At 49.7% G+C, this 143,085-nt stretch overlaps 1 protein-coding gene across 1 annotated transcript; it reads left to right on the forward strand.

Moving 5' to 3' along the window:
• The first annotated feature begins 30,463 nt into the window (after positions 1-30,463).
• TGFA (transforming growth factor alpha) lies at positions 30,464-84,809 on the forward strand. Its single transcript, XM_075910695.1, has 6 exons — positions 30,464-31,877; positions 46,162-46,215; positions 71,785-71,902; positions 72,914-73,063; positions 76,380-76,489; positions 79,651-84,809. Exons 1-6 carry the CDS (start codon positions 31,838-31,840, stop codon positions 79,656-79,658), a joined length of 480 nt encoding a protein of 159 aa, XP_075766810.1. The 5' UTR covers positions 30,464-31,837; the 3' UTR covers positions 79,659-84,809.
• Positions 84,810-143,085: the final 58,276 nt, after the last annotated feature.

Below are 143,085 nucleotides of genomic sequence, written 5' to 3' on the forward strand. Positions count from 1 at the left end.
AGAGCTAACGTGGTACAAATCAGATGCTGCACGTCTGCAGTCAAGAGCTCATTAAGAAGAGCTGTCACTTATGGAAGTGTCATCAGAGTGATGCATTGCCCAGGTCCCCATCTGCACCTCACAGGCCTGTTCAGAAAGTCAGTTGCCTATGTACTTGCAGGCTGTGTCTACACTGGCATGATTTTGCGAAAATACTTTTAACGCAAGAGTTTTTGCATTAAAGTATTTGCGCAAGAGAGCGTCTACACTGGCATGTGCTTTTGCGCAAGAGATGTGCTTTTGCGCAAGAGCATCCATGCCAGTGTAGACGCTTTCTTTCGCAAGAAAGCTCCAATGGCCATTTTAGCCATCGGTCTTTCTTGCGCAAGAAATTAACGTTGCCTGTCTACACCGGCCTCTTGCACAAGAACAGTTGCACAAGAGGGCTTATCCTTGAGCAGGAGCATCAGAGTATTTGCGCAAGAAGCACTGATTTCCTACATTAGAACATCAGTGTTCTTGCGCAAGTACTTGCGGCCAGTGTAGACAGGCGGCAAGATTTTGCACAAAAGCAGCCACTTTTGTGCAAAATCTTGCCAATGTAGACACAGTGTTGCCAAGCCCTGCCACTGGCATATCACAAGGGGGACGCCCACAATCGTGAGACTGGCTTAAGCATGAGCTTAATTTTTCTTAGCAATCGCATCTCTTACAATTAATTCAGGAAAGTTGGTGTGTCTGTACTTGAGTTTTTGAAGTCTAGAGCCCAGGGGTAACTGGCCTGAGGATCTATCCCTGAGTTTTTACTGGGAAGTGACTTGCCTGTAGTGGCAGGATCTATCCCTGAGTTTTAGTTGTATTGCAGTGGCCCCATTGTGCTAGGTGCTGTACAAACATAGTAACAGACTGTCCCCATCCCAGGAGACCTACAGTCTCCATAGACACAGCATGACAAGGCAAACAGAGATGGGAAGTGACTTGCCTGTAGTGGCAGCCCAGGTTACTGGTTTGATCCTAGAGTTCCAGTCTAGGGCTGGCTCCATTGGACAATATTACCTCCCATTCACACCCTCCCAAGAATTGTCATGAATTCCCTGAACTCAGTGGCAACCCCAGGCAGCTTTGAAAAGCAGGCGGCTTCCTTCACTCTAGATGCTGAACTGCAACTTTACGAGCTGAATTTTAGGCACCCGGGTTGGACGCGGTTGGGTATTACTGACAGGACAAGGCAGCACCATGGAATGAGTTTCAACATCCTAGGTGTGCAGTGTGCCTGCTCGCAGCCTTCCTTCAGCCGTCCTCTGCTGCACTCTAGGGGCTGGATTGTCACATAAGGCCCTGTAGCCATTTCTGGCACTGTGAAAGGACTTTACATTAGGGCTGTGTCTAGACTGGCAAGTTTTTCCGCAAAATCATTTGATTTTGCGGAAAAACTTGCCAGCTGTCTACACTGGCCGCTTGAATTTCCGGAAAAGCTCTGATGATCTCATGTAAGATTGTCAGTGCTTTTCCGGAAATACTGTGCTGCTCCCATTTGGGCAAAAGTCTTTTTCCAAAAGACTTTTGTGCAAAAGGGCCAGTGTAAACAGCACAGTAGCATTTTCTGCAAAAAAGCCCCGATTGAGAAAATGGCGATCGGGGCTTTTTTGCGGAAAAGCGCGTCTAGATTGGCCACGGACGCTTTTCTGCAAAAAGTGCTTTTGCAGAAAAGCGTCCTGCCAATCTAGACGTGCTTTTCTGAAAATGCTTTTAATGGATAACTTTTCCGTTAAAAGCATTTTCGGAAAATCATGCTGCTGTAGATGTAGCCTAGGTGTGAATCAAGCTGGTGATCTGCATGGAAGATCCGTGATGGATATTCTGCATGGAAGGGACACGTCACACGGGGAAAAGGAAGATGGCTAAAATACATGAACACAGCCGTCTTTCACTGACAATAGAAACCCTGCCAGAAGATTCCTGTGACAGGGTGTGTGTACCCTGCACTGAGGCAGGAGGTGTCAACACCCTGTGGGCAGAGGAAGTCCTGCCCTTTAACCCAGACTGGGCATGCGTCAAGCGCTGGAGCAGCATAAAAGGGAATAGCCCAGCCAGAGATCAGGAACCACAGACTTAGGAGACAGCCTAGAGCTGCCAGCACTGGAGGAGGCCCAGGGAGAGGCTGATGTGGTGGAACTGGAGGACCCCAAGGCCATGTAAAGCACCACCATGCTGACTCTGGTATCTCCCACTTGAGTGAGATCCATGTGTTGTGGTGGATTCCCTGCTGAGCAAGTGGTGGAGCACTCTGCCTCTCACAGGGCCCTGGGTCGGGGCATGGTGGAGTAAGGTGGGCCCAGGTCCCCCTCCAGCGCTGTTGTCCCAACTACTGACTCTAGCCATTAGGCTGTGCTGCCCTGAACTGAGGGCTAACCGTACTGACTCTAGCCATTAGGCTGTGCTGCCCTGAACTGAGGGTTACCTGTACCGACTCTAGCCATTAGGCTGTGCTGCCCTGAACTGAGGGCTAACCACACTGACTCCAGCCATTAGGCTGTGCTGCCCTGAACTGAGGGCTAACCGCACTGACTCTAGCCATTAGGATGTGCTGCCCTGAACCGAGGGCTAACCGCACTGACTCTAGCCATTAGGCTGTGCTGCTCTGAACTGAGGGCTGTTATTACAGACTGACAGAGGTTGCTGTGGACCTGGCAGCTGACTAGGTGGTGTCCACACCCCTGGGTGCTCTCATTTCAAGGAGCAGGGTGTGCATACACCACAATTCCCATGAACTAATCCAAGTGATTTTTAAGGGCTACAGAGCATCTGGTGTAGGTCAAGGCAGGCAATTTAGACTGTCTTGGAATCCAGCGCTAAATACTTGTGGGGCTGCAATTAACTAGAGCTAGAAAGTTTTGTATCAGCACCACCACGGATAAAGCGCTAACCTGGGTTCTATTCCCTATTCTACCCTGGCCTGCTGGGTGACCATGAGCAAGTCACTTCTCCTCTTGGTGCCTCAGTTTCCCATCAGTAGAATGCATGGAATGATACTGACTCCCTTTGTAAGGAGCTTTGAGGCCTGGGGCTGGATTTTGTATAGCTATTGTGGTTAGGGCTGTGGTTATTTACTGAATGGAATTGACCAGTACAATCACCAGCATCCCCCTGGTTAGACCTGTAGAAATGGACTTTGCACTGATATATTTTATTCCCTGTCTCAGATGTGGGGGGAAAAACAATTTGGATCAAACTGAATGTTTCATTGAGACCAATTTGAAACACTCTATACAAAGGTTTTTGATGATTTTTTAAAAATAAAATAAAAGGGAAACTTGAAATGAAAAGTCCTTTTGAACTGAAAACATGGAAATGCTGAAACAAAACATTTCCATTTTTTTAAATTTTTGTTTAGAGAGTTTTTAACCTACAGTTTGGAGAAACTGACACAAATCTTCAGTGTAGCTGAATCTGATTTTTTTCCCCCACAAAAACTTCTGGCTGAAAATAGTTTTTGCAGCTTTGGCTTGGCTTACTGGTTTGTGTTATAAAGGTGTTACAAGGAGGAGGGAGAAAAATAGTTCTCCTTGGCCTCTGAGAATAGGACAAGAAGCAATGGGCTTAAATTGCTGCAAGGGAAGTTTAGCTTGGACATTAGAACATAATAATGGCCATACTGGGTCAGACCAACTGTCCATCTAGCCCAGTATCCTGTCTTCCGACAGTGGCCAGTGCCAGATGCCCCAGTGGGAAAAAATTAGGAAAAACTTCCTAACTGTCAGGGTGGTTAAACACTGGAATAAATTGCTCAGGGGGGTTATGGAATCTCCATCACTGGAGATATTTAAGAGCAGGTTGGACAGACGCCTGTCAGAGATGATCTAGACAGTGTTTGGTCCTGCCGTGAGGGCAGGGGACTGGACTCGAAGACCTCTCAAGGTCCCTTCCAGTTCTCTGTTTCTATAACTTGGGGTTAAGGCCTTAAGTAACTTGAATTTATGAACATTATGAAAGACTAGGGGAGAAGTGTTGTCTGACTAAGATGTGTCATTCCTCTTAACTAATAGGATTGTGTAAGTAATTAATCATATAATTATAGGCACATGTCTATGTGGTGAAATTCACTGAGTCTTTTATATTGCACAGAGGTGAATAAAATGTTAAATCAACGCAGCTGTGTTGTTCAGGAGTGAAAAATCAACCCCCCTGTGCAGCAGAGTTAAGTTAACGTAACAGCCGGCTGTAGACAGCACTACATTGATACTGAATTCTTCTGGCTCCCTGGCTACTGCCTTTCAGGGAAGTGGATTAACTAAAGTTGCAATTGTGTATGCGGAAAACAAATTCTGGCCGAACTTTCCATTCCATTAGAAATAAAATAACATTTCTGAAAAAAATCAAACCCTTAAACAAGTGATCCTGTAGCACCTGAGGCCATGTCTACACTAGGAAATTATTTCCAGAAAACTAAATTCGAAATGACAAAATTGAACTAGCGTGTCCCCACTACAGGGGAGCCTCAAAATTAGTCCGAGGCAGGCTCTGTTAGTGTGGATACACTGCCTCAACTTAGAGCCCCAGGAAGTGCACTAAGTAATTAGTTTGAATGACTCTGGGGGGGTCATTATTTCAAAATAGCAGCAGTGGAGGGTCCATGCTAGTGCTATCTTGAAATAACTATTTCAAACTAAGCGTTATTCCCTGAGGAAAGCAGGAATTATTATTTCAAAATAACCAGCCCGTTATTTCGAAAAACTGGGTTGGTAGTGTGGATGTTTATTATTTTGCAATAAGGGGGGTTATTTGGAAATAACTCCTTAGTGTAGACCAGGGCTCAGAGGCTAACAAAAAATTGTATATAGTATTATCTATCAGCTTTTGTGGGCACCATCCACTTCTTCAGTTGAGTGGAGCAAGAGATACAGAGTTTATTTTACCTTTTTATATTTTAAAGTGAAGTTGAATTCAAATTCAGAAAGCAGTCCTGTCTAACTGAAAAATCGGTAAAGAGGGCCAAATGAAACTTTCCTGGTTCTTTCCGAATGTCCCCCTCCCCCGACTGACTCAATTTCACAAATGTAACACTAGTTTACCGAATGTTTCGGTCAACCCAAATATGGGTGCTGAAAAACGTTGGCCCACTGTAATGCGGATAATACAGCAGCTAAGGATTGGGCCCCATTCCCCTACAGTGGGGCTAGAATAAATGTGGGTGCAGGGTGAACCTCTGTGGCCTATGCAAGAGGCTGGAATAGATGGTCCTAAAATCTGATTTTGGTCTTAAAATCTAAGTGGCAGAGCCGGCCTTCGCTCCCCAGCAGATGGCGTCCTCCCTACATCTGTGCAGTTCAGATCCAGTGGCAGGATCCCAACAGTGCCAACTGTGAGCAACGGTGGCCCGTGGTTCTCGTGTTCCCTCGCAGGCAACTGTTAGCTGGAGACAGACAGGCATTAACACAATTCTTTGCTGCCTGGCTTCAGCTCCCAGAGAAGACTTGGTTCATTATCGCCTCGTACCGCTGAACGTGCTCACATTTCCAGCGCTGGGGAGCTGCCAGCCACCCAGGGCAAGTCAGCCCCATGGAATTCAGCAGCCCTACGTTACACGTGGTCACAAGCTCACTCTCATAGCTCCCCACGGCCAGCGTACATGGGCGGGGCACGTCCTCACCCACTGGCCCCAATTAGCTGCCAGCGTGGGGTATTGCAGGACAGCCGCCACACAACAGTAATGCCCCATGGCAGCAACGCAGTGTCTGCACCGACATCAGGCCTGCAGACGGAGATGGAGGGCAAAGGGCCAGTTTCCCTGGGGCCTGGAGCTGCAAAGGGGCCCGGGGCTCCTGGTTGCCACCACGCCCCAGGCCCTTTAAATTGCCAGAGGAGCACCACACCACATGCTCTGTGTGCATCTGAGGGCAGGGGGAGCACACCAGGCTCTGGGCAGTGCTGAGGGCTGGCTTCCCCGGCCCTGCCCTTTCTATCCAAGGCCCCGCTCCTTCCGGGAGCACAGAGCCAGACCCCTCAGCGCGCCCAAAGTCTTGCGAAGGCTGTTGGCCCCCCGGTGGGTGCAGTGGCAGCTGTGTTTCAGTGTAGGCAATTACAGCCTTAGATCCAAATAAGCTGCCTTACCTCGACCTAGGTCTGTAGTTGACCCAGCCTATATCAGTGGAAACTAATGAACCCACCTCTTGCACTTCTCTGGTTCTAGCATGTCAAGCCTGACTCCGTCCATGCAATGGGAGTGTGTACAGGCAATGGGAGACGCCTGCTGTAGGGTCAGGTGGTTCCATGTGAGGGCATTACCCATTACCATGCCAGGGAGTGGATTTGGAAGGGGGAGGGGTCACTCTAGATTTATAGGGAGGGTGTGAGGATTTGGAGAGGCCTGCAAGCCATGCAGGGAGGTCTAGGGGTGGTTGATCATTGGCTGCACTGAACTGCCACATGGAGAGGCTCAGCTCCTCAAAGGTATTTGGGTGCCTAACTCCTGCTCGAAGATCTGGGCCAGGCCTAGTGAGGTCAGATTCTTCACTCCCTCTCCTGCCTCTGAGCGCCCGTGAACTTGCCCAGCACTCAGTCCCGTTGCTCAGGGTGGGGCAGGGACGGGTTTTGTGTCTCCAGAGCGGGCCTGTTACATTACTGTTTGGAAGCCACCCAACGGGGAAGCACAATGGAGCCAAGTTCAGAATCGGAACTTGCAGAACAAGTGGGGGGAAGATGGGAGGGGAAGCTGCAGCGCCCACTCCTCTGCCCTGTCCCTTCTCCCCCTGGGCTCACCCATTCCACCTCCAGGGATGGGGAGGGCCATAGCCCCGGTCCAGGGAAGCAGTTAAGCACGTGCACACCGTCCAGCTGGTTGGTTTCAATGCAGACTTGTGGCCTGGGCTTAGGTGCTTAGCTGGATCAGTGCTTTGGCGCCATTGCTGGAGGGCTGGGAGGGAAGAGCTATTTCTTCTTTCAACATTGGGTGCTTCATGGAGCAGGTCAGCCAAGCCCCTCTTGCTCAAACCCAAGGGAATGTAGCCTCTTGCCCACCTATCAACTGGAAGGAAGCACTTCTTCTCCGGCTACCTCCAGGTGCTTTACATACCTGATGGAATCCCTGCTTTACCGCTGGGGAAACTGAGGTACAAAGGACTGCATTGCCTTGCCCAACAACATCTGTGGCAAGGATGAAAACAAACTAGGAGTTACTTCCTCTAACCATTAGACCCAAGGTGGGCAACCTGCGGCCCGAGAACCACATGCAGCCAATCAGGATTCTACGGGCAAGGCCTTTTGCTTGCTGTTGCCCGGGTGCAGGGTTACCAGATTCCGCTGGTTTTCATCCACGTAGGTTTCTTCCTACCTTTGTTCCTAAACTGACATGCACCTAAAGCAAGGGCCCGTGAAGTGAGGTGCGTGCTGATTGCATTGTGAGAGCCAGGCGCTCCCTCCGCTGCCAGTCACAGCACTGCTACGGCTCTGTTGGCTCACCCCCCGCAAATTCCAGGCAGGCAAGCACAGTGAGAAAAAAACCTCTTCTATCGTGGGAGACCGTCTTGATTGTGGCAATCTTGCGGCTCACTGAGCTGAAGAAGGGCCACTCACTCGCCCATCGCTGCATTAGATTCTGCCGCATGGCTCCAGTACGTTAGTGAATCCAGTGTTGTACAATGCTTGCAACTATAATGGCTCCATCTGGGGGCTCTTTTGAGGTGTGTGTTTCACTGGCTCTAACACCTCCCCTTGCTACGGGTGGTAGCTGTCACTGTGGAATAAGCACTGAAAGCCCCTTTGCCATTGGCCATGCTCTGAGACGCCTCTTGTCCCATTCTGCGTATCAATCCCTCCTACTCCTTTGTGACTGTCTGGCCTGAATCTTATCAGGTCTCTCATTGTGGTTGCTAATTGGTGGATTAATGAAGCAATGTGGCCCAGGAAATCCATCTGTTATCTGCAGGGAACATCAGGCTGAGGAACAGCAGCGGTGATTAATGCCATAATGGACGGTCTGCTGAGATACCATGGCACAGCAGCCAGGCAAATGCGAGGCAATCCAGACGTGTTTGAGGAAGGCTGAGAGACACTGTTCTCTCCTGGGAACATCTGCAATAGCTAATGAAAGAAATCACATTCAAGAAATAACAAACAAGAGAACCTCCGTAGCCTCTAGGCACTTCTCCAGCTGCTCCCCACCCCCACCCCGAATGTTAACTGCAGCATATCTAGACTCTGTAAAGGAAAAACACACGAGATGATTAGCTCCTCCTGTTCAAGATGCCTGTGGTTGAAAGTTCAAAGCCATCTAGGGGATTTAATGGGCATTAGGCATCCAAAGCCCCTAGACACGTTTGAGAATAATACAAGGAGCGGATAGATCTCTCAGCCAGTGCAGCAACGAGCTCTGGTAGAATCCCTTTAGCATGTTCAATGTTTCAAGCAAAGGGGAATCCATCACTTTCCAGGGAGCCTTGTCAACACTCTGCACTGCAGATCCTCTGAGCCCCGAAGCCTTTGGTCCATGCCCTCTGAAAATCCGCCCCCTTCTGTTCTGTGCGGGAGCTGGACTCATGCTTCCGTTCGCCCTGTTTTCTCAAGCTCGTTCAACCTCTACCAACCTGTTCCCGATGACTGGCAAGCAGAAGCCCAGCCAAACTCTAATGATCCTTGCTGTCAACTATGACATTGAGAGTGGGATTTTTCAAAGGAGCCTATGGGAGTTAGACACCTCGCTCCCGTCAAAGAGATTTGGACCCTCCCTCCAATTGCCCTATGCATCCTGTGAATAGCCCAGCTGTTAGTAATTAGCCACTGATGTTCTGCAAGGGAGCTACAAACCATTGGCTTTTGCCAGCTGCACGAATCAATGATTGCCCAGGCCACAGAAAGCCAGTTAGCTGCCCCCTGCTTTCTTAGTCACTCCGCACCCCCCTGCGGAGGAGGAAGGACCGAGGAAGCTAAACTAGCCTAGCGGGGCTGGACGGAACACGAGTCAGTGGGCGGTGGATGTGAGAACCATATAGGAATGCCTGACAGCTGCGATCCCCAAGTTCCAGTAGCCTGCCCCAAGGGGAGAAGCAGAAACTAGATTGGCCAATGCCCTATTTTAGGGAGGCAGCAGGCTCTGTACTAGGGCAGTGCGTGGGGAATCCAGGGGCCCCTGCTGTATATACCAGACTAACACAGGGAGAGCTTTGTGCCTCTACTAGCGACCCTGAGCATCCAACTACCCCATTAGCCAACTGGCCTTTTTCTTTAGCTCAAGCAGCGGCGATGAGTCTTGCTTCTGGCTCTGTAGGTTTTGGCTTAGTCAAGTGCCCTCACTGGCTTTCCCACCTACCACACAGGAACCATGAAGCTTTGTGAAACCATGATGGAAGAGCTGTGGATTTCTGTCCTCCTCTGAGCCATCCTGGCAGGCGTTTCCCTTCGCAATTGGTCTCTGAGCCTATGGCAACTGAAATGAAAAGAAGTTACTTTGGGGGCAGGAGAGGGAGGTCATTGTAAATTTGGGGCTGTGGAGAAAGCTGCCCCCTCTTCAGTTCTGCACCGGCATCTGGGAGTCCCAGCAGGCCCCGATTCAGCAAGGGACTGAAGCACGTGCCTTCAAAGGTTTGAGCAGTTCGGTGTGATGGGTGGATCATTACTCCTTCCATCTGGCTGGTTGCCTAGATACTGACATGGCCCCCATCACTGCTAGATCTGCATATGGTCTCCCTGAATAATTATGCTCTATGGCCCCCAGTCAGCAAAGTATTTATGCTTAAATTCCCAGGATCTGAGAAGTCCCATTGACTTTACTGGGTCTCATGCTTAAATGCTTTGAAGATTTGGTGGCTCAGGGCCTATAGATGTGCTGTACAACCTCTCTCTCTTACACACAAACCCACACGTATTACTCAGAATGAATTATCTTTTGGCACAGACGCTTATTTATCATATGTGCCTTGGAGCCTCAGTCATGCACCAGGCCCCTGTTGTGCTAGGTAGTATACAAAGCACACAACAGAAAAGCCAGTCTCTGACCCACAGAGCTTGCAATCCTGCTGTGATCGTCTACTGTGTTCTTTGTAGCGCGCAAACCACACTCTGCCCTTGTGCACTCAGGATGCCGAGCGTGGCCCTGATTCAGGGAAGCCCTTAGACACATGCACATGCTTCAGTCTCATGTGCTTTCCTTGATGGCAGCCACAACCTTTTCCCAGAGCGAGTATCGTGCTGCTGTGAGTACCTGTGAGCTGCATGTGAAACTAGCAAAGAATATTTTAAACTCCCTAAAAGTGGGGAGGGAGGGCACTGCATCAATCTGTCTAGCACCCAAACTGTCCCTTCTTTGGGTTAAGGAAGGCAGCCTCAGGCAGCATCCCAGGAGGTAGCCTCTTGACTTCCCCAACAGCTTTAGGATGTGCTTTGAGCTTTGCAATTGAGGCTGCAGATAGATTTTTCCGCAAGGCTTCGGCAGCTCCAGTGGTGCTGGCAGCCTGCTGACTCGTTTTGCATAGCCATTCAAAGGCTTTTCTTGTTCTGGGCTCTGGCTCCTGGAAACCCATGAAGAAGGGCTCCTTTCAGAACCACACATTTCCTAGACAGAAATCGTCGCTTTTCAAACACAGCCTGCCTTCTCCTGGCCCGGAGCCTTTCACCTCCCCATGGCTTGACATCACCAAGCTGCTTTTGTGATGCTCTGCAGAGTTTCGCGCGCTGGTTTCTTTTCAGGGTTTGAAACGACAGCCTCTGCTGCAGCCAGACAGCGATTTCGGGGCCCCCAACCATGGCACGTTCAAAATTGGCACCTTCATCCCAACCGAGCTGTTGGATGGAGAAAATAATCCCTTTTGTCCACGGGTGCACATGATTGATGACAGGGACTCTTGTTATTTGATGGAGTACATGGATGTGACCAAGCGTACTCACCCTGCCCAATGGGGGATGGATTGTCAGAGCTGTGCACGCGTGGGTCCTAGCCCCAGTACTGCTATCATTAAGGAAAATTCTCCTTTAACAGTGATAGTGGTCTTTTTCTTTCAGATGACAAAGAGAAGCATCTGAATGCCATCTCATGAAGCAGGATTGCCCACTCTGACTTGATCTATTCTGGGAGGATTCCACCCTCCCGCCCCCAGCATAACATAATATCATTTGCTTAAAATATCCTATTAAAATCTCCAGGGTGGCTTTCAATAGTCACTAGGAGATTGATGCTGCTTCCAGGAGACTCTAGGCCAATCCTGGAGGTTGATAACCCTACCATACCATCTTGGGTAACCACAGTGCGCTGAATGGGAAGACCTGATTGGATGGGTTCCCCTAGATGATGTAATAAGTAACACCTGTGGAACTGTCTTTTTGGTTACATCTGATGCTAATTCTGATGGGCTGCCCTGAGCTGCATCCTGAACCTGGGGCACAGCGGAACCCTCTCTCTTACCAGTCTGGGCTCCCTGACACGCTGTGACTTGGTGACAAACTGCAAAGCCCTCCATGCTGGTGCTCACACTAACATTCACAGGCAGGGACTGCACCCAGCAACAGTGGAGAGGAAAATGAACAAAGCTTTGTTAACCATGCTGAGATTTCCCCCAAACATGCCACTCAAACCACACTGTTTTAAATTTAAAAAAATAACAGATTTATGCGGCATGACAGATGTGAAGGGATAGCCAACAGACTGAAGAGGGTAGCCCAAGCAGCATCTCGCCCTGTTAGATAATATAGACAGTCCACCAGGTTTCCATACACAGGCTAGCAATCCCTTTAACCTGCAACCAGCACTTCCTCCAGTTCAGTGTTTGCTTCTCAGGTGTTTCCAGGTGTTCTCTTGTGTGCAGAGTGAGGCCTTTGCGTGATGTCACTTCCCCCTTCTATAGTTTCTTCCATAGGGCGGGAACCGCTTTGTTCCAAGCCATGTTCTCAGCCCAGATTGTGGAAAAAATACAGACACCAAAATGGAGTTCGGTCTCCTGGGGTCTAGTCACACGCCCTTCCAGGCATGATGGGTCATGGCAGACATCCTCCATGAATGAGCTGTCTGAAGTGCTCCCCGGTGGAGATGCGTTTCCGGGGCCATTGTTTTTGCTGATGGGTCATTAGTACAATCTAATTTCCTCAATGTCGTACCTGAAAGGCTAGTTGTGGAGCAAGCACATCTGCAATACAGACACACAGTCAATATCCATAACTCCAGATACATATATGATACAATCAAACAAATAGGATAATCATATTCAGCAAATCATAACTTTTCCATTGACTCCTTACATGACACGTTGGGCAAGATGCATCATAATTATGTCATAATCATACCATAATTCGCTATGGTGACTAGGGAGTGCAGAATTTCACAATACACTTAAATCTCCACATACTGGATGTCCCTAGGCCGGGAACGTCCATGGAATAGCTCTGCACACTGCTGTTCCCCCTCCCTCCCAGCTGGGGGACAGCGGTACACAGAGCCACTGCGTATTTTCCAATTGTACATTCCAGCTCAGAACGACCGTTTCAGGGGTGACTGCAATATGATGCATGTCTATAGACATGTCTGTCTGTCTTGCCCAGGGGTGGGCAAAAGAGCCTCTGCAGGCTGGATCTGATCTGCTAAGTGAGTTGACCCAGCCTGTGGAGGCCCTGCCGCTCCCCCTGCCCCCAGGCCAATCAAGGCTTGGGGACGGGGGGAAGCACACAAAATCTCCTCCCACCCTGCCCCCGCCCTGTAAGAAGCGCCACATGCTCCTGGCAGGATGGGAGGAGACTTCATGCGCTTCCCCTGCCCCCGAGCCCTGATTGGCCTGGGCGGGGGGTTGGGGGGGAGCGTGAAAAGTCTCCTCCCACCCTGTGATGGGTGTGGCACTTGTAAGCATCGCACGCTCCTTGCAGGGCAGGGGTAGGGTGGGAGGAGACTCCACACATGCTCCCCTACCCCTGGCCAATCAAGGCTTGGTGGCAGGGGGAGTTTGTGACATCTCCTCCCACCCTACAAGGGGCTCGGCACTTAAAATCAACCACCAGCTGCTGCTCAGAGCGAGAGACTTCACTTCTGCCCCCCCCCCCCCCAGGTCCTGATTGACCTCTGGGTAGCAGGGGGGAGCACGCGAAGTCTCCTCCCACCACCAGGGGTACAGGTACCTAGAGAGAACCACCAGCTGTTCAGAACAGCTGGGTTGCATCTAGGCTGGCATGATTTTGCGGAAATACTTTTAACGGAAAAGTTTTTCCGTTAAAAGTATTTGCGCAAGAGAGCGTCTATATTGGCAAGTGCCTTTGCGCAAAAGATTTGCTTCTGTGCAAAAGCAACCGTGCCAATCTAGACGCGCTTTTGCACAAGAAAGCTCAGATGGCCATTTTAGCCATCGGGCTTTCTTGCGCAAAAAATTAAGGTGCCTGTCTACACTGGCCCTCTTGCGCAAGTATTCTTGCGCAAGAGAGCTTGTCCCTGAGCGGGAGCGTCAAAGTATTTGCGCAAGAAGCACTGAATTCTTACATTAGAACGTCAGTGCTCTTGTGCAAATTCAAGTGGCCAGTGTAAACAGCTCGCAAGTGTAGACAGCTGGCACTCCAGGGGTGCGTCTAGACAGGCAAGTTTTTGTGCAAAAGAACTCACTTTTGTGCAAAAACTTGCCAGCTATCTACACTGGCCACTTGAATTTGCGAAAGAACACTAGCGTTCTAATGTAAGAATTCAGTGCTTCTTGCACAAATACTTTGACACTCCTGCTCAGGGATAAGCCCTCTTGTGCAAGAATACTTGTGCAAGAGGGCCAGTGTAGACAGGCACCTTAATTTTTTGCGCAAGAAAGCCCGATGGCTAAAATGGCCACAGGAGCTTTCTTGCGCAAAAGCGTGTCTAGATTGGCACGGATGCTTTTGCGCAAAAGCATCCGTGCCAATCTAGATGCTCTTTTGCGGAAATACTTTTAACGGAAATTTTTTTTCGCAAAATCATGCCAGTCTAGACGCAGCCCTGGAGTTTCTCTCTGGGGGGGCAAAGACTTTGCATGGTCTCCCACCTCCAGGCCAATCAGGGGTGGGGAAGCACAGAAGTGTCCTGGCTCTGCCCCTTCCGCCTGAGGCCCCGCCCCTTCTGGGGCAGCCTGGGTCACTTCAAAAATTATTGCCCACGCTGGTCTATCCTCATAAGCACCTACCTATTGAAAATGCAGCATAATGACCTGCACGGAGCTGACATGTCCGTTCTTGCGTGCACCACTAGCAGTTGCTCCTAACCTTGTCAACCTAATTCCTTCCAGACTGAAATTTTCCATGCTTGGTCCCAACCCAAGAGTGAATTTTGTTTTGAAACTTTGAGCAAAATCAATGCAGTGTTTTTGAAACAAACAAAATACAGCCATCCCCGCCAGCTCCAACTGAAATATTTGCCTTCGCATGTTCTTCCCCACTCCCCTCGCTGTTGTTCCACTTCTAAACACACAGGCCCGTGACACAGAGGGTCAGACCGTGATGTGCGTCTGCAAAACACCCCGTGCTATGAAAGTGCATTCACAGTCGCCTTGGTACATACCAGTAGGTTGGCTCCGGCTTTGAATAAGCTCTTCATTGATCTCACGGAGACATGCTCCATTCCACTGCAAACAAAACCGCTGCCGATCCCTTATGCTTTACAGCACTAATAAAGAACTCTGTATCTGCTTCTGAAACCAAAGCATGCAGGGCCCGATTCGCCCCACGTCACTCCAGTCATACCATTGGCATCGATATGCTGACCGCAGCTGAAACCAGAGCATCCCAGTGGCGAATCAGACCCTTTTTTTCTAGATACCAGTGACAGTTCAGCGTCTAGATTTCCACGCAAGGTCCTGGGTCTTCTCCCAGCTTTTACTGGGTGATGCTTTTTACTCATATTGAGGCCTCCAGTGGTACACGGGCCTGTATGGGCTCCCTGCACCGCACTGCCTTTCACCCTTTAAAACTGTGGCTGAGAGGTCTTCAAAGGCACTCGGAGTGCAAGGCAGCTAAGCAGCAGCAGTCTTAGTGGGGGTGGTCTAGGTTGGATATTAGGGAAAACTCTTTCCCTAGGCGGGTGGGGAAACACCGGGATGGGTTCCCTAGGGAAGGGTGGAATCTCCATCCCTAGACAAAGCCCTGGCTAGGAGGATTGAGTTGGGGTTGGTCCTGCTTTGGGCAGGGGACTGGATGTGGTGATTCCTGAGGTCTCTGCCAGCCCTGGGATTCTATGACACGTGTCTCCCGCCTAGCAGCTCCCCATCACCTTTTGGACTTTGCAAACAGACGCTGCAAGATCACGCAACAGGCCAGTCAGACATTTGTCCCACCTACCTGCCCCTGGCGGTTTGTTATTCTTCCGGCTCACGTAAAAGGCAGTCACGCCGCTGGCCATGCACCTGCTCGGGGAATCTTCAGAGCAGAGAGAAATGCACCAGAGAGAAATGCATAAGGTACGTACGGTGACGTAGCTCTGGGTCTGCTCTGGAGAAGGGCTCAACACCCTCCAGTCCCAAGCGGAGTCAGCGGATGCTCAGCCCTGTCCAGGATCAGGCCTAAGCAATTCACTGACAGAGGAGGGAAGAGAAAGTGACCAATCAGAGCCAGCGGAAGGAAGGCTAAAGCGATTCTAAAGGAGGCTATGGTGCTAGATTGGCTTCTGGCCCCGACAGCGTGTGAATTACACCAGTTTAACCTGCGAAGGCTTGGCTACACTGCAGAGGAAAAACCGCGTGGTGCTGACTCCGAAACCTGAGGTCACCTGTCTTGCTCTTGCGCTACAGGGCTGAAATTAGCATTTCTGTTTGGACTGGAGCCTGGGCTCTGAGCTCCAGCCTCCTCACCGGGGTTCAGAACTTCGATTCCAGCCCGAGTGAAAACATCTACATTGCTGAGTTTAGCTCTGGAGCACAGAATCCTAGAACACTAGAACAGGAAGGGACCTCGAGAGTCATCAAGTCCAGTCCCCTGCCCTCACGGCAGGACCCAGCCCCATCTAGATCGTCCCTGAGTCCTGTGCGCCCGGCGTCAGTTAATCGGGCTCTCAGACTAGCTGCAGCAGGCGGGGTTTTTGGAGTGCAGACTCTTTCAGACTGTCAAGCAGAAGGTGCCTATGAGTCCGAGGCTGGCTAAAGTTTGTCTGTACTCAGGGTGCTTTTGTGGCCCCCGTCTCGTAGGTTCACGAGGCCAGTGAGCAATGAGACCTTTCAAGGGACTGCTGCAAAAAAATCCCCAGTGACTCGTTACTCTTTGAAAAAGCAAACGCCGTACCCCAGAGGCTCCCGGAGGTGGACTGAAAGGCCCAGGCTTCCCAGATCTCTAGGATTTCCCTCCTCCTCACCCCAAAGCCTGATGACTAAGTTCTCAGGGTACAAGCAGACGTGTTGCATGCGCCGAGGCTCCCTGCCCCAAGCCCAGCTGAGCTCCAGGGTCTGAGCTGCACTGGAGAGCCGCTTCCCGGTACCTCCCTCCTCTGCTCCGGAGGTGGCTCGCGTGCCTCATTCCTCCCAGAGCCAGGCCAGAAGGCACACTGATGAGTTTAACCATTAGTTAGCACTGCCCTGAGAGGAGGCGTATTTCTTTCCCACATTTCTCAGCTCTGGGCAGTCCCATCCCTTCCCTTCCATCAGCAAAATGTGGCCTCGGCCTTGGGCGGTGCAGCTCTGAGGGTGATGGATGCTTGAATCCACTATAATGTTGAGACACAGAAATCCAGGGGCCCAATCCTGCAAGGGGCCAAACCCGCCCAGCTCCTGCCGACACAAGTGGGAACTGAAAATACTTAGCAGCATAGAGGACCGGGCTGTTGTTAACTACACAGGAGTTCGCAGCATGGCAAGCAAGCCCTCAGCCCTCTTAGGTGAGTTGGCTTTCTAAGCAGTGTTAGCCAGGCACAGGCCCAGTGCGAGTGGCAAATGCACAAGCAGGACAAGAGCTTGCACCCAGCAGTGTGACTCGCGGCGGTTGGTTCCTTTCCCAGACCTGAAGACTGAAGCCACAGGCCAGATGCACAGAGCCCCCTTTGCACCACGTGGGGCCCTTCAAGGGAATGCCAGAGCAGCATAAAGGGGCCTTGGTGAAAAGGCTCTGGAGTGTGTGCCCCATGAACCTGCGTTCCTCGGGAGCAGGACTCCAGCCACATCATCGCACCACCCTGCCAATGGGGCACTCCTGGCCCATTCAGCCCCTGATCCCACCGCTGAGTCTGCCACGTCATCCCCACTGAAGTGGTTTCTGTGAGGAGGTGACAAAACCAACAGTCTCCTAGTGGCTTCCCAGGTGCTCGCCAGGGCCTCTCGGAACATTGTGGCAATAAAATATCTAGCCAGGGCTGGCCAATAAATACCCTGTGGGGTGGATGTGGCTCACTAGGGTTAGCCCTGGTGGGCCACTGGATGCGTTATTTACCTGGGTGTCCATAAGAATGGCTACTCACAGCTCCCATTGGCCGCGGTTTCGCTGTTCTTGGCCAATAGGAGCTGCAGGAAGTGGTATCCCAGGTGAATTGTGTCTGGCCCGCAGGCTGCTTTTTGCCCACCCCTGACCTAGGACTTGCATCCTCTTGCTTTGAAAGCTGAGTCCCTACCCCTGGATCAGACAGAGAAGAGCATATCGGTGCTATGAATCACAGCCGGGCAGTTCTAATTCCACCCAGCAGAGGGTAGGATGTACATAAACACTAATCTGTTCCTCTTCCCAGGAACATTCATTCATTAGATACTGGACTGCAACCAATCCATTTAACATGAGCTGGTAAAAGGCTTTACAGTGGCAATGGGCTACTTTTGGTTAATACTGATACTGGGCCAGATTGAAATTGGGGCATCTACAGCTGAAAGGCTCTTTGGCCAGATCCTCCGTGGGCGTTAGTGTGGCAAAATATCTTGGAGACTTTAGCTAGGCTACGTCTACAAAGCTCCTTGTTGCGCAAAAAACCCTCTTGCGCAAGAGCCGTTCTTCCTGAAAATAATGCGAACGGTTCTTGCGCAAGAGGGGGTTTTTGCACAAAAAAGAGCTGTGTAGATGGCTCCTTTTTACACAGAAGCCTCTTGCGCAAAAAGCGGATGCTCATTAATTATGCAAATGAGGCGCAGCAATATGCCACGCTTCACCTCATTTGCATATTTCTTGCGCAAAACAGCGCAGTGTAGATGTAGCCTAGGTGTTTGTTTATAGGGCCTGCATGCTAGCTTTCCTCACTGGTATGCATTATGCTCAGAGAGAACAGCTTCCAATGTGGTTACCTCTGGTTCTGAGATGGCCCTGGTGATTTTATCTCTATCTGTGACACTGGAATATTGCATCCAGGTGTGGTGTCCATGTTTTTCAAAAAGGTGCCATCAAACTGGAGAGGGTGCAGAGAAAAGCCATAAAAATGATCAGTGGGCAGGAAAAATGCTGTATAGTGAGCTGGTTAAAGAGCTTAATCTGTTGAGTTTGTCAAACAGGAGATTGAGAGGTGACTCGATTACAAGTCTGAGTATCTTCAAGGGAAGAGAATACTGGCTACTAAAGAGGCTCCTTAGACCAGTGTAGAAGCTAAACACATTCAAACAAGGAGCAAGGCACAAATTTCTGATCTTGAGGGTGATTAAGCACTGGAACAAACTACAGTACCAGGAAGGGACAGAACAAAAGACAGGACTATGCAGCACTTTAAAGACTAACAAGATGGTTTATTAGGTGATAATAAAGGGAGGGATGGAGTCTCTGTCTTTTGACATCTTCTGCTCAAGACAAATTTGACAAGCAAATTTGACAGCAAGCAGAGGTATCGAGAGGATACTCAACAGCAGTGCTGAGCAACCTCAGAGTCTTGGGCTGTAAGGGTCTGTCTACACTACAAAGTTAATTCGAACTAACAGCCGTTAGTTGGAACTAACTTTGCTAGGTGCTACACATGCAAACCGCTAGTTCGAACTTAATTCGAACTAGCGGAGCGCTTAATTCGAACTAGGTAAACCTCATTGTACGAGGACTAACGCCTAGTTCGAATTAAGTAGTTCGAATTAAGGGCTGTGTAGCCACTTAATTCGAACTAGTGGGAGGCTAGCCCTCCCCAGCTTGCCCTGGTGGCCACTCTGGGCACAACCAGGGAAACTCTTCTGCCCCCCTCCCGGCCCCAGAGCCCTTAAAGGGGCACGGTCTGGCTACGGTGCCCATGCCAGGTGCAAGCCTGCCAGCACCCAGCCAGCAGACCCTGCACCTGGCACGGCTCGAGCCAGCCAGCCGCTGCCACCCAGCCCTCCCCCTCTTCCCGGGACCAGGCTGGCGGCTCCCGGGAACCTACCCAGGTCCACAAGAGGCGGGCACCCACCTGGTCTAGTGCGGAGATCGTGGACCTCATCCACAACCTCCGCACTAGTCACAGGAAAGTGGCCGGCTAGGGCAGGGTAGCTGCCAGCCTGGCCACCCAGGAGCAGGTCTGCATGAAAATCAGGGTGGTCCACTGAGACCCCCGACCCTGAGCCCTGAGCTTAGAATGGCCGTCCTGGGTCAGACCAAAGGTCCATCTAGCCCAGTAGGCTGTCTGCCGACAGCGGCCAACCCTAGGGACCCTGGAGGGGATGGACCGAAGACAATGACTAAGCCATTTGTCTCGTGCCATCCATCTCTAGCCTTCCACAAACAGAGGCCAGGGACACCATTCCTATCCCCTGGCTAATACCACTCCATGGACCCAACCTCCATGACTTGATCTCACTTCTCTTTAAACTCTGTTCTAGTTCTAGCCTTCACAGCCTCCTGCAGCAAGGAGTTCCACAGGTTGACTATTTGCTTTGTGAAGAAGAACTTTCTGTTGTTAGTTTGAAGCCTGCTACCTATTCATTTCATTTGGTGTCCTCTAGTCCTTCTATTATGGGAACTAATGAAGAACTTTTCTTTATGCACCCTCTCCATACCACTCATGCTTTTATAGACCTCTATCATATCTCCCCTCAGTCTCCTCTTTTCTATGCTGAAAAGTCCCAGTCTCTTTAGCCTCTCTTCATATGGGACCTGTTCCAAACCCCTGATCATTTTAGTTGCCCTCCCCTCTCCCACCCTCTCTCTTCCCCTCTCCCACCTTCTTTTCCCAGTTTCCCTGAGTTTTGTTCAATAAAGAGAGTTTCTATTTTTGAACACACGTGTCCTTTATTTTGTACATCAGGAAGGGGGGCTAGGGAGGGGTAAGTGGAAGGAGGTGAGGGAGGAATGGGGTACGAGCCCCCCGATGGGGAGGACTGGAGTGGCTCTGTGGGCTCCTCGGGGTGGAAACTCTCCTGAAGCCCCTTGATTGACCCCCCCCCCCCCCCCGGATGGCAGCCTGCGGCAAGTGCAGCTGGGCTGATGGCCGAGTGCTGTGATGCCCTGCTGGCACTGCTTCCGGCCATCCTTAACCTCAGTTCAGGGTCTACTCTGTGTGGACATGCTAGTTGGAATTAGCAAACGCTAATTCGAACTAGTTTTTAAGTCTAGATGTGCTCATTCGAATTAGCTTAGTTCGAATTAACTAATTCGAACTAAGTTAGTTCGAATTAGTGCTGTAGTGTAGACAGACCCTATGAGGCCAGTCGCAGTTCTATCGGCAGCCCACACGACATTTTGTTTCCTGTTGCCCACATGCAGGGCTGCCAGATTTCGCTGGTTTCTAAAGTGACATGCACAAAAAGCAAAGGCATACGGAGTGAGGCGCATGCTGATTGCACACAATGACTGTGAGAGCCATGTGTTCCCTCTGCAGCCAATCACAGCGCTGCTACAGTTCACTTGGCCGCAGCCCGCAAATTCTAGGTAAACAAGTGCACTTAGCAAAACTGTCCTTTCCCAGGAAACCATCTTGGTTCGGAAAATCTTGCAGCCCATTCACCAGCCTAGATTATCCATTGCTGATCTATAGCCTGTTATACAGGAGATTAGACTAGGTGATGTAATGGTCTCTTCTGCCCTTAATAGCTATGAATGATCTAAAGCACTTTGAGATCCAGCAGGCAGGAGAGTCAATGTAACAGACAATCCATTCAAAGGTAACCTGAAAGTGTTACACTCCATGAATCTGGTTCAAAGACTAGTCTAGACAGTACATTTTCAAGGCATTGCTCAGTGCGCTAGCTTCATGACTGTCACTGGTTTTGGAGAGATTAACACCACTGATGTATTTATCTTAGAAGGAAAAAGGCCACTCTACTGATAGTCCTAAGGCATCGAAATATGTACCTTACATACACAGTGCCGCAACACAGCCAGTACCTTCACCTTTGGCATAATATTTAGCTTAACCTAAAATCATATATTAAACAAATGAACAGGAGAACCTATTAGGATTCTATTGATTGCCTTAGACTGATTGATTTTTTTTGTTCAAGGTACAAGCCAAAAAAAATCTAGCTGGGTTCTATTTGTTGTTGCAAGAAATTCATTGGGGGGGATTAAATGAAAAAACGCAGTGTTTTTGCTTCTCATTTTCACATTTATATTCCAAAATAAACACACGGCTGGAGTCTTTTATGTAGGGCAAACGCACACAGACCCCGTGTTAAGCGCTGCTTTGCTGCAGGGTGTGGATGGGATTTTTCTTTTACTGCCATGTCAGAATATTTGAAACAGAAGTTTGTACTTTGGGGAGTATTGGTCCATCAATGGCTATTAGCTAAGAGGGTCCGGAATGAATCCCCGATGCTGTGGATGTCCGATGCTCAAATCTTTGACTTCCAGACGCTGGGACAGGACAACAGGGGATTTCTGCACTGATCTGGTCATTTTCTTTGAAACACCGAGCACTGGCCGCTGTTGAAAGACAGGATGCTGGCAGGGGCGGCAGATTTGCGAATTTTGCTCATTCCCCAGAATGCAGACAGCCTGCCCTGCTCCCCCACCCAAACTCCCTTCCCCCACACACCTGCCCAAGGCTCTGGGAGGGAGTTTGGCGGGGGGAGGGGTGCGGGCTCTAGGAGGGAGTTTGGCTGTTGGGTGCAGGCTCTGGACTGGGGCAGGAGATTGGGGTGCAGGCTCTGAGAGGGAGCTTGAGGGCAGGAGGGGCCAGGGGAAGGGAGTAGGAATGCGGGAGGGAGTTGGGGGCAGGAGGGGATGCGAGTGTAGGAAAGGATGCAGATGGAGGGGGTGGGGGTTGCGGTGCTTACCTGAGACACCCCCCTCTGGCACTGGTTTCCAGGGCAGGGAGCAGGAAACCAGTCTGCACACTGCTTCCCTCAGGCACCCCCCTCCCCCAGCTCCCATTGGTGGCAGGAGCACTCAGGCGGGGGCTGCAGGCAGAAACACCCCTCCCCTAAGGGCAACAGGACTGTGCTGGCAGCCTGTGGAGGAAGGACAGGCTGGAGGCAGCTCTAGGACTGCTGGGGGGCTCTGTGCCATTTAAAATGACCTGGGGGCAGCAGGTGGACAGGGGCAGAGCCCTGGCCCTGAACTTTGGTGGAGTGGGGCTGGAATATTCCCAGCGCCCAGGCACCACGGGCCCATACAACTCGCCACCCATGGATACTGGGCTAGCCAGTTCACTGGGCTGCCCTAGTACGGCCATGCACGCCATGAAAACTGAGCAGCAGGTGTCTTTGAGGGCTGATTTGGAGTAAGGGTGACATTCACCCGGGTGCTGAGAGCCAGCCCACATGGCCGCAAGTGGAACTTAATGTTGCACAGAGGGGAATTTCACCCCCAGCCAACAGCCAGAACAGATAATGTATCCTTAGCTCACAGCCGCAACTCCCTCCCGCCCTGATGCTAATCTGATTGCTCCTCCCATGTGCAAAGCAGCGGAATAACGTCACGCCTCCCTCCACCCTGATAGATCCCATCTGCTGAGGGTTCAGTCTCATGCATGGTCTCTGCATGGAGGGATGCAGTGGGACTGTAATTAGCATCCGACTGCAATGAGCCCCCTTACTTTGGACACAGAGTAAGTGTCACCCCATAGCGCCCTAGGGAGAAATAGCCCTGGGTGACTGTCTCCGTAAAACTCTCCAGAGCAACGGAGCCATCCCCGGTTGTGTCTACACTGGGCCACTTATTCCGGAAAATCAGCCACTTTTCCGGAATAAGCTGCGAGCTGTCTACACTGGCCCTTGAATTTCCGGAAAAGCAACGATGCTCTACTGTACAAAATCAGCTGCTATTCCGGAAAAGCTACACTGCTCCCGCTCGGGCATAAGTCCTTATTCCGGAACACTGTTCTGGAAAAGGGCCAGTGTAGACAGCCCAGTAGTCTTTTCCGGAAAAAAAGCCCCGATCGCGAAAATGACGATCGGGGCTCTTTTCCAGAAAAGCGCATCTACATTGGCCACAGATGCTTTTCCGGAAAAAGGGCTTTTCCAGAAAAGCAGCCTGCCAATGTAGACGCTCCTTTTCCGGAAAAACTGAAAACGGAATAGTATTCCGTTTTAAGCAGTTCCGGAAATTCATGCCAGTGTAGACACAGCCCCCACGTATTTCAGTACCCACTTCCCCGTCTTTTCCCTCCGCCATTGGGCTACAAAGATCGTGTGCATTGCTAAGCAAGGAATTCCTCTTGCTAGGGGATATGTGCCGTGTCTAGCAAACAGCTGCCACCAGGGGGAGGTCAAAGGGAGCAGCTGCTCCAGGCTCCGGTGATTTAAAGGGGCCTTCTGCGACCATAGCAACAGCAGCCACCTGAGGTCTAGGCAACACTGAATTGCTGGCTGGTGGAGGCTAGCCCCAGCCCTGCCCTTTCTGCCTGAGGTACTGCACTTTCTGGGGGCACAGCGCCACCCCCCTTGCCCAGGGGCCTAGAAAATCACTCTGCAGCCCTGACCTGACACAACGGGAACCCAGACTCAGTGGAGGCCGCTAGCTGCTTCTGTGATCATAGAATCATAGAATACTAGGACTGGAAGGGACCTCGAGAGACATCAAGTCCAGTCCCCTGCCCTCATGGCAGGACCAAATACTGTCTAGACCATCCCTGATAGACATTTATCTAACCGACTCTTAAATATCTCCAGAGATGGGGATTCCACAACCTCCCTGGGCAATTTATTCCAGTGTTTGACCACCCTGACAGTTAGGAACTCTAGGAGATTTGATACAAATAACAAATCTCCCCATGCTCAAGTTGCTCTCCTTGGTTTTTGAAACTCTCTGTAGAGAGCCCTGGAGTCACTGTCCATCAGAAAGGCCCCGTTTCCAGTTTCTCAGCTCTGAAATGGACCAACCCTTTGAGCCAAGCCAACTTGGCCCTTAGATTTTCTTGTACCTGTTGAAAAGTAGCTGCCCTGACCAAGCAACACGGAACAACCCATGGACAAAGGCAGACCTATTCGGGGAGATAGTTGAGCGTGCTTCTAGGCTTTCAGCGAAGACTTGCCCAAACCTGGGGGAAACAAGTAAATAATTGTCCATGGTTTCCTACTAATAGCAAATCCAAAATAACTGTGGCACAGGTAGCAGGCGATACTCTTGCTCTCTGGTTCAAAGGCAGCCCTGGCTTGCACTCAGCCAAACTCAGGCAGCAGAGAGCTCTGCAGAGTTCGACGTGTAATAAGTCAGGTTTCAGTTCTGTCCCAAGCAGGAAAGTGTTACGGTCAGCAACACCCTCGCCTATATTGGCAGGACCAGCAGAGAGATCGCAAATTTGAGTGTGTGCCATGGAGTGTGAATTCCCCTGCGGCACTCCTCAGCCTCGCGTGTTAGGGACGTGTGCCTTGCCGCTTTCTAGTCTTGTCAGTACTCAGAGGATGTTAGTCTTCAGGGTGGTTAACTCTTTTGTATTTTTCCCCAGCCCCAAATGCATTTGGGGGGGGGGGGAGTTAACGTGGGCCACTTGTCTGGGAGTCAGGAAACCTGGGCTCTGTCACCCATTCTGCCATTGGCCTGCTGGATAACCCATAGGCAAGAGCTTCCCTTGCCCCCGTGCCTCATTTTCCCCTTCTGTAAAATGGGGGCAACTTTGTAAAGCACTTTGAGATCTGTGGATGCAAAGTGCTGGGTGAGAAATAAGTATGATTTACACACACAAGACTGCAACTAGCTTTACAAACCTGTCTGATCAAAGTCCCGTTCAACGTATTTCCATGCTGTGTGTGGGGGGGAGGAGGAGGGAGAGACAGTTTTTCTCATCATTGCTGATTATCAAGATATCTCCCCCGACTCACCACTCCCAACAGCATTGCTAATCTGCCCTGATTCACTCCGTATTGCTCAGTGATTCTGTGGCTGCGGCCAGCAGTTCCAGGGATGAATCAGTCCAAGAGAAGGAGGCTGATTGCAAGGGAGGAAGCTTCTATTTACAAATAAATGTGTGGCAAGAGGCGTGTTTGCGGGGTCAGAGCTAGAAAGGAAATCCAGGGGGAAGTAACAGAACGGTGCTTGCATGAGTTCCAAAGGCGGCTACCAGGGTGATTCCAGTGGCTAGATAGTTGTGCAACCCACCGCAGAGTCACGGCACTCCAGGGAGTTCTCTCAGTGGTGTAACAGCCACGTTATCATCAGCCCGGTCACACAGACCATGACACAGTGGAGGCTTTCTGTGCATCAGTGGCCCTCTACAATCACCCCCAGCAGTCACATGTTTCCTGATGACTTGTTGGGTTTCACCAAAGGAAGAAATGAAGCATGGCAAAGTGCTTCTAATAATAAATAAAAAGGGGGACGTAGGGAGTCCCCCAAAATCTTGACTTGGGGGAGGAAGGATTATTTGCCTTCTAGTTTCTGGGACTTTAGGGTTCACACTTCCTGGCATTTCTGTGTAGCCACAAGACCTATGAACTCTCTTTATTCTTTGTTTACATGAAAGCTGAGATTCTCCTGTGACTGCAGGCCTGTCTGGGCTGAGGCACGAAGGAAAAGAGCCAGTACTGCAAGACCAGTAAGAAAACTGTCAGCCAGCAATCTCAGCAAGGGAGGTTTCTCAGAGCCCCTGCTGAAGAGTTGGATTCAAGCTAGATGAGTCAGGCCAGCATGGCCCCCACTGAAGAATCCCCCACGGAGGTGGGGAGGAAGATGGAAAGCAGCAATACCAAAGCGCACTTAGAGCAGTGAGGTGCTGGAGTTGAGGGGAAAGGCCGGTTTACCCACTTCTCATTGTGGGAGGTCAGGTTATTTTACCCCCTTTTTTTACCATGCTCTCACTGGGGTAGCGCTAAGCTACATCCTGGACCAGCAGTGGGCAACCTAAGCTAGTGCGAGGGCTGCATGAGTGGCCTCCTCCAGCTCCGTGGGTCGTGAGATTGTTGTACCCAAGACAGGCTCCAGGAGCAGTTAGTTTTGGTAACTGCACTTGTGTTCCTAGAATTTGCGGGCGGTGCTGACTGAACCGGAGCCGCTGGGACGGGCTGCAGAGGGAGCCCCCAGCTCTCACAGTCAGTGCTGTGTGCAGTCTGCCCGCCCCTCACTCCACTGGCCCTTGCTTTACACACGTAATACCGATAGGATGTGGATGGAAACCAGCGGAATCTTGCACGTGGCCAACACTAAACAGAATGTCTCACAGGCCACAAAGAACCCCAGGGGCCACACGTGGCCCTCGGGCTGCACGTTGCTCACCACTGTCTTAGACTGTCACTGGAATGGTTATCTGTGGCCAACGGGAGCTGCAGTCGCCCGTACCTGCAGATGCACAGGTAAATATAGTGGTGGCGGCTCGCCAGGGGCTCACCTGGTTTATATGGGTGTGTCTAGACTACACAACCTGCGTCTACACTACCGCCGAGTTCTGTCGGCATAACATCGACAGTTTTGTCGACAGTGGTAAACCTCATTCTACGAGGAATAACGCCTTTTGTCGACAGAGTTCTGTTGATAGAAGGCGTTATTGCATCTACACTGTCCTTTGCGTCTACACTCCCATGTCGACAGAGCAGCTTGCTTTGTCGACAGAACTGGATGCAGTCTAGACCAGGGTTCCCAAACTTTTTGACACAGGGACCAGTAAATCCATTCACAAACTTTTGGAGGACCGGTAATGTTCATTTGCATATTTGCATATTCATTTATCAAATGATGAATATTCAAATAAGTGGTTTCTGGTCCTCCCAAAACCCCCAGTGCCAGCTTTAGCAAAGCTTTTGATATGGTCACCCACAATATTGTTGCCAGCAAGTTAAGGAATATGGATTGGATAAATGGGCTGTAAGACAGACAGAAAGCTGGTTAGACCAGGGTTTCCCAAACTTTTTACTTTAGTTGGAACCTTTTTTTTTCCAATACTGCTTTTTGCAGCCCAAAAATATAAACACATAAAAAAGAAACTGAGAAAATACCAGACATAGAACATGTCTGATATTTTCTCATTAAGTAAGTTGTATTATTACTAGATGTATCAGTTTGTAGTTTCGAACTGCCTGGCTGGTAAATGTGCTCAGGCTGCATGAGTGTGTCTAGCAGCCAGACAGTTCACAAATACTCGAGGGGTGTGTGTGTGTGTGTGCGGGGGGGGGGGGGGGGGGGGACAATAGAATCCCCGGGCCGGACTAACTCACCCTTTGTGCTTTGTGGAGGGGAGGGGGAACGAGGGCAGCGCCCCAAGATCTACATATGGCCGGGTCAGTCCCACTCCCCGCAGGCTGATTCATTCCTCCACCCTGCTCCCCCTGCTGTGCCTCTGGCCAGCCCCACTTCCCCCAACCCCCTCCCAGGCAACCAGTTCTCCCCCGCTTCTCCTCCCAATCTCCCTTGGCCAGCCCTCCTTCCGGCTGCCGCTCTCTCCCCCCCCCCCCCCATCTTCCCCAGCCTGCTCCCTGCCCCCAACCTCACACCCCCTGGCAGCCCTGCTTCCACCAGCCTCCCAGTCTCCCCAGCCTGCCCCGATTCCCCCGTCCAGTGCTGCTTCCAGTGGCCAACTCTCCCCTCCTCCTCACCCCAGAATCCCCTGGCACCTGCACCTTCCCTTAGCCCTGCACCCTCCTGGTGCCTGCCCCTTCCCTTACTGCCCCTGCCCTCTTTCCCTCTTTTTCCCTAATACCCACCCCCTCACCACTCTCTGCCCCATTCCCCTCCTGCCCCCCCTGTGCCCTCACACATGATTTGCTCCATCCTGGCCTTCCTCATGCCCACCCCTTCTTTCAAACCTTCTCCCAGCACCTCCCCCTCCAGCCCCCAATGCCCTTCCCCCCTCCTCTCCTCTCCCAGCATCACCCCTCCCCCCTCCCACTGACACCTCCCCTCCTGCCCTTTCCCTCATTGTCTGCACTTAGCTCCCTGGCATTTGTCTCTCTCTCCTGCACCCTGCCCCTTGGTGCCTTCCCCTCCACTGCCACTGCCACCTCCTCGCCTCCACCCAAGCCCACTGCCGCTGCCTCGCCACCCAAGCCCATTCCCTGCCTTTTGCCTTCCACATTGCGGGGCTGCAGGCCGTGCTCAGGCCCCGGAGGCCGAACCAGGAGTCAGCGTGGCCCAGCCACGTGCCTCCGAAGAGTTTTAAAATCCCGGGCCATGACATTTTCATCACGCCCGGGCATCCTCCCCGCCCATGTGCAACGCCGCACATGGGCAGCAGCAGGTGGTGAGGAGGAGCCGCGCACGGCGGGGACGCTCTGGGGGCGGGGTGGGAGGATACGCGTGGCCAACAACAAAAGCTTTGCGCAAAAGGGACTTTTGCCCGACCGGGAGCAGCATAGCATTTCCGCAAGAACACTGACAATCTTACATGAGATCGTCAGTGTTCTTGTGGAAATTCAAGCGGCCAGTGTAGACAGCTGGCAAGTTTTTCCACAAAAGCAACTGCTTTTGTGGAAAAACTTGCCAGTCTAGACGCAACCTAGACATACCCATATGGCGGGGAGGCAAATTTTCAAGTTGAGTTGGGTCTGCGCCATTCAGAGCTTTGTACATCGGGAATTCGTTCGAGCAGCCAATTGTCAGCCAGTAAAAAAAAAAAGTGAAGGATGTATTGATGATAGGTGGCTCATCGACCTTGCACACAACAGTGTACAGGATCCAGGGGCTGGCATCTGAAGCTGGACAAGCTTAAACAAATATTTAACAGCGCAGGTCATTAACCATTGAAATAATGTATCAAGGGCTGGTGCCTTCTCTCTCACCAGCAATTTTTAAAATCAAGATTGGCTGTTTTTCAAAAGGCGATGCTCTAATTCAAACAGGAATTTATACAGGGAAGTCCTAGGGACAGGAGGAGGCCAGGCCAGCTGGGGTGTGTCTACATTCACACACTGCATTGGGGTAGCTGCAGCAGTGCAGCACTTTAATAAGGATACTCTAAGACTTTGTTTACACTACAGACCTTACACCCGCACAGTTGTCCTATTGCAACACCACCACTGTAAAATCTTCTGTGTGGCGACCCTGTGTAGTACTGGAAGGAAAAAAACTACGTGGATGGAAGGCAGCAGGTTCTTGCGCGTGGCCAACAGTAAACAAAATGTCTCGAGGGTCACATATACACAAACACACACTAACATAGATCTCTCTCTCTCACACACACACACACACACACACACACACACACACACACACACACACACTCACTCTCATACCGACATAGGTCTGTAGTGTAGACCAGAGTAACAGCAGTCCTAGATCTACAAGGTAAGAGCTGGCTCTGAGAGATCTGAGAGGAAGGGGCGTAGTTGCTCCGCCAGCCCTGAATGAAAGAATGTTCTTGTGGTTTGTGCAATCTGGGAGTCTTGGATCTGTGATTACATACACAAAGGGCAGGGCTGCTCCTTAGTTTCCTCCTGCTCCACGCCTCCTACAAACTAAGCACAGCGGGCTGAGGGCACAGCCCATTCCTACATAGTCTTTTTCTAAAGCGATTTGATATGAAAGAGGCCCTAGCGATGCTGAGTGATAGCCTCCCGGTAAGAACACAGGCTTTCCTGAGCCAGGCTCTCGTGGCATTTCCCATTTTTACTCCACGGCTTCTGTATATAAAAAGCTGCCATTTGCATGTGGAGCCAGGGCACTTCCTGCTCTCGGGAGCACCCTGCTCACTTTGACTTTAAGACACCTGAGATCAGGGGTGGGCAATAAGCAGCCTGCAGGCCGGACACAGTGCACCAGGATTAGCTGCTGTCCGGCTGCCAGACACTTTATTTACCTGAGCATCTGCAGGTTCGGCCACTCGCAGCTCTCCTCCCTGGCCAATGGGAGCTGTGGGAAGCTGTGTGGGCTGCCACAGGCTAATCCTGGTGAACCACATCTGGCTCACAGGCTGCGTATTACCTGCCCCTGCCTTGGATGTATTAGCTTCCATCTCAGCATCATTAGTATTCATGATAGTGCCTGGAAGATAGATCAGGGTCCCCTCTTGCAAGGGGCTGCACATAGGGGTAGTAAGAGACAGCCCCTGTTCCAAAGACCTTACAATGGAAACCGACCAAAGAAATGACTCCTGTTTTACAGGTGGGGCATTGAGGGCCAGTGACATTACATGGCTTGCTCAAGAAAACTGTAGCAGAGCCAGAAAGCTGAACCCAGATATTCTGCGCAGCAGGGCAGTGCCCCAACCCCAAAACCTATTTCCTCTCATTTGGTGAGCTCAGCCTTCATCCCTTGCACTTTTGGGCTGTCAGCTGCCTTCCCCTCTGCCCCAGGTGGCCTTCCAAGTTTTCAGAGCATGTTCCATAAGAGAGATTGGGGAGAGAGGGGGTTGTCTGTAGGCAAAATCGCTCCCTCCACCCCCCCGTGCACGGTGTCATTGCATGTCTGTGTACTGCTGTGCAGCACTGCCGGGCCCGGCCTTTCAGAGCTGCGCTGAGATACTTGCCGCTTCGTTCCCAGTCCGCTTTGGAACAGTCATTCCGCAAAGAGCACCGGGCACAGCGAGTTGCCGGATAGTCACTGCTGTGCCGAGGCACTAACAGGCAGCACCTTGACGGGCTGTTCTTCGGAGGATAGTTCGGGGAGGACGGATCGGCCCTCGGGCACTTGGTGTAGGTCTCTGTTGATAGGCTAACGCCTGGCAGCTCCTGTTTGCTGTGCGCACCTGAGCAGAGACCGGCCTCGTTGCAAATGGCTTCGGACCCGCAATCCAGCTCCCGGCTCCGCTTTCCAACGCTCAAACCTGAGCGTGCAGCCGCCCCTGCTTGGCTGCGGGTGTGAAACCCTCCCCCCTCTTCCAGAGGCAAGGGGCTGACCCACGTGCTGGGTGGCGAGTCAGTCCAGGCACTTCCACGCCGAAGCTCTCCCGCCGAGCGGCAGCAAATCCAGGTGTCGCTCCACGCCAGGCCCTGGGCCAGCCAGCTGGAAACGTGCCCGCGCGGTTCCAGTTGGTCCGGCCCGGCCGCCAGGGGCGAGATCTCGGGAGGAGCCGCGGAAAGGAGGCAGCACATTTCTGACCCTCGCCTGCCGCCTAGAGTTCGCGGCGGGCTCCCGAGCGCTCCGGCTGATCCAGCAGGCGCGGCCCCTCCTCTCCAATCGGCCGTGGGAGGGCAGCCCCAGCGGGTCCCGTCTATGCTGTAATGGCCGGAGGGGTCGTGGGTGGGCAGACGGGGAAACCCCACACGGCTGCCCAATAAAAATCTCTCCGCCGGAGGAAGAGGCTCCTGTGCTGCGCCCGACCGGCTGCAGGGGCTGCTGAAGTTCAGGGCTCGCTCCCAGCCCGGGGGACTCGGTGTGCGCCCTAGCGCGCTGCGCTCCGGGGCTCTCCAAGGCGGAGGCGCACGGAATCTACTCTGCGCGCTGCTCTCTCCCTTCGGGATGCGGGGCCGACCTCCCTGCACTATCTAGGGGCAGCTCCCTGCTGCGCCCCCCGTCTAGGCGCTAATCTCTGCCCGCCCCACTTGTGCTCTTCCCCCAGCGCCTGCCCCCTTCCGAAGGAGGCCCCCTCGCAGCCCCCCAGCAGCCGCGGGTCCCGCGCCCCTCTCGGAGAGGTCGATGGTGACTCTGCCCAGGCCAAGTGGTTAAAAGGTGAATCCGCCTCCATTTCCGCCTGCGACGGAGCCCTGCCCACCTCCAGCCCGCAGGGAGCAGAGGGAACCGGCGTGCAACCACTTCGGGCGCAGCAGGGCTGGGAGACGCCTGCAAAATGGTCAGCTCCGCCGGGGAGGTCGCAGTGGTCGCTCTGGGTAGGTCGAAGCCTTTTGTGCTCGTGCGCCTCTTGCTTTGGGTCTCTTCTCCCCCTTTCCTCACTTTAGCACCTTTCCGCCCTTTTGTGCCGCCTTCCCTCCCCCGCCACTTTATCTCCCGCTTCTCCCTCCTTCGGTCTCCGCTTCCCTCGGCTGCTCCCCCGCCCCCCATTTGCTTGCTTTCCAACCCCCTTTCTCAGGAGGCAAGCTCCGGACCAAGGTGCGGCCTCGGCTCCTGCCTGGAGCCACAAGCACCCATGCTTGATTTCTCCCTCTGGTTCCCATGGGAAGATCGCTCTGACCCCAGCCGGTTCCATCTGCTGCTCCTTTAAGAAGTGGGGGTGGAATGGCAGGATTAACTGAATCAAGGCGACTTGGGGGTTAATTATATAAGCAGGAGGGCAACATAAAACCTTGTAGTGTGTGAGAGTGGGGGGGTGCAACCTTTTTGGGGTGTTGTGATTTGTGATTCTTCCCCCTTCCCCCTAGATGCTGAGAGAAGGAATAGGGTGTTTGCTAGTCACCCATCTATAAGATGTCTCAGCCAGTTACATTTTCACTGCCCCTTCCTTGTGCCCTTCAGAGCCCCAACCACTTATGTCCAGTTTGAACTGTGTGTCTTGGGTGGCTTTTAAGTGAGTCTTCTCCCAGTCCTTTTATGATGAGGATTGCTCTGAACCAGGAGGCTGAAATGTAACTCTGTGTGAACCCTTGTGAATTGTCTTCCTCTAGAGCAGTGGTCCCCAACCTTTTGGCTTGCCTGGTTTGCGTGCCTGGGGTGAGGGCTGCACGTGCGCTGTGCACCCGAGGCCTGGGGCGCAAGAATGGGTTGGGCTGGCCCAGGTCACTCGGCAGGCTCACATAAATGCCCCGGCGTCTGCAGGCACCGTGTTGTGGACCACTGCTCTAGAGCCTGTGCCTGTCAACAAGCAGTTGGCTGAGAATTTCAAAAGCAACAGAGGTTGAACCCCTCTAGTCTGGCACACTCGGGACTTGACTGGTTCCGAACGAGAGAATTTTCTGGAGGTCAATGTTGTCTAGCAGCATTACCAACACTTCCACTGCTTGCTGGGCTAAATTAGAGCTCAGTAACAGCACAGAACACTGAGAGCTAGCACTGGTGGCTGTAAACAAACTTTATGGGACCGTGGGAAAGTTGGCCACACCCATGAAAAATTGATGTCTGGCTAACTTAAAATCATTCAGGATGACAGATGTTTCTGAATTAGAGAGGTTCAACCTGTATCTTTGGGTATCTTTTGAATGCCTATTTATCTCTTGGGCAGTTTGCCATTCATGTGTTTGCTTCCTTCTGGGCCTGGTTTGCACTAGATGATGGGCAATATTGGTTTAAAATTTAAACTGTGTAATTAGTGTTGGGCCATTTAAAGCAAGACCATGATGTAAAGTTTAGTATCTGCCTGCCACAAGAGAAGAGTTTTACATGTTGGCATGAGGCATGTGTTTCCCACGTGCACGAAAATGCATATTTATTTCCTGTGTAAATGTAAGAAACCCTCTGTGGAAAATTAAGGTCCCAATCCCATAAAAGCGTATCTACCTGAGCGTTTACATTGGACAAGGTCACCCACGTCCAATTCTGCTTTTGGGCTAATGCCAATTGGGATTAACACTCTTTAAATCAGTGGCGTGTCATTGATATAAAATGCTGAGTAGAAGTGGGCCCAGTGGATGTTCTGGATCAATAGGAGCTCTGTGCCTGGATGGTTTCCACATTATACCATGGGGGGGGGGAATCCTATTTTAATAGCTAGATCTGTTCTGTGTCTGGGCCCAGTCTTACTGCAAACACTCGCCCAGAACGGGTTTGTGTCAAAAGTGCATTTCCACTGTGAGGAAATGCACCAGCAAGTTGGTCCCTACGGCTCTGTTTCAGCATATGGAGCGGGTACCAGCAACTGCCTCCTGAACAGAGTGGGGCCTCTCGTGTCTGCACAGCTATTGCATCTGCTACAGATCTTTGCTGGCCAGGGGTAGGTCATGTGCCTAGAAATCCCCAAACCCGGGAAACCAAGCTTTGGGCTGAGTGCATTCATCTGCTTCTCCCCAAGTGGGCCTGGAAGCTCTGACTCCCCGGCAGCTGCAGGGGACGGTTTTGTCATGGAAATGGCTGATTTCACGCTGGGCAGACCCTGCCAATGAGTTGCAGCACTTTACTTCATTCTTCTGTAGGAAAACTGTGCTTGTCAGGACTTACCTCTCCTCTTGAGTATTATCACTTATTATTTCTATAACCCTGGAACTTAGGAGCCCTGGTCATGAATCAGACACCCAACTCTGCTAGGTGCTGTGCAAACATTGCCTCAGTTTACTTAGTTGTCAGGTTTTTTACATTCTCCTTCCTTTCACCAGGGTAAGTTATGAATAATTCAGTTGAGGTCAGTGAGAAAAAATCAGGCTCTGAAGCAGCTATAGACGCTCTCAGATTCTGATACCACTTTACAGTGGTGTAAATCTGGAGGAATTCCAGCACCTTTTGGTTTTATTTCTGTGTTGCTGTGACTTTGTCTGCAGGAGGGGATTTTAGTCCCAGTATAGCTGTATCTATGCAAAATCTTTGAGGCTGAAGCCACCTCAGTGCCTTGAATCACTGCTGGAAATCTCCACCAGGGCTGACAAGCCCAGAGTGCAGATCTGCACAGAATGAGCCTTTTTGCTTTGATGGGTTTAAAAAAAATCAAACAGGGGGCCTGATTTTTTTTTTTTTTCCCCTCTCTAGAGCGGTTGTGGGTCAGCAGCAGTAGAGTTACTCCTGATGGAGGGCAGAATGGGGACTGGATGCCTGTTCTGCAAAGTACTGAACTTAACCCATACTCAGTTAAAATTCTGGATACAGGATGAGGGTGATGGTGTCTGGTTTGTCTTGATGGGCTCAGGACAGGTTATTGGTGAACACAGGCAGCCTGTTAGCTTCAGTGATAGCTACGAGTTCTGGACACTTCTGAAAACCCGTCTCTATGTGGTGTTCCACCTCTCTGAGGCCATGTTGTGGACTTTGTGTGTTTTATAAGGTGCATTGTGTAAGAAAGGAGGTTCATGCCAGGTATCTGTGCCATTTCTAGTTGGATCATGGTAGCCTTGTAACAAGAAAAGCCCTCTAATCAGTAACTTTCTTTAAAAGTCGAAGGAGAGGGAAGAGGATGGTGGTTGTAGAACTTTGTTAGCAGTGAAAATCTGATTGGTCTGAATTTTCTAGCTAGAGAAACTCTCTTGCTTCTATGAAAAGGGACAGTTAAAACTCTTCTGGCTCAGAGAAGAGCTTGATTCTGTCCAGCTAAAACACCCTCCCCCTATGCTCATTGTCTGCCGAGCATGCTGCAGTCTGCAGCTCTGTCATGTATGGTCTGTGCTTGTGGTGTCCCGGAATTTCATCTGCACCTGCTCTGGAAAGCTGGTCTCTAAGTGGGAGCCTACATTTATCATTCATAATTACAGCTGCTGCACTTGGGGCTGCCTTCTCTGCAGCTTCAAGGTAAAAATAGAATGGGAGTTAAAAAGAAACTCTGAGTTCAGTGAGGTTACCTGCTTCCCCCTGCGTTACTAGCAGACTTACCCTTACAGATAGAAAAGCTTCAGAGGGGTAGGCGAGTTAGTCTGTAACAGGAAAAACTTAAAAAAACAACACAGAGGATCTGGACTTATTATACTCCTGTCGTCTTCAGAAGTGGGTTTGGCCCACGAGAGCTCATGATACCATCTTCATGTTTTGTTGGCCTTTAAGGTGCTACTAGACTATTCGTTGTTTAAGTTTTGCCTTACGGCTAGGAAAGCCCCAAAACGGCTGCTCTGACAGGCGGGTCTACCTGTTGGTGAGTGCAGAGCAATGGAACTTCAGAGAGGCGCTGCTGGCAGTTAGTGGAATAGTCCAGCAGCCTCAATGAAGGAGCATTTCTGGGAGAGTTAATATTTTACCTGCAGTCCTAACTGCAACCCAACATTCTGTTCTGAGCTCAGTCTTGGGAGTCGTGCAGTTCAGAGAGGATAGGAAGTGCAGGGTTTTCTGCCTCTTGCCTGAGGGAGCCCTGGTTAAGCTGTGGGGAGATGGGCTGTTTCAAAGGGAACTTGACCTGTTTGTTTACTAGGGTGTTATATGAAAAGCATTTGAGCTCTCCGGGGAACTCCAGGCAGGCGGAATGTAATTCCTCGCATTACAGCCGGGCTGCGATGGAGGCTTCCGCACGCCTGCTCTGGTGAAAAGCCCTGTTTGTTCCTTTGCAAACCGAAAGAGCGCCTTGTAGTGCGAGTTCACGTGCCTCTGGTGGAGAGACTGAGAAACAGCCGAGTGTGCGGCATAGGTCCTGGGCACTGCAATTAGAACCGTAGACTGAGATTCAGAGAATTCACCCTAGTCCAAATTCTACAGCAGTCTCCAGAGTGCGGCTGTCTGCTATTTTCTTGTAGCACTCCTGCTCAAATAAACAGGAGTAAAGCTGTTGAGGCTTTGGATAGTGCCTTGTATTTTATTTTCCACCTCTTTGTTGATCTATTGATTGATTTCACATAGCCATTGAACATCAGCTCTTTCTTGAGTGGTGACAGTGAATTCAGTGAATTTTGTATGTCTCGTTGGGATTATGTTTTCTAATACAAATTACTTTGCACTTTATTGCTGCTGAATTTAATCTGCTATTTTATTTCCCTGTACTCCTGCACTGAGAGATCCTTTGTAACTCTTTGCATTCTGCTTTAACTATCTTGAGTAATTTTGTGTCATCTGCAAACTTTACCATCTCACTGGTTACCTCTTTTTTTTTTTTTTTCCAGATGACTTGTGATTATGTTGAATGGTGTTGGTCCTGATACCGTAACAAGGAGTGTTTTGTCTCAACGCATCTGTAATGGGTCCCCTCTGTTTTTTTCACTGTCTCAATTCATGTTGAAGAAAGGAATTGATTTTATTCTGCTATTTAATGAAACTTAGTAATTCCACTAACCATTGTCTGAATGCCTGTGACCGGTTTCTTTTACTGCAGGGTACTGATCTGTAGGCCCTCACTTTTAAGACCTAACAGACACTTGGCTTTGGTTGCTTTCTGTGTTGTTTACTCAGTCACTCCTTGCTAGCAGGGATGGTCTCTGAAGATGGCTTGCTAAGCAGAACTGCCACTCAGTCACTTAATTCATTTAGGGCGGATCTAATTTAATGAGGGGTTGTTGTCTGCTTATAATTAAAAGGACAGGGTATTAATATCATGTTCCTTGACATGGGAACAGTAAACATGTTGAAATGACCCTATTTCTAGACTGTATCTGCATCATCATCTAGAACTGGAGACTCTAGATCTGCTCCAACTTCCATTAAAATCCGTTGAGATTTTTGGGGATTCCAGACTCAGGAATGTGTTGGCTCCTAACTCCCATTGTAATCTATGGAAGTTAGCAACCCAAATACCTTTTGGGTATCTTGGCCCTGTTCCTATCAATGGGGTTTGGTCTGGACTCTTAGGTCTTTGTGCTAATGTAGATGCAGAGGATCTCTTTGTGCTGCCCCAAGGTTTAATAAAAAGTTTCTCAGAGCCAATCTGGGGTTAAATTCAGAGACAAAACAATAGTGGAGGGAACAGGATGAAGCCAGACTGTTTTCAGAAAGGTGTGGTCTGGGATTTGTTCTAGGAATTGAGGGATCCAAAGGGAAGGCTTCAGCAGGGAGATGCTTTTCCAAACCCATTGTTGCTTGTGAGATGACGGCCCTGTAACTGGTCTGGCGTGGACAGCATCGCGGTTTTAGTTTTGACATTGGATTGTTCAAAGGCTGATGTCTCGTGGCTTTTCCTTTACTTGATAAATGAAAAGGTTTGGAGTCCTCAGAGTCTCCCTTTGGGACGCCACACAATGAGCCTGGGTGATTCTTCTCAGAACGGTTCTGCTGAGTCCGTTCCCGCAATAGGCTTTCTGGAGCAGGGCCCGTGCATGGCTCTGCCATGGCAGCGTCTGCTTGGGATTCAGCAGCACTGCAGGCCCGGGAGAGGACCCTTGCCTCTGCCTCCTGCAAGGGAATCCGGCTCCCTCAGCCAGGCGCACAAGGTCCTGCCCCGGGCTAGCCGGCAGTGCCTCCTCCATGGCTTGGCAGAAGATAGCTGAGACTGGACGTGTGCTTGGCAGTGAGAAGGCTGGGCAGCTGATCCAAAGGAAACTAAGCACCAGCGCAGGAGTAACCCACAGGCCATTGTGTGTCAGGCATCTCCTATCTGTGCCTGAGCCAGAGGAGAGGAGTCTGTTAGGGTGTCAGTGTGGAGCTTGGCTGTAATGGCCTCCGTCTCAGAGGGACAGAAGGGGACACACTGCACGGACAAAGCAGGGGTTGTCCTTTCCTCACTTGTGCTCAGAAATTAACTTCCCGCCCCTGTTCTGCTCCTGCCGTGTTTCTTCCTGTTCTCCTCCTCCCCTCTCTCAGCTGCAGGCCCTTCTCTGGCTCCCTCTCTGCAATGCCCGCCTCCTTCCTGCAGCAATGGCTGCCCCCAGCTCTGCCCCTCTCCTGTGTCGTCTAATGCCTTCCTCCCAGAGAGCCAAGCCTCTTGTCCGAAAGGGAAGGCCCAGGTGTCAATGCCACCCAGGTCCCATCCAAAGTCTGAGACGTAGACTTCCAAGCCGCTCCCTTGTGACTGCCGACGCTCTGCGGTTCATTGAGTGCCTTTTAGCGGGAAGTGCCTGGCTTCCGGTCGGTGGTTGTATTGAATTCCCCGTAGTGCCATTAGCTTTCCTGTTTTAATATCCTTGCCCCCGAGGAGCTTTGGGCTCTACGCTGGAGGCCAAACCTTCCTAATGAGTGAGGCCTTTGACAGTACGTCTACACGATGGTAGCTCAGCTAGAGCAGCGGGGAAGCTGCCAACGCTTCCTGCTGCAGCCACAGAAGGGGTTCTCCCCTTGCTGTAGCGAATCTCCCTCTCTAAGAGGCTGTGATGAGATAAACAGAAGCATTTTTCCAGCAACTTTGCGCAGTCTGTGCTGGGGGCCGCACTGCGTCTCTCGGGTGGGCGCTTTTCACGTCCATGTTGGTGGTGTAGTTAGGGTGACCTAGCTCTCTAGTGTAGAGCAACCCTGAAGGACTTGTTTGGTTGTGCAGGGACCCCTGGGAATCCGGCAGCAAGTGAAAGGTTGGACTGTTCATTTGCATTTGCTTAAAATGGAAAACGTCAGGAGTGGATGCAAAGAGGGGACATCTTTGCCCAACCAATGACAGCTAAATCTTAGCATGGGCAGGGGCGGCCCTAGACTAGCTGCCAGCAACTGGTGCCCTAGGTGAACCATGCAATCAGTGCCCCCAAAAGCCCTCCATGATATTGCGCCACCATTTAGCTTGGCGCCCTAGGCGACCGCCTAGTTCGCTTATATGGATAGGCTGCCCCTGAGCATGGGGCTCCTTCGAGCCCCCTCAAATACTGAGTTCTGGGAAAGGTGACCTACCCTGGTGCCCATCTAGCTCAGTACTCCTGTTCTGATGGCCTCCCCACATGGGCGGTGGTCTCATGGGGTGTGTCTAGACTACAGGGTTTTGTCGACAAAAGTGGACTTTTGTTGACAAAACTATACCTGCGTCTACACTGCCGCTGAGTTCTGTCAACATAACGTCAACAGGGCTCAGCAATTTTGTCAACGGCTGTAAACCTCATTCTACGAGGAATAATGCCTTTTGTCCACAGAGTTCTGTCGACAGAAAGCATTCTTGCATCTACACTGTCCTTTGCGTCAACACTGTCATGTCGCCAAAGTGGCTTGCTTTGTCGACAGAACTGGATGTAATATAGATTCTCTTTGTCGACAGAAGCTTCTGTCGACAGATACTGTCGACAACTTCTGTCGACAAAAGCCTGTAGTCTAGACGTACCCATGGATCCTTGTTGGCCATGTATCTGTGGCATCCCCATATTGCAGATCACCAGTGAGGACCAGTCCTGACAGAACCAAAAACAAACTCCTTTGGCTCGAGCTGTGGAGACTTGTACCTTTCCAGGGGTAGCTCCTGGCTTCAATTGCAACTGGTGGTGAGGGATTCACATTGTAAACCTCAGTCTTTGTCCAGAGAAAGCTGCAGGTTTTCCAAAGAGATGAAGAGCGTGGGGCACCCAGATCCCGTTTGAGTTGAGTAGCCCATTGGTCTATGCTGGAAAGCCTGACCTTGCTACTTTCGAATGCTTCTGTCCTGTGGAGGTGACACCACACAGGAAAGCGTGATGACCCCAGAGTGGATTGTTACAGCTACCATGTTGCATGATCCTAAATTCACCACCCTCAGTGCTGGGTTGTCGCTCATGTTCACTGTAGTTTGCGCTCAGTCACCTAAACCCTATTTACTCAGCTGCCAGGCCTCGCTTGTGTGAATCACTGACCTCAGGCAATCACCGGGTGACTGAACCCGGAGAGTCTGTGGTTAGTGAGTCCAAGCTTTCGGATAAAAAACAAACTTGTGGGAAGAAGTGGAAAAGTCGCCCTTTAATGAGAACAGAAGAAGGGAACCGGTGGCCTAAAGTTGTGGAGTCCCTGGCAGATCAGTGCGGATAACAAGAGCATGGCGCATTAGACTAGGCCGGGACCGGGCCACCGGATCCAGCCTGCAGATGCAGCAGGGAGCCTTAGGCAGATGCCCCGTTAACACCCCTCGCCCCCCCCATACTGCTCAGAAAAGGCTGCTGCAGTTGTTTCTCTCTCAGCTGTGAGTCCGGGGAGGGGGGGAGTGAAGAGTGGTACTTCACATGCTGCTCCTGCCCTCAGTATACTCCCATTGGCCAATTTCTGACCAATGGGAGCTAACAGGCAGCGCACGAAGCACCCTTCCATCAGGCTCTCATTCACCAATGCACATGGCCCCTGCAGTCTGTTCCGGGGGGGCAGGCTGGCTGCCTGAGAAGCCTGGTTGGCTACTGTCCAGGAGTCACCTAGGTAAGTCTCCCTGCCAGGACCTGCCTCTAGCACCCCTAACCCCTCCCTCCCCACTCCTGTCCCCCTGCCTCACATAAGGCAAACCCTCTGTCCCTGTCCTGAACCCATACCCCCTCCCAAACCCTGCACCCCAATCTCCTGCCCAAGGTAACAATCCAAACCCCAGTACCCTGCCCTAGGTCACAACTACCTCCTTCACCCAAACTCTCTCCGAGACCCCCACATGCCCTCTTGCACCCCACCTCCATCCCAGACCCCACATCTCCTCCATTAAGATCATGGGCTTTCAGACCTTCCCTGACAGCTCTAAGTGTGATTGCTTCTGCCTCAGTGAGGGAGGTCAAATTAACTAACCTTGTGATCTCTTCTAGTCTAGGCATGTAAGCAATTAGTTGACTATCTGATAAGCAAAAGCTGATCGGATAGTTGACACACTAGTTGCTTTTCCCCCCTTGCTGCCTCTATCGGGAGGGGGGAGAGAAGAGGGGTGCTGGGGGAAGCCAGCTTAAAAAGCTGTTCTCCCCTCCCCTCCCTCACTACAGCTCCGTGGGAGGGGGCAGGGGCACGGGCACAGCAGTGTCATTCTATCTTTGAAACGTACGAGAGTCCCCACTGGGCTCTTGTACATATCAAAGCAGAAGCACCACTGATTAGCTGATCTAATTTTAACATCCCTAGGGCAAGACAATTCGATAGAACTCGCCACCAGCAATCCAGACAAGTTAAAAGCTCAAATCTCCCGACCAATTCTCCACCTTTCCAAACTTGCTCATTTTTTGTTTTTGTTTTTTTTTCCCAGCAGCTGTGGGTGGGGGGAAATGCTCTTTGTGTCGTCTTGAAAAGTAATTATGTTGGGATTGTTTCAGACACAGAGAATCCCTCACCAGCAGCCCTCTCTTGACATTCAGTGGAATTAAAAGATAAGAAAATCAAAGCTAGTGAAAGGAAATATATCCCTCTTTTCTGAATGGGTAGATTGAGGAACTCCTTGCCACAGGATGTTGTGGAGGACAAGACTGTAAATCTTGCTTAAGAGGGACTGGCTGCTAAGAATATTGAGAATTACAATAGTGCCAGAAGAACAGTGTTGGCTTGGCTGTAAAATGTCCTGCTTTGGAATTGAGTTCAGTCGATTCCGCTTAGAAGTTAGGACCAGACAGCATCTTCCTGCTGTGGAATTTCTTGCACTTTCCTTCGCAGCAGCTGGTGCCAGTCACTATCACAAAAGGGGTTGTTGGTCTGGATGGATTACAGGCCCAATCGGTGTTAGCAGTCCCTCTGTTCCCACATTCTAAGGGGGCTGTAACACCATATAATTAACTAACTTAAAGAATGTGGGTGAAGCAATATCTTTGGATCGTCTTCTGCTGGTGGAAAAGACAAGCTTTCCAGCTACACACGCTCTTCAGTTACAAGCTCTGCTGACAGGGAGAGCTTGTCTTTCACCGACGGAGAGGTGGGCCAATAAGTAATATTACCTCTCCCACCCGGTCTCTCTAACATCCTGGGGCCAGCAGGGTTACAACAACACTGCAAACCGTAATTAATGAGTTGTTGGTGGCACAGTATTTCCGGAGGTCACTGGTTGTTTAACATCACACATTTTCTGTATGATTTCACCATCTTTACAGACTTCCACTGAGAAGTATCTACTCTATTTGGACAAGGTGGGCTGCTCAATTTTTAACAGGTTCCACACATGATCTAGCTAACAATTGTTGCCTGTTTCTTTGTGGGAGGTAAAGATCCTCCAAAATAACTGCTCTCTCTGAGGAGCTCCTATCTGTAGGCCACCTTGACTCATCACAGGCTGGATAGTTGAGGAGGTGACCAGCTTGGGGATGTGTAAAACATTCTTCTCTTCAGACTGGATCTGCTGTTGGCATCTCTCTGGGTCCCAGCCTGGAGGTGATGGTCTGTGAGCTAGGTTCTCTCTTGTGGAACTCCATGGCAGTTGGGCGGTGATGGGGAGTTTGGCCCCAAATGTCACCCAAGGGCACTTCCCGAGACTGGAAGCAAATCATGCAGAGGTGGTGCTGGAAAGGTTCCCACCTGGGTTCTGATGCACTTCTAATTAAAACTCTGTGCTGCCCCCAGGTAGCCCAGCCGGGTGCGCCGTTGAGCACAGTTTGGGGGAAATGCCAGCATTCCGAGGGCTGAATCCTTTTTTAAAACCAGCAGGTGTGTAAAATCTAGGACTGGGGGGAGGGCCACCTATTTTGGGGGGGGGCTGCTGACTCAGAAAAATCAGTCAGGTGGCAGTGGGAGGGGGCGCCTGCAAAGCTGGAGGGGAGGAGCCCTGACCTGGGGGCTGGATCCAGAGGACCACATCTGGCCTAAGGTTCCTCACGCGGATCTAGGCGGTGGCAGTGAGTTGCGTGGTCCTTTTCCTTATTGACGCTCGGGTGTTTTTGCCGGTGCCTTGTAGCTTCAATCTCAACTTCACAGCTGAATGTTCATAACCAGGCACCTGTTTGTGACATTACCAGTTTTTCTGGCTGGTGTTTTCATTGCAGACCTAGAACGCCAACCAACTTCACTTGGGATTATGAGCCCTTTGTTTGAGCAAGAGGTTTATGGTGGGAGTCTTAGTGGATTTGACCCAAAGCCAGCAGAACTAGTTGGCTTCAGTAGAGTGTTGGTTTAGGTCTGGGGTTTGTTTTGGCCCAGGGCTCAGAGGGGAGGGAATTCAAATGGTGCATGATCCAAAACCAGGCAAAGGTTGGAGAATCCTGCAGGCTGGAACAGCTGAGCCTCACTCTTGGCTCTGCTTATTAAAGATCCTCATTTTGGTCTTAATTGTGACCGTCTCTGTTTTAGGAAGGGGTATTTACATCCAGATTCCTGGATCCCAACTTGCTGCCTTGGCCTGGCCTTTTTCCAAGAGAGAACAAAAGGCAATTTCAAAGCTTTTTATTTGTATTTAAAAAAAAAAAAAATCTCCCAAGAGTCTGGTTCAGGGACACCCATCTTTGGCTGACATGGGATTTCCTAATTTTAATATTCTGCCAGGTGAACTGATGTAGTGAAATTCAGTCTCAAGGCTAATACTCTAAAATCATATAAGCCATCCAGACTGTGCTCCTCTTCCTCAGGCCTGTGACATACAAGGTCAGACTCCATGATTTGATGGCTTCTTCTGGCTTCACATTCTGTGAGCCTCACCAGCACCTCTGCCTGAATGAAATCTCTGGCAACTGTTTTCCCTAAGTCCGTGATCCCTCTTGTTAGATCAATGAAGCCTGGCTTTACATTTCTGTTGGACCTGATTTCCAGAGAATTGAATCTAAATTAATCCTAATTGTTTTCTGGATTTGCTATTAGTTCTGCATCTAGTGGTCAGTTTCCTCCTAACTCCCAGCATGGGAAAAGAATGCCCTTCACAAATATATAGTGCATGGAGATTTTTCCCCCCCTCTTTAAATCCTCTTAAAACAAGGATTGTTTAGAATCCTTCCTTTACGTTCAGACCAGTTTGGCTCTAGGCTTCTGTTGAGGATTGTGATTACATTGTTACACTTCTTTGCCTTTCTGATGCACACTTTGTCCATTTTTGTAAACAACTGGTAACACAAAGAGCTGGAACTCTACTTGTCTGCATGGAATTGGGGAGTGTGGAATTTGTGATAAACCTGGCTTTCAAATAAAGAGGGCTATTTTAATGTAGATGATGGACAATCTTTGAATAAGAGCTTTATGGTACACACAGTTCTTTGAGTTTGGATAGATGAGAGCCACCAGGACTTGGGATTCCTGGGTTCTTGAATGACTTGCCCATTGTGGTCAATGGTTACAGGATCACACCATAGCTGTGTGGTCTTAGGCAAGTTGTTTAACTATCAGCATCCTAATTTGTAGCTGGATATAACTATAGTGCACACAGATGTGCTCACCTCATTTCACAGATATCTTGGCACTGGAAAAAGTTCAGAAGAGGGTGTAAAAAATCTCCAGGGGTATGGAATAGCTGCCATATGAGGAGAGATTAATAAGACTTGGAAAAGAGGAGACTAAGGAGATATAATCAGTCTAAAATCATGACAGGTGTGGAAAAGTGAAGAGTGGTGTTTTGTGTTTTGTGTGGGGTTTTTTTGTTTGTTTTTTTTTCCCTTCCTGTACCATGAGAACTAGGGGTCATCAAATGAAATAAATAGGTAGCAGGTTTAAAACAAACAAAAGGAAGTATTTCTATTAGGGCTGTCAATTAACATGCCTTAATGCCTGTGATTAACACAACACAATGAACATGTTAATTTTTTAACGTTAATTGCAGGTGTTTCTGTGGCACTGCCCCTTTGAAATGCTGCCAGAGCATTTCAAAGGGGCAGCACAGTAGGATCCTGGGGTCAGCTGGAGTCCCCAGCTGACCCCAGGCAGTGCTGCCCCTTTGAAACGCTGCTGCTGCGTTTCAAAGGGGCAGCGCACACAATTAATCGCACGATGAATTTTTTTTAATCGCTCGGCAGCCCTAATTTCTAAGTATAGTGAACCTGTAGAACTCCTTGCCAGAGGATGGTGTGAAGGCCAAGGCTATAACAGCGGCGAGGAGTCCTGTGGCACCTTATAGACTAACCAAAGTGGTGGAGCATGAGCTTTTGTGGGCAAAGACCCACTTCGTCAGGTGCATGTAGTGGAAATTTCCAGAGGCAGGTATTTATAAATTTCCACTACGTGCATCTGATGAAGTGGGTCTTTGCCCATGAAAGCTTATGCTCCAACACTTCAGTTAGTCTATCAGGTGCCACAGGACTCCTCGCCGCTTTTGCAGATTCAGACTGATTCAGACTAACACGGCTACCCCTCTGATACTCAGAGCTATAACGGTGTGTTTTTGTTTAAGCCAGATAGCCATTGATGGATTTATCCTCCATGAAGTTATTAGCCAGGATGGGCGAGGATGATGTCTCTAGCTTCTGTTTATCAGAAGGTGGGAATGGGCGACTGGGGATGGATTGCTTGATGATTACCTGTTCTATTCATTCATTTTTGGGGTGCCTAGTATTGGTCAGAAGACAGGACACTGCTAGATGGACCATCTGGTCTGACCCAGTGTGGCTGTTCTCACATATTAAGAATTAATGTTTGTAGAAGAGCATTGAGATCCTTGGATGAAAGTTTCCATGGATGTTAAGTATTATTGCTGCTCCTACTCTGTTTTGTATTGATGGAAGTATTGTGTGTGTGGAGAGAGAGACTCCTTCTGGCCTTAAAATATATGGATCTGTTCCCAAAACTGTTGACCCCTTTTTAGTCCCCTAAAGGTCTCTTTGTATGTTTGACTCTGCCCATAAAGCTAGAAGCTGAAAAGTCTTCTGTATGTCTCAATATTGACTATTTAAATCAACTGTTTGTTGTATTGTTTCTGACCCATATTTTTTTCCCTAGGTATTTTACTAGCTGTGTGCCATGCCCTGGAGAACACAACATCTGCCTTGAGCGGTAAGTTCACTGGCATAAAATATTAACCCTAGATCTTACAATCAAAATTACTATGCGTCTTCTGCATTGAGAGCTTTGCACAGTGGGGTTTCAATTAACTCCTCAGCCGCCAATGCTGGTTTCCTAATCATAATCTGTGGAGACCACAGGGTTTCTTTCTCATCATGCCTGTGCTCTTGTTTCCTGGCTTTCTCTTACTTATTCAGCTCAGATGTCACCTTTGTAGATCACTGAAAACCCCACAGATTTCTGCTCTGCTAAGTTCCATGAGCTTTGATTCAAATGTTTCCCAAGGCCTCTCTAGTGTTCCTTCCCAGCTTTGTGCTCTCAGCTTTGCTGTCTCTCTGCCCTGGTGGTGGTGGTTAGAGGGTTGGATATCTTGTTTTTCTTTGAATCCTCCCTCTGCTAGGAATTTTAATCTAGTTACTAGACCGGGAAATAGGATCCCTATTCTAGCTATGCCACTAAAGCTGTGCCCTTTGGCATGTCACTTAATGTGTTTGTGCCTACAAGAGGTCAATAGTACTTGCCTTCATGTGGAAGGTGATCTGACACACCTGCAACCTTCTGATGAAAGTGCATAGAAGTACAGTAGAGCTGGTTAGAATTTCTTTTAAATGTTACATTGTCGTATTTTTTTTATTTGAAAGAATTTACCAATAATCTGACTCCCATCCTACCCCCATTTTTTTTTTTTTTTTTTTTTTTTTTTGACCCCGCTCTACTACTAGTGCACTGAAGCGGCAAACACAGGCTTACTTGGCCCACTGCTGTTTTGGAATCCGAACTGCTCCACTGCATGGCCTTTGTCCTCTGCAGCGAGCAGAGAGTCTCCTTTGCAGCTGAAACAGGAGTGGCCAGCTCTTTATGCAACCAATGGCCCAGAGTACAGCCCAAGCTTTGCTTTCAGTAGGAATCTCCCGCCGGCTGTGGTGTGCTGCATAGGGACAGCCAAGGAGTCTGGCCTTGAGTTGGTTATATGGTAAATGTCCACATCCCCGTGAAGGTGGAAAGCTGGGTAGGGAGATGGAGTAGGTGTTTGGATGGAGTGATGTCTGTCTGTGCTCGAAAGTGCAAAAAATCCTGTGGTGGCTCTTCATGGAGGTAAAGCTGGCTCGCCTCTTCTGAGAGAGAAGAGTTTGTGTGCTTCCAGCTATGCCGGCCTGCTGCCAGCCATTTCAAACGCTCGGGCTCACCATCGCACAGTGGCTTGCAGAGTATATAAAATAAGGCCCTCTCCACGACGGGGGCTGGCTGTACCCAGGAGCAAACAATGCTGTTGCTAGCTCTTGGGGAATGTTGTTTGTGTTTGTACAGCACCCAGCACAATCCAGGTGTGGCTTGGGAGAGCTATTTTAGTGTTAATCACAGGGTCCGTGCAGATCAGTGTGGCTGACATGCCAGTAGCCACGTATACAAACGATCCCGGGATGTGGCCTTATTCCATAGTATCCGTGGCTGGGTTGGTGCAAAGCTGGGATTGGGCTATTGCCTCCTTTTTACAGGATGCATCTTTTAGTGGGCTGGCTAGTCTGTGTGGAGCATGACCACCCTCTACTGGATGGAATCAGAACAGCTCTGCCACGTGTCGTAGTCCTCATGCTGCTCCCCAGGATTCAGCGTAGCATGAAGTGTCTGTCGGTGCTAATTGGCTTGCTTAGATTTACTGGCTGAAAACCACTCTTAGCCCAAAAGAGGCTATTGCCATTCTGTCCCTGAAAGGGGTTGAGCTGTCACGTTCATATCTGGGCCCGAACTTCCTCCAAGCTCTGGTGGTGAGTTGGCGCCGATCTCCTGGGTCCCATCCTGCAGTGACCTGGAGAGCCAGCCTGTGGGCGAAGCGCTGAGCTCTGGGGGTATGGTGCGTGCACGCACAATGGAGTTCCAGGGAATGAGGCGGTTTTGCAACATCTGCTTTGACTTGCAAATAGGTGGAAGGAGGGCCAGCCAGCACCAGTCCCTGTGTATATGATACTGTTGCTCAACAGCAGCCTTTCCAAATTCCCAGCTACTTCTCCATTCCATTCTCTGCCTGGCTTTTCTCCCAGAAGGCACTAGGGTGGGGTTGTGCTAAAATTAGAAAACTCACATTTCGTGTGTGGGGTGTGTGTGTTACCTGCTCCGGAATTCCTGCACCCTAGTCACTACATGCACGATTCTTGCTTCAGTTTTACCACCCTGACGGCGGCGGCGTGGCTCTCGATTTGTACTGGGGTGAAAGAGTCGAGCCGCGTGCTCGGGTCCTCTCATCTTGCAGCTTCGATTCTTCTCGGGAATGTTGACGTGTCTGTTGCCAGTTCTGTTGGCTGAATAAATGGCTTCTTTCATTCCGCCTGGACTGAATGGCCCGTTGATGAGAGAGCTGTGGCCCCTACTTCTTACAATGATGGGGCTGTCCACCCAAATCAAAATGACACCCGTGGGTTGGGTGTTTTTTTTTTCCTTATTCTAATCATTGGCTCGGTGCGATTCTTTGGCCGTACGCATGGTCTGCTCCTTTCCCTGTGCGGGATCCTGAAGTTCAGCGAGGAAGGGGAGAGCATCCTTTTTAGGTGTTTGAGTTCAGTTACTTGTGGTCCCCCATTCGTAGCATTCTCCCATCATCTTGATCCTGCACCCATTAAAGTGAGGACAAAACTCTCATTTTAAACACCCTTGTTCTACCCATGTACAGCTGCTAGCACCACGGGACACTTCTTGGGACCTGTAGGTGTTACCACGAGGCAAGGGACCCTTGACTATCTCTACCAAATTATCTTGCAGAGACTGTTCGTAACAATGGGCTCTCGTCTCCCTTTGCATCACCCCAGAAGTGCGCACAGTGCAAAAGAGTAGGCTCTGGCTCAGAGAGGTCACCCCAGTGCAAGATGAGGTGATGCTATCTTGTAAAAGATTTCCCCTCCCCCACCCATTTGTGATGACCTCATTCTAATCACTAGGGAGTCTAATCGTCTAACGTGTCTAAGTGGCTGCTTTTTTCCGTGGGTGGTTAGCCTGCCCCTCCCCCGAGGGGGACAGACGAAGCTGTGAAACTCTGTAGAGTAAATAATGGCCCAGAGATCAAAGCCCAGCTTGAACTTGTGAGGTGGTTTCTGGGGGTCGCCTCTGCCTGTCGGGTGGTAATCACAGCTGGAGCTGCAGGGGTGCCTGGGAGGACGTCTCATCGCTCTTGGAGCCCTTAATTGTCCACACAAGGAGTGGGCAAGAGGTGGTTAGCAGGCCAGATCTGCACTCTGGGCTGGGAGGAGACAGCTTCATGCACTGTTCCTGCCCCCTAGCTCCCATTGGCTAGTTTCCAGCCAATAGGAACTGAAAAATTTTGCTGAAGGTGGGGGCAGCGAACAACGCTTCCTCGCGCCCTGTGCTGGAGCTGAGCCACATGGTGCAGCCCACCCAGCACACAGGCAGGGAATCTAGGTAAGCACCTCCCCCGCTACAGCCTGCCTCTGGTACCTCACCTCCTCTCCCTCCAAAACGACCTGCCCCAGGCCACCATCCAGACCCTCTGTATCCCCTCTCCCCACCTCCTCCAGGTCACAACTCTCCCCCAGACCAGAATCCTCCCCTACACCCATAATCCCTCCTGGACCCTGCACCTCAAACTCCTCCCTACATCACAAAATTGGAAGAGACCTCGAGAGGTCGTAGTCCAGTCCCCTGCCCTCAGCAGGACCAAGCGCTGTCTGGATAATCCCTGGCATGTGACTGTCTAACCTGCTCTTAAATATCTCCAGGGAGGGAGATTCTACAAACCCCCCCCCCCCCCCCCCCCGGGCAATTGATTCCAGTGCTTAACCACCCTGACAGGTAGAACGTTTTCCTAATGTCCAACCTAAACCTCCCCTGCTACAATTTAAGCCCATTGCTTCTTGTCCGATCATCAGAGGCCAAAGCAATTTTTCTCCCTCCTCCTTGTAACACCCTTTTAGATACTTGGGACATGATTTGTAATTTTCCTCTGTCGTCTCTTGTCTAAACTAAATAAGTCAAATTCTTTCAGTCTTCCCTCCGAGCTCATGTTCTCTAGACCTTTAATCATTTGTGTTGCTCTTCTCTGGACCTTCTCCACTTTCTCCACATCGTTCTTAAAATGTGGTGCCCAGAACAGGACACAATACTCCAAGTGAGGCCTTAACCAGCGCAGAGTAGAGCAGAAGAATGACTTCTCGTGTCTCGTTCACAACACTCCTGTTAATGCAGCCCAGAATCATGTTTGCTTTTTTTTTTTTGCAAGTGTCACAGTGTTGACTCATTTTTAACTTGTGACCCCTAGATCCCTTTCTGCAGTACTCCTTCCTAGACAGTCGCTTCCTGTTCTGTATGTGTGAAACTGATTGATTGTTCCTTCCGAAGTGGAGCACTTTGCATTTGTCCTTACTAAACGTCATCCTGTTTACCCCCCCTCCTTCACCCAAACTCCCTCTCAGACCCCACACTCCCTCCTGCCCCCCAGTCCTCTTCCCAGGCTCCATTCTACACCTCACCTGCTGTCTCAGACCCCATGTTCCCGCCACAGAAGTTTAGCCCTGACTACTTTCCAAAATCTTGAAGTGACACCCCCCCATTAAAAATTATTGCCCATCCCTGCTCTATACAGTAACTTCAGTCCTGCTAGAGGCCTCTGTCTCGAAAAGCTGATTTTTATTTGCAGCCTTAGGATAGTGGTGATTTTTTTCATATGGAGTGGAGGCAGTTTGCCCCCCAGAGGTCCCAACCATCCACAGATCTCATCCACCTGCCATTTGAAGCCACTTCCAAAAACTAGCAAAGCAACAGAGAGCCCCTTGGCGCTTGAGAAGCCTGGTGTGATCAGGGCAGCTAAGAGGAAGCCAGCAGACCCAAGGATCCTCCCTGGGTGAGTCACCACATCTCTGCACCTCCGTTCGCCCTCCCACCTTCTCAGTCCTCGCTAAGCTTTTTGCAGCAGTGTCTGAACAGCACCCAGCACAATGGGGCCCTGGTCTTAGGAGGGGCTTCTGGGTGCTATTTTTAGAGCACTAACATCAGTCCAGGCTGGGGGGCTGGCTCTTGAGGGCAATGGAGATGTAGCCTTTAGGGTGATTAAAAACAAAAAAGTCACCCAAAGGCTATGTCTACACTGCACCATTATTTCAGAATAAGCTATTCTGGAACTATTATTCCGAAATAGCACATCTACAGTAGAGAAGCCTGCCTCGGAGTAATTTTGAGGCTTCCCTGCAGTGTAGACATGCTATCTTGATTTAGAGCCCCGGGAGGAATAACTTAGAATGGCCCTGGTGAGGGGCTATTTCAAAATAGCAGAAGTGGAGCGTGTACACACACCTTATTTCGAAATAACTATTTCAGAATAGGCGTTATTCTTTGTAGAATGAGGTTTTCATAAACTGGAATAAGCTGTCCGTTATTTCGAAATAACGAAATTGCTGTATACACGATTGCATAGTTATTTCAAAATAACTTTGCTGTGTCTACACACCTAAGTGACCTAGGAGACTTGAAGGTCAGTGGCTCCTAAGTGCCAACTTGCTTCTGAAAATGAGGTTTAGGTGCTTTTGAAAATTCCACCCTGAGTCAACACTGCTACAGTTAGGGATGTTAAAGTAGCTAACTAGTTCCATGTAACTACTGAGAATCTTAGTGATTATACACTGCAGGCTCTACAGTATAAAGCTTATACTGCAAAGTCTGCAACACGAGGTGGTAGCTGGCTCCCTGGGAGTGGGGCCCGGAGCCGGCATGTAACCGTTATGGTAACCAAGAAGCTCGTGCTTATCTGTTAACTATTCAAACGGTTATGTTGTTACATCCCTAGCTACAGGATCAAAGGACTGCAATGGGGGAAGGAATTTTGTACCTTACCTGCGTAACTCTGCTTTCACTTATTAAAACGGAAGGAATCTGACCAATCCAACCTGCTCACCTCTTGTAGAAATCTTTAAGTGGACAGTAAGAACAGACTAGTCAGTTTCACCTGCTGCAGTCGGTTTCTAGTCTTTCGCTTTCATTTGCACGAGACCAGGGCGGCAGCGTTTGGGCTACAAATTCTGCAGGGGACTGTTTGGCTTTAAACAAATGTTGCCACTTGAATGCAAGAAGAGGATTTTATAGAAATGGCTCTCACCCTCCCGTTGTTGTTGTTAAATCAGTGTCTAAGTTTTAGACATACACGTTTTAGTATTTGTGCTGTGGTGGCCCTAGAAACTCCAGTCAAGGACAAGGTCCCCTTCTACTAGGTGCTGTGCAGTTCAGAGCAACAAGATGGTCCCTTCCCCAAGGAGCTGAACTTCTAACTTCAAATTACTCCATATAGCTGTTTCATTAGTTTCAATTTCTGAAGAAACCCTGGGGTAATGGGTTAGTAGCATAGTTCAGAAGGGGTGACAATTATTAGATGGTAACAACTAGTACAATATCTCTCCTCTGTAGGTCTCAAAGCATTTTACAAAGGAGGTCTATGTCAACATGCCCATTTTACAGAGGGGGAAATTGAGGCACAGCACGGGGGAAGTGACTTGCCCAAGGATGTGCTGGGTGACAGTGGCAGGGCTGGGAGTAGAATCTAGATCTACTGAGAATCAGATTAGTGCTCTGTGCACTATGCCACACTGCCTGCCTCAATTCCAGGGTTGGAAATCTCTCAAGAGCGTTTGTTCTCATGACCGTTCTGGTCTGGGCTTGGGTTACATTCCTGCGTCATGGACAGTCTTTTATACTACATTAAAAGCTGGTTTTATTAAACCATTGCCCCCATGCTGAGGGCTTCTGCGAGTTCTGTCATAGCAGCATTATCTTCTTTGAACCCCTCAGCAGCTTCAAGCTGTATGGGGCAAGGCACAGGGCAATCTCTCCCTGGCAACCCTTTGGAGTGCTGTACTTGTGCACTCTGGATTTCAGGCTCACGTTGCAGGGGATGCTGTGCTCAGGTTCCCAGCACTGGAAGCTTTGCTCGTCCCTCAGAAGCTGTCCCTGGCGAATGGCAGTGGTGGGCTAGGCTGATAGAACAGGCGTCTGCCTGTCGGGCCAGGCAGGACCGCCACAAGCAGCGCACGTGGGCACAAGGTGTTCAGGGAGGGTTTAAGTTAGTTTAATGGAAAGCTTATCCCTAGGAGAACTGGGCTCGTATCCAGATTCGTTTCATTTTCCACTTCTAAAATCAGTGGTGTTGCAGTGCGGCTGCTCCTTGTTCACGTCCATCTAAGGCAGTGGTCCTTAAAGTGCCGTCTGCAGACCACTCGTGGTCCATAACCGCCTTACAAGTTGTCTGTGGTTCGAGCTCCGCCCCCTCTTCCTTCCACAGTGGGGAGCCTAAGCTGGGACTCCAGCCTCACAGTCCCCATGCAGCTCCAAAACTGGAGCACCAACTGCCCCCCTCCCTCCTGGCCAGGCACACTATCCCAGCCTGCTCCTGCCCCCTCCCTCCTGGCCAGGCACGCTATCCCAGCCTGCTCCTGCCCCCTCCTTCCTGGCCAGGCACGCTATCCCAGCCTGCTCCTGCACCCCCCTCCTGGCCAGGCACCGTACTCCCAGCCTGCTCCTGCACCCCCCTCCTGGCCAGACACCGTACTCCCAGCCTGCTCCTGCCCCCTCCCTCCTGGCCAGGCACACTATCCCAGCCTGCTCCTGCCCCCCCCCTCCTGGCCAGGCACGCTATCCCAGCCTGCTCCTGCCCCCTCCCTCCTGGCCAGGCACCGTACTCCCAGCCTGCTCCTGCACCCCCCTCCTGGCCAGACACCGTACTCCCAGCCTGCTCCTGCACCCTCCCTCCTGGCCAGGCACGCTATCCCAGCCTGCTCCTGCCCCCTCCCTCCTGGCCAGGCACGCTATCCCAGCCTGCTCCTGCCCCCTCCTTCCTGGCCAGGCACGCTATCCCAGCCTGCTCCTGCCCCCTCCCTCCTGGCCAGACACCGTACTCCCAGCCTGCTCCTGCCCCCTCCCTCCTGGCCAGGCACGCTATCCCAGCCTGCTCCTGCCCCCTCCCTCCTGGCCAGGCACGCTATCCCAGCCTGCTCCTGCCCCCTCCCTCCTGGCCAGGCACGCTATCCCAGCCTGCTCCTGCCCCCTCCCTCCTGGCCAGGCACGCTATCCCAGCCTGCTCCTGCCCCCTCCTTCCTGGCCAGGCACCGTACTCCCAGCCTGCTCCTGCCCCCTCCCTCCTGGCCAGACACCGTACTCCCAGCCTGCTCCTGCCCCCTCCCTCCTGGCCAGGCACGCTATCCCAGCCTGCTCCTGCACCCTCCCTCCTGGCCAGACACCGTACTCCCAGCCTGCTCCTGCATCCAGCCTTCCACTCAGACCTCGCCTCCACACCCCCCTCCTCCACCCTACCTCCTACCCAGATCCTGCACCCTCATCCCATTAGTTGGCAGCCCTGTCCCGCACACCGAACTCCTCATTTTTGTCCTACCCACAAAGCCATGAAGGGCAGGGAGCCATGAAATCCACTAACCCTGGAACCCCAGAAGAGTAAATCTGGCCTATGGTAAGCCCTGAACCTCAGTCCTCCCTGCCCATATCCTTCTCCTGACATTGGAAAACAAATGATGTATCCAGTTCCCATTGGTGGTCAGAGAGGCACCTTAAAATATCCCCAATAAGCAAGCCTGAGAACTCCTAACCTCCCCACAGAGATGTTGCCATGTCTGCAGCTGGAGGTCCCAGACTGAATGTAGGAAGGAACATATGACATCCTGTCCCCAGATGCTGGTACCAGATGCTTCAGAGAAAGGTGCCCAGCAGCCTACAGTACTTCATTCAGAATAACCTGTTCCCAGGGAGCATTTTCCAGTAGATCCCAGCGGGCATGTTCCCTGTTGCCTTGGTGGTCGTGTCCTTTCCGCAGCCTCTTTTGTATGTTTAATGTTTGTTCTTATCACTGGATAGAAAGTAGGGAATCCCTTCCCCTTAACTCAGGCCTGGGCAAAATAGGGGCGGCAGGCACTTGAACGCAGATCCGGCCCATGAACGCGGCGGAAAGCCTCAGGCAGACTCCCTGCCCGCCCCTTCCGCCTCTGGGAAGAGTGGCTGCTGGGCTGTTTGTGTTTCACAGCTGTGGGGGCGGAAGAGGGAAGAACCTTCATGTGCTATCCCCGCCCCTAGTGCAATCCTATTGGTTGGTTTCTTGCCGATAGGAGCTGCCTGTTTGAAGAATAGGCAATGTGCAGAGCACCACTCTCCCCTCCCCTCAGGCGCGTACGCATGCATCTCGCACAGCTTGTGAAAAACATGCTGGGCTGCTGGCCAGGAGTCACCCAGGTAAGTCTTCTGATCAGAACCTGCCTCTGGTCATCAGTCCCTCCCTCCCTCTCCCCCTTCCCCAACCCACTGCCACCCCACACAACCCTCTCCCGTTCCCCCCAACCCATACCCCCTCCCAGTTCCATTTCCCCAGGTCATAACTGCCTCTTTTTCACGTAAACCCCATGTGCCCTCCTGCGCCCCAATCCCTTACCCCAAGCTTCCTTCTGCACTCAACCTCCATCCCAGACCTCGTGCCTCCTCCATTAATATCATGGAAGAGCACGGCCCTTGACAATGTTTGAAAATCTTGTTGTGGCTTCCCATCAAAAAGTATTGCCTACCCCACCTTAACTGTTTCCTAGAGCATGAAATGGAACCCTTTGAAATAGCTGTGAGTGACCAGGAGAGAGAGTTTTTGCTTTCTGCAGCAGAAATCAGGCTTTCAGAAGCAAGTTCTGCAGTGGGTAGTGTTTGTAGCAACCTCCGTCTGGTATCTGAAGCTGGGTATATGGCAGCAGAGTGGCGTAGCGCATAGAGTATTGGATTGGGGCTTGGGATACTTGGGATGAATTCTGCCTCTGGCCTCCAGGGTGAGCTGGGGCAAGCCACTGAATTGCCACGTGCCTCTGTTTTTCCCATCTGTAAAATGGGGCAAAGGATTCTTTGCTCTCTTTGTAAAGTGCTGTGAGCTCTGTGGATGGAAGAGCTCTACGTATTTCTCCTGTCATGTCCTTCCTTCCTTTGCAAAGACTCTGGGCTATGCGGACGTTATAGATTAAAATCTGCCCCTGCTGAAGTCAATGGGAGTTTTGCCCTCTGATCTCTTCTCTCTGCCTATCACAGGAAAGAAGAGCCTCTCTCTGCCATTGGGGGGGCCTAGCAGGAGGTATTGCAAAGGGGTCTGAACGTGAGAGAGAGGGCCGAGCACTTTCTGGAAACTGCCGGCTTGTCTACCCTTAGCTCTAGACGGTGCCGCAGCAGGGTAGCTCCGCCGTTGTAGCTGCGGTGCAGCTGGTGAAGGTGGTCTGTGTTGCTGGGAAAGAGCTCTCCTGCCAGCATAAAAACCTCACTTCTGTGAGTGGCAGAAGCTGCTCCTGCTGCTATAGCATCATGCCCGTGTGCACGTATCCCAGGGTAACTTGTGGTGCGAATGCTCTCGCAGTGTCAGTGTATCTGATCTCGGCTGCACTGCAGCATTGGTTTGCAGCGGCCCCAGTGCTTCGTGAAGATGCTACCTTGGGTGTACTTTATCCACCTCCCTCTGAGGCAGTAGCTACCTGGATAGGAGTTCTCTGTTTCCCATAGTGCTGTCTACCCAGGCGTTGGGTGGGTGTAACTGCGTCATACCCGGGATTTACGCTGACACACGTTTTAACGCTAACAAGGGTCGGAACTTAAATTGGACTCTGAAAACCCTGGTGTGATGACACGTTGTGGACCCCCCCCCCCCCCCGATCCTGCACCCCCATCCGCAGCCAGATGTGACTCTCAGCTGGCCAGTAGAGTGGAAGGTTTTTTCACCTCTCGGAGACACGGTATAGCACAGGAGCGATGTTAACACAGGCACTGAGAGCAGACGGCTGTATTCCTCACAGGCCTTGAACTCCAACCCTTGACCCAGCCGAGACTGCTCCAGCTCTGTCCCTACCCCCCAGCCAGGTCTCCGTCCCCACCTATCTTCTTTTGTGTCTCTCTGGGAACAGCCTTGTTATCTGCTCAGGCTGGGACTAGGTGTCTGGACCAATCCACATGTGGAGTGAATCATCGGGAATCAAGGGACACAGCCAGGATGTGAACACAGAGGGTATGTCTACACTACCCCCCTAGTTCGAACTAGGGGGGTAATGTATGCATACCGAACTTGCTAATGAAGCCCGGGAAATTCAAATTAGGCTTCCTAATCCGAACTATCTAATCCGTGCCGCGTGTAGCCACGCGGCACGGGGTTCGCACTAGCCGGCTTTTAAAAATGGCGGCGCCGGCTTTATGCTAATGAAGCCCGGGAAATTCAAATCCCGGGCTTCATTAGCAAGTTCGGTATGCATACATTACCCCCCTAGTTCGAACTAGGGGGGTAGTGTAGACATACCCTAAGTTACGAGACAGACAGCACCCCCACTATGGCACACTTGGCTTGAGAGAAATCCTGGCAGGTGACTTGATATCCGCTGTAACTTTGACCTGCGGCTCTGAAGGAACGGAAGCAAGCTGCAGTGGGGAACAAGGCCCCGGCTGGAGCCTACTGGGCACTTTTCGAGGGAGAATGGGAAATGTCTGTATACCAATCTGGCTCTGAGGACTCGCGTTGCCAGCCACAGCACGTTCTGCATTACGTTCACGACTCCTGCAGCCTTAGTCATCTGTGCCGATTTGCATTGTAACAGATCGATTTATGCGAAGTCAATTGCTTCATTCATAAAACGCGTAGAAGAAGCTGTGAAACCCAAAACACTAACTCATTCTTTTTTTTTTTTTTTTTTTTCCCCGCCCCAGTAACTTTCCCATTTCACAGAACATCAAGTGGGTTTTATGAATGGGCTAGAGGAGGCTTTTCAAAGGGCTATAAACATGTCAATGCTTCCCCTTCTGACATCTTCTGAAGTGTAAAGAAATACGGCTTGTGTAGCAAGCACATGTGTAGGGGGTTTGTCCTGATCCTTTGGCCAGAATGATGGAGACTTAACAAGCCGGATGTCATCTTTTTTTCATGGTTTGCTTGTGTTCAAAGTGAGAAAAAACTCCGGAGGGCTTCTAAGGGGCCAATTCATCCATAACTGATTATTTATCCAGTGCCATGTTGAAAGGCATTTGTGTCTCTTGGAAGTTATATTTGTAAATATCACTTCTGGCAGTGGAATAAAACCTCCTTTCTAGGCTGGAGGGATTGGAGTCCAACTGCATAAGGAAGTCCAACTGCATACAAGGAAACTCTGTGCTCTCTGAGTAGAGGGGAGAACTTGCCTTGAGTTTCTGTAGCCTCACAGTAAAAATCTCACTGTGGGGCAGACACTAGCAAAGCAAAAATTGAATCTTGCTAAGAAAACAGTTTTTTAAATTTAGAAAGAGGCAGGAACTAAGCTTCAGTTTGGATCTGAACTTCACAGCTTTGGCCCTTTTCATACAGGTTGATCCAAAAAGTTTTCTTAGGTTCCCTTCTGACCTTGGATTATTTGAATGTAATCATTCAGTCTCCCCTCCAGTGCAACACAGGCCCTAGAATTTCCCTGAATTAATCCTTGTTCACGCTAAAGCACCTTTTTGGGGAAAACATCCCATCTTTAACAATTGTTAGTGATGGAGACACAGCCTTTGGTAATAAAATGATCTCAAAGGTAAGAGATTTAACGGCAATAAGCATGCAGGTTTATGTGGTTGGGCAGAAGTTCGTTCCTTGTACTCTTGGTATTGATGCTAATCTGAAAGAGGGACTGATGGGTAAGGCACCAGACAGGGACTTGGGAAACAAGTTCAGATCTTGGCTCTGCCACAATGCCTGATGTGACCTTGGGCAAGTCATTTTTCCTCCCTATGCCTCGGTTCCCATCAGCTGCAATCAGTAAAGGGGTGCTGATTTACACCTTTGAAGGGTTGGTCAGGTTGAGCTGAAGGACTGATCAGACAGTTTCTGTGCCAGAGTTGGTCGCATCATAGCAAAAGCCTCAGGCCATTGCATTCTAAACCCTGTGAGTCTCCCATTGATCTCGCAGTAAGTAGAGATGAGCCCTAAGAGCAATCTGCCAAGGTTTGATTTACTGGGTCTAGTAAAGACCTGCTAAATAGACTGCTGATCATACCCCCGTCAACTCCAGTATGCCACCAGGTCATGAGGAGTAAGGGAAGTTGACAGAGTTTTTTCCATTGACCTTCCACAGTGAGGATGCTGCAGAAAGTTGACCTAAGATATGTTGACTCCAGCTGAGCTATCCACATAGCTGGAGTTGCGTCTCTTAGGTTGACTTTCTCTCCTAGGGTAGACCAGTATCAATGCTACATACTTTAAGAGCATCTCTATCGGCAGACCTCAATGATTTGCAAGTTACAACAGGCTCAACCTCTCCCACACCCACAAGGCAAGTAGTAATATCCTCCATTTTGCAGATGGAGAAACTGAGGCACAAGATTTGCTCAAGGTCAGTCTGAGGCAGAGCCCTTTGCCTCAGTCCGCCATTGATACCAGATTGTGTCCAGCTTTAGGGGTCTTGGGGGAAAGAACTGGTGAATGTTCTACATTGCTTAGATCTTTAGAACATGATTTCTCTCCACATAGACCCCTTTGGCACTATGCAGACCATGTCAGCAATCCCTTGGCAGTGCTGGGCAGCTGACTGACTTGTGCAACTCCCTGAAGAGGGGAAGCCGTGGAAAGGTCCTGAAATTGCATACGGGGAAGTGGCACAGTGTATCGAGTTGATCATGCAACCCAGAGGCAGTATGCAGGAGAGAGAGAGAGTGCTGTTCCCTGGCTGAGAAGTTCTTGCAGAGGAGGTTAGAAGCAGGGAGCTTAGAAGTGGGGAGTGTTCCTGGCTGTCATCCTTACAAGCAAACTGCTTGTGCCCAAGGGTTCATGATTTAGTTTGGGTGTGGAAGGTGGGGTTTCCATGGGGGGGGGGGGGTGAGGAGGAGAAGGAAGCAATGTTAAGCCGGTTTAGGTTTGTTTGACCTGGAGATAGGCAATTCCCAAATCTACCTTTCTAATCCCTCCTATGTGAAGGGGCTTTGGTGCAGGAGGTTCATTGTGATCAATATAAGCCGCCTTCTGAAGCATCAGGTACCAGCTGCCCTAAGGCAGCTTATGGGACTGGATGGGCCATTTCTTATATTGCTGTGAGAAGACCTTAAAGCAACAAGAGCAAACGAGGTCACCGAAGTCAGTGGAAGGAGTCCCGGGCACTTCATTAGACTCTGGATTGGGTCCCAAGAAAGTCCCTGGAGAGGGGAGGAGAAGAGCCAGGCAGAGGGGAAGATCGGGGGGCCCCAGTGGGGGATGTAAAGGTAGAAAACCCAACAAGATCTCAGCACTGTAAGGAACTTCCCCGGGCTGCGGGAATCAGCCAGGTCGTCGGTCAGTTGCAAGGGAGGGGGGGGGGGGGCCATTGTAGATTCCTCAGAGATTTGATGCCCCTGGAATCAGCAGTTGAGTTTTGCTCCTGATTGTTATCCATGTATTTGGCCAATCCAAAGCCCCAGGATGGGGTTCTGGACTGTGAACTTTGGGAAAATGCTGGATCTGGATGAAGCCTCTGGCTCTGGCACCTCTCTAGTCATTGCACAGAAGTTAACCCCACAACGTGCAGCGTGACTGCGGATTCACACGTTGTTTGACTGGCCACTGGAAGGGGCCACGTTCTGCTGGAACCATGTTGAGGGAGAACCTGGTCTGAAACAGTTTAGTGCTGATCACTCTGGCTGCTCGTTGGAACCCAGTTTGATCACAGCCTGGTCCACACCACACGTCAGCACCGCTGTTTTTCACAGGCCTGTGTGGGCAGCATACAATGGACATAACTGGTCTACTCTTCTGTATTTCCCTGATCAAGTGCTTGAGTCTTGGTATTTAGATTTCCAGGCCCCCAGAGCCCATGCCAAGGAGAGCTCTGCCCTGCTGGTCCATGGAGGGGAGTGGAACAAAAGAAGATGGAAGGAGGGTGAGAAATTACAGGAGGAAAGTGCATTGAACAACGTGAAGGACAAAGGAGAAGATGGGACTTTTTGGTTAGAACTCTGCTCTTCTTGGACCTATGGCAACGTAACAGATGCTGTAACGATCTCTCTGCAGCTCTTCACTTCTGTGATCCCGGAAGTCATGTTTACACTGCAGTGAGACCTGGCTGCTGGGAGTCTCAGCTGAGTTAGGCTCATGCTAGTGGGTTAAAAATAGCAGTGTAGATGTTCAGACTTGCCCTCCAGCCTGGGCTCTGGGATCCACCCCCCTTGCTGGTTTTCAGAGCCTAGGCTCTGATAAGGGACCGTCTGAATGCACAGACCTCAAGCAGCTGAACCCGATCTCCGGAGAGCCCCAAATGGGGGGGACTTAAAGATGGCAACGAGAGAACCTTCAAACACTGAATAACACCTACGTTTCCTGACTGCACAGGGAAGTGTGGAGAACAGCCGGTTCAGACATGGCACTTGAAGTCCTCAGCAATGGGACTAGTGCTGGGAAGGGTAAGAAGGGGGACTTGGTGGTACCATCCTCAAACTAATGAATGTGTTGGAGAAATGGAAAAGAACCTTTGAAAAATGGTAGGCCAGTGGCTTGAGCCGTGATTGGATGGCAGACATGGAGGCAAAAAGAGTTGACCGCTGAAAGTATGGCCTATGATGAGAACTATGCCAGACTGGGAGGACGTGAGGGAAAGGAGACCATCTGTAGACTCACCAAGGCAAGAAAACAACGAGTTTGCTTTCATTTGCAATATAGCCATAGTCATTTACGATGAATAAATGACAAACTGACGGTTTTGAAAGAGGAGTGAATGAGGAGTCCAAGGGAAGAGCTTGGGCAACGTAAGCCAAATTGGGCCATGATTGACTGCATAGAAAGGAGAAAGAGGTGGCAGAGGCTTCTAAGGAAATGGAGACAGCATCTGGGCTAGATGGATGTGGTGAAGTCATTGGAAAAGGAAGGCTTCAAAGTATCTTAAGGGTTTTTTGTTCAGTGCTCTTGCAGGGAAAATGCCGTATGGAAAATGCCTGGCGGTGCCTACTTTAAAACATACAGGAGATATTAATTGGAGAATTAGCACACTAAGCTGATGTCCTATGGGAGAAGATTACTGAAAAGCATCTGCAGGGGATGGTTTAAATTTGGAAGGGTCAGTGGGGATGCATGCCAGGAAATAGCACAGCTGGCTACCAATTTGTGCTACCAATCCTCAGAGAAGCTGAGGGAAAAGAGGCTGCAACTGGGTACTGTCTCTGGACCCGGAGAAGGCCTAGCTCCGTTGGTACCGGAGCGTTGCTTGAGCGTGGGAGGAAGAAGCGTTGCCAGAAGGATCTGTCCTTCTGACTCTGAACGTGCCCGAGGGAGTGACTGCTGCAACCAAAACCCGATGGGGCTACAGTCAAGCATTTTCTGTCCTTGGCCTACGTCAGAGCTCCTGTTGTGGATGTGCTCAGGGAAAATGTGGGGGGGGGGGGGAAGCCAGCTTGGAACAAGATGTCCACTGATGATTTAGTGGTGTGTGGGAGACCTTGCGTGCCAACAGTGATAACGTAATTTTTGAGTGGGCTGGACTGATCCGCCCAAGGCTATGATAACTACGGGGGTGGGGAGATGGTCCATTATAAAGTATGTCAGAGGCAGAGACAAGAACCTGAATACCTAGGGTCCGAGGTTGCTGATAACTGACTGTGACCCTTCTGAGGGATGCCTGACATGGTACTAAACATGCGGTGTGATGTGCACACAGTGGGAGCTGACCCCAGTTCTATGGCAACAAGACTGAAACTAATTCAACCCATCTTACTGTGGTACTTGTCCAATCATCAGAAAAGAAACTGGGTTGATCTTCACCCTGGAAATGAAGCTGCTAAAATGGTTGGACGTTGCTTGATGTGGAAGCAGAATGAGGTTGCCAGGGGCCTCACAAGCAAGTCTGAGGAAGGAAAGGCTACTTGGGTGTGAGTGCACTCAGCAGACCAGAGTGTTATCGGTGGAATGGCTCTTGCTGTGACTGTGGGGAGGAGATCACAAAGGGGGCAATTGAAGATCTAGTACGTGGACCAGCAGACTTCAGAGCAATCTTCACCACAGCCAGGAATATCCCATGAGTTTTGGAAGAAAACTATCGAAGTCATCAACCCCACAAAGGGAAGGGGCAAGAAGGAGATTCTAGAGAGTGCTGGACAAGTTCACTTCCTTTTAAGTGATCTGACCAATGGCCTTACCCCGGTCATTGATGTGATCACATGGATACATGTTGGTTTCGATTAGTTTTATGTCCGTGTGTGCATCCTGCTTGTCTTGGGAGCAGTGGCAATAGACTGTTAGCATAGCACCTTGACTTTCTGCAGAAGAGAGCAATGTCTGATGGACTTTCTGGACAGTGCTTTCTGGCTACCCATCTGGAACTTAGTCAACAAAACAAACACAGATGGTAACATCCACCCTACAGTCTGAACTGGGCTGGTGGCTGAGACAGCTGTGTGGGATCCCGGTGATGTAATAGAGCACTGCTCAGAAATACAGGTCTCTCTGCATAGATGGCAGGATCAAGACTTGAAAGTTCATGATACCATCTACATCTTTTGTTAGTCTTTGAAGTGCTATTACAGGATAATCTAAGTTTATTTTTAACTCGGCTACCCCTCTGAATCTTCTAATACAGTCCATTGATTAGCTACATCCCTAGGTCCTTTGCAGGTGAGCTGGGAGGGGGAGATTGTGTGTGTGTGTCTTTCACTGCCTCCGTAAATGGACAAAAAGGCTGATTCTAGAACAGCAAATAGTGAAAGCGATAGAAAGGGTGGAGCTGGTTGGAGCGATTATGGGGGGAAGGTGGAAAAGGCAGTTTTGATATGGCTCTTTAAAATGAATGAGGGAGCAAATAGACTGTGCCATCCTTAGGCAAGTCAATTTCTTGGGGAAAGTTTGTATAAACATTTGAAAAAACCTTGTTTGGCCACTAAGTGGAACGTGTGTGTAAAACAGCCCACAGTGGTGAGCATTTAGAAAAGCATTAGCACCCGCTTGCACCTCTTGCTGCATCCACAGCTGGTTAAAATGGGATCACTTCCTGACGCTTTAGAACCCTGGGTATGTCTACACTACCCCGCTAGTTCGAACTAGCGGGGTAATGTAGGCATACCGCACTTGCAAATGAAGCCCGGGATTTGAATTTCCCGGGCTTCATTTGCGTAAGCCGGGCGCCGCCATTTTTAAAACCCCGCTGGTTCGAACCCCGTGCAGCGCGGCTACACGGGGCACGCACTAGGTAGTTCGAACTAGGCTTCCTAGTTCGAACTACCGTTACTCCTCATTTCAATTCAAATCCCGGGATTCATTTGCAAGTGCGGTATGCCTACATTACCCCGCTAGTTCGAACTAGCGGGGTAGTGTAGACATACCTCCTGTTTCCAGACACATTAGACTTGCAAGGAATCAGACTCAGAAGCTGCATGTGACGGTGCTGGCTTTAAGCACATCCAAGCAACACATTAGACCCTTGTTTGTCTCCCCTTCCCCAGGGCCAGTAGATTAGCCTTATCCCTATCCGTGGCCACTGCCTATGGAATATCGTTTGGAAGATGGCAGATGGGAGCATTTTGGCAGGCTCTAGTTATACCACCTAGAACTACTCATCTACTAGACAGCTCATAGGAATCCCGAGGCACATGCACAGTAAATTCTCATGGGGCAGAGTCGGGGAAGCTAACCTACAAGATGAAATGGCTTGATGAAATGGGGGGGGGAGGTCCCCAAGTGGCTGTAATTGGGGTGAAGAAAGCTCTCTGGTTTGGAGGAACAAATGAAAAGTCCCTTTGATGTGGGGTCTTAGAACAATAAAAGATGCATTGGTGCAGCTTCTCAAGTGGAAGCTACTCCACTGGTTGTCTTTTGGGGTTTTTGGTACATTAACTTTTTCTTTGCTCTTTTTCTTAAGGCCTATTTGGGGACAGGTAACTTTGCAGGGAGGACTGCTCCTTTCTTGCTACTGTGAAACCTGAGGATAGATGTTCTGGAGTGTAAATGTGACTTCCCTCCTTCCAAACAATGTGCGTGCCAAGCGGCTGTTCATTTGAGGGGGTTGATAGAAATGGTTGAACGCTAGACTCTCCCACCCCTCTCAGGGGATCAGTCCCCACTTCTTGCTGAACCAGAACGCTACCATCAAGGGAGATGGGGGTGGGACTTGTGGGTAATACAGGGAGAATAAAATTGCGGGTATGAGGGTTCTGTTCCCAGCGCTGCCTTAACAGTCAATGTGACCTACAGTGAGGGGCGTAGGCCTAGATTTTAACAAGAGGCCACTAATTTTGGTTGCCAAACTTGATGTTTTGGGCTTAATTTAGATGTGCGGAGTCCCACGGTCCCCTCTCCTTCACTTGGCACCTGAAGGACATGGGCACCTTGAGAAAATTCTAAGCTGGGAACTTTAGGCCCGATCCACAGCTGGCATAACTCAGTGTTCAGCCATTGATATTCATGCTTCGATGAAGCTACCTCACCCCAGCTGAGCATATGGCTCCCTCTGCCTCTTTCACACTAGGCTGACTTCCTTCCACTTCAGAATCGATGGGTATTTCATGAGATCTCTAGGCAGAGAGCACTGGTAGAAGAGGACAAGGTTCATGATGTAGATATTGGGATAGAGAGTACGCTTATTAAGTTTGCAGATGATACCAAACTGGGTGGGGTTGCAACTTCTTTGGAGGATAGGGACATAATTCAAAATGACCGTAGCAAGTTAGAGAAATTGTCAGAGGTAAACAGGATGAGGTTTAATAAAGAGAAATGCAAAGTGCTCCACTTAGGAAGGAACAATCAGTTCCATCCATACAAGATGGGAAGCGACTGTCTAGGAAGGAGCATGGCGGAAAGGGATCTAGGGGTCATAGTGGACCACAAGTTGAATATGAGTCAACAGTGTGATGCTGTTGCAAAAAAAGCAAATATGATTCTAGGTTGTATCAACAGGTGTGTTGTAAGCAAAACTCGTGAAGTCATTCTGCCGCTCTACTCTGCACTAGTTAGGCCTCAGCTGGAGTACTGTGTCTAGTTCTGGGCGCCACATTTCAAGAAAGATGTGGAGAAATTGGAAAGGGTGCAGAGAAGAGCGACAAGAATGATTAAAGGTTTAGAGAACATGACCTATGAAGCCAGGCTTCATAAACTGGGCTTGTTTAGTTTGGAAAAAAGAAGATTAAGGGGGGACACGATAGCGGTTTTCAAATATCTAAAAGGGTGTCACAACGAGGAAGGAGAAAATTTGTTCCTCTTGGTTACTGAGGACAGGACAAGGAGTAATGGGCTTAAAGTGCAGCAGGGGAGGTTTAGATTGGACATTAGGAAAAAATTCCTAACTGTCAGGGTGGTCAAATATTGGAATAAATTGCCAAGGGAGGTGGTGGAATCTCCCTCTCTGGAGATATTTAAGAACAGGTTAGATAGACATCTGTCAGGGATGGTGTAGACGGAGCTTGGTCCTGCCTTGAGGGCGGGGGGCTGGACTCGATGACCTCTCGAGGTCCCTTCCAGTCCTATTATTCTATGATTTTATTTCAGTGGTTTATTGTCGAGTAGAAGAGACGCATGACAGGCTGAGCCTAGATGAACTTCAGAAAAGCATCCAAACTGCAAACGATACTTGCGCTGCTTTGAGGGGCACTTGTCTTAAATTCTAGTGCCTTGTTGCAATAAACTGCTCGTCATTTGAGCAGTATCCAGGCCACAGTGACATTTGCAACAGAGCCAACCTCCTGTTCAGTATTATGTTGATTCAGAGTCTGTTTAGCCTGTTAGCCTTTGGAGGGGAAGAGAAGTGCTAAGGTAATATAAAAGTCTACAATTTGTACTGCTGGACGTGAAGTGGATTTTTTTCTGTTGGCAAATCCCTTTGTTTAAAGTCTTGTTCTGTTCTGACATGGAATTAAAAGAACAATTTTTGAAACTGCCAATGAAATGAAATTTAAAAAAGCCCATGTGTTGAGATCAATTGAAATGGTTTCACTTTTATCCAAGCAAAATTTTTATTGTTTTATGGGAGGAGGGGAATTGAGCCTTTTTTTTAATGTAGAAAATCAAAATTCTGTTTCCACCCTTTTAAAAAGCCACCCCTTTTTTCTCAATTTTTTTTCTTAGAAATTTTCTTTGTGGAATTCTTGTGTTTTTTTTTTTTTTTTTTTTTTTTTTAAAGTGTTCTGCTTCCAACGAGTCCACACTTCCAGACACTCATTCCACTGGAAAATGTCTGACCCCCTCTATCAATGCGCTGTACTTGCCTATTTTGAAGTTTCAGTTCCATGTTCGGATATTCCTGGGGTGAGTGGTCGAGGAGAAGGCGGGGGGTCTCTGCACCCTTGTTAGTAAAAGTCAGGCTTCCATACTATCGGGGCTGCGAGAAGGGGGTTGGTTTTCTCACGTTCATGTCTCGTCTAGCTAAGAGGCCAGATGCTATGCGGAAGCACGTGGAAGTTGCCGGGTTGATAGCTCTCACGTCTGCTGTTCATCCAAAGAACGATCTGTGCCCTTCACAGAATCGTAGGACTAGAAGGGATCTCAAGAGGACTCCTAGTCCAGCCCCTTGGGCTTATGGCAGGACCAAGCGTTGTTAGCATGGAAGGGCCAGAATGAAGCTGCTGCTTGTACGCTCTTTAAGCCAGCAACCCTGAACCAGGGATTGCCAGATCAGTGATTTTGCTGGGCTAGGGAAGGGAGGGAGCGGTATGAGGGTCGGGGGGGAGGGAGGACGTTTTACCTGGTGCTCCACGTTCCCCCCACCGCTCCAAGGCACTGCTACCCATCCCTGTGGGAGCAGCAGGGAAAAGCCTGCGGCAGAGCGCGTCTGTGCTGCCAGGGTCTGTACCACAAGTGTTCCCAAATGAGAGACACCTGGAGTAGGGCAATTCTAGTGCAGAGCTGGGCTGGGAAACCTAAGGCCCCGGGGGCCAGATGCAGCCCCCTGCTTGCCTGGATCTGGCTCTAGAAGCGATGGGCTCCCCCAGCATTGGGGAGCCTGTGCTGGTGCTCCAGTCCCACCCCCACGTCCCACTGTGCGTCTGGAGCACACAATCTACTAGTCTTGGTCTTCCTAGGCTCTGGTGTGGGAGGGGAATGCGGGGAGTGTTTCTCCTTCTCCGTCAGGGCCCACGTCAGGGAGGGTTTGGGGATTTTCTTTTTTGTTCTCATTTGTGTGCGGCCCTTGACTCTATTTATTTATTTATTGGTGAGTCCGTGGTCCCCAACCCCAAAAAGGGGTAGAGCCTTGAAGCTTTATTCTTAGTTGACTGCTGCGCTAGGCACTGTACACACACAGACCAAAAAGACAGTCCCTGCTCCAAAGAGCTCACAGTCCAAGTAACATTGCTTCCCTGTGACTGTGGGGCTGTTTCTGAGAAATCTGGTACTGTGGCCCCTTGCCTGCCAATAGGGGGCTTGCTTTTTTAAAGAACCCCTATTTCATCATTTCTTAACTTACCTGGACTCATCCATGTCCTAACCCATGTTGGGTTCCTTTCTAAGACCCATTTGTGTTTGGTCAACCTCTTACTGTTTAGTCTGCAGAAGAGAAGAGTGAGGGGGGGATTTGTTAGCAGCCTGCAACTCCTTGAAGGAGGGTTCCAAAGAGGAAGGACAGAGGCTGTTCTCAGTGGTGGCAGATGGCGGAACAAGGAGCAATGGGCTCAAGTTACAGTGGGGGAGGTCTAGATTGGATATTAGGGAAAAGGATTTCCCTAGGAGGGTGGGGAAGCACTGGGATGGGTTCCCTAGGGAGGGGGCGGAATCTCCATCCTGAGAGGTTTTTAGGTCCTGGCTTGACAAAGCCCTGGCTGGGATGATTTAGTTGGCATTGGTCCTGCCTTGGGCAGGGGGCTGGACTTGATGCTGAGGCCTTTTCCAGCCCTGGGAGTCTCTTGACTGTGGTGGTCTGTGTTACACATGATGTTAATATTGGCCCTTCTGGCGCTTGCAACCCATGTAGTGAGACCAACTGGTCTGGAAATCTGATTGGTGGCTCCCACATGGCAGTTCTGGCTTTACCGCTAATGTCCCCAACCAGGCTCCCTGTTGCCGCCTCCTGTAAATACACAATTTGAACAAAGCCGCCATTTTCCGCAATATCCCCCCTTAACGCTCCAACCCTAGGACTGGGGAGACGTGGATTTAATGACCAGGCCTTCCCTAAATGCATGGAACCCGGAACGCCGGAGGGCTTTCAAACGGCAGGGATGGGATGCATGGTCTACACTGCCTAGTCCAAAAGCAAGGTATTTTGTTTTCCATGTCGGCTGTGAATGATTTAAAACCTCGCAGGGCAACATAGAAACCAGGCTAGCGACTGGGAGGAGCGTGGAAGTTTTTGTATTCTCAGATGAATTCCCTGGGCTCTGCCTTGCTCTTAATACCAAGATTTTTACCTTATAATGTTGCATTCTATAGAATGACCAGCGCTGAGATGCCATGTTCCACCCACTTGGTGGAAAAGATCCCTTTTTAAAGCAGGCTCCTTTTTTGTGAGTGTCTCCTACCTCCCATCTCTGTGCCATGCTCTTCTAGTGTTGGCACTTTCACAACAGGTAAACCAATGGAAGAGTGCAGCGTCTCCTTGGAAGGGCTCTAAACACACAAGTCTTTGATTATTTGTCCGCTTCCTCCTGGCTAGGAATTTTAAGCTTTAAGCTGTTTAGCAAATTTTTCTAGTGCAATGAAGGCTTATTTTGTGAGTATCAAAATTGACCCCCTATGACCCTTTCAGTATATCTGCTACTTGCCTCCGCTTTCATAGTTTGGAAGAACAAGCCTGGCTCCTGTTCAGTGGATAATCTCCCTTTGGGCTTACCCAACTCTTTTCAGCCTGTGATTTCGGTCATTTTCATGACCAGATCTGGGGCGAAATTCCAACTTGGGGTCCACAGATGTGACCACCTACGCCTGTCTGGCAGGATTGCCAATACTTACCTTAATCTAAATCCTGCAGTGGTGTCCGGCTTCTCTGGAAGGGGAAATGGAGTTTGCTCTTCTATAGAATTCTTCCCTTCCCTTCCTCCAAGTGGCTGGGGCAGGCAGAAGTCTATGGAGAAGGGTGTCTGGTTGTCTCAAGGGAATGGAGCCCTTTGCCTGCAAGTCACCCACTCAGCCAGCCTAGCAGTGCCCTGGTGACATCATGGCCTGAGAGACGTGGTCTGGTCTTCAGTAGGTGAACATCTATCGTGGAATAACCACGAATGGCCGCTAACGCTCACCCTGTGTTGGCAGCTTCCACTGAGAAGTCTAGAACCTGGCTGGGCTACGGAGCACAAACTCCCCCTCATCCCAGAGGTGGTTCTGCCAAGTCAGACTCAAAGCACCTTGGTGGGGCAGCCAGGGAGAACCTTCCTCTGCTCTCTGTGTGGGCTCCATGGTGAATTTCTCTCCCCTGGTACCACCAGTCCAGCACCCTCCACCCTGGTTGCCATCCTCACTCGCGGGGGTGGGTTTCTTGTTCTGGCAGGCTCATACCCACCCTTTCCTGAAATCAAATACGCCAGCACCCGTCACCTGCACACAGGGCTCAAATCACAACACACGAGTCTTTGTGCGGTACCGAGTGTAACACCAGCAGCCCCTGGTCATCTGCAGGTGGAATCGAACTTGGGACCTCTGGAGCTTAGTGCACGAGCCTCTATTGCATGAGCTCAAAGTCTAAGGCTGTTGATAATGTTATTAATATTATTCTCCCTGTAAGTGGTCTCTGTGCCACTAGATGGGACCGTACTGCACCTGAAAGGGGTGTAGTTACACAAGTACAATGGGATCCTAGTCTGTTACCTGGGTGCTACAGTAATAGAAGTAAAATGTAATAGTATCAAGAGACCTGTCTGTGCAGGAGACTTGACTAGAGAGATGCCAGGATTATTTTAAGCCACCTAAAGGATCTGGGTGTCCAGTTTCCATTAATACGAACAGGAATCGGATATCTAAATCTCCTGGGCAGCTTTGATTGTATCCAGGAAAACCAAGAGGGTTTCTCTTCAGTGTCTCTATACTTGTTCTGAGCTATCAGATGGAATTCTGTGGCAGGCGTACAATTACTCTAAATCTTAGAGCAGGGCTACTCAACACGCGGCCTGTGAGCCACATGCGGCCTGCAGCACATTTGTTTGCGGCCGGCGGGTGGGAGCTAAAACAAAAGCAGTCACTGGAATGGTCTTCTGTTGCTGTGTGTGCTAGTAGTTAAATTCCTGGACTGTCACTGCTCATTAAAAGTGCTGTCATATGGGTGGAAATTGGGTAAATGTTGCATTGTATTAATATCAGCAGAACTGACTTTAGTGGGGCCTGTGTGTTGTGTAGTCTGGCCTTAATCTTTGTATTCATGCCTATCTGTGAGACAAGCTATTTGCATATATATTTGCATGTAAATGCAACCACACTTAAATTGCGGCTATTGGCATGTGCTGTGAGTATCATTGTTGGCCCCGGGCTTCCAAAGTAGCCCTGGCTTAGAGGGTGGTTTTGGAGGAGGAGGGGAAATGCCTCTAAAGAGGTTAATGTTGGTCATTGAATTCTTTAGGGCTTTACTGTGTGCTGTGCCCCTGAAACTTTGCATCAGGCCCAAAAACTAAATCAAAGCTGGGCACACCGGTGCAGGGCAGAGCGCTGCCTCAGACTTGGCGTTAAAATGTGTCTTTATTGTCCGCTCCATCTAGGTCCCCCAGTGGCTGCCGCTGTCAGATCCCACTTCAACGACTGTCCCGACTCCCACAGCCAGTTCTGCTTCCACGGGACCTGCAGGTTTCTCGTGCAAGAGGAGAAGCCGGCATGCGTGTAAGTCTCTCTTCCCATGGTGAAGGGCTTTGCTTGTGCGAACCCGGGTGAAATGGGAAAGAAATCCGCAGGACTGCCACAACCTGCCATTGCATTTCCCTTGGGATGAGACCAGGCACTAAAGCCATGTTGCAGTATCTCTGGAGTCCCATAGCAACGAAGGAAATGAGACAGGCTGGAATTCTCACAGACTGGAACCCACTTCCCCTTTGTCCTTCATGGCACAAAGGCGGGGGGAGAAGTTAAACCTGAGGACCTAATGTTAGGCTCCTCAGTCCACAGGACTCAACAGTCTATTGAATCTACTCACCCGTGGCAAGTAGATTTCACCCCGGCGCCCCGTTTACCAGCGGCGTGCGCAATGTGGCTCTTGCACATGCACAGTGCAGGGCTGACAAGCGGCTTTCGCTGCGGTTCATCAAGCCCTGTTAATTCATATGTAGGTGTCTAAGGATATGTCTACACTGCAGTTTAAAAACCCATGGCTGGCCCATGCCAGCTGACTCAAGCTCCCAGGAGATTGTGGGGTAGAAATTCCTGAGCTCCTTACATCTCACAGGTCCCTGGGGGGATTTTTGGAGCCTGAATTCTAGCCCAAGCCCAGATGCTTACACTGCAGTATAATCACCCTGCAGGGCTTTAGCCTTCTGAAAATCCAGCCTAGACAGAGAGCTTTTGGAGGTCTAAAACTCTGCCCCTGGGGCTGCAAGGATCTACTGGCTTAGAGCATGTTCGGGGCTTTACCTTGCAGCCCTTGATTCTAACTTCACTGGAAGCATTGTCTAAGTAAGAACTGCAGGATCTGCCCTTTAATTTGGTGTGTTAAGTACTGCTAGTCTTCTCTGTCCTGCTCTCTGGCTGGCAGATTGAAGTGCCTAACTCCCTTTGGGTTTCCCATTGGTTCTGACTGCCAACTGCCTCTGAGAATCTATCCGACTGGATCATTATTTCTTGGGTGCACGTGCACTTTGGTGCTCTCTTCTTCAATTCTTCTCTCTCCTCTCTCTGCAGCTGCCATTCTGGGTTCGTCGGGACGCGGTGCGAACACGCAGACCTCCTTGCGGTGGTAGCTGCCAATCAGAAGAAACAAACAATCACTGCCTTAGTGGTGGTTTCCGTGGTGGCATCAGTCGTCCTTATTGTGGCCTGTGTGCTAATACAGTAAGTCTGCATTACGTGCTGTTGTGCTCCGGCTTACTACTTGATTGAGTCTCTTGAGTTCTTGTTGACTTGAATAGCAGCACATCAAGTATCCACCTGTCCTGCCATGCAGCATAGAACCACCGAAATGTAGGCTTCGTAGGTCATCTAATCCAGTCACCTGCATTGAGGCAGGGCTAAGCATTATCTAGACCATCCCTGTTAGCCTGTTTTTAACCTCCAGTGACCTATTCCACAGCCTCCCTATGTCATTTGCTCCAGCGCTTAACTACCCTGACAAGAAATTTCTCCTAATGTCTAACCTAAATCTCCCTTGCTGCAATTTTAAGCCCAGCACTTCTTGTCCTCTCCTCAGTGATTAAAGAGAACATTTTTTCACTCTTCTCATTATAACACCCTTTGACATACCTGAAGACTTATCCTTCCTTCAGTCTTCTCCAAACTAAACAAACTCAACTTCTTTCAGTCTTTCCTCATAGCTCATGCTTTCTAGACCTGCCATCATTTTTGTTACTTCCTCCAGTTTGCCCACATCTTTCTCAAAGGCTATGTCTACACTGTAAGGGTTTTGCACAAAAATGTGCGGAGCATCCACACTTAAAGCATGCTTTTAGCGAGTAAAACAAGAGTAAAATGGCAGAACAGAGGCTTTTGGTGGTGTAGATATGCCGCGTAGAAGAAAGTATAACTCCTTTTCGCGCTACAGCTGTTGCACAAAAAGGCATATGTGGACGCTTCGCAGGGGTTTCTTGAGCAAATAGAGCCTATCCGAAAAAGCACAGGTGCTGTGATGAGAATTCTGTGAATGGTCATCAGAGCTTTCTTGTGCAAGAGGTGTGGACGCGCTTTTGCGCAAGAAGTTTTTTTGCTCAAGATCTCTTCCACAGAAGACTTCTTGCGCAAAAACCCTGTAGTGTAGACGTAGCCAAAGTGTGGTCTCCAGAACTGGCCACAATTCTCCAGCTGAGTCCTAATCATCATGGAGTCGAGCAGAAGAATTACCACTTGTTACTTTGTTTACAACATTCCTGCTAATACATCCCTGTTCCATATAAAGCCTAAAGTGAATTCTCTTTAAGTGGTCTCTTTGTTTCGGAGCCAGGCATGGGCCCAGGATATATCCTGTGCAGAATAATCTAAAATTATAGTAGTTGTTTCCTGGTAAAGTGTTCTGAGCACAGTACCGGGGGAGGGAGGAACAAATCTGTCTGAGAACTTACTGATTTCCAAGGCTATTTAAATGGATGAACGGAAAAGCTAACTTTAAAAACTTGGTGTTAGGTTCTTACCTCCACACCAAAATGTGGGCCAAATTCACAGGTGTAAAAGGTTGAGATTCACAGGTTTACATTCTTAAACAGATATAAGGGCATCTAAATTCTGTAACTTGTATACTGGATGATTGCAACCTACAGCTGTTTCCATTAGATTGAGGATCCTCTCTCAATTGATCCAATGCATGTAGACTGCAACAACTGCTTTTGTGGCAGCTGCTAGCTCCTGACTTGACCCTGTACAGTGCTGCACCCCTGAATACGATTGGTGTTTTTTTTTCCAGCCAAAATTGATGCCCCAACTAACCTCTCATGCACTACTTCGAGGGAAGCTTGCTCCTCTGTTTAAGATGTTAGTGAATGGAATGCTTTCAGGAGGAACACAGACCTCTCCCGGGCCCACAATAGCTTTCTTGGTGCTACTGTGATCCAAGAAATGGGATTTTATGCTAATGTCAGTTTTTGTGGATAACTTGAATGACACGGAGCAGATGTAAAATATTCCAGTGTTCATTCTAAGGGCAGGTGGGTAAGGTACTCGGGTTGCAACATGAGTATTGACTAAGGTAACAATACTTCCCTGTAACTAGGCCTAGGTAAGTGTTGCTGTGGTTGATTTCCCAACCCAAGTGTTACAAGACACATTGCTTCATAGTCTTTCTGCATGCCCTAACTCTTCTTTCAGTTGGCTCTTGAACTCTTTATTCACAACGGGATTAAATGAACAAACCAGTTGGTACAATAAAAACCAGCGTGTTTGTCTTGCCATATTTGTCACTTTTCTCGTGGCTTATAAACATACATAGTTGTTTGGGGGTTTTTTCCCCCAACATGTCAATCTGGGCTACTGACAGCTGTGTACAATTTCTTTCAAATTCATTGAGGGCTTTTATTGCCTCCAGTTGTCTAAGGTCTAAACCAGAGTTTGAGCCACTGTGATTTATTTATCTATATTTAAGTAGCACCTACGGGCCCCAAATGAGAGAGGATCACATGGCGGTAGGAGCTGTACAAATGCATAGTTCCGGTCAACTTCTTACGGTCTAGATAAAGGGCAGGAGAGAAACATTCGCATCCTCCCAATTTCACAAAGGGGGAAAAACAGCAGAGTCCTGATGCATCTGACAAGGTGGCTTTTGCCCTCAAAAGCTTATGCCCAAATAAATCTGTTTGGTGTATAAGGTGCCCCAGGGCTCTTTGTGCATATACAGACTAACACCGCTCCCCTCTCTGAGACAAAGGGGAAAGTGAGTCAGAGGCCCTGATTCAGGTGAGCATTTAAGAACATGCTCATGTGCCTTCCTGAGTAGACACCGAAGACCAAGAGTAGGTGACTTCCCCAATATCGCACAATGAGTCTGTGGCAGAGGTGGGAATCGAACCCTGATCTCCTGAGTCACAGACCAGGCCTCCATTGTCAGGCTGTCCTTCCTCTGTCTAGACCAGCCTGCCTGCCTAGACTTGCTCCTGAAAGGTCTCGGGGGCATGCTTCCCGAGAGCAGGGTTTTGAGTCTTCAGTATCTGGTTCAAATTCCAGCCTTCGGGCAACTAACCAGATCTAAATTCATTCCTGTGCATCAATGGAGCTACGCCAGGGGTGAGTGTCCCATTTTTGCCCCTCTAAATCCCCCTGCTGCTTTGCCGTGAACCAGGCGTTCCTGTGGCCTTGCCTCAAGGCTGTCGTAGCGCTGCTGCTGCGCTAGTGATTCCTGCCCCCAGTGGGCATTCTGGCGCAGAGCCAAGTTGAATGCTGGGTGTAATTGGGGTGGCTTTTCCTGGATGCTTCCCATGGGAGCTGTGCCAAGCAGGCATCTGCCGTGCCGGTTCCGTGTGACCCCGCAAACGGAGGCGGTGCACCATGTTCCGTGTAGCTCCACGGCCGCTGGTGGGAGGAGTCGCTGCGAACAGTTCAGCCCAGTATGTCGCTGAGACTCCTGATCTTGAGCACGAAAGGCCTCGTGGTTGCTGATTTCCCCCTTGGCTGTGCACAGGCTCTGGGCCGTGTCCCTGCCCTAATGCCCTGCCCTTCGATTGTCTTCCAGCTGCTGTAGGATAAGAAAACACTGTGAGTGGTGCCGAGCCTTCATCTGCAGACACGAGAAGCCTAGCGGGCTCCTGAAGGGGGGAGCTTCCTGCTGCCATTCAGAGACAGGTAGGAGGAGCAGCTGCCGTAGCGACGGGCTTCCCTCCAGTAGTTACCCGGCGACGGCGAGCCTGCTCTGGTGCCGAATTTCATGTCGCCGGCATGGGTAGCGGGTAAACGAGCACTTTGCTGTTGTGGCTCGGCCTGTGTGTGTCCAGGCCGGGGTGTGGCGCTTGAAGCCCTTATCAGATCCTTCAGCGGCAGGCCCAAGGAGCCCCGTGTGAGGGCTGCCGTCTTGGTCAACTCACCAGGGTCCTCTGTAGCTCAAGCGCTGTTGCAGCTCGCGCCTCCAGTTGAAGAGTCCAGGCTGCCCGGCTAGCGCTGTAGCAGACTCCTGTCCGTGTAGATCAGCCTGTGTTGGGATTCCTTCGGCGACCTTTCTTCCATCCCGTCCACTTGTGCATGCCACCCATCTGGGTGTTCGCATTGCGCTGCGCTTTCTGGATTTGGCCTTCTGTGTTTCGGGACTGGCTTGGTTACTTCCGGGCTTGCTGATGGGTGTGAGCAGAGGGAACAGTGGCCTGTGAAATGGACCTGAGTGGGCCACAGGCACAAGTGCACAGGCAGATGCCAGCCCCCGGTTCCTCTCCTTCCTCTGTGGCTGCAGCCCTGAGACCCTCTCCGCACCACCCTTCGGGGGCTGGAACAACTTGTTCAGTGGGGCTCTGCGAGCTATTGAACCAAACTGGAAACCTGGATATAATGGAAGCCACTTCAACCAGGTCTAGCACCTATGCCCCTCATCCTGGGCAGTGCCACAAGCCTCCCCTGCCCACGCACACACTCCCCTGCACCGAGTCAGAGGAGTCCTCAGCTGCCCACAGTGGGTCTGCTCATGTGAATAAGCGCTGCTGGCTTAGACCCCATGCTGAGAAATGCAAATAAGTAAAGAGCGAGAAGTAACTTCAAATTCCTTATTGTGATCTAATAAAGTACAGGCTGAACCTCTCTGATCCAGAACACTCTTGTCCAGAAACATCCGTCGTCCGGAACGATTTTACTTAGCCGGTGTCCACTTTTCATGGGTGTGGCCAAGATTCCCACGGTCCCATAACGTTTGTTTACAGCCGCCAGTCCTAGCTCCGTGTTCTGTAACACAGAACACATGGGGCTCTTAGGGGTAAATTTAGCTCTAATTTACCCCTACGAGTCCCATAAGCAGTGGAAGTGTTGGTAATACTGCTAGACAATATTGACCTCCCATGGTCCAGAAAGTTCTCATTCAGAACCAGTCTGGTCCCGAGGGTTCCAAACTAGAGAGGTTCAACCTGTAGTCACTCTTATTTAAGCGAGGGAAGATTTTTCAAATGTGCAGTGGTAGCTAACCAACCTTTGGAAGTTGCATCTTTAGGGGGAGATTTTCAGAGTCTCTCCCTCTTTACGGCCGGCCTGAATTTTATAGCATTCAGAAGATGCTTTGCTGAGTGACTTTTACACCTTTACCGATAGATTTACAAGCCATTGGACGTGCCTCATTAGGGTTACTGTATCTGCAGATACACAAGTCCCATTTGTGGGACTAAATGTGCATTGACTGCGAGAGATTTCCAGTGAGACTGGAATAAATCACTTAGCCTTTTTTAGCATCTCTGAAAATACCGCTTCTGTGCTTTTGGCAATTCAGTACAAGGTATTCTTTGTCAGTGGAAGGGTTTTTTATGCACAACACACTGCAATAAATTCCAGGTGACATATGACATACCGTCTAGGCAGAGGCATGAGATACTCTGGCTCTCTTCCTGTTTTTCTTTAATTTTGTCTCCGCTCTAATTATTTATCTTAGTCAGCCTGAGTTATTCAGTCCCCTTCGCGAGTGCAAGGAATGATCTCTAGAAACGGTGTACTCCTCTTATCGTTAGCGTTTTGCTTTGAGATAATCACTTCGGTTTTGATAATGGCAGCGAAGGTGCCTTTATTTGTCTTGGGTTTGCAGACTGGTCTCCTGAGCCCTTTGTGTGTATCAGGTGCTACAGACTGCAGGGAAGATGTTTGTACTGGTCACAGAGTAAAGGAGCAGGCACTTGGCACCAACTCTTCATTGGAAATACCTTAGCCAGACATCGGGCATTGACACAGCCACATCAATCACACATGAACTTTTATGAGTAATAGAGAAGTGAGCGCTCTACTCCCTATCTGAACAGTGAGGGTAGGAGGGGTTTTTGGCTGCCCAAATTAAGTGGCCTGACTTTCAGAAAATCAGGTTGGTTTTTAGATGCAAGACTTGGGGTGCCCAGCTTATGAGTTACTTCGCTTCTCTGGGTTGATGTTGTAGTTATCCTTCCCAATGAGCCGGACCATGAAGGATCAATACCCATTAGCCAAGATGGCCAGGGATGCAGCCCCATTCCCAGGGTATCCCTAGGGGCTGAAACTAAGGGTGCTGGGGGTTCTGCTGCACCCTGGCTGGAAATGCTTGGTACAATGGCTCTCAGCACCCCTGCTGCACAGATTGGGGGCCCGGGATGGATTGCTCAAGAATTGCCCTGTTCTGGTCGTTCCCTTTGACACATCTGACACTGTCTGAAATGGAACACATGAGACTGGCCAGACTGGGTCAGAACAAAGGTCCTTCTAGCCCAGGAACCTGTCAGCCAACAGTGGCCAATGCCAGGTGCCCCAGAGGGAGGGAACAGAACAGGTAATCCTCACGTGATCCCTCTCCTGGCACTCACCACCAGACAAACAGAGGCCAGGACACCATTCCTACCTATCCTGGCTAGTAGCCATTGATGGACCTAACCTCCATGAATCTCTCTAGCTCTTTTTTGAACCCTGTTAAAGTCCTGGCCTTCACCACATCCTCTGGCAGGGAGTTCCACAGGTTGACTCTGCAGTGAGTGAAGAAAAACTTTTGTTTGTTTTAAACCTGCTACCTATTAATTTCATTTGGTGACCCTCGTTCTTATATTGTAGGAATAAGTAAATCACTTTTCGTTATTCACTTTCTCCACACCAGTCATGATGTTATAGACCTCGATCCTGTCCCCCCTTAGTCTCCTCTCTTCTAAGCAGAAATGTCCAAGTCTTTTTAAAGGCTAGGCTGGACAGACCATTCATCTGAGCCATTCTGGCCATTTTTCTGGGACTCACTTGCTTTCTGTTGCTAGATTAGAGCCAGGTTTGCACCCCTGGAAGTAGATTAACCCTTGGTGTGTTTCATTCTGCAGTGGTCTGAAGGAGACCTGGTTTGGACCAGGATATTAACTACCATGGCCAGATGGGACTGCTGCAGTGTAATGAAGGAGGCCCACATTCATTCACAGAAGAAAATGCCCTGCCGGCGATTGCTATCAAGCAGACACTACGTGACTTTGACTCTCTCTCTGCTCCTCTGCTCTATGCTGGGCTTTCAGAACCTTGCCAAATTGACATCTGCAGGGGGCTACGCAATATGACGGGAAGGAGTAATTCGTCAACCACATCTCAGCAACCGTGGAATGTTTTACAAGACTTCAGACTCAGACATGAGACCTGCACATGGCTCAGCTGGTGTTTCCGTAGATGTGACAATTGTGTGTGGGGGTGTAGGTTTGACACCAGTGATGGGAGAGCGGGTGTGCCGTTCGGGTTGGAGAGCGCTTACGAAAACTGTCTGTCCTGCGTCGAGACTTCCTGAAGGCTGGGTCTTTTGGTTCATGCATTTGTTACATATGTGACTCGCCTGGAGGAATGGCTGTATGGCTCTGACCGGAGAGCGCGCAGCCATTTCAAAGAATGTCCTCTTTGCCTGACTGCGACTTTTTTTTTTTTTCCCTTTGTGCTGCTGCCATTGACCTGCCAGATGAAATCTGTGAGGGGATACAGGACAAGGCGAACTGGCTGGAGCTGTCCTTTTCCCCTCTGAGGAGCAATTCCTCCTTGTTGGGAGACCCCTTGCAAAGGAAAAACAGCCACCCTCGAGCCAGCGAGGGAGGAGAAAAATGGGTTCCAGCTTCACATGATAAATGTGATGGCAGAAAACACGGCAAACCATTGAGGCAGAAAAGTGTGTTTGGAGCTCGGGATGGGGGTTAAATGTCAAATGGAACCTGGCTCCAATCAAAGTTGTGGAAATCTAGGTGTTCAGAGCCTGACCCAAAGCTTGTTCAGGTCCTTCCAATGTTGGGACGTGGGCCTTAGAGCTGTGACGCTCTGCATTTCTTTGTGCTCACTCGGGACTGTTCAGGAAACTTAAGAGTCGCTGTGTTATGACAGCAGAAAACCTAGGGCCAAATCCTGCAAACCCTTCCTTGCCGGAGTCCATGTGACTGAATGAGCTAATGGGGTTTGATGTTGATCTTGCTTACTCTGGTGTAACTCCCTTGGTTATTCCTAGTTTAGCTCTAGCATGAGATCATAATCAGGCCCTCTTGAATCAATGGCGTCATTCCCTGAATGTGGATTCTAACTTGTAGGTAAAAAATTCTATCCCCCTAGACTGTCTGCCTTGGAGGATGAACCTGCGCCATACATGATGCTATTGGATACCAAACTTGACATGTTCTCAGTGTTGTTCCAAAGTTTGTATTCTGATCTGCCTGGCAAGATACAGTCCTAGAACCAAGTTCCCTCTCCTGGGCCTAAGTGAGGACTACCCCGCTAGAGGGGTCAGTGAAGTTTCCCCTGTTTGCACCTGTTGAATTTGGCCCTGAGTTTTGTTGTGATTTAAGAGCAGAATTTCACCCTTTTGTGTAGAAACAAAGTATCAAGGGGGGGGGCTTTCAACCTGAAACCAGATCTATCCTAGGGAAAATAGGAATGACACGGTCTCCCATTTATCCTGTATGAGGAACCAGCCGCCTGCTGTGTTCATTTTCAAGCTCTTACCTAAAAGCAAATGATCTGATGAACTTCTGGTTTCCTATAGCCGCCCGACGCCTGTCAGCAGAGCACCTTTTGAAACTGATACACAAGTGATGGTTTGTTCTGTACTTACTTGAGAGATGAGCTTGTTTAACCCTTTGTTGCGCTTTGTTCCTTGACTCGGCATCTGGCGCAGTCTTACAATGGATCTGATTTTTAGACCTGATTACGTCCTCTCCCCTTAATTTCCTAAGGAGGCAGATTGTCACACCCACACATCCCTCCCAACCCCAAGCCAACAAGAATCCTTTCCTCTGTCTCCTTCCAGGATTTTTTTTCCCCAACTCAATTGAATTCTGTGATCTATTTTTAAAGCTGATCTGAAAAAAAAATAATTTTAAAATAGTGACATCTGTGTTTCAGATTTGGATTTGGGTTCTTAACAATGAAGCTGCAAACGCTGCATCTTGAGGGTGTGGTAATGGGCGAGTGTGATCTGGTCAGTTTCTGAGCAAGCTGTGAGACTCCCATCAGTGATTCTGGGAGCCCATCAAAGAGGGCAAAACCAGTGCATCTAGTGTCCCGATTCTGTCGAGCAGCCCAAGTCAGCAAAGTTTTCAGCCTCTGAGTACAGCTGAAGCACCTGCTTAAGCCCTTCCCTGAATCAGGGAGTAATTGCTGAATTTACCCCTATTTCTCTAATCTTCTGAAACCATTAGAGCAACCTCTCCTCTTTTGGCCCAGAATGACTGGAGGAGAAATATCTGAATAGACATGCCGGGTCAGTGAGCTGCTACAGGACAGTAACTCTTCTCCGTGAGAGCCTTCAGATCTCTCTTGTAGGGAAGAACCCTATTGGTCTGTTCTTGGTTTTGAAGCACTTGAGCAAACCTGAGGCCTAATTCACTGCTGACGTAAGTGACTGAAAATTCTACTGATCTCAGCAAAGCTTGGACCGTTTCAGTGGCAAATTCAGCCCTTAGCATTGAAGCGCTGTTACTGGTTTGCCCCATGGCCATGCTTACAAGGGGTGTATCAATATCTTAGTCCTGCTCTTTGGAGTGCAGCCCTTAACCTCTGACGGGTCTCCCAAGAAACGTCTAGCCTGATGGACAGTGCCCTTTTTCACCTGCCAATGTGCAGAATGCTCCAGCCATGAGGAACAGGGACTGTTTTTAGCATCTCGCCTGCTTTTTTTTTTTTTTAATTGTGTTTAAGATGTCTTGTGGAAGCCGTACATTTAGGGCCTGATCCCACAAGGCACTGAGTACCGGCTCTCAGCACCTTAAAAGATAAGGCTCTTTCTCTCGCTCTTTTGCTTTTTTTTTTTTTTTTAAATTGGGAATAAAACTAAATATTTGATTTCTTGTAGTCTAAACTATTTAGGTCTCTTTAGGCCATGATGCACATGCCCATCAGTTATGCATCTGTTTCACAAGCCTTTTTCCTTTCATAGGATGACACTGCAGCCAGACCATGCCTGCAGCATGGGAGTGGAGCAATGTTTCCTACAGCTAAAGGTCTGGCTGATAGTTCTCTTATTACCCCCACCTTGTCCTCAGACCTTCCGCTGATGTTCCTCCTCAGGAAGATGAATGCCATTAGCACTGGCATAGGAATTCATTCAAAAGCCTGGCACAGCTTGTCTTGTGGATGACGTTCTGTCTCTCTTCACCCATCCCTAATGGTGATATGGTTTTAACCCTGACTGCTGCTTGAACGTCCCAGCTCAGATAGTTTGCATGTCCAGCTGACGCTAGCAGATGTGTATGCAGCTAGGCAAGTCTCAGCTAGGGGCGGCTCTGTCCCGCGGTATCCCCTAGAAATGTACTGCTAGGCAAGAAGTTCACTTAGACCTCCTGAGTTGACCAACAGGTGAGAATGTCCATGTATCTGCTAATTTGACCTTTTAAAACAAGGGGGACTGATCATCAGCAGGGTGAATTACTCTACTTCTGCTCACTAAAATGCAGTGAGGATAAATTACACCACTGGATGATCCAGCCCAGGTTTTCAGGCACTAAATCCTCACAATTTTTTTTTCCAGTGCAACCCTACTGACGAAAAACTGGAATATATATCTGGCCCTTCTATCTCCTAATCCAATCTGTGATCTGTTCCTTGCAATTATTTGACCTTCCAGGATCTGATTTTTAAAATTGCTGCTGCTTTTAGGAAGATACCTAGAGATCTGACTCCAAGTAGGATCATGTTTCAATAATACAGAATGTCTTTTTAAAACAAACAAACTGCCTAGTTGAAGAGGGATTGGAAAGGACAGAGTAGGAATAAAAGCTTGTGTGACAACAGGTATTTGGTTGAAAATGAAGGTTAGAATTCCCCTTTTCTTTCCCCACAATGGCTTTTCCTTGCACATAAAGAGAGCGTGTCCATCCTGTACCATGTTGCAGGCTTTCATTGGAACTATTCCAGGATAACAGATTTTAAATGTCCATTACTCCACTTTTTCTTGACTGGGACAGTTGCAGTGGAGAAGAGAGGGAGCTAGGAAGCTGAACACATTGTGGGTTTGTGACAGTAGGAAATCAGAAAGCTACAGGCTAAATCCTTGCTGTCAATGAAATCTCTCTGGGAGTTTTTACAGCTGACCCTATTGGTGCTGGGATTTGGCTCTATGGTTCTAAAGGCAATCCAGAATGGTCACACAAGGAGCTTATGGAATGGAATGCTCTGTTGGAAAGATGAACACTTGAGTTGACTCAACATGAAATTCTGGTCCCGTTGAGGGATCCATGTTAAAGTCAATGAGATTAATCCAGACTTAATATAGCCCTCCCCACCCCCAAAAAAGTCTAATTCAGCAAAAAGTAATCTCCTTGGAACATGCATTTCAATATCAATAAATGTGGCAGCCAGCGGGTGGTGGGGATTTTTCAAGTCACAAAGGACTAATAGGTGCCCAGTCTCCACAGAAAAACAGTGGCATCTGGGTCCCCAATTTCCATGTGTCTTTTGAAAATCACCCTATCTTTCTTTTCGGAAATTTTTTTTTTTTTTTTTTTTTTGCACCCATAACTTGCTGTTTCCCCCAGTGTCTGATAAATTGCCTGAAACATGTAACTTGCATTTCCCATGATTTTTGGATACATTTTACCATAAAACATCCTGTGAGAGTGAGGTTTGGTTTTTAAAACATCACATTTATTCAGTCTTGAAATGTTATGGCGCTAGGACAGAAATATCACCTTGCAGGGACCGTGGCGATCTGAAACCAATATCTTTAAGTAGTAAAACCATCTTTTAATTCTAGGAAACTTCCTTCAGCTGGTATTCTAACCTCCAGTTGAATTGTTAACCTTTTGTAGTCTCTCTAAGTTTATTATAAATAACCAACCTGAAGCTTTTTTTAGTCATGGCTCCTTTGACATCTGTACATGTTGCACTGAAAAAGTTAATATTTAATGTTTTAACTTATTTTGTGTGGTTAAATTAATTTTGATTTCTGTAATATGTTGTGATTGGCTATTTCTCCCTTTAATACCTAAATTCTAGTTATGTAGAGTGATAAACATCTTTTTTCAGATGTTTTTGTTGTTGCCTTTTTATTGCTGTGCAGAATTCTTTTTCAGAAAAGTCCCGGCAGCATTAAGGTTACTTGACACTTTCAATAGTCCTTGATCCTAGCATGAATGGAAGTTCTTCTATGCTGTGGAAATATTAAAAATATGCAGACAGATTATTGGAGAATCATGGGGATAAGGAATGCTAATCTCTTTAGCAGGTCATCTGTCCAATGGTTCTCAATCAGCCAATTTTTGCTCCTTAGCCAATAACGGATATTGTAATATCCGTAACAATAGCTTCTAGCTCCTCTAGCCATCCTGGTAGTGAGTAGAGCTAGCATTTCTGTTGGGCTAGTAGCTTCCATTTTGAGAAGCGTTAATCTAGGCCACACGATCTAGCCTGGCCAGATCACAAGTGTTCCCCACAATATATTCCTTGGTGCATCTGTTCCATCCAGTTTGAAATAAGCCAGTGCTACTTCACCATTTCCTTCAATTCTCCCCTGCCCCACCCCTTCGGCTGGTATAAGGGCTTCAGCCTAGGAACACAGTTCGGCATGGCTCTTTCATACTGTGCGGTTTTTAGGAGTCAGGAAGTCCATTCATTGGCTTAAATTCAACCCTCAAATCATTTTTCCAATCAAAGCTCTTCACAAATTAATTGAAAATGGGTGTGTGTGTGGGGGGGGGGGGGGGGGGAAGGCTAGATAGACCTCTATCAGGGATGGTCTAGACTGTACTGGGTCCTGCCATGAGGGCAGGGGACTGAACTCGATGACTCTCGAGGTCCCTTCCAGTTCAAGTGTTCTATGATTCTATGCCTGGCTGCAAAAGAGCTGCACTCTTCAAGAGCAAATCTGGACAAACTCCGTGTGTGTGAGTTCCAGGTCTGGGTGAGAATTCTGGGTTGGGATTCCCTGGAACTGTTTCAGGAAGGTGGGCAATCCCTTGGATATTGCAGTGCTGTTAAACATGAAGGGTTTTTATTACATGTCCCATACCAGACTCTGGCAGGTGGAGAAGAAAACACAGATGGAGACAGTTGTATGGAATGACAGGATCCTTGTGATGGATGGTAAGGTAAGAGGGCGATCTGAAATGATCAGCTACAGGCTTAAATTGTGCAACCAATGGGGAACTAGACCCACTTCTGTTGTGCTGCCAACGTGTTACAGGTCCCGTGCTGTGCTAGTCTATAGAGGATCCGCCCCAGTAGAGAGCCATGGCTAGTTAACCTGAGTGTAGCGACTGCTGCTTTTAGCTCTGGTGGTGCCCAGTTCAGTCCCCTCTGAGTCATTGCCATCCCAGCCATGTAATAGAGCTGAATTTGGTTCATAGAGCACAGGCCGAGCTTATACCCTGTGGCTGTGTCTAGACAGGCAAGTTTTTCCGCAAAAGCAGCTGCTTTTGTGGAAAAACTTGCCAGCTGTCTACACTGGCCGCTTGAATTTCCGCAAGAACACTGACTATCTCATGTAAGAAATCAGTGCTTCTTGTGGAAATACTATGCTGCTCCCATTTGGGCAAAAGGGCCAGTGTAGACAGCTTAGATTTATTTTGTGCAAAAAATCCCCGATCGTGAAAATGGCGATCGGTGCTTTTTTGCACAAAAGCGCATCTAGATTGGCACGGATGCTTTTCCACAAAAGCACTTTTTGTGGAAAAGCATCCTTGCCAATCTAGACGCTCTTTTCCGCAAATACTTTTAACGGGAAAGTTTTCCGTTAAAAGCATTTGCGGGAAATCACACCAGTCTAGGCATAGCCTGTGGGTCTGGCTACACTGCGCACTGAGGACTCAGGTTTGCGTTGTTGAAGCAAAAAAAATGCTTCTTTCTGTTTAGGCAGCTAACAAACAGCTTTATTCATTAATAAAGCACAGCATGAGCCAAACGTGGTCCCAGCAAAGCCAGGCCCAGTAAGGCTGCTAATACAATCAATCCTAGTATCTTTATACCCTTAGCCAAACAATCCGACGTCAGGGCATCCAATTACAGAAATCCTCAATTAAACTTGGAAAAACAGAGCTTTATCAGCAAGATGGCAGACAGGTAGGCGGGAGTACATCTCCTGTCCCAACCAGCCCAATTAACACATTCCAATAGCCCGTCCTGTAGGCCTCTTCTCATGGGGTGACAGAGACCAGAGTGAACTTTATGTGCTAAAGAGAAAAGCTGAACTGGTTTCTGTTATACAAGATGGCTTCTAGCTAAATATGAAATGGTTTCTACAGTGGCCACAGCCCCTTTCCACGTTGCTGGCTTCTGCAGCATTCCTGAGCATGCTCAGTCCATGTGAGCATCTCCAGCACAACCCAAGCAGCGACTCGGGGGTGGGGAAGGGCCCATGAGCAGTGTGAACAATGGTCCTAACAAATGTCTGGCTCGATCCACGTGGCTGGGGGGTGGGAGGGCGGCATTTAGTTAGGAGGCAATTGGCTAAATGGAAAGAAAAGGGAAGAGAGTGAGGGGGAAGGGGCGCGGAGGGGCAGGGGAAAAAAGAGCGGGAGGATTGGTGCAAACAATAAAGCAGGGAAGAGAAAGTCTGGTCCAATCTGTAGCAAGTTCTCCGAACATCCAGAGACCCTGGCTGCCTCTGGCACTACCCCTCCCTGTGGCTGGTTCATCCCTGTCCTTTTTCCCTCCGGGTTGCTGTTCAGAGTAGTGCGGACCTATGGGATAAACAACCCGAAGCAGGTGAACAAATGGACCCCATCTGCTCAAACAGGGCTGAGAGTTTGGGGGCTTGCCCCCACACAAATAGATTTGGAGAGGTCTACATGACAGATTTGTCAGAAAAATGATTTTTTTTTCCCCGACAACGTGAATATCCACACTGCAATTGTGTTCTTCCACAAGAAAATCAAAAGAACAGAAGGTTTTTTCCAGCATTGGTAATCCTCATTCTACAAGGAAGAAGCCTTTTTACGAAAGCTTTCTCAAAAAGGCGCATGTGGACGGGGAAGAGGAAGTTTTCAGAGGAAGAGGAAAGAGAAAAAAGCACAGGTGCCCTGGTGGCCACTCACAGCTTACATGCGAGAGAGCGTCCATTCAGTCTGGACGCTCTTTCGAAAAAGCAGATGGCTATTTTGATGTGTTAGCACTGTGGATGCTTTCTTTTGGAAGCAGTTTTTTTTTTTGGAAGATCTCTTCCGAAAGAAGCTTCTGAAAGAAGCCTGCAGTCTAGCCGTAGAGTGACTTTCCTCTAATCCAAATCCCCAGATTTTAAAACCCCTCGGAGCTCCACAGAGAGGATTCAGGACCTGGATAAAATACTCTGGTTTATGGCCCTGCTCTACATGCTAATAAATTGAAATGCCTCAATAAATAACTGTTATTGCTTTGCAATCTTGGGGTATGTCTAGACTACATGGCGCTGTCACCAAAGCAACTTCACCAGAGCCATGTAGATTATTTAAATCGCTGCTTCATTTGGGTATGTCTACTAAACTAATCACCGCTTCATTTAAATTAAAATGGCTGCCGCGCTGAGCCGATCAGCTGTTTGTCGGCTCAGCGCGCTAGTCTGGATGCTCCACGGTCGACATCAAAGGCATTTGTCGACTGCCCTGGTAAACCTCATCCCACGAGACATAATGGGGCGGTCGATACTGCCTTTGATGTCGACCGCGGAGCGTCCAGACTAGCACGCTGAGCTGACAAACAGCTGATCTGCTCAGCAGGGCAGCCATTTAAATTTAAATGAAGCGGTGATTTTTTAAGTTGCCGCTTCATTTGGGTTTGTCTGGCGACAGAGCCATGTAGTCTAGACACACCCTTGGAGTGTAGCTACTTCACTGACAGGAATGGTCCTTGGGCGTGGTGGAAAGGAAGGCTGGTTCTGTGCTGCTAGGTAATTATACAGACAAGATGGCTGAGGTAATATCTTTTATTGGACCCGAAATTGGTCTACTAAAAAAAATTGCCTCACTCCCCTTGTCTCTCATGTAGACCAACGGGTCCGACAATGGTTCCATCACCCGTTTATCTACTGTGAAGAGGGCTGGCTGGGTTAGGAAATCCAGGGGAGAGTCTTTCCCTACTCGAGGATCATTCAATCCGGACAGGAGGGGCCAGTGCGTCTTTCATTTCGTGTGGTGGCTTCAGTGAAGGGAAGGGACGGGGGGAGGGGCGTCTTGCTGACTTGCCTAATTGCTGCAGCGTGCAGCTGAGACAGACAGGATTACCTGGGACTGTGGTTGTATGTAAATAATAACTCCCCTCTCAACTCCTGGAAGTCAGTCCTTTGCTGTGGGTCAGGTTTAAGGTCCGTTAGCAGCACCAGTGACGTGCACAGTGGGTGTCCTTGCTGAATCTCCCAGATACAAAATGAAGCTCAGATGTTGGTGTTTCCCGGAAGCGCTTCTTTTTAAACAACCTACTAAAGGAGTTAAGACTTAGAGGTTGCTGAGAGTGCCACGCTGTCACAGGGAGTAAGACTCTAGAGCTGAGATACCCAACACACTAGCCACATGCTGCTATTTGGCTGGCTGAGTGTGGCTAGTTCGTTTATAGCCGTAGTACTGCTTCAGAACTGGTGGGATGCCAAGGCCCTAGAGGCTGCATTCCTGACGTGGCTTTTCTCCTCTGGGAGTTGTTCCCGTGTTCACTAGCAGAACCCATTGTAAAGAGACACTAATCACAATCCAGCTTGGAGGTGCTTAGCCCTTACGGGTGGGGCATAGTCTTGATGAGACAGTTGACTTCTTAGCTTGCAAGGCCACAGAGAATAATGGGATAAGAGGTAGATGGCTAAGCTATCCCCATGGGATCTCAATAGCGCCTGAGAGCCCCGGTCACGGGTCAGTGCCCCTTGGCATCAGCGCTCTAGAAGATGTAGATATTGGGATAGAGAGTACGCTTATAAAGTTTGCAGATGATACCAAACTGGGTGGGGTTGCGACTTCTTTGGAGGATAGGGACATAATTCAAAATGACCTTAGCAAGTTAGAGAAATGGTCAGAGGTAAACAGGATGAGGTTTAATAAAGAGAAATGCAAAGTGCTCCACTTAGGAAGGAACAATCAGTTCCATACATACAAGATGGGAAGCGACTGTCTAGGAAGGAGCATGGCGGAAAGGGATCTAGGGGTCATAGTGGACCACAAGTTGAATATGAGTCAACAGTGTGATGCTGTTGCAAAAAAAGCAAATATGATTCTAGGTTGTATCAACAGGTGTGTTGTAAGCAAAACTCGTGAAGTCATTCTGCCGCTCTACTCTGCACTAGTTAGGCCTCAGCTGGAGTTCTGTGTCCAGTTCTGGGCGCCACATTTCAAGAAAGATGTGGAGAAATTGGAAAGGGTACAGAGAAGAGCGACAAGAATGATTAAAGGTTTAGAGAACATGACCTATGAAGCCAGGCTTCATGAACTGGGCTTGTTTAGTTTGGAAAAAAGAAGATTAAGGGGGGACACGATAGCGGTTTTCAAATATCTAAAAGGGTGTCACAAGGAGGAAGGAGAAAATTTGTTCCTCTTGGTTTCTGAGGACAGGACAAGGAGTAATGGGCTTAAAGTGCAGCAGGGGAGGTTTAGATTGGACATTAGGAAAAAATTCCTAACTGTCAGGGTGGTCAAATATTGGAATAAATTGCCAAGGGAGGTGGTGGAATCTCCCTCTCTGGAGATATTTAAGAACAGGTTAGATAGACATCTGTCAGGGATGGTGTAGACGGAGCTTGGTCCTGCCTTGAGGGCGGGGGGCTGGACTCGATGACCTCTTGAGGTCCCTTCCAGTCCTATTATTCTATGATTCTATTTGGCTGGTGATATGCCGACAAACTGATCGTCGGGGTCCTTCTGACCATAACATTTGTGCAATGCTCTTAGCGCCTTTCTTATGAATGTCGGTGAGTTCATTCAATATCCCAACCTACTAGATATTTGAGAGCGTTTGTGTCTGTCTCTCTCTCTGTTTAAGAACTCCTCCTAAAGGGTAAGAGCCACCAATTTGGTACACAGCTTCCTCTTATCCTAATTTAGGACACTGGAATGGGCTGGCTTCTCAGAAAAGAGACAATCAGCAGGCAGCTGAAAGGGGCTGGCCGGAGTTGTGCCCCCCTCCAGGACTGCTCCAGCCCTGATCCTCCCCCTTCCACCGCCGAAGGAGATGGTGGGCTAAAGCTTCTCTTGCCCGATTCACATGGGAACATTGAGAGGGAGGGGAAAGTGCGCGGTTTCCTGCATTCCTCCCTCTGGCTGGGGAACGCAGGGGGCAGATGAATCTGGACTTGCCCCTGCTGGAGGACATGCCTCCTCCTCCAGATGTGCCCCCTGGAGCAGCAGCGGCCATAAAGAGGCACTTCTCACCTGCCCCAAGTTGCTGCAGTGAGAGGGCTGGGGTAGCCCTCTTTCTCCAGGGCAGCCCGCGTGCTGAATCCCTCCTCCCCAGCCCAGAGCAATGATTTAAATGGAGAAAAACAAAAGTTAAGGAGCCGAGCAAGGCCGGGTAAATCTTCTCATTCAAAATCAAACCAAAGCTTGGGCCTGATTTGCCCCTGGATTACGGGTTTGATGCCAGGGTGACTCCCCTGAAAACAGTGGCAGGCAGCAGGCGCTCAGCAGCTGTCAGTGGAGTTACAGGGGCACTGAGCAGTGCATGGGTGCATCAGACCCTCTATTTCAGTTTCTCTCTGAGCCATGGCATCCCGGGACTTTTACTTGTCCGCTGCATGGGCACGAGCAGTCAGGGAACGGATCCATTGCACCATTTACACTTTATCCAGGAGCCAGGTTGCTACTTGAACGTAGGATTAGGAAACAGGCTGATTTCTCCCACCCTGTGGCAAAACCAGCCCCAGGAATTCATCTCCGTCTCACCGGCAGCAAGAGGGGCCCTTTCTAGCAGCACAGCCACACACAAGCTACAGCGGGGAGATTTAAAATATGTAAAGCAAAATTGGTAACAGTCTGTCCCTCGGCCTGGTGACAAACCAGAGCTTCCCAGCAGTGGGGCAGGCCTTCTAGCAGAATCTCTCTTTGTTACAAACAGTATCATAATTGTTCCCAACACACCAGCTCCTGGCTGATCTCGTTCACGGAAACTGGACACAAACAAAGCAAGGCCCAGATTAGCTGCTGCGGTGGGTCTGCTGGGCCTTGTTGAAGACTGTGGACCCGAAAGCACAGACGGAAGGCTGGAAAATCACACCAGGATGCTGGTAGGTCTGTGTGATTGGTGACTCCCCACCACGTTACAGAGCTGCAAATAACCCGTGTAATCTAGCAACTTCTGCTTGCTCCCATGAGAGTCAATGGTCGTCGTCTTTAGTTTTTTAGTGGGTGCAGGGTCGGGCCCTGCTTAAGCACGTGCATTTCAGCAGAGGTTTAAGCAGCACAACCACCATTCAGAGCAGCGCTCCCTGGTCAGGTACTGAAAGTTAGACCCTGTTTAATTACCTTATTGACCCCCGGCCTAATGCAGCAAAGGGCAGCGCGTGCTTCAGCCCCCCTTGTACGCCCCCAACGCTGAAGGCCCAATTATGTTCACTTGTTTCTAAACCAAAAACCTAGATTCCTGGTCAAGCCGCCTGGTCCTATCACCGAACTCACAGCAGGTCCATGCCGCTGCAGGCTGCCCTACTTTCTATCTGTCGATACTTCGCGTTGTCGGACGTGCCCGCGCCGGGGGCAGAGGGCCGCAGCCTGTTAAATCAAGAGAGAGCCCGTTAGCACTGATGGGATGTGACGAGCCACTGAAGCAGAAGTGCTGTGGTTCCCCCCGCCCGGGCTGGGTGTTCTGTTGCCATGGAAACTCCCACGCGAATACCCTCTGTATTACATGTACAGAGAAACAGGCTGGGGGCCGGCGTCTTTCCCTGCTGCCTCTAAAAGAGCTCTTAGGGCCATTCTTCCCCCTAGTTTTCCATCCAGCTGCAGAATAAATTTTGTTCTGTGCACCGAGGCATGTGCCGATGTGCACCACCAGTAGGCACATGTGGTGCTGGCTGGGGGGTTGCTGTGGGCGCTTTGCTAATCAGCTGGGCAGCATTTGAATTGCTCCTGGGTGGTGGCCCAAGTGCTCAGCTTCCAGGGAACACTGATTGGGGTGGGGAAAAGTAGCAGCAACTTTCTACACCATCCAACGAGAGGCTTCCTACGGAAGAGTGTCTGTGGCCACATTTCAAACCAGAGACCTCATCGGTAGGACATGCACATGGGGGGTGGGTGCAGGCAGGGCTGGGGGAGTCCAGGCCTCGACCCCCACAGAACCATGGTGAGGTGGAGGGGCACACAGACCCCTAGCCCCGGAGCAGGGGGAGGGTGGGTCCTCGGACAGCAACACTCCACCCCGGGACGCCGACAGCAGGTGCTGTGGGGATGGAGTGTGGGCGGGGCCAGGTTGGTGGTTTGGGAAGGCAGAGCCTCCCCCCACCTAGCCTAGCCCATGGACCTGTATTTTGAATCTGGTTTATTTCTCAGCTTAATAAGGCCCCAGTTGGATTATGGCAGTTGGAGGAGTAGCAGGAGTTGGCCGGCTCAGGGCCTGGAAGAAGAGAAGCTTTGGTTTGCACGCTGCTTTGTAGCACTAGAGTGGCGCCAATGACGTTAGTCGAGCTCTTCTGGATTTAAACCAGCGTAACGAAGGGAGAAGGGATGAGACCGTGGTTAGGGCCATAGACAGTCTTAGCCTCAAATTCCTGGTGGGCCTCAGACTCAGGCTCAGTGGGGCTCAGGCTGCAGGGATAAAATTAGCAGGGTAGATGGCCAGGCTCAGGCTGAAACCCAGACTCCGAGACCTGCCAAAGTGGGGATGGGGGTGAGCCCGGGCCCAGCCCTAACATCTCCACTGCTATTTCTAGCCTCACCCACCTGAGTCCGCTGCCCCGGGCTAGCTGGAGCTGGGCTGTGGGTCTTTCATTGCCGGGTCGCCGTAGCCTTAGTCTCTCTCCAGGCCGTGTTTCCCAGCTGGCATGGGGGTGTTGGCTCACCAGATACTGTGGAAATGAGGCCATAAGTGCCTAAGATAAGATAGGGAGCAGGATAGGCTGTTGGAACTGAGGTAGTGGGGGGGTGATTCACCTCAGACAAGTTCAGGCAAAGCTCCTGCTTGTGTTACAGGTGACTAGAGGGCACAGCAAGTCTCTCGGGGACTACAGGGCACGCTCCTGCCCCCTCCCGATTCCCACCCGGGGCCAGGCTTTCTGGACCAAGGCCACAGCAGAGACAGGCTGAAGCGTTTGCAAGCGAAATACCCCCGTGGTAGGAAAGGTCCGAGGTGAAATGACTGGTCTAAAGGAGGGTCCTAACAGAGCTGGGACTAAGACTGATACCTGCCTCTTTGAGGTGCCTTTCGTCAGTAGCTCTCAAAGGAAACTAGTGTCATCACCTCCATTGTAAAGATGGGGAAACTGAGGCAGACAGTGGTACAGTAGCAATAGAGCCCGGAATAAAACCCATATCTCATGCCCCATCCGTTAGCCCACATTGTAACCCATTAGGGCCTGGCTTTATGAGCATGGATATCATTGACGTGCCTAGCCCCGCACACCAGTTTTAAGGGCACCAGGCTCTCCCTTCCTGTGCCGTAAGCCGGTCTGCATCCTCCACTTTTCTATTTTTTTTTCTTCCTTTATAGTTACCTTGAAAATCCATCACCTGCTCTAGCCGGGAGGCGGGCAGGGAGGTGCAAGCACCATTCTCCTGCAAAGGGCCACGTGGAAAAAAAAGTACAGGGAAGGAAAAAACGCGAGCAGAAGCCTGCAGATTCTGATTGATCTGGGAGACTGCAGTGCTGCATTCTGGTCAGCAGGAGTAAGAACATAAGAACGGCCAGACAGGGTCAGACCAAGGGTCCATCCAGCCCAGTTTCCTCCTGTCTGCCCACAGTGGCCAATGCCAGGTGCCCCAGAGGGAGTGAACAGAACAGAGAAACATCAAATGATCCTTCTTCTGTCATCCATTTCCGGTCTCTGACAGACAGAGGCAAGGGACTCCATTCCTACCCATCCTGGCTAATAGCCATTGATGGACCTAACCTCCATGAATCTATCCAGCTCTCTTTTGAACCCTGTTAAAGTCCTGGTCTTTACCACATCCTCTGGCAAGGAGTTCCACAGGTTGACTGTTCACTGCGTGAAGAAAAACTTCCTTTTGTTTGTGTTAAACTTGCTACCTATTTATTTCATTTGTTGACCCTAGTTCTTATGTTTTGGGAACAAGTAAATAACTTTTCCTTATTCACTTTTTCCACACCAGTCATGATTTTGTAGACTTCTATCATCTCTCCCCCCCCCCCCCCATCCCATATCCTCTTTTCTAAGCTGAAAAGTCTAAGTCCTTTTTAATTTTTCTTCATATGGGACCCGTTCCAAACCCCTAATCATTTTTGTTGCCCTTTTTTGAACCTTTTCCAATGCTAATAGATCTTTTTTGAGATGTGGTGACCACAGCTGTACGCAGTGCCCAATTCCTGCTGCTTCAGAGAGAAAACCGGGATAGGGTAATTATTGAGTGATCCAACCCCTGCTTCCCCACTTCTAGCAACCAGAGGCTTAAGGACAACTAGAACATTGGGTTGCACCCCGAGTATCTTGATGGCCCTGTCCTGCATGAACTTATCTCATTCTTTTTCTCAACCCAGGCATGTCTAGACTGCAGGCTTCTTTCAGAAGAAGCTTTTCTGGAAGAGATCTTCAGGAAAGAACATCTTCCGAAAGAAATCATCCACACTGCCAAAGCACATCGAAAAAGCGATCTGTTCTTTTTATTTTCTTTCCGAAGAACGCGATTGCAGTGTGGACATAATTTAAGTTTTTTTCAGAAGAATGGCCATTTTTCTGGAAAAACTCAGTAGTGTAGACATATCCCCAGTGATGTGTTTGGCCTTCATGATATCCCCCAGCACTGAGTTCCACAGGTTGACTGTGCGTTATCTGAAGAACTTACTCATGTTTGTTTTAAACCTGCTGCCTGTTAATTTCATTGGGCAACCCCCTGGTTCTTCTGTTATGGGATGGGCACCCTAAAAGGCCTCAAACTGCAAAAACTTAAATTGAGATCCCAGCAGCCCAAATCTGGAATTGAACCAGAGAGGGTGAAGCAATTTGTTTTTCTCTGATGTCTTTTTCAAATTTTGCAAAGGATGTGGATTGGCCACTTCCATATTCTTCTGTGACTAATGACAGTGATTGTGGGTGTGATCAAAGAGCTACATTCCTAATCTGTTTCCTTAGTCACTTTGATCTCTCCGTATACTTGGGAAACAAGTGCAAAAGTCAAAACAGGAGAGGGGAAAAAACTTGACGCTGCATTCATTTTTGATTTGGGCCTGGGAACTGAGCCTCTGGGTACACCCTTCCAGAGAGTCCGTCTCTCTTGATTCTAGATACTGGGGACTATGGGAGAGACAGTGACTAAAGTGCTAGACTTGGGTGGGGGGGGCGGGCCTGAAGAATTTGTTCTGCCTCTGAGTCACCATGCGGCAAGTCATTTTTCCGCTTTCTGCCTCATTTTCCCCATTGGGAAACTAGAGATAATGATACTTCCTCCGCTGCTGCAAATCCCCTTCCAGTCCTTGGATAAGAGCTGCCGACTCATGGGTAGTAGAATTGTGCCCTGTGCATGCAGCCATGCGCTTTCTGTCAGTCTGAAGGCACCCCCTCGCGAGTATGCCAGCATCGCAGCCAGGGCTCTGAATGTCAGCTTGGGTAGCCAGACTGGCACTAGCTGTTCTCTGTGTAGCTTGCTGAAAATGGCAGTGAGGATGCCACAATGCAGGCTGCAGCAGGCACTGTGCAGGCCCCCGTAGCGGGGTGGGGAAGGGGCAGGTACATACCCCGTAGCGGGGTGGGGGAGGGGCAGGTAGGGCTGAGCAGCCCGTCCTGGCCTAGCCATAGAGAACCAGTTTGGGCTTGGAGTCATTGGGTGGAGCAGGCTCTGGGCTCCTCTAAAATCCCAGGCCTGAGAGCGCGTGCAGAGCCGTGGTGCGCAGGCTGGGGGTAGGTGGCCAGGAGAGGAGCCAGCGGGCCCCCAGGCTGCTCCGGACTCACGTTTGTTCTCACAGGAGGAGCAGGAAGGGCAGCGCCTCTGAATTCTTTGCTCCGTGGATTAGTTGTTCCCTGGGCAGTGATTCAGCGGGCGGGATGGGAGAGAAATGCAAGCTATGCGCACAGTGACTTCTCGCTGCGGTATGCCTGGGCCCATTCCCAGGGAAACTCCACCGGCAGGTTCACTAGGGGGCAAGGCCCAGATCCATCCTCCAAGGTATTTAGGTTTCAAAGTGAATTAGGTGCCCAAATACCTTTGAAGATCTGGGCCCACACCTCTAGACCCTGGGAGAAGAGAGTGAGAGCTGGGAGGGCAGGCAGAGCAAACTGCATTGACCCAAGTCCTTGAAATTGGGTCGCCCCAAGGTAGTGGCTTGTGGGCATGGCTAGAGCACAAAACCACTCTGATTTCAGTGCCTTGGAAGCTTTGTAGGACCCTGCCAGCAGTGGCTGAGACCTGCTCAGTTGGATCCCCAGTGAGAACCCAAGGGCTTTCCTGAGTCAGGGCCTCTGTGGTTCAGTTCCACATCTGTAAAATGGGGATAATCCTACTTCCTCTGGCTTCTCGGTGACTGTAGACCCTCCAGGGCAGGGGCTGTCTCTTAAGAACTGCATGCACAGCAACTAGCCCAGTGGGGAAAGTCTTGGTTAGTGCCCCTTCCGGCTACTGTAAAACAAAGAAAGCAAATCCCTACTTGTCTGACCGGACTAAAGCCAGCAGACCAGGTGTTTTCATATCCCTGAGTCATCCACACCCATGTTTTGAGGGTAGTTAATTATAAAAGAAAGAGCAGTCAGGGTAGATGATGGTTGTGCATTCTCCAGGATGTTTACATTTGAGGACCAATAAACACACAACTAGCACCGGGCGAATCTCTCTGATCCTTCTCAGGGGCAATAAAATCTGAGCCCTATAACCGTGTTTAAGGGAGGACAGGAAGAAGATAAACAAAAAGGTTATTATGTAACACCTAGGTTAGCATTACCACAGCCAGGGGTATCCCAGTGTGCTAGGCATTGTGTAGCTTTATGAGAAATGACCATTGGAGCTGGTCAGAAATGTGTTAACATATTTTTTGGATGAAAAACACCATTTTCACTGAAAGCAGCGTGTTTTCCTGAACATGTTGCTTGTGGCCAAAATTGTTCAAAAGAATCTTTTGAAAAGGTTGAAACTTTCCCTCGAGAATGAGAAGTTTTCATATTGAAACACGATGGCTTGTTTTTATATTAAAAAGCGTTTCTAAACATTTTGACGGGTCAAAATCACACCACCACGCTTCTGGTTTAGTGATTGGATTTGCTCAAAATGATTTTCCTCCTGAATTTCATTGCTAAGGATGTTTCTAAACGTTTGTTTGGTTTTCATTCCATTTTGGAATGGAAAAAATGTCAACATGGTGGAATTTGTCACGACAAGGAAAAACCAGCTCCTGGCCAGTCCTAGCGACTGCCTCTCAGAGCTTAACATCTAAAAAGACAAGAGGCAATGGGTGAGTGAGACAAACAAATGGGGTGGGGAGCCAGGAAAACCAAACCAGACCAGCATTCTCTTAGAGGATGCATAATTCTTAACCAGTCCACAGCAGTGATCACAAGAAAAAGTTGTCGAGTGGAGTGCTGGCCTCCTAGAAATCAATGGCAAAACTGCCATTGACTTCAGTGGGGCCAGGATTTTGCACACAACCTCTCCTATAGTGCTTTGCAGTGGCTGCCCTCGTGTCTTCTTCCCTGACGGTCATTTTGGCTGTATTGAACTGGGTGATCTCTGGTCTAAGTGGGTTTTAGTTACACTTCCTATTGCTCAATCTACAGTAGCTTATTAAACATTTTTAGGTATTACTTCACAAGATGCACAACCTGTGGAACTCCTCGCCAGAGGACATGGTGAAGTCCAAGACTATAACAGGGTTAAAAAAAGAGCTTGATAAATTCTTGGAGGTTAGGTCCATCAATGGCTATTAGCCAGGATGGGCAGGAATGGTGGCCCTATCCTCTCTTTGCCAGAACCTGGGAATGGGAAACAGGAGGGATCACTTGGTGATTGCCTGTTCTGTTCGTTCCCTCTGGGGCACCTGGCATTGGCCACTGTTGGCAGCCAGGATAGTGGACTAGATGGACCTTTGGTCTGGCCGTTCTTATGAAAACTTCACCATTAGGTTCTCAAAACTTACTTTTCTGTTCAGATCCCAAGAAAAAAACACACCCTTTCAGTCTCAATATTGCAGCAAGGGTTGGAAATGCTTGCACCATTTCCCTTGTCTTATCGTAACAAAATTTCTCAGAAGAGAGAGGTTATTTTAAGGTTTGGACCTATGGAAGCTGATGCCCAAATAAATCTTAGTCTTTAAGGTGCCACAGGACTCCTCATTGTTTTAAAAGTTTTCTTGGTAAGTTATACATATAGGGGAACTGTTTATTTAGGGGGTTCTAACAGGGTCACAAATGATGGCCATGTAAAAATCCGCTAGAGAAGGTTAATCATTACAACACTGCATTGATTTTTTGGTTTAGAGGAGCGTTATCCAGTAATAGAGTCATCAGTTGTTCTACTTAGCAATGTGTTACAAAGTGGGTGGGCCTGTTCATGCTATCCAGTTCAGGCTGCTTCTGGTGCACTTATTAAAGTGAGTGAAACTACCGACTTGCCTCATAGTTATCAGACCAGGCTTGTCTATCAAACATTAACATTAAAAAATGTGTAAAACACATTGGCCAGGCTTTGGGACTTGTTCTGGCTATCTAAGATATTTTTATGGTCCCCATTCCTGCAATTTTTATGGTCCCCATTCCTGTCTGAGTGCATCAGAATCTTTAATACACTTGACCTCATACAGCCATGGGAGGGAGGGTGGGCAATGCTGTTATTCCCATTTTATAGAGGCACAGTGAGGCTAAGTGACTTGCCCAAGGTTACACAAGAAGCCTGTGGCAGAGCAGAGGGCTGAACCCACAGTTCCCAAGTCATAGGCTGGAGCCATGGAACCATCCTTCCTTTCATCAGGCCCTTTTGGGTTGCATCTGATTGAATTCAAACTGCAGAGGATCTGAAGCAGCAGCAGCTGCCTCTGAGTTACACAGAGATGGGAAGGAAGCAGCTGTCTCACACCACATTTATGACCTTTAAAAAGTGTTAATGAGGAGAGGGGGGAAAATAGTTAATAGTAGTTCTTGTGACTTTGTTTTTCAGGGCTCTGCACTTTGGGTGAGGCGGAGGCTGGCATGCCAATGAACTGCTCTGGTGTATCCTTGCACTGGGACCCACGCCACATCCCTCTCTACTAATCAATACAGTTGTAAAGCTAGGCCTGCCTCTGAACGTCTTTCTCTTGCCTTGCAGTGCTCTGTGGCTCTGCACCTCACTGCTAACCCTGGAGGGCCTTTGGCCACTGATGGGCAATCTACGCTAGCGAGTGGGCCACATGAGTGGCCTTCTCCATCTTGCGGGGGGGAGGCTGCAAGATTGTCATATGAACGGCCTCACTGGGTCAGACCAACGGTCCATTCAGCCCAGTATCCTGTCTGCTGACAGTGGCCAATACCAGATGCCCCAGAGGGAGGGACACAACTGGCAATCCTCACATGATCCCTCCCCTGTCACCCACCTCCACACAAACAGAAGCTAGGACATCATTTCTACCCATCCTGGCTAATAGCCATTGATGGACCTAACCTCCATGAATCTATCTAGCTCTTTTGGAAACCTCTTAAAATCCTAGCCGTCACCACATCCTCTGGCAAGGAGTTCCACAGGTTGCACCGAATGAAAAAAAACCAAACTTCCTTTTGTTTGTTTTAAACCAGCTACCTTTTAATTTCATTTGGTGACCCCTAGTTCTTATATTGTGGGAATAAGTAAATCACTTTTCCTTATTCACTTTTTCCACACCAGTCATGAGTTTATAGAGCTCTATCATACCCCCCTCAGTATCCTCTTTTCTAAACTGAAAAGTCCAAATCTTTTTAATCTCTGTTTATATGGGACCTATTCCAAACCCCTAATCATATTTGTTGCACTTTTCTGAACCTTTTCCAAGGCCAGTATATTTTTTTTGAGATGAGGCAACCACATCTGTACACAGTACTCAAGATGTGACTGAACCATGGTTTTATACAGAAGCAATAAGATATTTTCTGTTTTATTCTCAATCCTTTTTACATGATTCCTAACATTCTATTTGCTTTTTTGCCTGCCGCTGCACACTGAGTGGATGTTTTCAGAGAACTATCCACACTGACTCCAAGATCTCTCTTGAGTAGTTGTAGTTAAATTAGTTCCCATCATATTGTATATATAGTTGGGATTGTTGTTTCCAATGTTCATTACTTTACATTTATCAACATTAAATTTCATTGAACATTTTGTTGCCCAGTTGCTTAGTTTGGTGAGATCTTTTTGAAGCTCTTCACAGTCTATCTTGAGCAGTTTGGTATCATCTACAATTTTTGCCACTTCACTGTTTACCCCTTTCTCCAGATCATTTATAAATCGGTTGAATAGGATGGGTCCCAGGACAGACCCTTGGGAGACACCGCTAGTTACCTCTCTCCATTCTGAAAACTGACCATTTATTTCTACCCTTTGTCTCCTGTCTTTTAACCAGTTATCAATCCGTGAAAGGACCTTCCCTCTTACCCCATAACAACTTACTTTACTTAAGAGCCTTTGGTGAGAGACCTTGTCAAAGGCTTTCTGGAAATCTAAGTCTTGTAGCCAAGATGGTCTCCTGGGATAGGACAGTATTACTAACTGCGCTGGTGTGTCTAGGATACGCGGGGGGTGGGTCCAACTGATTGAATTGATTGGATGCAGAGGGAGTGCCCAGATCTCACAATGATTTCTGCAATCGACATGTGCCTCACTTCACGGGCCTGGGCTTAGCGTGAAGGTCACTTCCATACTACAGGTAGGGGAAAAACCTGCACACAGCCTGGAATCGGGCACATGGGCAATGGCAAACAAAATGTCTCTCGGGCCCCAGAGAGAAGCCACGGGCTACAGGTTGCCCACCGCTGCCTGAGGCATAAGTAAGCAACTCGTGTTTAGTTTGTGGTCCTCTGTGACCCCTAGATCCTTTTCTACTGAAGGAGCAAGAGTAAGAGAGCGGTGCCTCTGTCCCAAAGAGCCTGTCGTCTAAACAGACAAGATCAGTGAGAGGCGTAGTGATGGGGCTTGCCCCAGCCCCCTAGCGACAGAGCCAGGGTGTCCCTGTACCCAGTCTTGTGCCCTGTTTCCTACGCTCTTCGATGGAGTTGGCCTGCCAAGGTGTGGCTGGCCTCTGTCACAGTAGGTGTGCTCCCTGGTAGCCTCAGCAGGGCTGGGGGAACCCCCTTCTGAGCTCATCAAAAAGCTGAAACTGGTGCATCATCATTGGCTCCGGTTCCTGAAACTGCAGGGACTCTCCCACTGGCTTCTACAGGGCAATGTTTGTGAGCCAGGAGGACCAGCATGAGCCAGGATGGCAGGCCGCAGGGCATGCTGGGTAGAGCTGTGCACCCGGGAATCATGCGCAGCTTTCCGTGGTTGGGCAGTTTGGAATGATCCCCTTCCGCTGCCGGAGAAAGGGGCGAGATCCTACCTCGGAGAGGCAGCGGCGTGTTATCACCTTTCTGGCAAGACTAGCTGTGGCTGGGCCTGTGTGGGGTGGATTTTATGAGGTGCATACCAGGAGACCAGCACACCTGTTGCCAGGCGGGGCCAGAAGAAGCCCTGATGCTTGAAAAGTCTGCTTTCCATTTAATAATTAGCTCTTCCCCTATCCCCCATCCTGCTCATGTTGATCTGCCGTGAGCTATTCCTGGCAGGGCTAATTTGGGCAAAACTCCCTTTGCCTTCTGTAGCCATGTGGTCTCAATGCCAGGACTGATCAGTTACACTTTGCTTCTGTAGCATCTGCAGAAATCAGAGTTCCTGAGCTGTCTGGCCTGTGTTAGGCAGCTCAGGCCAGGTGATCAGCATGGGCCCCTCCGGTCCTAATGTCTGGGGGACAAGACTGCAAAATTAAAGGTGCTGCTTGTGGGATCAGCACCAGACCCTCTGAAGACACAGCAAGCAGGCTTGGGGACACTAGTTGCCTTGCTCTGATCACTTTTTATGGTGCCTCTGCTTCCCATTCTGCCCCATAACTGCTGAGCGCTCTTCCTGATTCAGGGCGGCAGTGTGGTCTAGTAGTTAAGGCAGCAGTCGGGGGATCAGGGTTGTGGAGGGAGAATTTGCTAAATTTCAGCATCTGGACACCTGCGTTCTATTCCTGCTGACAATCATCTTGGGCCTGTCACATGGGAAGCGGGGGGATGAGACCCACCTATGAGTTACGTGCAAAAAACTCGCCCCCACAGCTGGAGAGGGAGAGGAAAGCTGATTATCTAAGGATGAACGACATATAGGCCTGTTTTGCCTAGGCAAGCCTTGCCCACGCAGCTCAGTGTCATAAACCTGCAGATATTAGGGCCATAAAGATAATGCCTGAGCTATGAAGAATTCTAATTTTACTAAAAATAGCAAGGGGGGGGGGGAAGCGGGTCATAGTCTAGGCCTCTCTGAGAGTGGAGAGGATGGAATTAGAAAGAATGCGACTTGTTTGAAACAACAGATACTTGGGAACCTGCCAGGTGCCCTATAAACACCAAGCTGAGCAATCTAGGCGCTGCAGAGCTATGCCAGCTGGCCCCAGGCTGTGGTCCTTGGTGTTGTGACATCAGGGATGGAACTGTGATCCCAAATGAACGTACAAAGCCCATCCGAGTGCGTCCGAATAGCCTTCTCCACGTGGCGCGTCCTCACGTGCACCGTACGTGCGAGGTTACACCGCAGGGAGTAGGCTGGTTCTAGTAGGGTTGCCAGGTGTCTGGTATTGAACCGGACAGTCTGTTATTTTTGCCTCCCGTCCAGTAAAAAAAATGAGAAAATACCAGACACCTAAAATGTTCGGTACTTTCTGATTTTTTTTCCCGGCCAGGAGGCGAAAATCCTGGGCTGTCTGTCTCAATACGGAGGCAGCCTGGCAACCCTCGTGCTTACCAGGCAGCTGTGCAGCCTGGCACAGGGAGGCAAAGTGGCCGGTGGCCGCTAGCAGCCTCTTAAGGCCTAAAAGCCTCACCACGCAGTTTTTAAAGGGATCGCGGTGTGTTGTTTTTTTTGCTTAAGAAACTTTTTCCTGTCGTGTGTTTTGTTCTGAAACCATCTGGCAACCCTAGTTTGTAGAAGGAGGCTTTCTATTGGGGGGCCCACTGGGGGGCTGCATCTGGTTCAGCTTAGTGGTGGTGGTACAAGTCGTGGGAATCAATACGTCTCAAAGTACGGTCACGCCAGCAAAGAGGTGGGCACCCCCTGGGCTAACACCAGGCAAACACGAGCCTGGCTAACAGCAAAGGGGCCCTGGCTGCAGCGAGAGGGAAGGAAACCTGGCAGTTGCCCTGGGTGCAAAGTCTGGATTGGTTCTAGGAAGAATGCGCTCAGACTTGTTTACGTAGGACCTGATTTGACCCATCGCTCAGTGGGCGTCTCTGTAAACTTAAATCCCCTTTCATGCTACAGTCCAGTAGGTGGATGCAAAACAGACCTGGCTGCTCCGAACCAAGATTTCGGTGGGAGTTCCCCCTGGGGGCGAAGGTGCCGATTCCGGGCCATGTCATATTTCACCTTTCACCCATCCGTGTGGCAGCAGAATGATTTGGGCATCTGCATGAGGTCCATGGGATTTCAGGACCAGTGTAATTGTCCTGTTGCAGACCCCTGGGGCAGCAACACTACGGGTTGAAATCCCAGACCAGGTACGGCCTGTGTCTGCTAGGAGCTGTGATTGTCTGGAAACTGCTGCAGGCTCAGGGTCTGTCTATTCTGCACCGGGGTCTGTGGGACCTGGGCTTATGGATTTGGTGTTGCATTTGCTTATGTCCAACTTTTTACAGTTGCTGGACTTGGATCTCACAAGTCTGCTCCCATGCTCCTACCGCACTACACAGACCTTCTGGCTCAGGTCTGCGGCTTGAGCTGCTTTCACACTGCAGGTTGGCAAGGCTCGGCCCCAAAACCCTGCACGGCTCAGGATCTGACCCCCACCCCCACCATAGTGCTCCGACTTGGGCTCCGAATCCTTAGAGATCCAAGTCAGATTGATTTGTGTGTGGACAGAAGGGAGGTTGGGCTCAAACTGGAGTCAGAGCGCAGCCTCAGTGCACCGTGTAGACATAGGCAAAGAGGACGCAAATACGCTGACTGTGCTTAAAAACTTTCCAGTGTTGTCTTGGATAACGTTGCCTGGGTGTTCTGGAGTTTCCCCATACAAACATTGCAATGCTAAGGCAGCATCTTGTAGGCATGGAAAGCAAGCGTTTTGTTTCTAAGCGATACTGTCGGATCTCTGATAAAGTCCCTGGCAATCGCTATCTAGTGAAAGCAGGAGAGGTCAAGAGGGAGGGTCAGGCAGGGAGGTGGAATGGTAACTTGTTTGAATGACTGAAGCATGAAGCCCATGCCAGTCAGGGGTTCATTTTTTCTGTAGTTTTGATGGCAGATGATTCACTGTTTGCTTATTTCAGTGAGACAAGGTCATTCGGGCAGGTACAGAGGGCAGTACAAAGACCAGCTCCGTAACCAGAAGTCTGTTGTTGTCACCAACTTTTAACAGCTGATGTCAGTAGAGCTGTGTCTGGCGATACTAGAGCTATGTCTGGGACTCTTACCAAAATAATTTCACCCCACTGCCAAGTGCAGCCTCCTCAGCGATGAAACATGGGTGCCGCTGAGGTGCTCTCAAAGGTGAGCCAATGTTTAACAGAGGGGGAAACTGAGGCACAAAGTCATTCCATGAATTGCTCACGATGACACAGCTGGGAATAGAACCCAATTTCACTCTTCCCCAGTTCCATCCATTGCCCAAGTACATTGAGAACTACCAGCAGGGCTGGCCCCCAACATTTTGGCACCTGAGGTGGGGAGCTCAAATGACGCCCTCATGCCCCCTCGCTTGGGCCAAAACTTTGAAAGGTCTCTTGTGCCCTCCTTCCTCCAGCTCAGCATCCCCCATCTCCGTGCACCTAGAGCAGAGAGATCCATCTGCACCAGCAGCTGACACCATTTTCTACACTCTGGGTCCTAGTGGCGCCCCCCACAGTCTGGCACCTGAGGCGGCCGCCTCAGTTCGCCTCATGGTAGGGCCTCCCCTGACTACCAGGGGAACCTTGGAGGGCAGACGGTGATGTGATAGACAATGACCAAAGTTAGAAACTGTCCTCTGTTAGCAACCTGACTCTTGCCTAAAGGGCCCGTGATCTTTTCATTGTTCCTAACGGCCAGGACCTCCGTTTTATATCTAACCCAAAAAACCCTTCCCGGGAAAGGTTCCATTTAGGGAAGGATGGCCGTGCTGCGGATGAAAAAGGCAGGCCCCGTGGAAACCTTTTTGGCGGAGGCTGTCTCTCTGTTCTGCACTTGTACAGCCCCTAGCACAACAGGTCCTGGCCACGGCAGGGGCTCGCAGCCATTGCGTTACCACCAATAGTAATAAGTGTTCAGGAGAATGTGAGGGGCACACATTCCTGCCTCGTGCTGCCGGTATTCTGCATGCTGGAGCGGCGTCCAGAGATGCTACCGTGGCCTTGTGGGTTTGTGTCTTCCAGTTCTACGGTCCACCCGCTCTTGTGGATCCACAGTACAAGCTCCCACCGGGACAGCGCCTCTCACAACCCTCTGAGGCTTGGGAAACAGGGACACCTGGCAAAGGCCCTCCCAGATGCCTCGTGTCCCAGAAAGGGAGGCTTCCAGAGGCTTTGTATGGAGCAAAGGTGCCCCAGGGAACGGAGGGCTCCCCATAGCACCCGCTGCCTGGGGAACGTGGTAGGAGGCACAGGGGGTCCAATCACCCCCAACGGGAGGTGGTGGCCTGCAGGAGAACGCGCTTGTTGCGGCCCATCCCACAGCTCAGACTGGGCCCGGCTCTTGTTCTCGAGTGGGCATCTTGCCAATGTGCGGTGCCCCTGGCAGCTGCCCTTGATAGAGGAGAAGGGGGAGCAGCCGGTGGAGAAGAGCCAATTCCCCAGGGAGCTCCGTCAATATGGGCGTATCGACTCTTGTACCCTGAATGCCTGGACAGTAAAACCCTCCCCCCCGCCCCGCCCCTGGACAGTAAAACTGCAGATGTGTCAGGGCAGTCTGAGCCCCTGTATCCCAGAGGTGGGGATTGAAAAGCAAGCGGGTACCAAACCCCAGCCGCTCCCCAGCACCAATGCTAAGGGCCTGCTCTAAATCCAGTGGTGATCAATGGACAGGTTGCATTGGCAGACGAGCCCCAGTGCTCCCTTCAGCGCTCCCGAAGTCGGAAGGGGGCGTGATCCCCTGCCAAGACCTGGCTCCCAGGTTCTGTCCCTGAGTCTGTCATTTGAGAGTAGGCTTGTCACTCCAACACGTGTCATTTAAACCACCTGCTAAAAGGGTGGTAACTCACCTTCCTCCCGGAGCTAGCCGAGGTAACACAAATATTTAGTACTTCAAATAAAACTTCCATGACAAAATCCTAGATCACCTGGCCCCCTTCCCTCCTGCATGAACGTGTCTGATTAGAATAAGAAATGCTCAATGAGAATGAGACATTCATCTGCTGAAATTAACCAGATGTTCTTACGCAGGTTGGGGATGAAGCAGAGGTTCGAAGATTGTCTAGGGGTGGCGTTTGTGGTGAGGGACTGGGGCTGCGAAGGAGGAAAGCCTGAGACTTAAATGCACTTAATCAATTACAAACTTTATTAACTACAATTTGATTATATTAAATCACGGTCTCTGATTCGTCTTAGACAGCGCAGCATGCAAAAAAAGAATATAACAAACAAAACCAAGACAGCAATAATAAAAACTCCTCCCATAGCCAATCCTTCTATGGTTATCTTTGAACGGCTGGTGGAGTTCGTCATTAATCTACATATACTTAACAACCTCTAAATATGAAATGGTTAATACAATATAGTAAGCAATACTCACAAGCCCAGTAACAATTACGATGCACAGACACAAAACAACATGTTGCGTGCTCCAGATTCGTATACCCTTTCGTGATTCGGTGGGTAGGAGGCGGCCTTGGCTGATCAACCCCTCAGCCAGGCTGGACTATATGTGCCTTCTATTTTGATACGGAACCTCTCCGAGCTTAGGGTGCAGGGTGCTTTATACTATAATTTTGACATCCGGTACCATATTAGGGTTATTTGATATCCGGTACCATATTAGGGTTCCTTCCTTGTGATATGACGTCTGCCTCAAGGCATTGTGGTCAGTGCCTGATGCAGACATGACTGGCACACATGAAAGCTAGCTATGTTTTTGCTTCCCTGCTCCAGGTGCTTGTTAACAGATGTATATGACAGTTCATTTCTCTTATTCCTATCTTGTCCTGGTTTTTTAGTGCTCATTAACTTAGTGTATGGGACAGTGTGTCCCTACTCTTATCTTTTTGGCCCACATGCTTGCCAAGTTAAGTTCCGTTTACTGAGAACAGTGCTGAGCACCCGAGGGACTTCAAGCTCTGTTTCTGGATCCGCCTCAGCGGCCTCTGTTTTTCTTGTGAGGGGCTTTAGCGTGGCAGTATGGGCAATACGCGTGAGGTCGTGGTCAAAAGGACCTGCTACATGACAGTTGGCACTTAGAATAATGGGCCTGTCTTACACACCTCAGCTGGGATTTGCCTTTCCAACAGCAAATACCCCACCCATTTGGGGGAAGTCCAGTTTGCTAAGCAAAATAATCTGTGATTGGATGACTTTGTTAGACCATCATGTATGTTAGAATTGCTGCATTCCAGCTGTTCCAACAGCTGCATCAAAGAAGGGTGTTTGCCGGTCCAAATGCTTTGGGGAAGAAAACTGGCATCAAGATAAAGCAAGTTGCCTGCAGAACTAGTGGAGAATGAGATCAAGAGGTAAGATGAGGAGTCAGAGCTGAAGTGTCCTATTCATGAGGTTGCTCGTTTGATGGACAAACCTCTTACCGGGAAATCCACTTCCTTGCCACTACAACACAATTAAATGATGGACAAATTTCCACCACCCTATACCAGAAACCTACTGACCACTACACTTACCTTCATGCCTCCAGCTTCCATCCCAGACACATTTCTCAATCTATTGTATACAGCTAAGTGCTAAGATACAACCGGATTTGCTCTGATCTCAGACAGAGACGAACACCTACAGGCTCTATATAGAGCATTCCCAAAACTGAAATACCCACCTAGAGAAGTACAAAAACAGACTGGCTGAGCCAAAAAAGTACCCAGACATGAACTAGTTCAAGACAGACCCAAAGGAGAAAACAACAGAATTCCACTTGTCATTACCTACAGTCCACAACTTAAACCCCTCCAACGCATTATCCACAATCTACAACCTATCTTGGAAAATGATCCCTCCCTCTCAGAGACCTTGGGGGAAAGGCCTATATTCGGTTACTGACAACCCCCCAACCTGAAACAAATTCTTTCCCGTAACCGTGCTACACAGCGACATCATAAGCATCAAGGAACCCAGCCCTGCAATCAGCCGCGGTGCCAACTCTGCCCACACATCTATATAAGCGAATTCATCACTGGAGCCAACCACATATGCCACCAGATCAGAAGCTCATTTAACTGCACATCCAGTAACGTGATCTATGCCATCAAATGCCAGCAATGCCCCACTACAATATATATTGGGCAAACTGAACAGTCCCTACAGGAAAGAATCAATGGACACAAATCAGATATCCATAAAGGGAACATACAGAATCCTATTGGTGAACGCCTTAATCTGCCTGGTCACTCATTAAGAGATCTTCAAATTGCTGTTTGTTACAGACCAATTGCACAAGCCAAATACACAGGGAAGGGTTGGAACTACAATTCATTCACAAGTTTAATTCTCATGCCAATGGTTTGAATTGAGATACCGGATGGCTGGGACATTATCGACCTACCAAACAATGAAGGTGCCAATGGTTCTTTGTCTGTATAGAATCTGGTGTTAGTACTCTTCCTCTCTAATTGCGAACTATGGTTCTTATCTGCTCCTTTTACCTATCCAGTCTTTAGGTGCTTATAGACTATAAGTTTTGCCTGTAACATGCTGCTCGGCTTTCCCTTTGATATTTATATAACCACTCCCTCTTCCCCTCCCCCTCCCTTCCCATTTTTTCCTCCCCCTCCTCTTCCTTATTTTTGGTTCTGGACATCCAACAGGCTGGTCATCTGAAGAAGTGGGATGTGCCCACAAAAACTCATGATACCGTCTACATGTTTTGTTAGTTTTTAAAGTGCTACCAGACTATCTGTTGTTTTTTAAGTTTCTCTTAACTACAGATGGCCCAAAGCAAAGAATTTGACTGTACCCTTTCAAAGTCTGCAAGCATTCCCATCAACTGGAATACATCAATGAAAGCAGGGGAGCTATGCTAATTTACACCAATAAAGGAGTGGTCACGCTATCTGTATACCCACCTGCCTGTACAATTTTAATTTCAGCTGTAATTCAAAACCAGAAGGGGCCTGTTTCCTAGTGCTGACTTAGCAGTAAGGCTACTCTGGAGCCATGTTTTCAGCCAAATCTGACCACTCAGGAGATTTTAAGCAGCCACAGTGCCAGAAATCTTACAATCTTACAAGATTATCTAAATCAGGAAGAGCTACAGAATCTCAGCCTGTGCCCTGATTCGATCGACTGATGAATAAGTTGATATTTTTTTCATTATTTGACCAGCGTCAGTTTTTGCTGAGGCAAAGGAGGCCTGCAGGAAAGTCTAACATGTTATTCCCATTGACTGAATTTTGCCACAGACTTTGGCGGGGGCAGAGATGTGTCAGATTTGACGGGCACAGAACAGCACTAAGATCAAAAGGCCTGTTCTCGTTCGGGGATGAAGCCCCACGTACTTTTAGTTTTGCTGAAGTGTAATCCACATAAGAAACGAATTGCAATACCCCTTCCAGCTCTGTGCATGGGAAAGAGGGCAACAAATTGGGGGGGAAATCAAAGAAAAGGAATGAAGGTTAAATCTTGCTCTTTTCACTCAGCTGAAGGGTTTCATTGTCTTTCAGTTCCATAGGTCTACCCGTCTGCCTACGGTAGGCGTTTTGTCCCATGTGGCTGCGGGGTTGGTTTTTCCTCCAGGGTAGGGACTATCTTTTTGTTCTGTGTTCGTACAGCACCTAGTGCACTGATCCATGCGCTATGACAGGGCAATACATTTTGAAAAGGAGCCACGTCACAAGTTTCGGAAGTGGTCGCAGGCTGACCCGGAAGGGGCGGGGCTTTAGGTGGAAGGAACGGGACCTCGGGCAGAAGGGGCAAGTTGGAGAGCTACCCTACCCGCAGCTTTGCTTGGCCTGGGGTCCCTGCCCCCGACTTCTGGCCAATGGAAGGGAGCTGGAGCAGAGGGGAGGGTGCTGGGGGCTAGAGTTGTCTGGGGTGGAAGCTTTGAATTCACGTCACAGGCCTCACAGCTCCTGGCTCTGCTGCTCACCTGCCCTTTGAAAAGAAGCACTTGAAAGGGCTCGGGGGCCCCGGCTCCAGGCAGCAGGGCCAGGACTTGCGAGCCCTTTTAAGTGCTTCTATTTAAAGGGCTTTTGCCTTTCCTGCGGCTGCCACAGAAAATGTGAGAGACCTTTAAATAGAAGCACTTAAAAGGGCTCGCACATCTCTGTACCCCGGGCACCGTGCTGGGGCTGGAGCCAGGAACTGTTGCACAGGCCGCACCAAAGACCGAGGCGGGCTGGGCCTGGCTGCTAAGAGGGTTTTCCCCACCCCGGCTCTGTGACTCTTGCGCACTAGCGCGATACAAATAATAAAGAATAATGGATGGAAAGATGGATCTGTCTGACTTGGCTGGGCTCAACCCAAAGGAGGGGGTGGATATATACACTAAGCAAGAGAGCCATGATTATGGGTAGAACTAGAGGATCAGTAAGAGCAACGGGGTAAAATTAAGAAAAGTGGGATGTTGATTAAATCGCATGGCAAAGGCTGAGGTAAATAGCATGTGGCAAGCGATGGAAACACAGGCCTGGGGTCACTGAACGCTGGAATCTGAGCAAGCCCGAGAGATGGACAAGGAAAGTCATCTTCAGCATATTACCAGGCCTGACGACTCGGGGCCCAGCAATTCAAAGGAGCCTGGGGCTCTCAAGACGCCAGCACTGCAGTGGAGGCTGGACCCCTAGGCCCCCACCCCACACACTCACGCCTTCCACCCGAAGCCCAGACCCTTCCTGGATGTGGAGCCGGGCCTCCTCACTCACCCTGCCCCGGAGCCCGCGGAAGCTGTCGTCTCCCTGCCTAATACACATTTTATCTCCAGATTCCAAGACACTTTCTCCTGGAGGCCAGGTATTGTTACACCCATTTTATTGCTGGGCAAGCTGAGGTGCCCACCATTACACAAGTCACAAGCAGAGCCAGGACTGGAACCCAGGACTTCCGGCACGCCCACAAGTGGACCTATTCACTGGGTCACTTTGCTTTATCGAGCCAGTTACAGGTGCACTAAAGAAAAACAGGGGACTTGGGGGTCTTTTTCTCACCATGCCAGGTGGCGGCTGCTAGGCAGAGGCTTCCAACCCCCCAAATCCATCTCCTTGATCCCGCTGCCACTCACAGCAGATGGTGAGGAGGTGACTAAGCGGATAGTGAGCTCACTGAGCGGTCTTACCAAGGATCTTGGAGACAATGCGCCGTATTAATGGTCGGAAAGCAACGCCGCCAGATTACACAGCAGCTCCTGACTCTCTTAGCTGCTTAAAGGGAATTTCCCCCCCCTTAAACCAATTGATGCGCTCAGACATTCTTTGTGCAGCAGATGGATTAACCATTTGGAAGGCAGCGCGTCTGCTTGAAATACCGTTCAGTAGAGGATCACCCCGCCTAAAGTCCTGACCTCTTAGCTGTGGCCACGAGGGCTCCTCCAGTTGATCCTGCCTGGAATTTGTCAAAATCAAACGGCTGCCCAAGTCCCTGAAGGACGAAGGCAGCTCCGTGGTGCTGGAGGCCCGGGGTCTTGTGCATGTTCCTGCGTGGCTGAGTAAGAGCATCCGTGCACGCGGGGGACCACTCCAGGCAAGCAGATTTTAAAAATACACGAGGCACTGGAAAAGCTGCCTGTTGTGGAAGGGTTTAGGTGAGCCTCAGTTTAGGTCCCAGAGAGACAGGTGGCCAAGCACCAAACCAGCACTAACGGGCTCCCGTGTCGCCAGCCTTCGTGAAGAGAGGAGGGACCGGGTGGACATGGATTCTGACCTATCCCGTCCTATCTCCAGGGGGCTCCTGCAGACAGACCCAGTCGAGGTTCCAGGCCAGTGCCTTGCCTGCAGGAAAGGACCAAATCATCCGGAGCAGGGATTCATTCAGAGAGCAGGGCTGCCATAAGCACCTGGCTACCTTTAGCAATGGGTGTATACTCCAGATTAGGCACATGCGTAAGGACCTGGCTGACATCGGGGCCCAGCCCAGCCCCTGGGGCAGTGAAGCTTAGACGACAGGTCCACGTTTCAGGCATTCTGCAGAGCACACGCGCGGATTCAGCAGGGCCCAGGGGCAGAGGCCGCGTGTGTGCAGCTCACGTCTGGGTCTGAGCAATGTTCCTGAGTCTGAAATGAAGCCACAGCCTCCCTGGGATCAGGACGGTGGTTGGGGTCTGATGTCCTAATTTGCTGAATCCGGTGGAAATTCAAGCTGCACGGAAGGTTAGGAACCTCTCTCGCCTCCCTTCATTCACGCCGAGAGCACGGTGCACGCGTGAGGCTTCCCCTTCTGCCTCGGAGAGCTGCCTGGCCAGGAAGGAATTGCAGGCCCCGGTCCTTAAGAGGCATTAAAGTCTCCTCTTGGGAGACTCTTTTCCCAACCCTGAGAGGGGGTTGGTTATGCTCGTGGCTCTGCAGCTGCCTGCGGGTTACCGTGTTGATACTCGCTGAGCGCTCCAGGATCATATTGAGATGGGTGGAGAAATGAATTTCCCAGAGACGTTTGCCGCATGGCTTGGGCACCGCGGGCAGGGCTGGCTCGAGCCATTCCTGAGCTCCAGGCAGCGGGCGCGCGATGCATGTGTGGCCCGCCCCTGGGCATGCTGCGCACCTTACAATTGCAATCGGGCGCACGGCGCCTGTGGCAGCCCTAAGGGGCGCCACGCAGCCCCTGGCCCCAGGTGCACGGCGCCTGATCACAGCTCTAAAGGGCGCCTTGCGCCCGGGCGCGCAACACCCCTTACGGCTGCCATCAGCCCCCCCCCATAGGCTGGCACCCAAGGCAGCTGCCAGGCTAGCCCCCCCTTAATCCAGCCCTGACCACAGGGGTGGGTCAGGAGCCAGCCTGCCCTTCTTGATGATCAGACCCAGCTGGGAAGGGGCCTGCAGGTCCCTGGGAAAGGACTGAGACAGCTCAGACAGCTCAGTAGAAGGATTAGGAAGCCTAATCCGAACTAGCTAGTCCATGTAGCCGCGCGGCACGGGGTCCGAACTAGCCGGCATTTAAAAATGGTGCCAGCCGGCTTTATGCAAATGAAGCCCGGGAAATTCAAATCCCGGGCTTCATTTGCAACTCCTTATGACTACATTACCCCCCCTAGTTCGAACTAGGGGGGTAGTGTAGACATACCCGTGCTAACATAGAGTGAGGATGGGTACAAACATGGGAAGTGAAGAAACAGAAGAGACCTAGCTACGTCAATACTGGCAGCTTCTTGCACAAGAACAGCTGTTCTTGTGCAAAAACTTGCTGGGTGTCTACACTGAACGCACGTTCATGCACAAGTAAATTTACAGTCTAGCGTCAAAAAACAGGGCTTCTTCCGGAAGAGTTATTCCTATCCCCACGAGAAGTAAGCCCTCTTGCGCAAGAGCTCTTGCACAAGAGGGCAGTGTAGACAGGCAACATGAATTTCTTGTGCAAGAAACCTCTATGGCTAAAATGGCCATCAGAGCTTTCTTGTGCAAGAGAGCATCCACACTGCCACAGACGCTCTTATGCAAAAGCACATCTCTTGTGCAAAAGCACATGCCAGGGTAGACGCGCTCTTGTGGAAGACTTTTTGCACAAGAACTCTTCCGCAAAACAGTTCTTGCGCAAGAAGCTGCCAGTGTAGACGTAACCTAGCTAGTGTTTTGGTTGAGACAGAATATACTATGGAGTCTGATTCTGAGTTTGCCACATGACTATAAATTCCACTCAGGTCTGTTTACTGGTGTAAATGTCGTAGGCCAGTAGCTTTGACTTCTTAATGTTACAAGTGACTTAATGTTACAAGTCACTTTTCCCAAGAGCTGCATCTAGACTGGCAAGTTTTTCCGCAAAAGCAGCTGCTTTTGCAGAAAAACTTGCCAGATGTCTACACTGGCCGCTTGAATTTCCGCAAGAACACTGACTTCCTACTGTCTGAAATGAGTGCTTCTTGCGGAAATACTATGCTGCTCCCATTCGGGCAAAAGTCCCTTTTGCACTAAGCTTTTGCGCAAAAGGGCCAGTGTAGACAGCTCAGATTTGTTTTGCGCAGAAAAGCCCCGATCGCCATTTTCGCGATTGGGGCTTTTTTGCGCAAAATCACGTCTAGATTGGCACGGACGCTTTTTCACAAAAAGTGCTTTTGCGGAAAAGCGTCCGTGCCAATCTAGACGCTCTGTTCCGAAAATGCTTTTAATGGAAAAGTTTTCCGTTAAAAGCATTTGTGGAAAATCCTGCCAGTCTACACGTAGCACTGCAGTTCATAGGGGTGACTGCACCCCGTGTAGACATACCCAAGCTAGCTTTGATTTAGCTAGCTGGACTAACAATACCCATGAAGCTGCAGCAGCACAAACCCAGCTGGGATCCTGCAGAGGTATTGGAGTGGCAGTTCTGTGCTGCCTCATCTTCATTGTTATTGTTGTCCGAGCTAGGGTGGGTTAGACAATTGCAGTGTAGCAATCACAGTGTAAACAAACCCGATGCAGGGTTAAGCCGGATTTTGATCCTGGCCGTTTACCTTATGCAGCGGTGCACAGTGCAACCTGTGGCCCATTGGGGTTCTATATGTGGTGCTTTGTTAACGTTGCCCACATACAGGGATGCCAGATTCTGCTGCTTTCCAGACATATTTTTGTTTTCCTGCTGGTACCACTAAAGTGACGCACGTGTAAAGCAAAGGCACATGCAGCGAGGAGCGTGCTGATTGCAACATTGACTGTGAGAGCCGTGTGCGCCCTCTGCAGCCAATCACAGCGCTGCTGCGCTTCAGTGGCCACACCCTGCAAATTCTAGGTATGCAAAGTGCAAATAGAAAAAATACAGCGTCCCAGGAGGCCACCCCTTGTAGCCCTCTGAGATGAAGGATACCACTCACCTGGCTGCCCATCGCTGTCTTACTGGCTCATTGATGCCTGTGCACAGCGCTATCAGAACCGGTATCATTTCACACTTAATTTGCATCTCGTTTTTAAAGGACAACTGGCCTAAATCTGGGACCTAGACTGACAGTCTCTCTAGCAGCTTCTTTCTTCTACTGCTCCATTAATCAGCATTTTACTCTTCTCCGCAGCAAAAGGCAAATAATCTCCAGACAATTGGCTGCATTGTTTTTCTCTCCTTCCCCCTTCTCCCTCCCCTTCAAGCTGTATTTAATCCAATAGGATCTAGTGTGGTGGGGCTGGTTATCTGCCAACCACTATGCTTTCTCAAGATGCAGCCTGTGTTTTGCTTACTGGCTCTCTGGCCTAAGGGGGCAGGGGTCATGGAAGGGAAGGGAATGGGTGTTTCAGTCTGATGGAACAGTCCTGTGCTGTACCTTTGCCATGCATTTGGCTGTACCATCACCACGGGCTGCTGCTTCTTGGTGGGAATGGTTAATTCTCCGAGCTAGAGTTTATTTTAAAAAAATGCAGGGAGAGGAGACTATTCATGCGAAGAGTCTGATATTCCTTCCTCTCTCCAGGCTTCCATGGGATTGGTGGTGGGTAGTCATCTGAACCCTGGCATTAAATCAGAGAGCAAGCAGAGGTGGCCGGGGCTGACATGCACCCTTTGTGCTGCGGGGGGCTTTCTGGAGGAAGCCTTGTTGTTTCCAGCAGAGACTGCACAGAATTGGGAGCCCCTTCAGGGTCCTGCCTGAGGGAGGGAGGGCCCACGAGGTGCATTATCTCACAGGCTGTGAGCCATGTAACTAATTGGCCCGGGTAGCAGTCTCCTGCTTTGTCAGCCTGCTTTGTGCCTGGGTATGATAGACAGGCAAGCCTTTTCTCCCAGAGCCGCATGCTGAAGTACAGCGGTTTATCTAAGAGCCTGCAGATGGTGAGGATTAGAAGGCCTCATGGGAGTTAACTAAGTATTATGTAGAGGGGAGGGGGACCCATTAATGGCCCAAACATGCACACCGGGGGAGTTTGGAGAGCTCGGATGGAAACCAAAGCCACACTTTTATCATCCCTGACCATCCACAGCTGCCTCTTGCTGCCACGGGGTCCCCGGTGCAATTTTAATTTGACAAAGGGAAATTTACAGAAAGCCGCAAGATGGTCTAACGGGATTATTCTGGGGCGCTGATGCTCAGTGTATCCTGTGGCACGCGGTGGCTTTGAGGCCAGAATCATTGCTGTACGGCCCTGCTTTACCAAAGCGCAGGGTGTGTGCTGGACGTGCAGGGAGCGGATGCACATGCTAACCGTTACGCTTCATTGCGGTTTAAGCTCCTGCTTACAGTTAAGTGCCCTTTCCCTGAATTTGTTTATTTTTGGGCCCCAGTCAGGTGTCTTTCCACAGCAGCCAGTGGGGCCTGGTGTTTATAAATGAACTTTCCATCCACACATGTTACATTTACAGGTCTCTCCCTAATTCATACTGAGCCCTTGTCAGGTAACTTCTGATCTCACTTAATCCAGTTTTACTCTAGTGTGACTCCAGAGGCAGCTTCAGTGGCCTTCTGATTCACCACGGTGCAAGTGAGAGCAAACAAGGTTGGTTTGGGACCTGATTCCACCCTCTGCTGTGAATGTGCATCACCTAGCAAGGTCAATGGGAAGTAGGTGAAGGTGTAACTTTACCTCTTAGGCAGGGATCTCAAAGGAGCCTAGTCATGTGCCCAAGTCCCCTAGACTCCTTTGAAAATCTCAGCTGGAAGCGTCTCTCTTCACCCTGGTATTCTTCTCTCTCTGATAGAATCCTAGAGCTGGAAGAGACCTCAGGAGGTCATGAGTCCAGGACCCAGCCCAAGGCAGGACCAATCCCAACTCAATCAACCCGGCCAGGGCTTTGTCAAGCCGAGACTTAAAAACCTCTAGGGATAGAAATTCCACCACCACTCTAGCTTAGGTGAGGTGGTGGGAGAGCATCCACAGATGCATCCCAGTGCTTCACCACCTCCTAGGGAAATAATTTTTCCTAATGTCCAACCTAGACCTCCCCCACTGTAACCTGAGCCCATTGCTCCTTGTTCTGCCATCTGTCACTACTGTGAACAGCCTCTCTCCAGCCTCTTTGGAACCTCCCTTCAGGAAGTTGCAGGCTGCTCTCAACTCCCCCCTCACTCTTCTCTTCTGCAGACTAAACAAACCCAAATCCCTCAGCATCTCCGCATAAGTCATATGCTCCAGCCCCCTAATCATTTTGGTCGCCCTCCGCTGGACCCTCTCCAATGCGTCCACATCCTTCCTATAGTGGGGGCTCCAGAACTGGACACAACACTCCAGATGTGACCTCACCAGAGCCAAATAAAGGGGAATAATCACTTCTCTAGATCTGTGGGCAATACTCCTCCTAATGCACCCTAATATTCCATTCACCTTCATAGTTTAAAGTTTCAGACTAACACAGCTACCCCTCTGAGACTACCAAACAGTGTAATCCTGGTATTTAGCTCTGTGAAGAACCGAGGGAGAGAATTAGCCAGTGTACAGAAGATAGGTTTCACTGTCCCTAGTGGAATAACAGTCCTTAGAAGCCGATACTCCAGTAGTGGAATTGTTCCACAAGGGTGGCTGAAAGACTGCTGGGGTGCGCTTGAAGGACCCCGCTTTGTCGGGAATTAGCCTGTTAGACAGATGCTCCGGTGCCCAAGAAGGGTGCTTGGGGACAGAGCGGTGTGGTGGCAGGCCTGAATGGCGCTGGTGCTGTTCTCGATCTCTCAGATGTGCTGGCCCAGGCGGCTGGCTACTCAGCCTGGCTGCTTTGGGCGGACAAAGGGTTGGTTTGCCTCTGCGGTTCCCGGGTGTTGAGGTGTCTCCAGCCCAGTGTGAAAGCAATTTAAAATCTCTTCCAGGGACTGTGCTATTGCGATCCGGTCCCCACCAGCTTTTCATACAGCTCCCTGCTGGGTCTTGCCACAGCGCAGCCAGCACTTGCCAGAGCTGCACTCCAGGCCACTACTCCTATTGCTAGTGAGTTGAGTTACACCAGTGCAAAAGGCCATGCGGACACTCTTCCTTTGGTTTCAACCAGACTTACTTCAGTTTCATTTCAGAGTTGGTCTACATTGTGCAAGGTGCACTTTGGGGTGTACATTTTAATGCACACCAATGTGTTTCACACTCACTGGCTTGTATAAACCCTATTGGCATACACTAAAAGCTTCCCTGTGTACTTCAATGTAATATAGTAGTCATTAAAGTGCACGAAGGAATGTCAAATGCATGCCAGCAGGGCCCACAGCGGTAATTTGGAGTGTATTTAGAATTCATACCCAGTGCTGCGCTTTGCAGACAAGCCCTAAGAACAGGTTTAAAGTAACCCAAACAATGCCTCTCCTAAACCTCTCAAGTCGGAGCATCCACACAGGGCTGAATTAAAATCGGTGCAAGTTTGTGTGCAGAGAAGAGCTAAAGGAGCAAGTGGGATGTTAATTTTGTGTATGGGCAACCTTTTGTGGGACAGGTTTGCTGATTATATTGGTCTAACAGGCTGAAGCAATAAAAGTCAGGTCTTAATGGAGGTGTGTGTCCACACACAACAGTGCACCACATATTAACATTCCATCTTTTGTTAAATTAGCGCGATTTCTGGGGGACGATGAGGTTGAAGACTGGATTTCCCCACTGCCTTGCCCCTTGGGTTACCCTTTGCCTCTGTGCCAAAGGAGTGCTGCGGCAGAATTCAACACCACTGTGCCATCCGATTTCACAAAGGGCAGAACCGGGCTTAAATGTCGTCCCCCCCTAAAGATTTTGATTAGGGCCATCAACCTTGGATCTAATCCCTATGAGAGAATGGAAGGGGGTGATTGGTTTTTTTTTAATGTAGACATCCTAGTTCTAAGAATTCATTGTGGACTTAATACACTGCCCTTTAGGTCAAAAGTTCAAATCTGACCTAACTCAGCAGTAACTGCCATCTTCCTTTGGGTCAGACCCTCCACCGAAGCCAGGCCTCATCCAGCTGGATCCTTCTGGTTGCTGGCGTGTAGCAGAAACCCTTCACAACGCAGAGAAGGGCTGAGTGTGACGCTAGCGGAGCCTGACTTACCTTTTCCCTTCTGCTGATACTTGTGGGGTAGCTCTGTTGCCCTCGATGGTGTGAAAATGGTGTGACGAAGGGGAGAATCGGGCCCTGGCAGTGGATTCTACAGAGAGGCAGGTCTGCACAGAGTGAACATTCTCGTAACCCTCTCCCTCAGCCTGTTTATTGCAAAGAAGTGGTGGAAAAAAATACCGTGGTGTCTGGCAGGTATCAGGAAGCCAGCGGCTGGCTCTGTTTGGCATGTTTTGCCTTGGTTTGTATGTGTTTTGTGAGGATGCTTTGCTTTTAAAAAATGACACACTTCTGTTTGATTAACTAACATCTAATCCTCTGGATCGGATAACATGGTTTTTCCATGAATCACAGGGAAGGCTTTGACTGACTTACGATGCTGAAGCAGCCAAGCCCAGAGACCTGCGCAACCAGAAGGTAAGACACAGGGAAGTATTCAGTTCTGTGGAAATGTCTGAATTTTGTTTCCAAAGGGCTGTTTGGACCTAACTAAATACTAGCCTGGAAGCAGGGGAACGGAGGGGGAGGAAACAGCCTTCCAGTGTCTTCTCCACATTCTATGGAGCAGTGTCTGAAGACAGCAGGCTCAGATCTTCATGGGGGTAAATTGATTTTTTGTCACCATTGCTCAGTGGCGCATGCACCAGCTAAGGTTCTGGCCCCTCGGCGTTTGCATTTTGCCGCCTCGGCATGTGGTGTCGCATGCGGTGCACTTTGAGGTTAAACCCCAGAAACCTCTCGTTCCATGGGACGTGGGTGGCTGAAGTGGTTGCTAATCCAACGTGGAGTCTCTTGCAGGTTCACATGTAAGCCAGGCCGGTAGTGAGTTCAATGGGTTCGCATGGGAGTGTTAGTCTGTGGGAAATGAGCCCGGGACTGTTGTGTGTTTCTCTGGGGATGCTCTCCCACCACCTGTAAAAGAGCCAGGACCACTCAGGGTGCCTGTTGGCAGTGTGAGGAGAAGAGCCAAACCTCACCTAAGCCTGAGGGTGTCAAGGAGTGTTGCATGCACACACACGCGCACACACCCACGCGTGCGCACACACACGCGCACACACACGCGCACACACCCACACGCGCGCGCACACCCACACCCACGCGTGCGCACACACACACGCGCGCACACACACGCACACGCACATACGCACGCACACACACACACACGCGCGTGCATGCACACACACCCACGCGCGCGCGCACACACACACGCACACGCACATATGCACGCACACACACACACGCGCGCGTGCGTGCACACACACCCACACCCACGCGCGCGCGCGCGCACACACACACACGCACACACACGCACACGCACATACGCACGCACACACACACGCGCACAAACACGCACACGCACATACGCACGCACACACACACACACGCGTGCGTGCACACACACCCACACACCCACGCGCGCGCGCACACACACACACGCACACGCACATATGCACGCACACACACACACCCACGCGTGCGCGCGCACACACACACACACACGCACACACACACGCACACACACACCCTTTCCCAAGACTGCTAGATGTTGGCTTCATGGGACACGTGCCCCAGGGTGGGGAAACGGCTGAGAACCACGGTTTTGCCTCCTCCGTAAATGAAGTTCACACGTGTGGCCTCCAGTCACGGAGTGGATATAGGCTTGTGATTTCTGCCGCTGCCTCGTATTGTCAAGCAGGAAGCGGAGTGGCCTCACTCTCAATGAGTAACGCCTGGGCTAGGTACATGGGCTTATGTGCAAGTGAGGTATACGTCACGGTGCCTGTCAGGACAGGAGAAAGACCCGGGGTGGTACGAGCTGTTGGAATGCGTAGAATGTGCTTGGTGCCCAAAGAGGAAGCAAACCAAATATGTCGTGAAAGGAGAAAGGTGGAGGGGAATGGCTTGGTAAACTCCTTACGAGCTTCCCAGTCATGGGCGGTGAGTTGTATGGGCTCGTGGTGTCCAGGCTCCACCAATATTTGGAGCTGGAGTGGGCCCCGCCCGCCGCGTGTCCTCCCACCCCGACCCCAAGAGCATCTCTCCTCCAGCCCTGTCCCCATCCCGTCCCGGCCGTGCGCAACCTCCATTGAGTTTCCCCTTGCCGGCTGCTGCTGCCATGCACAGCGTGCTCAAACTGGTGGGCGGAGAGACACTCGGGCGTGACGTAATGTCACGGCCAAGGATTTTAAAATTGCTGGGCGCTGCGTTGCACCATGAGGCTGAATTGAGGGTTCAGAGTCCGGGGACAGAGCGCAGACGGTAAGGGAGGGTGAGGGCTGGGAGAGGAAGGGGCTTGTGTGGAGGAGGAGGGGAGAGGGGAAAGAAAGGGGAAGGCACCAAAGGGACAGGGGAGAGGAGAGACAAATGCCAGGGGGCCAAGTGCAGACAATGAGGGAAAGGGCAGGAGGGGAGGTGTCAGTGGGAGGGGGGAGGGGTGATGCTGGGAGAGGAGAGGAGAGGAGAGGAGAGGAGAGGAGAGGAGAGGAGAGGGGAAGGGCATTGAGGGCTGGAGGAGGAGGTGCTGGGAAAAGGCTTGAAAGAAGGGGTGGGCTTGAGGAAGGCCAGGATGGAGCAAGTCATGTGTGAGGGCACAGGGGCATGAGGGAAACAGGGGCAGAGGATGGCAAAGGGGTGGGCATCAGGGAAAAAGAGGGCAAAGGGGGTAGGGACAGTGAGGGAAGGGGGAGGCACCAGGAGAGTGCAGGAATAAGAGAAGGTGCAGGTGCCAGGAGATTCTGGGGGTGAAGCAGAAGGGCAGACACCTGCAGGGGAGGGACCAGCACCAGAGGAGAGACGCAGGGCAGGTGTTAGGAGAGGGGATGAGGAGGGGTAGCTCACATGATCAGAGTGGGGCTACTGGAGGAGTGGGCACAAGGGAGAGAGAAGGGCTGATGGAGGGGGGGCTGGTCACAGGAGGGCTGAGGGCAGTGAGAAGGACAGGAGTCAGGACAGCAGAGGAGGGTGAGGAGTTGGGGCAGGGGGGCAGCAGGCACCAGGGGAGCTGATGGAACAAGGGAAGGGGACATGGCAGCAGAGAGAAAAGGTAAAGGTTTAAAAATATGTATTCACTTGGGTGCCACAGTGGCACATCCAAACAAGCCTCATGAACTCAGTACTGGTGCACAGCACAAAATTCATTTTGCTCATGGGGGGAAACTCTTAGGCTACGTCTACACTGGCGGCTTCTTGCGCAAGAACACATCCACACTGCCATGAGCGAGCTGTGCTTTTGCACAAGAGCATCTATGGCAGCGTGGATGCTCTCTTGCCCAGAAAGCTCTGATGGCCATTTTAGCCAGAGGGGTTTCTTGCGCAAGAAATCCCTGCTGAGCATCCATACTGCCCTCTTGCACAAGAGAGCTTACACCTGTTAGAAAAGAGCGTAGCTCTTGCGCAAGACGCCCTCTCTTACCACGCCGTACTGTAAATTTCCTTGTGCAAGAGCAGGCAGGCTGTGTGGCTGCTCTGTGGGTTCTTGCACAAGAACGACTGTACTTGCACAAGAAGCCACAAGTGTAGACAGAGCCTTAGAGGGAACACTTCCCCCAGCCTCTCTGCCCCCCCAGCCTCTCTGCCCCCGAGTTACTGTCACACACGTTGGGTTAATGCAGCTGCAGGATAGTTGCATGAGAGGGGTTGGTGGGGGCCAAACTAATCCCTGCTGGTAGGAGGATGGTGGGAAAAGCCCTTCGAGAGGGGTCACATGACACTGTTTACTTCTGGTCATGTGTCCATCTTGCCCCAAGCATGGTACCTCCAGAGGCGTGGCTAACGGAGGGGGCGGGACAGGGGGCATGGCTGATGGGGGTAGAGGGTGTGGCTAACGGAGGGGGGGGACAGGGGGCGTGGCTGATGGGGGCAGAGGGTGTGGCTAATGGGGCACCACCAAAAATTATACAAACCTGCCGCCCATGTTCCCGGTTGAGACTCTGTCTCTCCCTGGTATCCCACACCCGACACTGCTGTGTGCAAAAACGTTCTCAGGGCTCCCGTGCACAGACAGACAGGTATGTGATCGGTCTAGTGGCTAGAGCAGCAGGCTGCTTAGCTAGGCGTCCTGGGTTCTGGTTTTGGTTCTGCCATTGATCCCTGTTTGATCTTGCGCCAGTCTCCTAGGTACAGCTATATACATATAAATGTCCTGGCAACGGCCGGCCTGAGGATAAAATTGTCATTCAGGCTTTGAGGGGCACTTGAGCTCTATGACCCTTTCTCCTCACAGGGTTCCAGAGCTTGGTTGTAGCCTGAGGGTATGTTTACACTGCAGAGTTTTTTCGGAAAAACAGCTGTTTTTCAAAAAAAAAAAATCCCTTCACTTACGTCCACACTGCAATCACATTCTTTCAAAAAAAAAAAATCAAAAGAACAGAGGATTTTTTTCTGACATTGGTAACCTCCTTCTAGGAGAAAGAAGCCTTTTTCTGAAAGAGCTCTTTCGGAAAATGGCGGGTGTGGACGGGGACGAGGGAGTTCTTTCGAAAGAAGAGGAAAGAGGAAAAAGCACAAATGCCCTGGTGGCCACTCTGTCCATAGCAATCACAGCTTATCTGCGAGATAGAGTCCATTCAGTGTGGACTCTATCTTTCGAAAAAGCAGATTGCTTTTTCAGGGCGCTTTTGCTGTGTAGACACTCTCTTTCAGAAGACTTTTTCTGGAAGATCTCTTCCAGAAAAGCTTCTTCCAAAAGAAGCCTGCACTCTAGACATAGCCTGAGCCCCAACCTCTACCCAGCAATTTTCAGCCCCCTGACTCAGGCTACCCACAAGTTTGTATTCCCATTTGGACATGGCATTAGAAACCCCCCTGCAGTGGAGTCAAGTTTTCAGCCACAGGTAAGTAGTGAGGACGGTTTCAGGACTGCATATTACTACTTTAAGGATGGTGAGATCTGCAGCTAGCCTATAATAAGATGAGCTGTGCCACTGTGTTTAAGAGAGCAGCCTGTTTTGCCTTGTTCTGTTTTTGATTACTCTGTGGTATTGTTCTAGCTTATACAGTAAAGTAGTGTCACATTGCAACCTGCCATAGAGAATTTGATTATGTTTATCTAACTTCTCTGTGTCTCTGATGTGCAAGTGGCTAATTATTAGCATAATTGTATTAGTACCTTATATTAGTACCATGAAAACTAATACTTAATTAGTAATGTAATATGTAATGACAGGGGTGTATCATGGCCTAATTCATGAATGCATATATAGTACATCAAGATCCTCAGCTGAAAAATATCCTCGAAATAGAAAGTATTTATTTTTCTACTCGAGGCTCTCCTATGAAATCAGGGGAGAAATTAATAAGATCTATAGTAATATAAGAACAATTATACTGCTAGCATGCAGCTAGCTGAATATTAGTAAATGATTGTCAAGCATTTCTGGAGTAAAATGGCCTTTTTAATAAAAAAAAGTTTTCAATTTTTTTATTTTTTTTTTAGCAAAAACAAAAAGACAGCTAATGGGAGGAAGGAAAAAATAAAGTTATGGGTTGGGAAAGGAAATATCTGAGGAGGATCCAGAAAGCCAAATGTTTTTGGTTTAGGGGAAGGGGCGTTACTGAAAAACCCCAAACTTTTCCTGAGCATTTGAAATATTTTAACAGATTGACATTTGGCATATTTTTTCAGCCAGATCTTGTCTGTGTGCAGTCCTTGGATGTGTGCATAGAACTCCCATTGAAGTCAATGGAAGATACATGCATGTTTCCAAAGGCAGATTTTTTTACTCCAAGCAATTAATTATCATGCTTAGCGCGTACAGAGCATTTGCCATCTTCAGAGCTCTGCCCATGGTAACTAAGATTTGTAAGGAAGGAGGAGGTGAGGTAGTGCCCCCATTTTACATATGCAGAAACTGAAGTTGAGAGTTTAAGTGACTTGCCCAAGGCTAAAGATGGACTCAGTATCTAAGCTGAGATCAGTGCTCCTATGACACCCTCCTCTTATTGCTTTGTACAACACCTTCTTCTGGAATCCACATCCACATGTACAGCCCAGTGTAATAAGCTCGTTTAATTTGCGAGGGCAGGACTATGCACAACTGCCGTGCAAGTGGCTAATCATTAGCATGATTATTAATAATTTACAGCGTTCCCTTGTCTCACGGGCCTTGATAATCATGGGCTCCAGCAAAAGGACCAACAACAGGCCTCAGAAACAGTCAAACTGGGCAGATCTGACTTTCAAGCAACTGATTCTATAGCTTGGATGGAAAACGGGACAGGTGAACATCCCTCCATGGGGGGCAGCTGCAGCTTGGGAATACAGGAAGACTCCTCCCTGCAGCCTAGCAATCACGAGGTGCCATTTCCTGCTTGCATTACACGTGTCAAACTAGACTGTCACAGTGATCCCATCTGTCCTTGACCCTGACGAATCCATGAAAGAACTCAGTAACAAACCGAGTTAACTAATCAAACCCCTCAAAACAAACAAAGGCACATTTCCTACTCGCCTCTCGACTTCCGCCATGGGCTTCCTTTGCTTTTTGAGCTTGTTGCCGTACGGTCTCTCTGGGTTTTCCATCGTGTGCATCTCTGTAGTGTCTAAGCTCTGGGGCCAATTCACCCTTGTCCAGCATAGTGTACGGGCACTTCAGACCTGACCTGAAGCCCGCTGCAGCCAGAGTGGAAGCAGGCATTGACTCTGATGGGCTTTGGATCAGGCATTCATTAGTCCAACTTCCCCAGCGGCAAATAGTTTGCTTTAGTAACATTCATGCCCCCACGTTGAGCTGGTAAAGATAGGACTTCACAAGGTGCAAGTAGGTCTCTTGGTCTACACTAGGGAGTTATTTCGAAATAACGGAGCATCCACACTACCAAGCCCGTTATTTTGAAATAACAGGCTGGTAATTTCAAAAATAATCATTCCTGCTTTCCACAAGGAATAACGCTAATTTTGAAATTGTTATTTTGAAATAGCGGTAGTGTGGACACTCCAGTGCCGTTGGTTTGAAATAATGACTCCCCAGAGTCATTCAAACTAATTACTCCCCAGTGCTTCCAGCAGCTCTAAGTCAAGATAGCGCACCCACATTAACGGAGCCTGCCTTCGACGAATTTCAAGGCTTCCCCATAGTGTGGACAAGCTAGTTCCAAAATATTATTTCAGGAGTTATTACCTGGAAGTAAGTTATTTTGAAATAATCTCCTAGTGCAGACATGACCTTGGTGGGGCAAGTACCTTCTCTACTTGTGTCTGGAACCAGCCCCCTGGGATAACTCCAACTGATATGCGATCGCAGCTGGAAGCATCTCTCTTCAGCCTTGTGTCTCTCTTCGATTCTCTCTCTCTCTCTCTGCTCTTCACTGCCAAACACTGTAATCCTAGTATTTAGCTCTACAAAGAATCAACGGAGAGAATTAGTCTGACAGCGGCCGTACAGAAGAATTGCAGCACCACCTTTTATGTGTGTGTGCCACAGTCGGGGATCTGTGTTTATTTTGAAGCCTAGAAACACACCGGTACACACACTGCGTGATCCACAATACTCCGTGTTTTGTTCACTTTATAAAACGTGAGGCTGGGTTTGGATGCCTGCATCGCTATTCGAGAGACAGGCCTAAAACTACATACACCTCCCCTAACCGATCGGTTGCCTTTGTCATTATATCATGCAGAGAAAAGAATTTTGGAGGCCGGGGGGATTTTTTGATTATTCCTTGGCTGCCTCCCATCCTTCCCTCTCCCACCCCCCAGCCAACTGTACTGCAGATCCCTATGTCCCATTCTATGGAACTTCTACTGACATTTAGGCCTGGTCAATACTAGGGATGTTAAATATCAATTAATTGAATAGTCGATTAACCTTATGAATTCTTATCGATTACTCGACTATTCTGTAGTCCCCGAGGGTGGGGCCGGCAGCCAGTGCCCTCCAGCCCCACTCCCAAGGTGTCCCCTGCCACTTTGCACTGCAGCCTCTGATACAGAAGCAGCAGGGTGGGGTGCCAGACAGGAGCTATTCCGTGAGGGGAGCCAGTTTAAAAACCAGCTCCCCTCGTGGACCAGCTGCCTGTATCAGAGGCAGCAGTGTGGGGTGGCAGCAGCCCCTATCTCTGGGAAGGGAGCTGAGCTCCTGGACCCAGTGTGATCCAGAACTGAACTGGCCTGCCTGCCCACCTGGCTCCAAATACACTTTAAAGGCAGAGCCGCAGCAGGGGTAGGTCCCACACCCAGCATGAACCAGGACTGAACCAGGCTGCTGGCCAGCCTGCTAAACAATTTACTGGTGATGGGAAGGGGGAGGGAAATGCGTGTAGTCTAGAGCATTAACTGATACGCTTTTGCTTATCGGTTAATCAGTTAATTGACTACACTATTACATCCCTAGTCTATACTAGACCAGGAAGGTCAGCTTAAGGTACGCAACTCCAGCTATGCAAAATGCACAATGCACAATGCACAATGCACAGCTGGAGTTGGCTAACCTTAAGCCAGGGCTACTCCACTTTGGAAGCTCGGGGGACACGATAATACTCACCGCACATGCCAAGGGTGTGCGCAGCTTAAGTGTGCTTGCATAGACATGCAAATATATATGCAAGTATAAGCAAATAGCTTATTTCTTATTGATGGGCATAAACACAAAGATTAAGGGAAGACCACACAACAACAGGCGTGCTGAGCCCCGTGGAAACCCAAACTGCACTGCAGGCCACAAACAAATGGGCCGGATGGGCCATGTTGAGGAGCCCTGCCTTAAGCCAAGCTGCGGTGGCGTCCACACCGTGGGAGGCCAAGAGGAGCAATGCTCCTGTCAGCTTCCCTTATTCCTCGCAGAAAGAGGAGTCCTGGATGCTGACGGGAGCTGCCCTCAGCATTCAATGTAGGGGTCTGTACTACACCTGCTAAACCAAACGGTATCGAATCCTAGAGCTGGAAGAGACCTCAGCAGGTCATCAAGTCCAGCCCCCGTGCCCAAGGCAGGACCGATCACAACCAAGAGCGGCCTGAGGCCGGCTGCGGCAGCTGGTGCCCCAGGAGGAAGTTGCGATCGGCGCCCCCGCCAGCACGGCCGTCAATGGCCGTGACATAATCACGAGGCACCCCAGCACCCCGTGACATCATCATCGGGCGCCCGGGCTGGCGGCGCCCTAGGCAACTGCCTAGTTTGCCTAGGCTCACGAGCCGCCCCTGATTGCAACTAAATCAACCCAGCCAGGGCTTTGTCAAGCCGAGACTTAAACACCTCTAGGGAGGGAGATTCCATCCCCTCCTAGGGAAATAGTTTTTCCTAATGTCCAACCTAGATCTCCCCCACTGTAACTTGAGCCCATTGTTCCTTGTTCTGCCATCTGCCCCCACTGAGAACAGGCTCTCTCCAGCCTCTTTGGAACCTCCCTTCAGGAAGTTGAAGGCTGCTATCAAATCCCCCCTCACTCTTCTCTTCTGCAGACTAAACAAACCCAAATCCCTCAGCCTCTCCTCATAAGTCAAGATTGACTTCCGTAACATCGATCTCTCATATGTCTAGATGTGCCCTTAGGGAGTTCTAGGTGGAGGAGACAGTGTAAGCAAGCCGGCTGCCTCTGGGATGCCCTCTCGTAGGCTAGGGTTACACTATAGCCTGCCTGCCTCAGTTTCCCCACTTGGATTTTTCAAACTTTAGACTTTTCTTGATCCAAAAATACGCCTCCTGGGGCACTGGGTTTGATAGTATAACAAAAGTCCCTTCATAAGTCTCCCTGACCCAAGGTTTCTATTCCTCCTTCCAGCCCAGAGCGCTTTCCTCTCTGTCTGAAGCCAGCCACGACTTCCTTTCTTTTTTACTGGAATCACTGGATCTCTCTCGGGTGGGCTCCTCAGGGTTGGCTTCAACCCAGGCTGCCCACAATGGGTGCACATCTCTAATACAGAGAAATGTCCCCATCCCTTTCCCCTTAAACAGTCTGCCTTAGGCTCTATAATGACATAAGCCTTGTGCTGCCTCTCTGTATCCAAATGTTCACTAACTTCCCTGTAGGAAATGTATTTTTTCCTGCCCCTCTGGTTTTACATATTTCTCCATAGGCATTTCACTAACCTGACGTTAGTGAGTCCGTGTGCAGTGTTTTGGCCACCTTCTAAGCATTATTTTTAGTTGCTCTTGTAGCCAGAGGCTTTGTCTACACTACGCACTTTGCCAGAAGAGGCAATGCAAATGAAGCTCAGATTAGCATTTTCTTGTGCTTCATGTGCATAATCTCTTCCAGTCTGTTTTTGCGCAAGAGGTTTTTCCTTTTTGCGCAAAAAAACCCTTTTTGCTCAAGATCCTTATGCCTCTCCCGGGGTTTTATCACAATGATGTGCTTTTTAAAAATTAACAAAAGTGGGAGCTTTTGATTCCCCAAAGAAGTTTTTTCACAAAATTTCTGACCAGCTTTATGGTAAGCCAAATTCCCTTAACTTTAAGGCATTATCCAGATATTTTTAGGTTCAAACTAATTTTGATTGCGATCTCTGTGTGTCAGGGCAATCACTTATGTAAAAACAAGGCACTTTAAAGACCAACAAATTTATTAGCTCAGCTGCAGCCCACTAAAGCTTATTCCCTAATAAATTTGCTAGCCTTTAAACTGCCACAGTACGCCTTGTTGTTTTTTGCTGAAACAAACTAACACAGCTATCTCTCTGTGCTTGTTCTGCATTTTTCATAATGGGGGCCTCCTTCCAGTTCTAGCTTTCGGAGGCTACTGCAATATACATGTTAAATAATAATAGCTCTAAACATTGTGTCTTGAACCCATATGAACTTCATATTGAAACTAGCAAATGAGATTCTTAGTAGAACTCTTTAATATTCACTGCAGCACGTAGGGAAGGATTAATTCTTTCTTAAGCACTGTATAGGGGTGAATTAAAATGACCAGTTAATTGTGACTGCTATAATTATGACCCAAAATAGTTTATTCAAGTTAATATTTTTTAAATTCTTTCTGCAGCTTATGCACAAACACATACAGCAAATTCTCCTTGACAATAGCCATTAAAATGTACACAGTGCTTGAACTGCCATCAGCTGGTGAATTAGACACTACTACATATTTTAAGTACTTATGGACTTAATTACCCTGGTATCTGAGTGCCTCACCCGTCATATTTATCTTCTCCAAAGCAGGGCAGACAACAAAGAGAAACAGCAGAGCTGCAATTCATTTGCAAATTTGATGCAATCAAATTAGGACTGAATCAGGACTTAGAATGGTTCTCTCACTTCAAAGGCAATTTTCCCTCTCTTGATAGTCACACCACCCCATCAACTGCTGGATGTAAGCCTCATCTCCCCTAACTGAATTGGCCTACTTGATAAGTAACTCCCTTCTATTGGTTGTGTGTGTGTGTATTGGTGTGTGTGCACATGCACGTCCCACAGGACTCTTGGGTGAGATTAGGTTTCAAATGGCTTTACAAAGTGTGTGTGTGTGTGTGTGTGTGTCGGGGAGGGGAGGGGAGGGGAGGTCAGTCCCGTTATCCTTATTTATCAGCCATGGTCACTCAGAAGGCCAGATCTGGGCCTAGAAGTGGAAGTGGTTGAAGTCTGTGAGTGCTGTATGCTCTCCTTAGGCCCTCATGTTAGTAGGTATGTCACTTTGACATGAGCTAAGAAGCTGTCCTTTCTCTCTGCGCCGATTAGCAGCATCTCCCTGACGGTGACATTCACCCCTGAGTGGAGGACCAGCATATGGACCTCAGCACCACTTAAGCTTTCAAAATAGGGACTTACCTGGTGCATAGTCTCTGTGCTGGCCCCTTCATGGGCATGAATTTTACACTTAGTGCCTGAACAATAATGATGGTGACTGTCCCCCTGCATGTCCCCCAACCATTTGGGGTTGGTCCTGCTTTGGGCAGGGGGCTGGACTCGATGACTCCTGAGGTCTCTTCCAGCCCTAGGATTCTATGATCACCTTCTCGTCCGGTAGCGTGGTGCTTTAACATCACTGGGGGCCTGCAATCAGTGGAATTACTCGCCCCTGAGCTGCTACGCCGTGTAAGTAAGGATGCCTCAACCCAGCTTTAATAAAATGAAGGAGCTGCCAGTTTTCCCTACTCACTCCTGGCACTGGGTGTGCCCCTTTTTCCCAGCCATTTCTGACAGCAGTGCTGAAGTTGTGCCCCATCTGCTGAGGACTTAGCTACTTTGAGACACTGGAGAATCACAGCTGGGACCGAGTCGAGGAAGAGCATGTCTGGCGTTTACTTCCCGCAGCTTTCACAAAAGCCCTGCAAGAGCATGTCCCCTGTCCGTAACAGCAAGGTATTCACACAGGGCATGTGCACAGAGCTTGCTTTACATAAACATGAGGCTTTGCAGCTGATCCGTGCTGTTATTTTACCTGCAATGTGCACGTATCTTCCTTGAAGTGGCTACTGGACACTTGGCAATTATCCCGTATGTGTGGGGACAGGAGCAGTGACAATGCAAATAGTTGACTCAGAGCTAGTTTTCCCTGGAGTGGTAAGCAAGTTAGATGGCAGAGCTCTTAGTAAGTAACTGGCTGGGTTTTCCCCCACCGGCTGTTTTAATATTCTCCTCATTTTATTTCTCATGGCGCAGTATCTGGAGCAGGGGTGAGGAACCGCTTTTGGGTTGGGGGCCGCTGACCCACAGAAAAATAAGTCAAGGGCCGGAGGCCGTGGGGAGGCAACAGAGGGGTTGGAGTGCCAGCGTGGGCTCCCCAAGGCTGGGGCAGGCCCTATGCTTTGGGGGCCAAACCCAGGCAACCCAGGGGCCACATCCAGACCCTGGGCATTAGGTAATGGAGATTCTCCTTTAGCTAAAGCCCTGAACTAAAGACTCCATCCAGAATCAGTGCCTCCTTGTGCTAGGTGCTGTACATGGGTGATGGATTTGCCGTCTAAATGGATGAGTCAGACAAAGGGAGGGGAGTTATTGCTCTGTCTTACAGATGGGGAGTTGAGGCACAATGAGATTAGGGATCTGATTCTCACGCCATTAACCCTGCCTCCCGGCCGCTTCACCTTGCTGTTTGCTTTACCAACCTAGACAAATACAAGAATTACCTCCCAGGGCAGTGACGTGAGGCTTAAATCCTTCTTAGCTTTGACATGCCGTGAGAGCCTTAAATGGAAGGTGCTCTAAGAAGTGGAGAAACAAGGTGATGCTAGTGTGAATGAGAACCACTGCCATCCAGTGGATGGCATCAGATTTGATCCTGTGTGTCAAAGGTCCTATAATGCTAATATGTAATGGAGATTCTCCTTTAGCTAAAACCAGTGGTTATCAACCCGGGGCACACGGACCACTGGGGATCAGCAGATTGTCTAGGGGGTCAGCAAAATGTTATCGTAGCCACAGAACAATGGTTTTCAAACTGGGGTCTGTAGACTATGTCTAAGCATGTCAAATATTTGTAAGGGGTCTGCAAGTGAAAAAAGGTTGAAGACCCCTGGCTTAAGCCCTAGTGCCTTGTGGTTTTGGAGCAGGAAGAGTTAGACACAGCTGTGAAGTTGTGTGTTGCCACATTGTGCAGCAGAGCAACAACTCTGGGATCTGACCTGTCTGGATAGCCAATAGGAGCTGAGCGGCGCTATTGATAATACAATGCTTTGTAACCAAGTCCCGATGGATGCAACCCAATCCAGAGCCTGGGAGCTGGCCTGTCTCCCGCTGCTCAAATGGTCGGACACGGTGACAGCTAATGCTGCCAGGGCGTGAGCACACATGCACATGCTTGCGTCGGTGCGGGGGGGGGGAGGGGGAAGTGGCCCCTAATGATGATCGAAAGCAAAGGGTGTGCGCACCCGAATGCCAGCGGGCCTGTTGATGCGAGATTGCCTTCCCACGCATTCCTGCCGCCACCCGGGGAAGTCTGTCCAGTCAAACCGGATCAAGCGAGGCTGTGCTCCCTTCGCACAGGAACAAACAGTAATCCACAGGCTGTTTCGATGGACCCTCAGCACAGAGGAGGTTCAGATAACAAGGTTAATGCCTTTTCCTCATTGCCCTGAAATTAGTGATGGCTCGGGATCTAGACCTGGACACGCCTCTCCTCCCTGCCCCAAACTTAATGGGAGCGAGACTCTCAGTGATGATGCCTAGATGTGACTTACAACGCTGACTTGTCTCTCAGCATTAGCTGAACATCCATTCCTGGTTCCAAGCAAACTGAGCTTGGAGGAGGTTTGGATCTGAATTCAGAGCTGGCATCTGAACACCTCAAATTTCAGAGAGGTTTGTAGGTAGATCAAAATGGTGCTGCACACCATAGGCACTGAGCACTTCCTCCCTTGGATCCTCTTGCCTTGAAATAAGTGCTGGAGCTAGAAGTGACTCTTCTTTTTCAATCTGCAGTATAGGGGGTCTGTGATGTTCAGCTCAGTGGTTCTGATTGTTCCTAGTGAAGAATAGTAAAGCGCATTCATTCTAACAGGGTCTTCGCTTTGAAATACACTGTAATGCACTTTATTACAGACAAGAAAGCAAAATTGTATATGCTGGCATGAATGCACAGAGGCATGAGACCACGTGAGTTTTGCACCTACATGGGCAGGATGCTCTCATGGCTAGACTGATGGACTTGGGCTAAAGAGACTTGAGTTCAACTCCCTGATTCAGCCAAAGAATTTTCTATTGGACCTAAGGCAAGTTACTGAATCTCCTTGAGCCTCCGTCCCCCGCCTGGGAAATGGGGCATGTACTTTGGTATCTCATGCTGTTGGGAAGCTAACATCAATGAAGTGTCATGAGACATTAGCATACCACAAGCACGAGGGTCAGATAAATACCTAGGTACATGTGATCGAAGCAGATCTGAGGGCTTGTTGATTGTTGTTCAGAATCCTTATAGTCCAACCAGCATCCAGGTAGAAATAAACATTTTGCTGGCGTCCTTCCCCCTAAGTTTCAGAGGAAAGCCGTGTTAGTCTGTAACTGACAAAACTTTAAAAACAACAAATGGTTCTGCAGCACCTTATTTAGTACCAACACTCTAACTGATAAGACTCCCCCCCCCCCTTCTCTTTCCCTCCCCATCCCCTCTCTCTTTTTCTGCTCTTTATTTGTATCTCTGGACCCTTCCTCCATTCATCAGAAGAAGTGAGTTGTGCCCACAAAAGCTCAGAGAATCATAGAATTCTAGGGCTGGAAGAGACCTCAGGAGTAATCAAGTCCAGCCCCCGGCCCAACGCAGGACCAATCCCAATTAAATCAACCCAGCCAGGGCTTTGTCGAGCTGAAACTTAAAAACCTTTAAGGATGGAGATTCCACCCCCTTCTTCCGTCCCAAGGGCAGGACTCTGCACTTGTCCTTGTTGAACCTCATCAGATTTCTTTTGGCCCAATCCTCTAAACTGTCTAGGTCACTCTGGACCGTATCCCTGCCCTCCAACGTATCTACCGCTCTGCCTAGCTTAGTGTCACCTGCAAACTTGCTGAAAGTGCAACCCATCCCCTCATCCAGGTCATTAATAAAGATGCTGAACAAAACCAGACCTAGAATGAATCCTTGGGGCACTCCGCTTGAAACAGACTGCCAACCTGACATCGAGCCGTTGATCACTACCCATTGGGCCCAACAATCTAGCCAACTTTCTATCCACCTCACAGTCCATTTATCCAATCCATACTTCCTCAACTTGCTGGCAAGAATATTGTGGGAGACCGTATCAAAAGCTTTGCTAAAGTCAAGGTATATAACATCCACTGACTTTCCTACGTCCACCGAGCCAGTTACCTCATCATAGAAGCTAATCAGATTGGTCGGGCACAACTTGCCCTTGGTGAATCCATATTGTCTATTCCTGATCACTTTCCCCTCTTCCAAGTGCTTCAAAATGGATTCCTTGAGGATCCCCTCCATGATTTTTCTGGGGACTGAGGTGAGGCTGACTGGTCTGTAGTTCCCTGGATTGTCCTTCCCTTTTTTAAAAATGGGCACTACATTTGCCTTTTCCAATCATCTGGAATCTCTCCCAAACTCCACGAGTTTTCACAGATAATGGCCAAAGGTTCCGCCATGACATTTGCCAACTCCCTCAGCACCCTCGGAGGCATTAAATCCGGGCCCATGGATTTGTGTATGTCGAGCTTTTCTAAATAGTTCCTAGCCTGTTCTTTCTCCACTGAGGGCTGCCTTCTCCTTCCCATACTGCGTTGCCCAGTGAAGTAGTCTGGGAGCTGATCTTGTCTGTGAAGACAGAGGGAAAAGAAGCATTGAGTTCCCACATCATCTGTCACTGGGTTACCTCCCTCATCCAGCAAGAGCCCCGCACCCTCCCTGACCACCCTCTTATTGCTAACAGGCCTGTAGAAACCTTTCTTATTACCCTTCACATCTCTTGCCAGCTGCAATTCCAATTGCGCTCTCACCTTCCTGATTTCTCCCCTGCATGCTCGAGCAATATATTTATACTCTCCCTGGTCATCTATCCAAGTTTCCACTTCTTATAAGTTTCCTTTTTGTGTTTAAGCTTGCCAAGGATTTCCCTGGTAAGCCACCCTGGTTGCCTGCCATATTGGCTTTGCTTGCTGTGCGTCGGGATGGTTTCTTCCTGTGCTTTCAATAAGGCTTCTTTAAAATACGGCCAGCTCTCCTGGGCTGCTTTCCCCTTTGTGTTAGCATCCCAAGGGATCCTGCCCATCAGTTCTCTAAGGGAGTCAAAGTCTGTTTTTCTGCAATCCGGGGTCTGTATTTTGCTGCTCTCCTTTCTTCCTTTGATCAGGATCCTGAACTCGACCATCCTGTGCTGCCCAGGTTGACACCCACAGCTACTTCCCCTGCTAGTTCCTCCCTGTTTGTGAGCTGCGCATGGCCCCTGGTTGGTTCCTTCAACATTTATACCAAGAAGCTATCCCCAACATTCTCCAAAAACTTCCTAGATTGTCTGTGTCCTGCTGTATTGGTCTCCCAACAGATGTCATGATACCGTCTACAATTTGTGTTAGTCTCTAGGGTGCTGCAGGACCATTCATTGGTTTTTAAGTTCTTCCCCCTAAGGTATCATTTGCAGTCACTGTGTATGTCTATGTAACCCACCCACCCACTGGGTGTAGTTCACCGTCTCATGGGGTGGCACCTAGACCACTTAGAATGTGTGTACACTACAGCCTTAGCCGAGCACCTGCTGGCTTTCAGCTCAAGTAGTAGAGGCTCATGCATTAAGCTCCTGCAGTCCCAGGTTTGGTTCTGCCTGTTGGCATTTAATCTATGCCTCTGTGGCGGTAGTAAATCCACTTCCCTGAGAGACCGGAGCTAGCTCGCTGGAGGTCAGCACAGCTGCCTCTCTGGGGAGGGAGGTGTGAATTTTTAACATCCCTTTGCAATGTAGCTAGGTCGACTTAACCCATAAGTGTAGATGAGGCCTCGGCTTTGCTCGTGAAGTAAGAGGGCTCCATCTGCTAGCAAGCAACGCGTGTGGCTCAAAAAAAAGGGAAAGGATGTTTGCCAGATGTTTCTTATGGAAAATGCCGACTCTGCCCCAGCTGGGCCGGGCTCTGGGATGTGAGGACATGGGACTTCCGTACCTGTACCCAGGCTTAGCTCCTGTACATCTGCCGACTGCTGTGAGACCTGTGGTCAGTTTTTCCAAGGAGCTCAGTGCCCAAAATGTCGTTTATTTTGTTGCCAAAGTGGAAGCTGAGACAGGCATGGTGGAATCTCCCTAAAAAGGTGTGTGGGGGCAGGTATCAGAGCCCAAACTGTGGCCCCATCTCCTCCTCCCCATTTCCTCTGAGGCTTTGCCCCCGCATCTCTTCCCCCAAGCCTCTACCCCCCACTTTCTCCTTTCTGCCCTCCCCCCACTGTTCCTCTCCCCTATTGATAGTAACAATTATGGGACCATGGCCCGCTGTTCCGGCATCCTGATCTGAGATCTTAAAAATCTGACCCAAACCCTTTCTGGACAGAGAGCCCTTCTGGCCTCACGGACAGGGAACTGCACTCGACAGCACCATGCAACGGATAAATCATCCATTGACATGGAATTTGCCTGTCTCAGCGGTGCCCCTTCAGTACAAGCGGTGACACACAGACCTGTTGGATTTGCAAGCTATTGCTTCAAGTGAGCGAGGGGAAGAGATGGGGGTCCTACTGCTGCTGGCAGGCTTGGGGAGAGACGCATCTGGGAGCAGCGGCCAGTCTGCAGACAGCCCGTAGGGCGGGCAGGTGAGCTGTGCCGCTGTTTCAGGGAGCAGCCGGCTGGTCTGGGTTACTGTGTTTTTATGGTTGTGAGTTGTTAGCAATGAAACTGCTGCAGGAGGGTCTCTTTTCCAGCTGGCCTCTCTGTGGGTATGTCTACACTACCCCCCTAGTTCGAACTAGGGGGGTTAATGTAGTCATACGGAGTTGCAAATGAAGCCCGGGATTTGAATTTCCCGGGCTTCATTTGCATGATCCCGGCCGGCGCCATTTTTAAATGCCGGCTAGTTCGGACTGCGTGCCACGCGGCTACATGCGGCACGAACTAGCTAGGCTTCCTAATCCGAACTAGCTAGTTCATGCCGCGTGTAGCCGCGCGGCACGCAGTCCAAACTAGCTGGCATTTAAAAATGGCGCCGGCCGGGATAATGCAAATGAAGCCCGGGAAATTCAAATCCCGGGCTTCATTTGCAACTCCGTATGACTACATTAACCCCCCTAGTTCGAACTAGGGGGGTAGTGTAGACATACCCTGTATGAATGTAACACAAGCCATTTGGCTGAGATGCTCGAGAGGCCAATGTAGGAAAGCAGAGAGGGAGGAAGCCCAGGTGCTTGTGTTATTTGAAGCTAAGTGACGAGTGTTGATGATGCTGCCTCCGTTGATACATGGTAGACCTGACTCTGACCTGCCAACACTGAAGACCTGCTGCTGTATTTCCAATCGGGTCCTCTCTGTCCTTGTGCCAAAGGGATCCACTTCTGACCCACTTGTTTGGAAAGGAACATCATTTGGGGACATATTAACAGAAGTATCATAAGCAAAACATGAAAAGTCAGTCTTCTGCCCTACTCTGCTGATTAGATCTCAGCTGGAGGATTGTGTCCAGGTCTGGGCGCCACATTTCAGGAAAGAGGTGGAGAAATTGGAGAGGGTCCAGAGAAGAGCAACAACAATGATGAAAGGTCTAGAGCACGTGAGCTAGGAGGGAAGTCTAAAAGAACTGGGTTTGTTTAGTTTGGAAAAGGCTGAGAGGGGACAGCTTTCAAATACCTAAAAGGGAGAAAAATTATTCCCCTGAACCTCTGGGTATAGGACAAGAAGCAATGGGCTTAAACTGCAGCAAGGGAGGTTTAGGTTGGACATTAGGAAAAACTTCCTAACTGTCAGGATTGTTAAGTTCTGGAATGAATTGCCTAGGGAGGGTATGAGATCTTCATCCTGGAGATATTTAAAAGCAGGTTAGAGAGACACCTGTCAGGAATGGTCCAGCTGGTGCTTGGTCCTGCCCTGAGGATCTCTCAAGATACCTGCAAGTTCTTTTATTCTGTTATTCTATGAAGATTGGGGTGGGCTAGTAAAAGCCATTGGGAGTTAAGTGCTAAGGGCACCTGACTCCCTGATATTTCTTTATTAACCCCCTTCTCCCAATATAAATAGCTGCAGCTTTGATTTTTTTGCCAGTTGTCCCTACTGAGTCATTCCAGCGAAACCAATCACACTCCACATCCTGCTCAGAGTCAGTGTGGCAGGACTTAATGAAGCCAGGTGCTTTTGATGTGATCGTTCAGCTCCACTCCCTCTTTGATCTCTTCACTCCTCTTGACATGCCCTTAGGAGTTCCCGTCACCATCAAGAGCCTGCGGGTTTTTTGGTGGGTTGGTTGGTTCTTCCGCTGAACCAAACTGTTTACTCCAAACACACACACATGGGGCTGAGCTGGCAGGACTGTTAAAGGCTCATGCTCAGCTCCAGTGGCTCCTAGAGGAACATCAGTCATGCACCTCTTGCCTGTTAGGAACGTGAGGCTCAGCCTAATCCTCCGTAGCCAGCAGCCAGCCCCCCAGGAACAAAGGAGTGACGTGGAAGGGACTGTTTCATCTCAGGTGCCAAATCAGTTCTGGAAACGTGTCCAAGAGACATCTGGGGACAGCCGCTCAGGAGCGCAATGGAGACATCTGGCTAAATTCCCTGTGCTGGGCCTGGCTCTGAGCTCTGCGAGGGCGACTGTCAGTCAGAGCAGGGAGTCTGCCTGACTAGCACAGGACGATGAGGGTCAGGCTCCTGGGTTCTATTCTTGAATCTTTTCCTGATAGCCCCTTAAGCAAGTCATGTAACTTCCATTTGCCATCTGTCTAATGCTGCTCAGCCACCGCTATACACCTGGCACATAAAAGCACTAATGATCTATTCTATTTCTACATAAATAGAACCACTAGCCCTAAATGTAACCCTCACCCTATGCCTCTCCAAACACCGGGTCTGCTTCTGGCTCTGACACATGATTCCGGGGCATGGCACTTGTGTTCTCTGTTGTCTATCGGTCAGAGGGTGACATGTAGACTTCCCTACCCCACTGGGAAGCGGGGGGCACTGTGGGGATAAATTCCTCCTGTGTGAGGTGCTCAGTTATTACAGCCATGGAGCCGTGTCAGTAGCTAGAGAGCACAATTAAGCTCCGGGCGATTTCTGTCCCCCTCAAACGCAGCTGTGGCTGGTTGCCTGACCCTTTGGAAGGTTAATCATGTTTAGATTAATGGTCGATTGTTTGGGCTGTGATACGGTTCTTCTCTCCCTCCCGGCCCCCGAATCGGGCTACATGGAACTAGCGCCTCAGAGTGCAGCATGTTGTGGGGCGTCTCAGGGTTGGTGACAAGGGCCTTTAAAATGAGGGCAAAGTAAAACCACACAGCAAGGTAGAAACGATTCAGCCTCGGGTATCATTCTACGCCCGCCCCCTAAAGCAGCACACTCACCCTGGGATGAGGGCCTGGTGGTAGGAGATCGAGGCTGGCGACAGACTTCACAATGGGGGTGCATGGGGCGGGGGGGAGGCGATGTTTCCAAGCCCCCGCAAGGGGCAGGGTTAGGGGTGGCCAGCCCTCAGCGCTGCATGGACCAGGCTGCACCTCCCTCGGCGATGCCTGGACCGCACTGCACAGGGCTCCGGTGGTGGTTTTAACGGGCTGTAGTATCGGTGGCCCAAAGCCCTGGGCCCTTTTAAATCTCCGAGCCCTGGGGCAATTGCCCCGTTGGCTCCCCTTGTCGTCGGCCCTGAAAGAGACAAAAGGGCCAGCCCTGCCTCTGGCGTGCCACAGTGTCCAATGCTCTGAGCTCCTCCGTGGGGGGAAGGGCCGGGTAGCAGAAAAGCAGACAGAAATGGACGAAACCCAGGGAAGATCAAGTCCCTGGACCACATGGTGGCTGCCCTGTTCTAGGGCCCGATCATTATTTCCTTAGGCTTGGTGCCATATTTGGCCTTTCACCTACATAATACAGAGCAGCTCTTATTCCATAGGTTCCCCTATTGATGCGTGTAGCTGCCCTTTCAGCTCACTCCCCTTCAGGGCTCAAGTGGATTTGCGCTGCCTCCGTCCCTATTCCTTGTGGCGGCACGGACGGGGATATTCTAGCTCCTACCACGGAGCAAGCTCTGCCTGGGAACCGTTGGGCCATTAGCCAGCTTAACCACACTTGTGCTAACTTACGCGACAGCTAACGCCTCACCCGAGACAGGCCCGCAGGTGTCTTGCCTTATAGCTGAGTGCAAGGAAAGCAGCTACATATACTGAAGGGAAGCCAGTGAATACAATAGGGAAGCTTGCCCTGTGGGCTGGGCTGCCTCCCGCAGCAGGGTTTGAAGCAGGGAATCCCAGGGAGTCCCAGTAGCTAGGACTGAGTGGCTAAGAAAAAATCTGATGCAGGTAAGTAGCAGAATGTGCCTTCTGACAGCTCTCTGCACCTGCAATAGCCAGACTGTCTCTCCATGGGCTGAGTGGTAAATACATGGCTGGTGAGATCTATTTCATGCACAAGCTTCTTGGGACGGGTAGATTCCCCCCCTGCCAGAATTTCTTAGAAATTACAGGGGTGGAGGATGGAATGAAAACCAGCCTCATCCCTTCAAGTTTATGGGATGCTCCAGGGGCCACCCTGTTAAATTAGCATCAAGAGCTCTGATTAGGAGGGGGAAAGGTGTTATTATCAGTTCTTTCATTAACTCCACACCGCGTCCTGCTGCCGTCACCTCATTTGATCTATGAAAGCAGCACCACAGACACCCAGAGCAGTGGTTCTCCAACTTTTCGGCCTGTGGATCACCTGGCTCAATGCAAGTCTTTCCGAGTGCTACAGCTAGGGAGACTAGTTCAATTTAAATTATTAAACAGATAAACTAACACGAGAAAGTTAATCAAACTTCATTTTAAATAAAGTAAAATATTAATTTATGTCCAACAAAAAAAAAAGGATTCAATGTTTGCTTTATTTATGGCAGGGTGAGGTACCTTTTTTAGGACAGGGGCTGAGCTCGAACCACAGACCACGTGGGAGGTGGCCATGGACCACTAGTGGTCCGGGATTGCCCTTTGAGAACCACTGGTGTAAAGCATGGCCATCTTTTCTTTTCCTCTTGCAAATCTTTTTTCTCTCTCTCTCTTTTTTTTTTTTTTTTTTTTGCTATGAAAGGCAGATTCAGGCCAATTGAAACAATCCCCACATTTCAATGCAGTTTGGGCCAATTGTTTCAGTCTAACAAAAAAAAATGATTTGGCTGTATGTTAAGTTTCAGAATTTCACTCGGGTTTATAAAGAAAAGGTTAGAAAACAAATCTTGAAAGCAAAACATTTGGGTTGACCCTAAAAGATTTTTTTTAAAACCCTCTTCATTTTGCTGGAGAAATCCCAAAATAAAATTGGTGCCACTCAAAGCAAAAAATCAATTTCTCCGCAATTCCAGCCTGCGTGTTCCAGGGCAAGCTTCCAGCTGCGGGCAAGACAGCCCTGGAGATG

The sequence above is a fragment of the Pelodiscus sinensis genome, chromosome 28, assembly GCF_049634645.1.
Source record: "Pelodiscus sinensis isolate JC-2024 chromosome 28, ASM4963464v1, whole genome shotgun sequence".
NCBI lineage: Eukaryota > Metazoa > Chordata > Testudines > Trionychidae > Pelodiscus > Pelodiscus sinensis.

What these genes read in the sequence shown, in the direction of transcription:
- TGFA (XM_075910695.1), top strand. Translation starts at nt 31,838, where the DNA reads ATGGTCAGCTCCGCCGGGGAGGTCGCAGTGGTCGCTCTGG. An exon ending in GAGGAGAAGCCGGCATGCGT is followed by an intron (nt 71,903 to 72,913) that starts GTAAGTCTCTCT and finishes CTCTCTCTGCAG; the next exon opens with CTGCCATTCTGGGTTCGTCG. An exon ending in GTGGCCTGTGTGCTAATACA is followed by an intron (nt 73,064 to 76,379) that starts GTAAGTCTGCAT and finishes ATTGTCTTCCAG; the next exon opens with CTGCTGTAGGATAAGAAAAC.